This window comes from Furipterus horrens, unplaced genomic scaffold (genome assembly GCF_987537825.1).
Source record: "Furipterus horrens unplaced genomic scaffold, mFurHor1.1.pri manual_scaffold_2, whole genome shotgun sequence".
NCBI lineage: Eukaryota > Metazoa > Chordata > Mammalia > Chiroptera > Furipteridae > Furipterus > Furipterus horrens.
Window position 1 is genome coordinate 119,997,028 of NW_028327172.1, and position 144,179 is coordinate 120,141,206.

Here is a 144,179-nt window from a genome sequence, read left to right on the forward strand (position 1 = left end):
GTTCTGTCACTGGAACCTTGATCTGTTCCCTCTTTTGGGCATATTTTTCTGTCTCCTCATCTTGACAGGCTCCTGCATTTGTTTGCCTCTGTGTTTTAAGTGAAGCTGTTGCTCCTGTTACATTGTTAGGGGTGGAGCCTTAGGTATTTGTCAGTACAAAGCGACCCATTTCACCATGTTGTGGTGCTGTATGTGGGGGAAGGGTCTGAGAGGGACAATTCCACTTGCTTAGCACTTGAATTTTTTCCCAGGCACTTCTCCTGATTCCCATATGTACTGGGAAGCCAACAGCCTCTCTAGCTGTTGCCCTGGTCATCGTTCCCAGAGTGGGTAGTTCTGTGGATGTTTTAAGACCATGGGGGCCTTTAAATAAGCAGACTCTGCTGAGAGACCAGCAGTTTCTTCCTCTTCCCCAACCTCCACTGGTTTTCACAGTCAGAAGCAATGAGGCTTTATTTTCCCAGTGCTGGAACTGTGAGCTGCGTGGTCTGGTCTGGTGCTGGGTGTGCTTGCCAGGTGTCCCTCCTTACTTTTTAAAATGTGTGACTCTGCTTTCCACCAGCCTGCTGCTGATACCGCTGCTGCCACAGCCACACCAATTCCTCTCTGCCCCAGCTCTGCCCCTCCTACTTGTCTGGATGAGTATTTCTTTTTTATATCTTTGTTTGTTTGACTTCCATGCAGCTCAATTTTCTGAAACTTCTGGTTGTCTCTAGTTTTGAGATAGTTGTATTCCTTCTTAGTTGTAGAGGGAGATGGCGGTGTGTTTATAAGCCTTCCATCTTGTCTAGAAGTCTGTATTTACTTATTTTTAGTATATTTTTTAAAAAGAGGAAAAGAGGTAGTCTGTTACATATGCTCATTGTTATGAAGTGAATGTTTGTGTCTCTCCAACATTTGTATATGTAAACCCTAACTCCCACTGTGGTTGTAGGAAGTAATTCAGTTTAAATGAGCTCATAAGTTGGGGCCCTGATCTGATGGGATTAATGTTCTTATAAAAAGAGAATTCAGCGAGCTCACACTCTTTGTCCATGTGAACCCACTAAGGAAAGACAATGTGAGAACAAAGAAGTCAGTCATCTACAAGTCAAGAAAAAAGTTCAGAATCTGAATCAGTCAGAACCTTGATCTCTACTTCTACCCTCTGAAACTCTGAGAAAATTAATTTCTGTTGCTTAAGCCATCCAGTCTATGGTATCTTATTATGGCAGCCTGAGTGTGCTAACACATCAATATATTGGTCTGTTACAGTAATAAATATATAACATTAAACTTTGTTATTGAACCTTAACTTTTTGCAAATTTGTCAATAGTTTCATCAAAGTTGATTTTCTTTATACAGTTTTACTTAATAGATTGTCTGTCCAGATTTGCCAATCTACCTTTGCTCATAATAAGTGAAGAATCCTTTTTATTCATTTTAATTTCAAAGTTATTTTGTCACAAAAAGCAACAAATGTAAAACTAGGCAAAAATTACAAATGCAAACCAAGGTTTGAAAGAGATTTATTAAAAAACTCATTGTACTCTAAGTTTCAGAAGTTTTAAACACAGAAGAAAACTTTAAGTCCCTTAGAATGACAGAACTGGAGCAGCTCAAGTGCTGCTTCTTGATCTTTTCCATCACTGAGCTATCTTGTTTGTTTTAAATCTGTTGTTTAACTCAGGAATCTATAGCTTCACAGGGGTTGGGAATAGCACTCAAAGGGATTTTAAACAATTAAACACAGTTATGAATTTGCTCTCAAAATGAGAGTGTGTAGCTGTGTCTGCATGTATTGATGGTTGACTAGGTGACTGAGAAATCTTTGAATTAACTTTTCTGTTGAATTTTTATTATTGTATTCTACTTAAAAGTTAATTGATAGAATCCTCAGTCAAATGTGTAATTATTCTTGAGAACAACAGAAATTTTTTACGGAGTATTTATCATGAACATTGGTTAGAATTAACTGGTATACAGTAATAATGAAGAGCAGATTAATTTTAAGTCAGCTTTATCAGAGCTTTTAAATTCTCAAGAGCCAAAGCATTTTCTTATTCTACTGCCCTGTTCTTGTAGAAAGTCCCTAGTAATAATAGTTAACATTTGTTGAGTGCATCAGAGTAAATGCATGTTTAATCAGTGTGATGAATAAATCAACTAATAAAATGGAAATACCCCAAATGCCTTTTCCAATTGTTCCTGTCTGAGATTTTCTCTCTGGTCTAAAAGACTTTGGGGCTGACCAATTCTTATAAAACTATTAACTCAACAAATTGAGTTGGGATTGTATGTGATGGAGGGGAAGAATGCTTGGGGGTAAAGGGAAATCATTCTGGCTTATTTCTCTCTATTTAATCATGAGGTCTTGTAACTCTGTTTTCACTCTCTTCATTGTTCTCCCTCACTGTTGGTTGATAGCATAAAACTATATCACACTGGTAAAAGTAATCATATTTATTTTCTTACATTCTATGAGTTATTTCTATGGAAGTGCATGTAAAATATACTTATTTTTTCACATTTATCATTTGTAAGAATTGGTCTGTGAATAGAATAAAAAGGTGAAGGGATTAAGAAATACAAATTGGTAGTTACAAAATAGTCACAAAGATGTAAAGCATAGCATAGGAAATATAGTCAATAAATTGTAATAACTACATATGGTACCAAGGCACTACTGGAAATATTGAGAGGAACATTTTGTAAAATATATGATTGTCTAACCACTATTCTCTATACCTGAAACTAATACAAAATAATATTGCATGTAAAATGTCATTGAAAAATAAAATAATTGTTTTACTTTGTATTCAGATTCTAAGAGGAAATTTGTCTTCATTTCCCCTTTTCAACCTTATTTACATTATGGAAAGAGAAGGTATTTAAATTTCCCTTTATTTTCTCTTATTTTATTTGTTAAATATATAACCCTGGTAACCATTTGATAAGTTGTTTGTTTCCTGTATCACATTACTCAAAGGAATCCTGCCTGTGAGTATGCAAGTACACCGATATCAGCCTGTATTTTTCCAGCTTATTAACTTGTCTGCCCTACTCAGCTTCCTCTGTCCTACAGGGCCCCATCTGCAGTTTTAACACTGATGATTAATTCTACAAAGGGTGGTTTAAACTGCAAAGAAGAACCTGGAACTGAGCCAGATAGCGACCATATTCTCTGAGACATCTCTACAGCAGAGAAAGAAATGTTTTCTGAGAACATTTCTATTATCTTGCTGAAAGATAGTCTAGAAGCTCCTGCACTATGTAGTTCTGGAGGGCCATGGTAATTAGTTAGATGATTGTAAACTTGCAGTAAAAATGACCTAGTTTAGGCCCTCAGAGGGACTGCATGTTAGATATCAGGAAAGTGGAGTATTTCTCTCACTCAAAAAGGGAGACCACTCTGCCTTCCAAATCATTTGTTAAATTTTTATCTGGAATGACTTTTTCCTTAATTTTCGTTGTAATTATCATTATGCATGGCACTATGAGTATATGCAATGATATCTTAGCAATATAGAATGGTACCAGATTTGGAATGGTTATTTCCACCATTTATGAATCATGTGACCTGGGAAGTAGCTTATTTTGAGAACGTTCAATTTCTTCATTTATAAAATTCTCTTGTCAGGATGGTTGTGAAGATTAAACAAGACAACGTGTGGAAATAACTGGCACAAAGCATCAAACCAGTGTGGAATCAGAAAAGCAATGTTGGTTTCAAGAATTTCCTAAATCTGTAGACCATCTTTATTCACAGCTGCCTGGCATATTATTCTTGAATTATTTGGTATTTAGAAGTCAAATGGTAAAACTTTTGGTAACAGAAACATGTATATATTAAGTATGTATATTTTAAACTTAAAAAAATTCTTTAACTTGGCTAAAACAAGGTAATTATATTTTACCTGTTTTTAAAACTAATAAGTGAAGAAATTTAGTTAGTGTTACATTTATTGAAGATATTTAGATATATTTTGTCTCGGTGACTTTTTATTGCTAATGAATTATTTGTAAAAAAACATTAGGAGGAAAGAGGCTTAAACTGATTAGGATACAATAGCATCAGTGATTATATTCTCAATTCTCATCTTAATGAACCTTTATTTTACTCTTTATGCTCTGTTGTTATAAACTGTTAATTATGAAAATAGAATAAATATTACTAAAAGCCTCCAATAAATTCCTTAATATAATTTCCATATTGTTTTAATTTAAAATTTTTGTAGAATTATAAGTTACTAGTTTATGGTTATAAAATATTTAATAAGAAATTTTAACTCAATAGAATTAAGTTATTTTCTTAGTTTAATATTGTAAATCAAAAACATTTTCAGTATAATGATTTTCTATCATTTAACCCTGCAGTTTTGCTTATTGTACCTTTTAGACATTTCTCAGTCAATCCCGCTGCCACTGTGATTGCTTGGTCACCTCATTGGCTCTCTACTGGAACATACTCAGGGCAACCAATTGTACCCGTGGCACTTCGGTGAGATGTGTTTTACTTTCTTGCATGGTGTATAGTCATATGATCAAAGTAAGTAAATGGAATAAGAGTAAAGGAGAGGTGAAAATAATGATTTCCAATGCTATTTTGGAATAATATACATATGTTTAATGAATAAACTCCTCTTGGAAGTTGTTTTGGGAAATTTTAGCTCTTTACTTAATCATAAAAAAGACCATAAAATAAATTAGAATTTAAAGAAGAGAAATAGGGAAGGCAGAATACACCCACATGTCCATAGTGCAAAAACAAAAAAACTCACACATGGGAAGAAGCAATAAAAACAAAACAAAAGCAACAGATTTTGTAAATGGAACTCGAAAAAGACGAGGTAGATACAATGGAGAAAGATATACTAGTTATGAATGGTTATGAAGTTGTAGTGATGGGCCAATTATTTATGTATAGAGAAAGAGGACATTCAGGAATGTGAAATGTTAAGGGCTTAGAATACCGCTTTATTAATGGGTTTTAATAAAAGGCGAAAACCTGGTGCATTCATCACTTAGTATTAACAATCAAGGTCCACTTACCCAAAGAATTTAGAAAAAACTCAGCCAAAATATGGCAGAAAGATGGATCAGCAACATTCTCCTGGGCAGAGGGAGGTACAGGGTGCCTGGCCCTAAACCCCAGCAGGAGAAATGTCATTGCACATGATAAAATCATTGACTGAGGATCCTGACTGGAAGCATAATTGTCTTTTTAGGTCCATATGGTGAAACAGTCCTGCAGGTAACCTAGTCTAATACTTACCAGAGACCATTCCATGGCGCAGCTTAATGAACATGGAGTATACACAAAACAGTCTACTTAGAGGTAGAGTATATTCAGAAATAAAAAATATCCTCATTCATGATAGATTTTCTAGGCCAGTAGATCCTGGTTCCAAGTACATTCCTGAACTCTGTGGTTCAGTTTCAGATCCATTCCCCTATAAGTCCCTCAGAGTCTAGTGAAAAGAACTCAGATAAGCCATAAGCTCTTTCACAATTTCTCAGTGGAAGATGATTTTAAAAAGAAACTTGAAAAAATGGGAGCAATTGTAGGCTTAGCAGTAAGAATTGCAGAAGGCATTTACATAACACTATGTGCCTGGCACTGTTTGATGTGTATTGCCTATGCCCATTTGCTTAATGCTCCTGCAACCTTATTCCATTACTATCTGCATTTTCCGAATGCATACTGAAATACAGAGTGGTTGAGTGATTTAAAACAAGGTTACACAGCTAATGAATGATGGAGCTATGATTTAAACTCAAGTAGACTGGCTACAAGACTGTCCCTAACTGTTTGCCTATACCACCTCTCTATGGCATCTAAGTGCTAAGCACTTTATTCTTACCTGCTCACTGGTGTTCTTTATGCTTTCTTACATATAAAGAGAACAAGAGATGGAAGGATGAAATCCAAAGTCATATAATAAATTAGGGGTTTTTGAACCCAGGGTTGTCAGATTCTGCTGACTATGGTACTTTTCATTTTGATCATTGGAATGCACCCTGGTGCTGATTTTCCTGAAAGTTGGCTTATTGAAGGATAAGAGAACAACTAACTTATTTATGCCTGACCCAGGCAATGGTATATAACCACATTTTCCTAAACTTAAATCCTTTTGAGTAGAAAATTTCATTTTCTTGAATAATAAATTATTACATATAAATGGGTATCAATTTTGTATTTGTAAAATTAAAAATAATGTATAAATGAAGGCTTGTTTAAAAAATACCGATAATTTATATTTAAAAAGTGCATAAGAAAATTTTTTTCTATTTCTTTAGTCCATAGTTATGTAACTTTAGAAAAATATATCTTTTGAAATAAATGCATCTATTAATGTCTGAATATTATCCCAAGTTTTATATACATTAAATTTCTTTACTATTCTGTAATTTTTCTTAAACTTTTGTTAGTGAACATGATAGCTGCTGACTCACCAATGTTTATGAGAATTCTCTTAGTAGTTCAAATAGAATCCCAGTTGATTCTTTTAGATTTCCTAGTTAAAAAATCTTAATCAACTGCAAAGGGCAATGGTAATTTTTCTCTCTTCAAGCCATAGATTTCTGATTTCTGCAGTATAGAATGAGGAAAGGTCAGGGCTTTGGACGTAATCTTCCTGGGTGTGAATATCAGCTCTGCCATTTAGTAGGAGTGTGACTTTAAACAAGTCACTCAGTTTCTTTGTGCCTCATGCTCTTCAAATACAAAGTGGATTTAGAAATAGACTCTGTGGCATAGGGTTGTTGTGAAATGCAGAGACTAGATTCTTGCCCTCAGGAGGCTACATATGGTGTATATTGAAGACAGAAAGACCTGTGAGATCAGAAAGAATTGAATAAGAGGCAGAACAGCATATTGGGCAGAAGCCCGATTCTAAACCTCATTCCCAAAGACCAACGATTCTCATTTGGGAGTAATTATCATCCCCCCTCCCACTCTCTTTAGGACATTTGGCAATGCCTGGAGACATTTTTGGTTGTGGCAACTGAACATGGGTATCACTGGCATCTAGCAGGAAGGGACCAGGAATGCTGCTAAACATTCTACAATGCACAGGAAAGCCCTCACAGCAAAAATTTATCAAGTCCATAGGGCTGAGATAGAGAAACCCTGGCACAGATCATGACTGAGCACTGTATTGGTCTTAGTTAACATATGAGATATCAGAAATACTTAATTTTTAGTCAATGTATAATACTCAAACACACACTGAAAAGTGATACGATATATACTTTGTATTTGTTTGGCAACTTTATTTCTGGACTTTTATTTTTTAAGTACAGAGAACATGTTATTTTATTTTATTATTTTTAAAAAAATATGTTTTATTGATTTTGCTGTTACAGTTATCCCAATTTCTCTTCCCTCTGCTCCCCTCCACCTGGTGGCCCCCCTCCCTCCAGTTGCCCCCCCTTTTAGTCCATGTCCATTGGTTGTGCATATAGTTCTTCTCAACCTCTTCCTGTCTATTCCCTCCTACTATGCTTCTTAATTCCTGTACCATCTCCCTCCCTCTTCCTTTCCCTCTCCCGGCTGACCTCCCCCCAGTATGTTCCCCAAACCTATAGTTCTTTTTCCACCCTCGTTGCCTTTTTAGTTTGCTTTGTTTCAATTCCCTAGCTTCTGTTGTTGGTTCTTGTGATGCAGTTTTCATCTTAATGTTCATAGTTTTGATCCTCCTTCTTCTAAACCAGTCCCTTTAACATCTCATATAATAGTGGTTTGAATCTAATGAACTCCTTCAGTTTTACTTTGTCCTGGAAGCACTTTCTCTGCCCTTCTATTCTGAATGACAGTTTCTCTGGATAGAGTATTCGTGGCTATAGGTTTTTGATTTTTATTACTTTGAATATTTCTTGCCAGCTCCTTCTTGCCTGCAGGGTCTCCCTTGAGAAATCAGCTGATAGTCTAATTGGGACCCCTTTGTACATGATTCTTTTCTTCTCTCTTGCTGCTTTTAAGATTCTCTCTTTATCTTTAATTTTTGATGATTTGATTATAATGTGTCTTGGAGTGGTTCTCCCTGGGTCCAGTTTTTCTGGAACTCTCTGTGCTTACCTGTAAGTCTATTTCCTTCCCCAAGTTTGGGAAGTTCTGTTTCATTATTTTTTCACATAATTTTTCTATTTCTAGTTCTTCTTCTTTGCCCTCTGGCAATCCAAATGTTCGATCTCATAGCTGTCTCAGAGGTTTCTGATCCTCTCCTCACTTTTCTTACTTTTTATTTCCTCTTTCTGCACCCGTTGACTGTTTGTTCCTTCTCTATGTTCCGGCTTCTTGATTTGATCTCTGGATTTTATTTCCTCACCACTTGTCTCGTATGCATTTTTGTTTGTTTCAGTATGAGTAGCTTTTATTCCTTCCCTGTCTTGTTCCAAATCTTTTGTTTAATTCTGTAAGCCACCTTATAACTATAGCTCTGAAATGAGCCTCTGAAAAGTTTCCTATTTGTTCGTCTGTCAGGTTCCTCATCTGCTGCCTGGTGAGCTGTGTCACTGGGATTTCAATCGTTGTCTGCTTCATTTTGACAGATTTGTGTTTTGCTTTGCTTCCTGGGCAGGCTGGAGGGGTAGGAGCCCCATGTACTCATCACTACTGGGCAACTGGTGGTGGTCCACAACCTTTTTTGCGGTCATGTGGTGCTTTGTGTGGGGGCGGGGGTCCAAGATGGATTCTTGCTGTTATTCTCCACTGGGAGACTGGGATCCATCCCCCCACCCTCTGGGCCTGTCCATCTGAGGCAATGGGGGGGCTGCCTTTCCCAGTGTTGGGGTCGCGTGCTGCCGGGACTTGACTGCAGCCTGGATTGCTCCCCCTGCCGCTATCCCTGCTGCTACCACAAACAGCGCCGCTCGACCTTTCCATTCTGGTTTCGATTTTGCCCCTCCTACCCATCCGGACAAGCACCACTGGTTTATAATTTCATACGTTGGGCTCCATGTAGTTTTATTTTCTGGAATTTCTGGTTATCTTTTGTTTTGAGGTAGTTGTATTTCTTTCTAGTTGTAGAGGGAGACCGAGCATGTTTGTCTAAGCCCCCATCTTGGCTGGAAGTCGAGAACATGTTTTTATTAGTTATTCTGGTTGGAAAACATTAATCTTACAGTTGATATTATAGCGTAGCATTTTCAGTATACTCTAACTCACTGTCAGTCATCAGTATTTTGGAAGGACATGTAAGTATACCTATTTTTTGATATATAGTAGTGTAGACTTTTTATGTAGCTTAATGAGTAAAATATAGAACTGGGTACAGAAACTGAACAATATAGAAAAGTAGTTAGGAAAATGAGCAATGTTATCAGGCAAATCTGTGTATGATTCATAGCTCTATCTACTGTTACTCCTTGGTATCTGTGGGAGACTGGTTTCAAGAACTCCTCAGATACTAAAATCTGTGAATGCTCAAGTTTTTATATAATATGGGGTAGAACAATGCATAGAGTTGACCCTATGCATCTGCAAATTCCCTACCATTGATTGAAAATACTGTTTTCAATCCAAGGTTGGTGGAATCCATGGATCCAAAACCCATGGATACTGAAGCTGATTGCATCATTATTGGCCTGACATTAGGTACTTTCTATAGCCTCTTAGCATCAGTTTTCTCATCTATAAAATGGGATTGAAAATAGTTTACATTACCTAGGGTTACATTTTGGTGATAATTAAGTAACTCGTCGGCAGCCGTCCGTCTCGAGAGACGATGGTGTAGCTTCTCAAGAGTCTATCTGCACCGCCGAGAATGACTGTGCAGTCCGCCTCGGGAGTGACCCGGTATCTGTCTCCTCCCGTGTTGAATCGACATCATGCGATGACGCTGAAGCTACAGAGCCTGGGCAGGGTGATATGGAGGGTCTGCTGTTGCCCATGCAGCAGACCCCCCCTCTCTTCGCAGCTGAAGGGTCCAAGGGAAAGACGGAGTCGATACAGCTTGGGTTCAGGTGCGCCGCAGGAGTTGCCGGTGTTGACTACAACGTCAAACCGCCTTAGGGACTCCGGCTCCGGATTTTCTGTCGGGGTTTACTCCCTTAGCCTTTCCCTTGAAGAGGTGTGCCGCAAGGCAGCGGAGGTTTTTTGGAGTCAGAGTTTTCCTTCTCTGATGTACCCTGACTGGAAGATCGAACCAGCGACACTTAGCTCGCAGGCCGACGCTCAATCCACTGAGCTAAACCAGCCAGGGCCTACTGATGCATACAAAATGACACATCGTTTAGCACTTAATAAGAACACAAAAAATGTCATTATGTGTCTCTAATTAGCTTATTGATTTTGTAAATGTTCCTAAATTCTTCATATTCAAGCCTTCATCTGTAACACAGTTCCTTTCAGGTCTAAAATAGAAATTTAGGCTATGACAGACCATATATGTGTCACAGGACAGCTTGCATACTGTAGATTTAATTTAGGGCAGCAACTGCCCACATAATTAAATATTTCTTGAGATGTTGGTACTCAGGTCCCTAGTTTGACCTGTGAGGACAGACATAAGTTTTCTTCTCAAGCTCTTCATGATAATCTGACATCATATCAATGTGGAAAATTTAGGATGAAATTTGATATAATCCTCTCTTTTGCTAAGAGGTAGTTAGATGTGTCAATTGCATTTGAAGTTAAAGGGAAAGTTGCAGAGTTTAAAAAATTGGTTGGCCTGGTAACCATCCCAGCACAGAACGTGGCCCTGCACCCATTGATGTCATTTTTGTTAGTCATGATATTTGGGGTCTTACTCACTCCCTCTAAACGACTTATTAAAGTACTTCTTCCAGCCACAAACATAGGCTTTCTGAGAATTCTGTTGACTATACTTTTCCTTCATTTACTTAAAATGGTTAAATCTGAGAACCTTTATTTAGTTATGAAGTAACAATAATTTTATAGGAGACAATCTATTGCGTTGTCTAAAGGAACTGATATGTCAAGGAGATGGTTTGTCCCCTGGAGCCTCCAGAAGAAATATAGCCCCGCCAACATCTTGAGTTTAGCCCACTGAGCCCTGTTTTTGATTTCTGACTTCTAAAATGTAAGGAAGCAAATATGTGTTTCTTTAAGCCAATAGATTTGTGGTAATTTATCATAATATCAATAGGAAATTAATACACTTGCCTAAGAGAGTGCTTAATTCCTGAGTAAACAATACAAATTGTTTATACCTGACATTCTGACATAAATTTGTATTTTCAGAGTCTATACACCTGGTATTTCTGCTTTCTGTACTAATATAAAACACTGCTTGTACTACGGAAAGCAACACCTAACCTCTGCCCCATTGATTGTTTTTTTCTGAAAAGTGTATTCTATTTTCTTCTAAACTCCTTTGGAACTTTTTAGCTAGTACTCAGGAATTCTTATATTATTCTTTTAGCTCTGAATAGAAAGCCTTGCATTTGGATTGCTCTTTATCCATCACCCCCACCCCTATATATCCATTTCTTCTTAACAAAGCTTTTGCCGTATTAAAGAAATCTAACTAGTATATACTACCTCCTTTGTAAATATTGTTAATTGTGGTAAAATATACATAATAAAAGTTTATCATCAACAATTTTAAGTATATAGTTTAATGTGTTACATTCATATTGTAGCACAACTTATCTCCAGAAGTCTTTTCATCTTGCCAAACTAAAATCGTACCCATTAAACAGCTCCCTTTTCCCTTCCCTTTAACCTTTAGCAAACACAATTCTGTAGTACCACATCCTTTTGGAAATGTTTCCTGATTACTCAAATCGTAAGAGATTTCTCTCTCTGTGCAAATCCAGCAGCATGCTTCATTTCACTAGGCTCTTACATACTGCCACACAGTGGCGTTATTTTGACACCCCTTGTGCTGGTTCTGTGCACCAGATCTCCACCCTTCTCTGTGCTCCAGGCAGCTAACTCGTGTGGTCTGCTTCTCCGAGTTCCCTTGTTCTCTGGCTTCCAGTGCAGGTGTGAGTACATTAGGACGGGAAAAGTGACTGAGAGGTTGGCTTGAACACGTCCTGCTTGGCCGCAGTGGGCTGGCTGCCTCCCCACCACAAGGTCTGTCTGATCTCTTCTGCTCTCTCCTCTTCCCCGCAGTGTGGAGCGTGGAAATAGCTCTCTATGGTTACCATCCCTGGAGGTAGTGCAGCAACGTTTCTGAACTCCCTGCACCCTGGACTGACCATTATAGAAAGTTCTTTATTATCCAGTTGTGCGGAGCTCTCTGTTTCCTGCTGGCACTATGACTCTTTAAGCTTTCAGGTCTTCATCATATTGTTTTGCTCTTGCTCTGCTCCTCTCCTTGGCCCAATGCCCCTGTTTTGAGTCAGGAAGACTTAACAATAAGGGAAGAAAAAGGTACTGAAAAGGGCAGAAAATAGACTTTTTCCTGCATAAAATACCAAATTAAAAAGATAAACATTTCACAGACAGGATTAAGCTGTAGGGAAAGACACTATATTTACTTCTCAAAATCTTTAGAAGAATTGAGTAAATTCTTTCCAGAGGGCATACACAACTCATTTTCTCCTCCTTTTAAAAATGACCTGTCATATAATCCACATTTTTTTTTTTCAATATAATGTGTTTCCTGTCTTCCCGCTTTTTTTCTCAGTAGAATTTTGGCAGACAGTTCTTTCTTTGTTTTCCAAAAAATACATCACTATGTAACTTTATCTTTTTAAGGATGAACAGTTCTCAGAAAATGACATTCCTAAAAAGTACACATTTACAATATTTGATAATAAAATTTCATTTAGGTAAGCACGATACAGGATTACTTCCTGACAACTTTTTAAAGAATTTTATGACTCTCATTTCAAACTTTCTTTCCTCTGAAAGATATGAGTTTTCTTAACAAGCTGGTCTATTTTCCTACCTCAGTGCTCCACTTCTGCTTTGGATTTGCTGACAGGGCACAGAGGACTATGCACGTGCACTGAAGAACTTGTGGGCTCAGCCCTAGGGGGGCTGTTATTACTAGTAGCATCTGGGGTTCCTAAAACATTTAGGATATAGGACAGCTTTTCACTTGGTTCACAATCTTCCAGTTTCTCATTACAAGCTTCTTTACTATTAATTTTGACCCCTGGATGAAATCCCAGTTCCCTTTGTCTTTGAACTCTTCTGAGGTTCTTTTGCTTCTACCCCTGGTAGTGGAGTCTGCTGAGACTTGCTTTTATGTTATGTGAATGCTGGTAAGCAAATTGTAGCTGCACTTATCAACAGCCTTTTTCAGCTTTTCATAAATAGCCACTAAATCAAACACATAGTATCTCTACTTAAACAAAATTATACTTTTCAGTCACCCCATTTTTACACAATATCTGTATTGACAAGATAAAAAAATGAACCTAAAGAAAAGGCCTTCTAACATGATATTTAAAACAGTATTTGCTCAGATAAAATTCTCGTTTCTTGAATTGCTTTTTGACATGATGCACTGATTACTTTAACAACAACAGCAACAGAAGCATTGTCTTTCCTCCCAGTTACTTAGAAAGAAAATCAGAAAGCTTGAATCAGGCTTCTAATAGAAGACATTATAGGTTTGGAAAAGTTGTTATGTTTCTCTGAAAGTGGATCCAAATCCAGTCTTAGGAACAAAGCATAAATTAAATGTTAGTTATTAATGAAATATGCTAATTATACATGGGAAAATTATTTTTATCTGTCCTGACACTATTTACTGAATTTATTCTATTTTATAATAAAAGGTTGGATGAGTACCCATTTTTCAGTACTAGTTGTGAAATTCCTCAGAGCCAATACTAGACTGATAACGAGTTGGTAATTCAGAAGATTTAAACTTTTAAAAATTGTGATATAGACACATAATGTAAAATGCACATATATTAGTGTATAGGTTAGTGTATTTCTTAAAATATATAAAGTGCATATATTCTAAGAATACATATCAAAAAATTAAGAACTATGTATATAAAAGGTAATATAATAAATAATCCCTAAGCAGACCAAGATATGAAAGATTTCTGGCACCTCAAAAACTTCCTCATGTCACTGTCGGTTACTAAGTCTACCACTCCAAAGAAACCACATTAACATTAAAGTAAGTGAAATTATGCCACATGAACTCTTTTCTGTTTGGCTTCTTTCATTATAAGATTTATTTATTTATTTAAAAAATTATTTATTTATATTTATTTACTATTTATTTATTTATTTTTAGAGAGAGGGAAAAGGAGAAAGAGGGGGAGAGAAACGTCACTGTGTGGTTGCCTCTCCCATGCTCCCAACCGGGGACCTGACGTGCAACCTAGTCATGTGCCCTCACTGGGAATCGAACCAGCAACACTTGGTTTGCAGGCCGACCCTCAATCCACTGATCCACAGCAGCCAGGGTTATAAGACTTATTAATGTCATTGTTAGGGTCTTATCTGTCACAGGAATGCTATACTTTGGTTATTTGATTGCAATTTACCTTTTATTAAAAACTCAATATAAAGTTATTTCTAAAATTTAAGTCATTTTAATGTTTTTTATTATTAGTTTTTTTCCTGTTAGTTTCTGGTACTATGTACTAGAAATGATATTAACATTTTTATTAAAAAAGAAAATATTAGAAATTGCATTATAAGGGTCTCGTGATAGCCTAGATACCTATGAACACAATGAACAATATAAAATATTTTGGGTTCCCTATATTAAATTTTTAATAATAAAATATTTTTATTAAAGAAATTGAAATATTCTATTTTTGCATGAAATAATATTTTTAGTGAGAAAATTATATAGTTGGTAGGAAAGTCCTGTGTTTGATGTTCAATTACAAAAACAAAACAAAACACCCTGGAATAGGTATTGTTTCAGAATATGAATTGTTTCCAATTTATAATATTCCACATAACTATTCAAAGATAAAATAGAATAAATTATAATTTTTATTTATGTTTTATTTGTATACAGGATTTCTTTATACAGGAAAGTCCAAGGTGGTAAATTTGGTATTTTTGGCCAACAAGGTGATGGGAACCAGGCAATTTAATGATCTTATGATTCAGACTTGAAGCAGTCCAGAGTGAATGTTATATAATACTATGTCCTCAAACCAAAGAGACCATAATAAAATGGTCAGTTCTAGGTATGTTCTCTTCCACTAGATATATATCTCAGAAAATAATTACATTTTTGACTTTCATAAGGGTTTTGATTGCTCTGTATTTATTTGAAAGCATATAATTCTCAACATTCACAATATACATAACTGGATGGAGCTGGTGGCATGATGTACTTATACTTTATTATATAAAAGGCATTGTAGAGATCATTGAGTCTAAATCCATTGTTTTATAGTCTTTCATAATGTTTATAACAGAGCTGCAGCAAGAAAGTAGAATGATCAAAAAGAAAAAGCGTAAGTGGTCATTTAAAAATCCCTTTTTCTTTGTTTTTAGTCAAAATATGAGGTAATATAAAATCAAAAGTATACTTTGAGCACTTCTAAATACTCTATGTAGATTTTCTCATCTTCAATTTCTGTTGTTATATAGCATAAGCTTCCACAGGTATTCCTGTGAGAATATTAACGTCATGATCAAACAAATAGTATCTGAGTAGCTCCACACATTAGATATTTTGAGTAATCATGTATATATCTAACAAACATTGTTAGCTATATAACACATACTGTTTAAATTCTAGGTGAATAAGAGAGACAAAAATCTGTTCTCATGTACCATATATTCTAGAATGTGAGGCAGGAAATAACTATATAATATGATAGATAACAATAAATGTTTTAAAAGAAAATAATGTGAAGGTACAGTGAGTGATAGAGGATGTTATTTCAGAAAAGTTAATGAGGAACATTCTTTCTGAGATGTTTCATTTTGAGTAGAGGTATAGATAAATTATAGGAAAAAGTCATGTGGATATTTAGGATAAGAGTGTTAAGGGAAGAAGGCACAGCAAGTCCAAAGACTTACAGACTGGAATGTGCAAGGAGGTCAGGAAGGCTGGAGAGAAACAGGCAAGAAGAAAGTGGTAGAAATGAGTTCAGAGACACAACCAGGAATCAGCTGATTAAAAGCCTTGTAGGTCACACAAGGGCAGAGACACAGGCAAAGGCACAGGCACCTTCAACTGCCTTGAACTTCTTTTGTTTCTTGGTAATTGTTTGAAAAAATTAAATTCTAGTTAAACGTTTATCTATTCTAAGCCTGAACTGCTTTAGCTGAAATTTACAGAAAAACAAAAACTTTATTATAACTGATCTCACTTAAAATCCATGATCACCAGCCTCAGGTGAGTGGGATCAAGTGTTCTGATATGGACTTGTTAACTATGAGACACATATTAAATATAAAGGTGGAGATGTAGAATTAGATAAAAGCGAAGAGTGTGGAGTGGTCGATATGGGCTGATGGTAAAAATTTGGCAGTCATTACTGTGCAAATTGCATGTGAGGAAATAAACATTGCTAGAAAGCCATCCAGATATTGAGTCTCCAGGGACACCAAAGTGTAGCGTGTAGACAGAAGATGCAGCAAAGAACTAACAAAAAAGTGAGGAGGTAGGTAGGAAGAACATCAGGTGTTGTGACACTCCAGAAGGCAAGTGAAGACAGTATTTCAAGTAGGATGGAGGGATCAGCTATGTACAATACTACTGAGAGTTGAATAAGAAGGGATTGATCATGAGATTTGGTAATGTGGATGTCTGGAGGGAAAGTCTAACTGACAGAGTCATGAGGATATTGGAAATGGAAAGGTAGTTTGCAAGTTTGGACAGCCCTTTCAAGATATGTTGTTATAAAGTGGATCAAAAATAGAATGATAGTTTGAGGAACCTGTGGAATCTAGAGAGGGTTGTTTTTAAATGGGAAATGTTATGGAATGCTTGTATCATGGGAGTAATAAGCCAGAGTGTGAAAAGTGGTGATGAGAGATAAAGTATAATTTCAGAATAAGTTCTTTTAGTTGGTAAAAGGAGGTGGGAGTCAGTGCTCAGGTAGAACAGTTGGCCTTGGCTAGGATTCCAGAGACTTTGACTTTATAATTAGAGAGAATGTAGAATACAAATGAGTACAGATGAAAGTGGGAAAGTAAATAGGGAGCTTGTGCAAGTTCTCGTCTTATTGCTTCTCTTTTCTCTGTGGCATAAGAAGGAAGATCAGTAGCCAAGAGAAAGGAAAGTGGGTATGTGTTCAAGGTTTGAGGAGAAAAAATGGTGGTATGAGGTTCCTGGCACCATTGGAGAATTCATGAAATGAGGAAATGCAGTTTGACTGCCAGAATTTTTGAACTTATTTCTATAAGTTTAAAGTCAGGGTGTGGAAGTATTGTCTCTGTGAGGATTCGAGGAAGAATGGTTCAGATAAAAACAACCAGCCAGGTACGTTATGTCTGGTATTTCTTTTAAGGAAGAAAGAAGAACAATGGTTTAGAAGCTGGCTTTGAAGGAGGTTATCTACATCACTTCAGACCAGTGGTATGTGTGGTTTAGGAGAAAAAATTCTCAGTACATGGGAATTTATTACTACCCCACATACACTAACTTTTGCTTCAGTATCTTATCTTGACCTTGGGGATGGCATTCCTCCAGTATCGCAATCTAGAGATCTTCCTTCTCATACCCACCAATTAATGTGCTGTCTGGTGATGGTGACTCTATTGTAGAAGTATTAATAATCTCGGATCTCTTTCCTCCACTTTCACTGCCATTATTCTGCTTAGAGTAACTTCATCTTTTGCACTAACCTTCAAAATGATCTCTACCCCACCAATTTCTGCCCACTCCAGTTCATCCTTCATCCTGCCAACAGAATTACAATACCCAAAACCAAAACAGAGTGCGTTGCTTTGTGAGTTAAAATATGTGTTGATCCTTATTTTTGAGAAAATGTAAGCGAAAATTATTCTGGACTATAAAGCCATTTAAGAACATGTTTTCAAGCTATCCTTTCACTCCTACCTCACTATTCCTGGTTGACTTTCCACCAGAAACCCAATTGCTACATGCATTAAATGTCTACCATTTCCCATATGTGTTACATTTTTTTCTAGATTCTGAAATAATTCATGCTTTCTCTTTCTTCCCCCATGTTAAGTAGTCATGTTATCCGTCGGCAGCCGTCCGTCTCGAGAGACGATGGTGTAGCTTCTTAAGAGTCTATCTGCACCGCCGAGAATGGCTGTGCAGTCCGACTCGGGAGTGACACGGTATCTGTCTCCTCCTGTGTTGAATCGACATCTTGCGATGACGCTGGAGTGTCCTCTCCAGTGGAGCTGAAGCTACAGAGCCTGGGCAGGGTGATATGGAGGGTCTGCTGTTGCCCATGCAGCAGACCCCCCCTCTCTTCGCAGCTGAAGGATCCAAGGGAAAGACGGAGTCAATACAGCTTGGCTTCAGGTGTGCCGCAGGAGTTGCCGGTGTTGACTACAACGTCAAACCGCCTTAGGGACTCCGGCTCCGGATTTTCTGTTGGGGTTTACTCCCTTAGCCTTTCCCCTGAAGAGGTATGCCGCAAGGCAGCGGAGGTTTTTTGGAGTCAGAGTTTTCCTTCTCTGATGTGCCCTGACTGGAAGATCGAACCAGCGACACTTAGCTCGCAGGCCGACACTCAATCCACTGAGCCAAACCAGCCAGGGTAGTCATGTTATATTCCTCATTTATTCATTGTTTGATCCAACACGTGTATTATTGTTGGATGACACTATGTGACGATTACTGTAAAAAGTTATTGAAATACAATAGTGAGTAAAAGTAAATATTGTTCCTCTAGAACTGAATTTATAAAATAGTGAGGAAGGTGAACAGATATTAAATAATCACTGTAATGAATGAAAAAGTTAAAACAGAGATAAACACTCTGAAGGAAAGGGATATGGTACTGTAAGTATGTCTGAAAAGTTTTCTAATCTATCCTGTGAAGAAAGGGTATTCAGGAAAGGTTAAAATATGAAAAAATGTATGAAAATTTACTGTATAAAACAACTAGGGAATAGGCCTTTCTGAAAAAGGAAATAAAATGAGAATATACCTTGTGTTGGGAACAAATATGCTCTGTTTGAGAAACAGAAAAGATCTATGTGGTTGGAACATAGAAAAACAGAGGGGCAAGTGGTAGACATTGAACTTGGATCGACAAGCAAGGGCCAGGCTACATAGAGTCCAGGTGTCTTGGTTAGGAATATAGGCTTTAGTTTTAACATCAGTGGAAACCATCAAAGGGAATTAAAAATGGCAGGAGTGCATGTAACATGGTCACATTTGACTGTGTTGTGGAGAACAGGTTGGCAGGAGAGGAGTGAATGAATGCAATGAGATACAGTGGTATGCCATTACATTGGTCTGGGTGAGAAGAAATGATTACCTGAATGAGTGTGGCCAGAATGAAGATGGTGAGTAGAATATTCCAAAAATATTTAGGAGGTAAAAATCAAGACTTGTGATGGACCAGATATGAGAAATGAGGAAAGAGGAGGAAAATTCCTTCTTCCTTATATTTCAAATTGCTTCTTACCTTTTAAGACTCAGTTCAATTATTACCCATTTAGGTTAGTAGTTTCTCATTATCCCAGTTGCATTCAAAAGAGTTTCAAGTCCTTTAGATTCTTTTGCATAATATTTATATTTCTTTGTTGCATTTAAAATAATTTCTTTGCTGAAGTAACTTTTTAAATAGACAGTGGGTTTCTTGAAAACAATGGTCATGTTTAATTATTCTTTGTATTTCAGCATGTGATGTCATACCTTTCACATAATAGATGTTCATTAAAATTTTTTATTGACAAACTGAGAGAATAAATTAAAACATCATAGATAGGGGCAAAATTCATGAAGTAAACACAAATACTTCTAATTAATATAGATAAAAGTTTTGGTAGTTATATCTACAGAAACAGGCTTACTTCACTCAAGAAATCAAGAGATCATTAACATAAACTCTTAGGGAAAATAATTTAGCAGCATGTGTACTTTTGTTAATTATGAAAGCCAGAAAATTTACAATTTTCAGTTCTTAGTCATTTGGTTAATTGTACAAAAATATATTAGCAAATATATTAAAACAAATGTTCTTTTTGGAAATGCATTACAAGTAGTCATTGCACTAAAAAATGATGTAGGATATTTCAAAGTTTTCATAGAAATATATTCTAAAGATGCTTTGGAAGTAATTAAAACTGTGGAAATGAAATAAAAGAAATAAATTATGTTGCAAAGGTGCTTAATTTTTTAAATAACCATATTCCACTTGAGTTTCCCATGTAAATTAATTATATTAGCTTTAAATACTAATTGTTTATATATAGAATTTTCTGAGGAATTTACATACTTTTGCCAATATTTCATGTAAAATACAAATTATTGAATATATTATGTCAAATATTTTTTTATTATTTGATATTTATTATTATGAATTTTATTCAATATAATTTATTGAGTGCTTGTTCTGTGTAAGGTGTTATTCAGGTGCTAAAGATTCAAAAGCTTGGAGTCTCCAGGGGTAGAAAAGAAACTTCCAATTTAAAGGTCAGATATTAATGCAATGCATGAAGAAAATGCTGTGAGAACAGAGAGGAGGGGCTGACTGACTCAGGGCAAGTCAGAGAAGCTGTCACAAAGAAGTAACTCTTTAAATGTCATGAAGGGATAGAGGTTTAGGAGGTGAAAGGAGCAACATGGTTAAAGGCCTGAGTTGTACACTATGCGTAATTAGAAAATGCTAAGTATGACAACAGCAAAATGTTCATATGACTTAGGGTCAGAAGATGAGGTTATGTGTTCTTTTGGTCTTCCCGGTAAACAACAACAAAAATAACTTTTATTATTTAATGAAATAGCATTAATCCTTAACGTTCTAATAATTAACAACAACAACAAAGATAGTCTCAACTCCAAACCATTGACCATCTATAAATAGAATTAAGACATCATGGATTATGCCAACATTTATTAAATGTGCATTATTATTTTTGGTGTTAGTGAAATGTGGACCTATATGAGAGAAGATGCTAAAGCTCTAAAAGTAAGTGCTGCACTTCTGAAAGATTTCTTTAACACTCCTGTTCTTGGCTTAGAGCAACAAGATCTGAGGCATAAAGGGCTTTGGAAACAATAATGTCTCTATAAGGAGACTCAGCTCTCTACCACAGAAACCATAACAGCTGGGGATATGAAGGGGATGGATCATGTCACTGACACACCACTGCTGTCATTACTTAAGGAGACTGTAGGGAGTGAGGACAGTGGTGAAGGTGAGAGAATAAATAGCATCAGTAGATTAAATATGAGGAGAGTACAATTAAGGAGCTTCTCTGAGTTTTATCTCCTAAATTCTGAAAAGCAAGGTGAGCTGTGTCCCTAGGCTAAGGACAACAGGGGTTTGGTAGTAGGACATTCCCAACTACACAACTGGCATTGAAGTCATGAACCTTCCTGGCAGCTCACTCTTTCTGTGCTAGTCCTGCATTTGTAGAAGTAGCCAGATGTTCAGATGGAGCAAACCCTATTACAAGACAAAGAGGTGAAAATAAACAGAAAAGAACACACACGATCTACAAATACAGAAGGAAAAAATAAAGTGAAACATAAGCAGAAGGCATGATTTTATTGTCTAGTTTTAAAAGGTGACATCCTATAAGCAGGTCTTAGTAACATTGCTTGAGCTTGCACATTGTGATTAGACTATATAGAGCAGGGTGCATTTTTTGCTAGTTGTTCTTCAGGTATTAATTAATAGGCCACATTTTAATTTACTGAAAAGACAAATCCCAACTAAACTGAGACTTGAACCCTCTCTTCCATTTCAGAACCTCATTGTGTCCCCACCAGGCACAGGCCGTATACTTTGTAGTCTAACAGAGAAAGAGGGTGCGACCTGTTCTTTTCTTCTTTTCCACCTGTTCTTCTGTTCCCTCCTCACCTGAATGCATTCCTTCATCCTTAACATCAAAGCAGGAAGAGGTCTAAGAGGAAATAATAGAGTTATTATCTGTCTCAAGCCTGGCTAACTTTCAGAAAGTCCATTTTGGTTTATGGAAATTACGCATGTCCATGCTCTTCTGCCAAGCTCTGGAAATTTGAGACGACTCTTCTTCAGCCTTATCTCTTTCTTGCTCAGCAACCAGGAACAATTCTTGCCAACTTCATGCCTTATGAGTCTTCCAGGCAAAAGTCAAGGTCTAATTTTTGTAGCTGATCTCTAAACCCTCTTTGTGACTCTTTCATACTCTTTTCCCAATAGCAGCAGAACACACGTCTGCTAGCACCTGCACTCAGTGAACATCAGTCTGCAGGTGGGTCTCTCCTCTGGCAAGCTCCCCACTGTCTCTTAGAGCCCTCTTATCCCCGCCTCTCTGGCTTGGAGGGCACCTCTTCCTTAGAAGACAGGAGGGAAGAGGAACCACCGCCTTAGCACTTTATTTCTACTAGGCCTACAACTCTCTTCCAAAAATTCCTCTGAATGATAGTTCTCATACATAAGTAGAAGCTGGATGGGGTGATGAGGTAGGTCACAAACGTAGTGAGGCCCATTTTTTTAATAGCAATTCCAGCATTAATAGTGTATATTTCAGTCTTAGGAGATATATTCATTTTCTAATATGACTGTAACAGATTATCACAAACTTGGTGGCTTCAAACAACACAAATTTATTGCCTTATTGTTCTTTAAGTCAGAAGTCTGACACATATCTTACTGGGCTAAGATTAAGGTGTGAACAGAATGTGTTCTTTTCTGGATACTGGAGGGGAGAATCCACTTTCCCGCATTTCCTAGTTTCTAGAGGTGCCGATGTTCCGATGTTCCTTGGCTTATACTCCTTCCTCCATCTTCAAAGCCAACAATGTTGTATCTCTCTGGTCCTTTTTTCTGCAATGTATTACTTTGTTTGGGCTGGCATAACAAAAATACACAGACTGGGTGGCTTAAATGTTCAAAATTAATTTTTCCACAGTTTTGGAGTCTAGGAGTTTAAGATTAAGGTGACCTCAGGTTTAGGGACTTTTTCCTAGCTTGCAGACAGCCACCTTCTTTGTGTGTCCTCACGTAGTTTCTTTTTTAACTGCACATAGAAAGGGAGGGAAGGAGAGAGAGAAAGGAGAAAGAGAGAGGGAGAGAGAGAGAGAGAGAAAGAGAGAGAGAGAGAGAGAGATTCCTGGTGTCTCTTTCTCTTCTTACAAAGACACCAGTCCTATCAAATTGGGACCCTACCTTTAAGCCCTCATTAAGCTTAATTACCTCTCTTGTGTATCTGTCTACACATATAGTCACATTGGGGATTAGGGTTCCAAAATATGAATTTTGGGGAGTCACAAATAGTCCATAATTGTAGATATAGCTTTTTCTCTAACTATAGTAAAGAAAGGCCCACTGTTTTTAAGGACTCATATGATTGGATTGAGTCCCACCAGATAACCCAGGGTAATTTCTCCATCCTAAGATCCTTAAACTTAATTATATCTCAAAGTATCTTTTACCATGTAATGTATTCACAGGTTTTGGGGACTAGGGTGTTGACATCTTTAGGGAGCCATTATTCTACCTACCATAGAGAAAATTCTAGATTATGGAAAATGCCCAGTTGAACATTTTGCTACATGGCTTACCAATTTATAGTCCTGGAAACATTCTGAGAGTGGCCAATTTTATTACCTCTATACATTTCATTTCATTTTATTCATTTACATAAAATAACACTTGGAGAGGACATTATTAGGTCTAAGCCTTGAAATACATAATATATTAAAGTTATGATTCAATAAACATTTTCTCTCAGTTTCTGAGCTGTACAATTATCCAACTAAAAGCATTCACTACAGAAAACAACGTCAAATAAGGGCAATATTAAGGGACAATGTCCCTCCTTCACACATACTGGAGAAGAGAATGCAATTTAGGAAAAGATGTGAAAGTTTGTAATACTTATTAAAACTGAGTTCCAATATGTACTAAACTGCAGAGCAGAGGATATGAACGGCAGAGTAGGAAAACATTTTCTGCTAATGCACTCAGCAAAAAACTTAAGGAGAAATAAAGAATTTGGTTAAAAATAAACTTTCTTGAACTATAGAAGTGTATAATGTGCCACATATGTAAATTATCAAACCAACAAATAGGTAGATCAGTGACAGTCCCAATTCATCATGCACTTAGGAGTAATTCATGATAAAGAAGAGAATTAACTGAACTACATGTTTCTCTAGTTACATGGTAGGCTTAATTCTCTGTTGTGTCTTTGGGGATAGGTGCATACAGTTGGCTTTTCACTATTTGGAAGGCAATTGGAAAGTACGAAAGACCTTTCCAAAATAGTTCCACCATCCAGATCCTAAAATTTCACAATTTTGTATTTTTTTTAAATGAAGGCTTGCTCTCTCCATGGACTCTTTTAAAATAAGCTATAAAACAGGGAGACAACCAATATATTTACCTGAATTTTAGTAGATTGCTGACTTCTTTCATAGCAAAATAATACTATGAATTTATAAGGGAAGAATAACTGTAAGGGAAGACATATAAAAAGGAGAGCTGAAAATTATTCACAATTCTGCCTTTGTTAATAAAAAACCTGTATGGCCAAAAGCTTTTCTGAAAGGGTTTATTGAGCCATATGTTAGCCAGTGAAAGGACAAGGTCTGGGGTGTACAGTCTAAAATACCAGCAACAAGGGCTGGAGACATCCTGGAGCTGACAGGGGCTCTTTTAAAGATGTAAGTTATTTTGAAGAATTTACTTCGGCTATAGATAAGGGGGTGGCCAGGAAAAGTTGTGAATCAGGGAAAGTTCTTTCTAGGATGGGTGCACAGTTAACAGGGAAGAAACATTTACACTTTTGATTGGCTGCATGCAAAAGTCCAGAAAGTTCATTCATAAGCAGGATGTGGTGGTGTTTTGTGAGCTCCTATTTCTTTTTAGATAGCAGTCTGGAAGTTGATTAAGTTTCAACGTACATTAAGGAATGTGAGTATTCTTTTATTAGTTGGCACATAGCTATTAACTGGTTAGTTACCTAGTCTCTCCTATTCTAGGGTTGATGTTCCAGGTGAACAGATGTTCTGATCTACATTGGGACCCAGGCTGATGAACTCAGCAATTTCTAATACTTGACTTTAAGGTTGTTCTGGATGTTGCCTGACAGTCTTCCTGAAGTAGAAACAACATAAAGAAGGGTGCACGGGGTACTTTATGGGTAAGGCAAGGAAGAGGAACATATGTTCACTCTCACATCAATGGAAAGAACTTAGCCATGTACAGTAGTCCTCCCTTATCAGAGGTTTTGCTTTCCATGATTTCAGTTACTGGCAGTCAAATCACAGTACAAAACATCAAATGAAAAATTCCAGAATTAACAATTCATAAGTTACATGTCATTGTGAGTGGCATAATGAAATCTCATGTCATCCCACTCCACCATGCCCTAGACTTGAATTATCCTTTTCTCCAGCATGTCCACACTGTACACACACCTCTCTCATTCGTCACTTACTAGCCATCTAGGTTATCAGATTGACTGCTGTGTATCGCAGTGCTGGTGTTCAAGTAACCCTCATAGCTAATGCTACATCTCAGTACCCGCATCATTCACCTCACCTCAGTTCATCTCATCACACAGGCATTTTATTGTCTCACATCACAAGAAGGGTGAGTCCAGTACAATAAGATATTTTTAGAGAGACCACATTCACATAATTGTCACAGTATAAAATTGTCTTATTTTATTATTAATTATTGTTATACCAAATTTATAAATTCAAGTTTACTGTAGGTATGCACATATAGGAAAAAACATAGTATCTATAAGGTTTGCTATTATCCACAGTTTTAGGCATCATTAGGGTCTTGAAATATATCCCCTGCAGATCAGGGGGACTATTGTACCACACTTTATTGGAGGAAGCTGGGAAATGTAATATCGTTGGGCACTCATATATGTAATGACTTTGGAAGAAATGGAAAGAGCTTTGGTGAATCACTAGTGGTTTAACCCATTTGTTATTCTTTCCTTCTTTGTTCTCTGTGGTCTAGAGACATTGAGTTTTAGTTTCTTGACTGTTGTTTTCTTCCCTGAGGATTTTGGATGACACTCTATCTGCTTCATATGCTTTTAATCCTTCTCTTCGCTAACTAAAGAGTATTCAGAACTGAGAATATTTTATGTTTCTGGGAAAGTTTTTTTCTCCTTTGTCACACTAAGAAAACTTACAATAAGTTGTTCAGTGACTAACATGAGTGTAAGATTCAAAAGTAAAGGAATTCTCTGTCTTGTTCTCTACTAAATCCCCAATATCTGGCATTTGGCAGATGCTTAGTAAACAGTTTGTTACAGAACCCCTGGGTTCTCCAATTGAAACGAACCCACAGGCTCTTTTGTTAGGGGCCCGATTGCCTGCTGCTAGAATTATAACTTTCAATACCAGAGTTTAGTGAAAAGATAAAGAATTGTTTATTTAATAGTTATATAGATTTAGATTATTTGTGGGTTTCTGCTGTTAAGTCTTATGTTCCTTAAAACACCCACAAACACATATTTCTTCCTCCCCCTACCAAACTAGGCTAGTTTTTGAAAAGTTAGAGAAACCGTTTCCCTACTTCCTAGACACAGTTTAACTTTACCAGTAGATGCCAATCATTCAATTCTGGTTGGGGGAGGTCTTGTCTGTGTTAAGGTGCTTGCCAGCTTTTAATCCAGAACCTCGTGGATTCTCAGCCTTTCCTTTCAAAAACCACAAAGGTCTTCTCCCTTCTCCAAGTTGCAAGGTGTGTCTCAAAGCTGCATGGAGTTTTCCCTTCTCAAAGCAGCATGGTGTACCCTCTTAAAACCGCATGGTGTATCCTCTTTGTAATCTGCATGGAGAACTTCTCTTTTCAAAACCGCATGGTCAGTCCCGTTAAAATGTCTACTGCTTATTTTTAAATCCCTGACTGCATCCTGTGATGCAGTCGGCATGGTTCCCAGGTCTGACCATTCACAGAACCTCACGCAGGCTCTGTGTGCTCTTTCCATACCATCTCCTGGTTCAAGACCCCTCCCATCTTCCCAGGCCTTGGATGCATTAAATATATTTGCATAACAAAGACACTAGTCCCTAGCCTCAGGCATGTGAAGGCATACCAAAATCTGCTTTTTTTCCTCCCATCCCCCAATCACAAGCTCTGGGGGTTTTTGGACAACCCCCTTGTGTAACAGTTTATTTTTCTTTTTAAACAATTTTATTTATTTATTTTTAGAGAGAGGGGAAAGGAGAAAGAGAGGGAGAGAAACATCACTGTGTGGTTGCCTCTCACGTGCCCACAACTGGGGACCTGATGTGCAACCTAGTCATGTGCCCTGACTGGGAATTGAACAAGCAACACTTGGTTTGCAGGCCAACGCTCACTGTAACAGTTTCTTAAATGCATACATGCATTACTAAATAGATGGAATTAGTGCAAACATGGGTAAATTTAGAGATAAATAGGAAATAAGCTGATAAAGCCACTGTGTGATATCTTTGGTTTTCTCAATGAATAATATCTGCAAAAGCAGGGTAAGGGGTTCCAGAAAAAAAATTAGAAGATTTATATAATTTTGAGTAACTACAAAGAAAAATGATGAAGAGAGAATAATGAGAAAAGGAAAAATAATGTCCAGTAATGTTGAATATTTAATTGTTGAACACCACAGTTCTGCAGAGGTGACTAACCACTATGAGTTTCTCCAGTGTTGTTTATTTTGTTTCAGAGAAAATGCATTTTCAAAATGATAATGGTTAATAATGGCTATAATATATTGATTTAGGTATGAGTATAGCACTTTCCATGTAATTTTTTGTGTAACATTTTCAACCCCTTTCTTATTTTATAGATGAGGAAATTAAAGATCAGAAAATGTAAGTAAATGGCTTAAAAACATACAATTATTAATCATAAAAGATCTGATTTGTGCCCAAGTCTCACACTTCCAGGACAGAGAGTACAAAGCAGGCTGGCAGGTGTGTGAATGTGACGAGAAGTTAACAGTGGAGTGAAAGTGTCCTTGAAATGCTGGTTCCCAGGATCAGTTTGAGTAAAGGAGGTATAGGGTCTTGTGGATGTTTAGTGGGAAGAGATAGCGCTAGGGGTGTAAAGATAGGTATGTAAATTATATTTTCAAATCTCAATTCAGAAAATAAATTTGGGAAGATAACAAGGTCCAGGATATAGACCTATCAGTGCTTCATCATCTTGTGATGTTTTTTAGATGACTGCCCATATGCAACTGGCTTTCAGAAGAATGACAGGAATTGGTGAAAAGAAAGACTATGAACCAAATACCAAAGTCCTCAATAAATGTGGCATAAGAAGTGGAGTTCAGTGGATGATAGTGATGAAGATGAGGAGCACAGGGTACAGTTGAATTGTTAGAGGCTCAAAGGAGAAGCGATTTTTGGATGAATATCAAATGAAATGAGAATAAATGGTGAGGAAAAATATAAACACATCTCCTCACTATAAAGTACAGGGAGAATTAACAGTTTGTTTTGAGGACTTATTGAGCAAAATGATATCATTAGAGAAGAGCCAGGTTCTAGTTAGCTTCAAGAGATGGAGGGCGTAGTCAAGATATTGTGTATTATACAAAGTTTCTTTGAAATAGGATGGGATTCTACATAGTTCCAGTAAAAAGAGGTAAAATTAGAATCAATAAGAGACTTCTAGCTTTGGGAAGAAGATGCACATTTGATGGAAGATTTGCAATGTAGATTATAGATCAAAGCCACTAGAAAGGCAAGCAGTTCAGAGGAAGATGGCATGTAATTGAAAGTAACCAACAGGCTCAGGGGTCCAGCTGGGACTTTGACAGCAAGTTGTTTTGTTGCTGCTGCAAATTCAGATCCAAGCAAAATAATATTAAGGGCTACTGGAGTGAGAAGAAACTTGGATAATGATGCCAATTAAAGTTTAAATGGAATTCATTTTAATAGGGCAAGATAATTCTGAAAGAAAAATGAGAAAAATAATACAACCTCATTATTTTATAAATTTATCTTTTGTGTTACTCGCTAACTTTGTAGTGACTACGATGGCCTTAATATTCTCCTTAGCTTGACCAAACTTTAGACAGGCTTCTTCTTGTGTTTAGGCCCTTCGCTTCAACCCTGGACCATACAGAATACACATGGCGTAACCCCAAAGGTCCTTCCCCTTTTTTGTCTTAGAGCATTTAATTTAGAATACTTGTAATTGTAAATTATTTTTTGATATTTTCAGATGTATTTTAAAATGTCTCTTGTCAGCCTTAACAGTTTCCAGAACTATCTTTTTCAAGGACCCTGGAAGACATCTTTTTGAAATATAATCATCACAGAAGATAGTGGCCACATTTACCAACCTTTGTGGAAGGGAAGAAGCCTAATTTCACTGGGAACTTGGCTCTGTCTCCTGTCACAAAGACAAGAGACAGTGTGCTTTTGCTTTGGCTAGGCCAGTTAACAGATACAGATGGTCGGTGTTCTCTGTCTCACCTGAATGCTGAAAATTATCACACCCTTTATTTCAGACTGATTTCTGGTTTCTCTTCCTTATTGCAATAGACTTGAATAAAGTCTTGCTTACCTGTTTAGCTTTGTCTGCTGAAATTTCTGTTTTCACAGCAGCTTATATGTATTTTCTGTCATTTCCCCTAAGACTGACCTTTCAAGAGCAGCCTATTTTCTAACAGAGGGCAAGAGAAAAATATCTACAAAGTCATTTACAAAGTCAAAAGAAATAGAAGTTTGCCTTTGGATTACCAGTATTGACCTGTCACCTTTCAATGAATCATCCAATGGGATGATTAAACCTTCCCCCAAGTGCATCTCTCAGGACTTCTGTTGTATTTGCCAGAGGGCACCACTGAGGATGCATATGTCTTGGCAAGTGACTCTCATCTTTATGGTTTGCTGTAAATGACAAACCAGGCATTTAGCCAATGCTTGACTGTGATAGCCTTTACCTTGTTTGTAAAAGCAAATGTTGCAGTAATGTATGTGAGAAACCTTACCAAAAGTGTGTTCAGTGAGACTGGAGATGGTCATTAGGAAGCTTCTGCTGGAACCCTGATTTCTGTTATCTAAAATTTATTTAATTATTATTTATTTATATACATATTTATATATGTATGTAATAGTTCCAGAATTATTCCTTTGAGAATTGAATTTGTCATCAAGAGTACAGTTTATGTATAGGTTTTGGGGAGCCTTTGGTCTTGCAGTATTAGTCAATACACTGTTTTTCCAAGTTACTTGGATCAGCTTCATTTTCCCACATACATTTGTGATGCAATTAAATTGTTCCACCATCTTCAGTCCATCCTGGGATTCTGCAACAACCTAGATAATTTTTAAATATTTTCAAATATTAAAGTTTTTCTCAGGGGTATAATATTCTTTGGCTTTTGACAAATGCATAAAGAAATGTATCCACTGCCACATTACCACACAGGACAGTTCTGTCACCCTAAAATTTCCCTCATGCTGATATTTTGTAGTGGAAATATATCCCTAATCCCTGGCAAATACTGATCTGTTTTCCATTCCTATAGTTTTTCCTTTTCCAGAATGTCTTATAAATGGAATGATGTAATATGAGGCCTAGCTTCTACTTTGAGTAGAGAATTCCACTGTATGGATATATCACAGTTTTATATTTGTTTGTATATATTTTATTTTTTACTCTTTCACCGGCTAAAGAAAATCTTGATTATTTTCACCTTGGGGCTGTAATAAATAAGGAAGCTATAAGAATTTAGATCCAGGTTTTTGTGGACATAAATTCACTTGAGTAAATGCTGAGGAGTGAAATTTCAGGTTGTATAATAGAGCCTATCAAAAATGAAAGTGGTGCTACTAAGTATTATATTATGCAGAGTGGGGAACTAGAATATAAGGTCGTCTTGTATCTTTGAAGCACATGTTCTGGAAGCTTGGTGGGTTTCTAAATTTGTGAATACTGTGGTAGCTTATACACTTCTCACATAAAGATTCAATGGAGTTCAAATACCTGAAAGTTTACTGAATTTGTTATGATAAATAGCAATGGTTAAGCAATAATAGATTTGAATGTTGAAATTTTGGTTGCCTCACTTGGTAACTAAGTTACTTCTGTACATCAGTTTTGATATAATTAAATCTGTTTTATACCACATGGAATTTAAGCATTGTCTAGTCCTAAATTACATGTGCTTACTATTAGTATCTTATACTGGCTCTATTGAACTATCTCACAAAGCCATTGAAATGTGTCATTAATATAAATTATTGCAAAGCAGTAGTTTCTGTTTTATGTATAGTTTTCTATGGTCCTCAATAACCAATTTTAGGTTGCACAAGATCCTCACTTCACCTTCTTTCTTATGCCGCATATAAAGAGAATACACCCTTAAGATCTGAGTTTAGAAAGAGAGGTGCACATTGAAGCAAATAAATATAATGAAATACAAATGGATTTTCATTTTGCTAATATTATACAGTTTCTAGGTTCTGTGAAATCTTACCAGAGGAGGAGTATTTCAGCTAACCTTGATCTCTGGCTGGATAATGAAGTGTGATCTGGCTGCCATGACCTTTGAGAGGCAGAGCAGGCAGCATCCTGGCAGGTGGGGTCTGTGATTCTCTTCTTGGCGTCATTCCTGGAGGCTTGCCCTGGGTCTAGTTCTGAAGGTGCTGCCATTATTTTGAAAGAGAAAGGAATTAAATTGATTTTTGCTTAAACTGGGGAGTTTTATTTTTTTAAATCCTTGCAGTGGAACTCGGACCAATATAGTGGGCTATGTTATCTTTTTTCCCACATGGCTTTTTAAAAATTTTAGTTTAATTTTTTAATTAAATTTATTGGGGTAACACTGGTTAATAAAACTATGTAGGTGACAGGGGTACAATTCTATAATACATCATCTGTATATTGTTTCTGTGTTCACCACCCCAAGTCAAGCCTCCTTCCATCACCATTTATTCCACTTTCACCCTCTTCTACCTTCCCCACCCCTCTTTTTCTTTGATAGTCACCATACTGTTGTCTGTTCACATGACTTCTTAAAAAATCAAATTCCTAATAACTGTCTGCTCATAATTTTGGGCAACTGTCTGTACCTAATGCACATATAAGATAGATGTCACACCTATACTTCTTTTTTTAAAAAATTATTGTTTTTCAATTACAGTTGTCCCATTTGTCCCCCATTGCTCCCCCCCACCCAGCCCACCTCTTCTCCCACAATCATATCCCTCCCTGTTGTCCATGTCCATGAGTCATTTATACAACATTCCTTGACTAGACCCTTCCCTTGCTTATCCCCCTTCTCTCCCTCCCCTCTCCCCCCTGATAACTGTTATTCTGTTCCTTGTTCAATTTAGTTCATTTGTTTGTGTTGTTCCTTAGTTTCCTGTATTAGGTGATATCATATGGTATTTTTCTTTCATTGCCTGGCTTATTTCACTAAGCATAATTCTCTCTAGTTCCATCCATGTTGCCACAAATAGCAGCAGTTCCTTCTTTCTTTCTGCTGCATAGTACTCCATTGTGTAAATGTACCACAGTTTTTTAATCTACTCATCTACAGATGGGCACTTAGGCTGTTTCCAGCACTTAGCTACTGTAAACAGTGCTGCTATGAACATAGAAGTGCATAAGTTCTTTTGAATTGGGGTTTCAGGATTCTTTAAAAAAATCAATCAATTAATTAATTAATTAAAAAACTAATTAATTGTTTTAATAATAAAAAATAACAATACCTCCCTCTCAGACTTAAGACCCTTTATAATCTTATAAAGGACAATGGGCAAAGGTCTCAAGCTCCTCTGGCTGCTTCAAGCTGGACATGGCTGTCGTCCTTTCTACCCTTGGGTCCAGAAATCCCTAATAAGAGTGAAGTTGTGGAGGGGAGGGTGGCCTTCTCACAGGGGAAAGGATCGTGCAGACCCCAGGTCAGTTGGCTGTCCCCAGACAACAGCATGCTTGGTTTAACAGGCTGGCATCCTTATTGTATTCTGGGGGCAACAGATATGGCAACAGGGTTAAAAGACATCATTCAATCCATAACCACTAGATGACAAAAGGCAGGTATTAATTTTTCAACATCCCACATTAAGGGAAAAAAGGGCTTCTTTAGAGGAAGATGTGCCAGGCACATCTCACCTGTCCAAAACCCTTTTGCCCATTATACTTAGTTTGGGCTGAGGGAAATATTTTAGCTGTTCCCCCTCTCAGACCTCTGGGCTCTTTCTGTCCAAACCATTAGGATAGAAAAGAGAAACCAGTTTTAAAATGAAGCCCACAGACTGCCCCATTCTTCACCAACCGAGCCACTTAGTTCAGCCAAACCTTTGAGTCTCAGGAGGCAGCAATGCAGACAGGATTAAGTGAGGCCTATACATACAGACAGTCACTGAGGTAGAGAAATCATAGGCTTATGTCCTTTGAAAACAGAAAACACATGTTAATTTATGTAACATAACCCACAAACCAGTCTCTAAATCTGTAAGACTGTCTTATTGGAAAGACATCCAGTTGCAAGGCATTTGACCTTCTTCTTGCCTGTAAATTAAACATCTTTGATGATACACAGACCTAGTTTAACTTTCAAATGGAAACAAATTTTAAATGAAAAGAAACTTTAAAGATGGTTAGCTGCACTACTTTATAGTCTACCATTGAGCATTGTGCTTTTCCTTAAATCACGATTTTTCTCCCTAAGATTACCCTCCTTTTCATTAAAGGGACTGCAGTAAGTCCATTTTTAATTTATCCTGTTCATTTACATAAACACAACAAGAGCAGAAAATGATCACTTATGATCTTTAGTTCTGCTTTGCTGGAACTTACGCAAGGAACATTTAGAGTGACCTTCAATCTGCCCTTCAGGGCACAGAAGCTGAGCCACATACCTGACATTCAGCCTTGCCTGTAAACACCTGTCTTTTCCAAGTCCTTCATGTTTCCCATTGTGCCTTAAGGTCCCTTCTAGCCATCTTTCAGGAAAACAACCTTCATTCCTTCCCTGGAAAGGTTGCTGTGGACCACACAACCAACCAAGGTATAAGGCTCTTTTTCTCGTGGGCTTTTATTACCTTTGAAAGTCAATCTTAGTTCCTTGGGGCTTTTTGGTAACAACCAGAGCCCAAACATGTCTCCTTTAGGCATAGTGTTCCAGTCAAAGTCTTGGTCAAAAAAAACCTCTATTAACAACTGGTCTTATTAATTTTATGCAAAGAACCTTATGTTATTTCTTACTTCTTCAGAATGCCAAATTCTGGAGGGATCAGATAGGGAGAAAAATATACAGTGTGAAGGAAAATCCTTGTCCTTCTAATATTTACTAAAATTGTATTTCCATTCTTTATATTTTCATTTTTTCCCCACTAAAAATATTTTGTTTGTTTTTTCATTACAGTTGTCCCACTTTTTTTCCCTCTTGTTTCCCCACATCCCATCCACCCCTTCTCCCACAGTCAGTCCCCATCCAGTTGTCCATATCCGTGGGTCATTTATACATGTTCTTTAACTAGACCCTTCTCCTTCTTATCCCCCTGTCTCCTCCTTGTTACTCTTAGTCTATTCCTTGTTTACATACCTCTGGTTCAATTTTGCTCATTTGTTTGTGTTGTTCATTAGTCTCCTGTATTAGGTGATATATGGTATTTTTCTTTCATTGCCTGGCTTATTTCTCTAAGCATAATTCTCTCTAGTTCCATCCATGTTGTTGCAAATAGTAGAAGTTCCTTCTTTCTTTCTGCTGCATAGTACTCCATTGCGTAAATGTACCACAGTTTTTTGATCCACTCACCTACAGACAGGCACTTACGTTGTTTCTAGCATGTGGCTATTGTAAATAGTGCTGCTATGAACATAAGGGTGCATAGGTTCTTTTGAAGTGGTTATTTCAGGATTTTTCGGGTATAATACTAGCAGTGAGATCACTGGATCAAAAGGCAGTTCCATATTTAGTTTTTTGAGGAAATTCCAAATCGTTTTCCATAGTGGCTGCACCATTCTGCATTGCCACCAGCAGAGCACTAGGGTTCCCATTTTTCCACATCCTTGCCAGCACTTGTTTTTTGTTGATTTGTTGATGATGGCCATTCCGACAGGTGTAAAGTGGTATCTCATTGTGGTTTTTATTTGCATCTCTCTGATGGTTAGTGATGTTGAGCATTCTTTCATGTGTCTATGGACCTTCTGTGTATCCTCCTTAGAGAAGTGTTTGTTCAGGTCCTTGGCCCATTTTTAAATTGGGTTGTCTGTCTTGTTGGTGTTGAGATGTGTAAGTTCTTTATATATTTTGGAGATCAATCTCTTGTCTGAGGTATCATTGACAAATGTGTTTTCCCATACAATTGGTTCCCTTTTCATCTTGCTGAGCAGAAACTCTTTAGTTTGATGTAGTCCCATTTGTTTATTTTTCCCTTTATTTCCCTTGTCTTAGGAGATGTATTGGTGAAAATATTGCTACATGGATATCTGAAATTTTTCTGCCTATGTTTTCCTCTAGGACTTTTATGGTGTCACAGCTTACACATAAGTCTTTGATCCATCTTGAGTTTATTCTGGTGTATGGTGTAAGTTGGTGGACTAGTTTCATTTTTTTGCACGTACCTGTCCAGTTCTCCCAGCACCATTTGTTGAAGAGGCTCTTCTCACTCCATTTTATGCTCCTTCCCCCTTTGTCAAATATTAGTTAACCATGTAGTCCCGGGTTTATTTCTGGGCTCTCTATTCTGTTTCATTGATCTATATGTCTGTTCTTATGCCAGTACCAGATTGTTTTGATCACAGTGGCTATAGTTTGATGTCTGGTATTGTGATTCCTCCTGCTGTGTTCTTCTGTCTCAAGATTGCTTTGACTATTCAAGGTCTTTTTGATTTCATATAAATTTTTGAAGTATCTGTTTTAGGTCTGTGAACTATGTCATTGGTATTTTAATAGGGATTGTGTTGAATCTGTAAATTGCTTTGAGGAGTATGAATATTTTAATGATGTTGATTCTTCCCATCCATGAACATGGTATTTGCTTCCATTTATTTGTATTTTTATTTATTTCTTTTTACAACATCATATAGTTTTCTGAGTACAGGTCTTTTATCTCTTTGGTTAAGTTTATTTCTAGGTACTTTATTTTTCTTGTTGCTACAGTAAATGGGATTTTTTTTAAGTTTCTATCTCTGATATTTTATTGTTGGTGTACAGAAATACCTTAGATTTCTGTATATTTACTTTGTACCCTGTAATTTTTCCAAATTCGCTTATTATGTCAAGTAGTTTTTCAGTGGAGTCTATAGGGTTTTCTATGTATACTATCATGTCATCTGCAAATAATGACAGTTTTACTTTCTCTTTCCCAATTTGGATGCCTTTTATTTCTTTTTCTTGTCTGATTGCTGTGGCTAGAACTTCCAACACTATTTCGAATACACCTATACTTCTTAATGCCAAGTTTTTTTCTGGGTTGTTTCCTTAGTAGCCAACATTTTTGAGTCAGTTTGCCTTACTTAAAACCTTTATACTGCTCTTCACTGATTCTAGGTCTCCATTGGACTGACACTAGGTCTCCATTGAACCCTCACTAGGTTTGTTCTATTTGACTTCTCCTTGCCTAGTTTAGGTTTTCAGTGGCTTTGGGGTGCTTAGAACAGGTTGCTATCATGAGTTCATGAGGTTTTTTTTTTTTTTTTTTTTTTTTTTTGAGAGACAAAAGGGAAACAAGGGAGAAAAAGAGGAAGAGAAACATCAGTGTGAGAGAGAAACATCAATTGGTTGCCTCTTGTATGCACCCAGACCAGGGACCTGTTCCACAACCTAGTCATGTGCTCTAACTGGGAATTGAACCAGTGACCTTTTGCTTTGCAGGATGGTGTCCAACAAACTGAGCCATGCAGGTCAGGCATGACTGTATATGTTGAAATCATTTCATTTAACCGTGTACCTTTTGAACTGTCTTTGCTCACTATACTTGAATATTTAAGTCTTAATATTGCTCTACTAAATAGAGGGTCATACACTTTATGGGTCTGCCTTTTAGGAACACAAAGTTGAAGCCTTGCATTTTTTAGTGCTTTTCTTAGCCTGGTGCATAAAGACATACTCAGGGGTTAAATTCATTAAAACACACTTGTCCTTTCAGACCACTTGGGACTGCCCACACAGATCCACTCTTAGGATACCTGGAGTTTGGAGAAAGAGGGAACCCAACAATTGAGACCTCTGGTACAGATGAAAATTCTGATTTAGAACATAAAATAATATTCTGATGCCTTTTCACTCATAAACTAAAGTCCTTTTCTAAATCCTTTTCAGTCCATTTTAGAATGAATTGTGACATTTTGTTATACACTGAAAAAAACTGTTACTAGTAATAAAATGTAAAGGTAATTAAAAGAGGTCTTTACCTTTCCCTGAAATCTCAGGACAGAGGTTCAAGTTCTTTAGGAGGAGATTAGGCCATTTATCATTGCTTGTTTGCTTGTCAGACACAGAAATTTCTTTTTAATTTATAAATATGACATTATATCTAGACAGTAATTATGTTAATTTCTCCTAATTATGATATCACCTGCCTAATGATAGCCAAATATTATAACCTATAAAAACCTGCACTTACTGATTTTCATGTTTGCAAGATATGGTAATAATAACCTTCAAAAAATGGAAATGTTTTCTGTGAATTCAGATAGGATAGAAAGCTTACTTCTTTTCCTCAGAATAAAGCTCTTTAAAATTTGTATTACTTATGTAGTATGTGCTTATGATGAAAAATATGGTTAATACACACACAAAAAGAAAATTGTAAACTATACTTCTTCCCAACCAAAGATATCTTCATAACATTATATTTATTTTCTTTACTCAAGGCACCTGAAACAGACATTGGCCTTTCTTCCTGAATGCCCAACATGCATGTTTGGGAAATTTCCACCTTATGAGGCAGATCCTGCCTCCTATTTCAGAAACACAAAATCCAATACTTATTTTCAGCTGGCCTTGGAGCTAAGGGCAAGCACACAGCCTAGACCACACCATTTTGGTTAGCCAAACTAAGCTGTGCTTTAGATTGAAAGCTAGTGAAGCAAAGCAGCAGAGATGCTGGAGAACCCCTTCCAATCTCCAGAGGCTGTAGCAGCAGCAGTACTAGCAGCAGCCCCAGGTGCCCAGTTCTGGTGATAAATGTTTTACAAGTAACAGTGATTGTGTCCCACAGGTCTGGTGGCAGTGTGGCCACTCTAATGGCTTTGGGATGTTATTTTGTATATTGCCATTGACCCTTTGGCCCCAGGCCTGTTCTAGCTCTCAAAGAGAGTTCGTGTGTTACTAAGATTACCCAAGTTAGTTTCTATAGCTTGCAACTAAAAACAGTAAATCAGTGGATTATTTTTTATTATGTGATTGGAATCATATTTCAACATACTTTTGAATCTGGGGTAAATTCTACCTATGGGCTAGGATTTTTCTGAAGGAAATTTTTGTTTAATTTCAGGGTGTTTTGTGTTCCTGGGCCCAATTCAAACATTTGTATGTCTGAGAGAGTCAGTGGGGAGCTTCCCATACAACTGATTCAACTCAAATCTGGCATCATCCACCCAGAGATAGCATCAGATTTTATAGGTAAAAGACTCAGTTTTACAAGACTGCCAGTCTATCTCCCCACTCACACTTCAGACACCAGTTGAAATCCCAGTCTGTAACCTGTGCTTCTGACTTGACAGTTATACACTGGAGGTTCTAACCACTCACCCCTTTTAACAGAATGCCAATGGCAAGTCCAAGTTGTTGTGACTCTTACTTCCGACTGACTGGCTATAAATCGGAGGTTTCCATGACCTCCTTTTTGAGTTCTGTTAATTTGATAGAGTTGCTCACAATGCTCAGAGAAACAATTAACTTACTAGATCATTGGTTTTTTATGAGAGGATATAATGACGGACAGCCAGATGGAAGAGATACAAAGGACAAGGTAAGGGGAAGGGGCATGGAGCTTCCATGTCCTCTCCAAGTGCGCCACTCTTTCAGCACCTCCATGTGTTCACCAACCCAGAAGCTCTCCAAACCCAACTTTTTTGAGTTTTATGGAGGTTTCATTACATAATCATGATTGATTAAATCATTGTTCATTGGCAATTGATTCCACCTCCAGCCCCTCTCCCGTCCTCTGAGGTCAGGGGTTGAGATTGATAGTTCTAACCTTTTAATTACATGGCTGGCAACCAATCCCTACCCTCAGATAGGATCCAAAAGTCACATCATTAACATAACAAAAGACATGGAGTGTTTTAGGAACTCTGTGCCAGAAATGGGAACAAAGATCAAATACACACACACACACACACACACACACACACACATTTTTAATTGAATTTATTGAGGTGACATTGGTTCACAAAACCATACAGATTTCAAGTGAGCAACTCAATAAAACATCATCTGCACACAGAATCATTCACCCATTGCCACAAGCAAAGTCTCTTTCTATCCCTATTTTCCCATCTTTGCCCATAATCACAATATTACATAGTTATGTTTATAATAAGGGCAAATATTATAAAGAAATTCAGTTGCATTTGTAGAAGGGAAATGAATCCTTTCCCCATTTTTAAATTCCTTACTAAGGTTTTTCCCCCCAATTGTTTTACTTGCTAATTTAATGTTTATTTTCTGAAGTTTCTTTTAATAATATAGGTTATTGATATTCTCATTAAACTTTTGCTCCATAAATTCCCTAATCTTTGTTTTTTAGTCTTATCGATGTATAATTTACACCTGTTTAAAATGTACAATTCAATGGTTTTTAGTATATTTACAGAGTTGTATAGTCAATATTTAGAACATTCTCATCATTCTGGAAAGAAACCCTATACTCATTAGCAGTAACTACCTCTTTCCACTCCCTCATCCCTCTAGCACCAGGCAACTAGCAAACAGCCAATTTACTTTTTTTCTCTAAAGACTTGCCTATTCTGTTTATTTCATAAAATTCAATAATAATTTGTGACTGGCTTCTTTCACTTAGCAGACTACCAGTCAAGATGGAGACATAGGTAGACATGCTTCACCTTCTTGCGCAACCACAAAAAGAATTACAACTAAATCTCAAAACAAATAATACCCAGAACTGTCAAAAAATTGAGCTTATGGAAGTCTGACCACTAAGGATTTTAAAAAACCACATTCATCCAGACAGGTAGGAGGGGTGGAGACATGGAGATAGGGCAGATAGGCAAGGAGATGTGGTGTGGTGCAGAGAGGTGGTGGTAGGGGTGGATGGTGCATAGGTAGTACCACATTCATATGTGATAGATAAAAATAAGAGGGATACCTTGGGAGTGAGAGATCCCAGCCTCAGGCCAGACTGCACAGCCTAGGGTTCCAGCACCAGGAAGATAAATGCCCATAACTTCTGGCTGTAAAAACCTGTGAGAGTTGGAGCAGCAGAAGAAACTGCTGGATTTTCAGGAAACTCCAGTAAAAGCCCCCACATGGACTTACAATGTACACAAACTCACCCACTCTGGGATTCAACATCAGGGCAACAGCTGGAAGGGTGCCAGTCACATATGGGGAGAGGGTGAAGTGACTGGAAATGGGGAGAGTGCTAAGCAAACCTCCAGAAGCTATGCAGAGGCAAATTCCCCTCCCAGAGCCCTCTCTGTACACAGAACCACAAAGCATGAAGCAGGTTGCTCCACCATGTTGATTACCTAAGGCTCTGCCCCACACAATTTACAGGTGACTTTTACAGAGTCAAAGCAGCTCTACCTAATACACAGAAACAAACACAGGGATGTTGGAAAATTGAGGAGACAAAGAAATATGGCCCAAATGAAAGACCAGAACAAACCCCCAGAAAAAGAAATAAGTGAATCAGAGATAGCCAACTTATCAGAGGCAGAGTTCAAAACACTGGTGGTAAGGATGCTCAGAGAGCTCATTGAGTATGGCAACAACATAAAGGAAGAAATGAAGATTATACTAAGTGAAATAAAGAAAAGTCTACAGGGAATAAACAGTGAAGGGAAGGAAGCTGAAATTCAAATCAATGGTTTGGGACATAAGGAAGAAAAAACATTCAACCAGAACAGAAAGAAGAAACAGGAATTCAAAACAATGAATAGAGAATAAGAAGACTGCAGAACATCTTCAAACATGCCAACATCCAAATTATAGGGATGCTGAAGGAGAAGAAGAGCAAAAAATTGAAAAATTATTTGAAAAAATAATGAAAGAAACCTTCCCTAATTTGGTGAAGGAAATAGACATACAGATCCACGAAGCACAGAGAGTCTAAAACAAGTTGGACCAAAAGAGGACCACACCAATATACATCATAATTAAAATGCCGAAGATTAAAGATAAAGAAGGAATCTTAAAAGCAGTGAGAGAAAAGTAGACAGTTACCTAAAAAGGAGTTCCCATAAGACTATTGGCTGACTTCTCAAAAGAAAATTTGCAGGCCAGAAGGGACTGGCAAGAAGCATTCAAAGTGATGAAAAGCCAGGACCTACAACCTAGGTTACTCTATCCAGCAAAACTATCATTTAGAATGGAAGGACAGATAAAGTACTTTCCAGACAAGATAAAGCTAAAGGAGTTCATCATCACCAAGTCATTATTATATGAAATGTTAAAGGGATGAGTTCAAGAAAAAGAAGATGATCAGAACTATGAACATTAAAAAGGCAACGAAATCACAACTATCAACAACTGAACCTAAAAAAACAAAACAAAAAAAACTAAGCAAACAACCAGATAGGAACAGAATCATAGGTATGAAGATCCTTTGGAGGGTTATCAGCTGGGAGGCAGAAAGGGGAGAAAGAGAGAAAAGGTTCAGGGATTAAAAAGCATAATTGGTAGGTACAAAACAGACAGGGGGATATTAAGAATAGTATAGGAAATGGAGAAGCCAAATAAGTTATATGCACGATCCATGGACATGAACTAAGGTGGTGGTATTGCTGGAGGGAAGGGGAGTACTGGGAACAGGGGAGCAAAGGGGAAAAATTGGAACAACTGTAATCAATAAGCTATACTAAGAAGAAAAGTCTGAAAGAGAAAAACATAAAAGCATGTTGAAGTAGCCCAAAGATTCATAGTTGCAGAAAGCAGTTATTATATGGTATTCTGGGATATAAAAAAGAAAGAGAAAATTTTGTTAGACTGATAATTCAGAGGTGGGACCCCAGCAGGCTGGTGCTTACATCTCTGTGAAAGTGTCATAGGCCTTCAGGTGAGAAAATGTGGTTGGTAATCTGATTGATAAAGGGGCACAGAACATTTATTACCATTATCATAGAGTGTACATGGGAAGTTAGTGCTGGGGGTATTGAAAGAAGCTACTGGTAGGAGTCAATGGTTTGCTACTGCTGGATGTCACTTACCAGAATTTTTCTCCTTCTATATCTGAGTTCTCTCTAGTGGCCCCTATTACATAACCTAACAGAAAGTCAGGCAACAAGGAGATCTTTGAAGCGGAGGTGCCTCCAACACCCTAGGCTCGGTTAGAAATCACTCTGTCCAGCAGAGGCTTCATGACCACAGCGCAACAAATTTACCCAGGACATTTTATAATGTCTGGGGGAAGGAAGGTGGCTGCTCTCTGTAGGGGAGAACAGCAATTAGACCTCCTTTCCTCATGCATTTTATTGAGGAGGATAGACATGGGAGATACAAGGTCAAGATTTATGAATCATCAATAGCTTTTAGGTGTTTGGATTACAGTTGACAATAACAGATTACATGTACCAGTACAGAGGGCACAGTGACCAGTCTGTGTCAGGGTCTATCAAACATCTTGATGCCACAGTGGCATTAAGTGCAAGGTTTAATACATTTCTTGCTAGGGATTGTTTATGTTAAAGATAAGAAAAGCAGAGCAAGTCCTAAACCATAATAAGCATTCTTTAAATCCAATTCCCATGGAAACCCTCTGAGTGTTTTTCAATTATGTTCCACATGCAGCCTTATGCTGAGACTTAGACAAGCACAGCTGGAATGCCGGTGGCAGGTCATGCTCAGGCCGGGGCTACAATCCCCTGAACCACAAGGAGTGGTTCCCCACAAGAAGTGGAGAGTGTATTTCATCAAGTCCAAGCCCCAGAGTCATGGAGAAGAGTAGTATACAAGGGGGCTTGATGGTAATACAGTTGGAAAATATCTGACATACTCTGACATTGAGAAATAATGAAAATATGAAGAACTTCAATCTCTCCTATACCATACATAAAAACTAATTTATTCATTCATTTAATAATTTAATAATTATTTAACAAATCCATTCCCTAATAGAGTGTATATATCAATTTAGAGGAATAAGCAATAAATATAATGAATGAGTAAATTACATAGTATTCTAGAAAATCAGAAATGCTATGAAAAAAATAAGGAGCAGAATGGAGGAATAGAAGGAATAGTTTGGGGTGGGAATCGGGACTGGTGATATTAAATAAGGTATCAGAATTAGACTCATTTGGCAAAGATTCAAATAAAATGGAGTGTATCATGCAACTATCTTGATGGACAACAAAAGGGACAGGCAGTACCAGAGTCCTGAGGACGTATCATGCTTTGCTACACGGAGCATGCCCAGAAAAAAGGCAATGTTGATGACTCCCTGGATCCCAGTGGGCATGGCAGAGAACAGCGGAGACAGTAAGAAGGGCCATGTCATGAAGTCATGAAAGAATTTTGGGATGAGTGAGATGATGTAATGTTTTAAAAGAATCACTCTGGTTGTTTTATTAAGAATCAACTTTAGGGGAAGCATAGGGTGAAGGTTATTGCAACAATCCAGGCAGGAGATGATGGTAGCTTGGACCAGGTTTGTAGCAGTGGATATAGTGTGGATCAGCAGAACTTTGGCTCTCTTTTAAGAGCCTAAAGGATTTCCTGATGTTTTGGCTGTTTGGTGGGCTAGTAAAGATATCCTGCCCCCCCCCCCCAGCTTTATGATGAGTTGGTGTAACAGGATAGGGGATGTTTGACTTGTCTCTGAATGGGTTTGAGGGATTGAATCAAGATAGGTGTCCTTTGCCCTGGCCAGGTAGCTCAGTTGGTTGGAGCATCGTTCGGGTGCATCAAGGTTGTGGTTTGGATCCTAAGTCAGGGCACATACAAGAATCAACCAATGAATGCATGGATAGGTGGAACAACAAATTAACCTCTCTCTCTCTCTCTCCCTTTTTATTTCTCTAAACTCAATAAAAATTAAAGAAAAAGAAAAATGCCCCCATAACTGCTGGGAATGGAGAGGCAGTGTGGATACTGTGGCCACCTGACATGGAATTGCCCCTGAGCACGCTTCCTCAGAGCTCAGTGGAGGAGGCGCTGACAGAGTAGTCAGTGATGCTGCTGAGGGAATCTAAAAAGAAAAAAAAATCTGCTTTCCTGCTCTCATGCATTATTTATTTTTTAACCTAAAATGGCTATATCTTTTCTAAGAAGTGTGCTTAGCTTTACATGTCCAAAGCCACGGCTTCTATGAATTGGCTATTTATTTCTAACTCTTCACCTGTACAGCTTTCTTTATTTGGGGCTGGAGGCCAGATGGTAAATTCCCAGAATGCTCATACAGAATCCATGAGATCTTGTGGGGCTCTGAAAACAGCCCAGGGCTCGGTGATAACGTGCTATAATGCTGCCTGTGCCCCTCAAAGAGCTTGGATGGGGGCAGATGGTGAGGGTTTCTCTAATGTTCTCCCCATGCACACAAGGATGCTAATGGCGTTTTTGCACATGTATTTAATGTTTGGCTCTGCCCCATTTATGCATTAGAGCATTCAATCCTTACATCAGAACTTTGAAGAAATAATTATGTTCTCTTTTTTATTGGTGAGTTAAAAGAGGCTGAGAGCAGAGAATCACTTTCCTCAGGTCTTCCAGCAGGCAGGTGGTGGGGCTGTTGTAAACTCGAGTCTGTGGTTGAGCGTAGCCCCAATGCTACAGCTCTCAAGTGCTACGCTCTGTGCTCAGTGGCAAGCACTTCTGGCTCTGCATTCTGATTCAACCTCTCCTGCTCTCTGCACAAAATATTTTTTGACATTTTGATACCTTTGCTCTGCATAGATGCTTTTCTCAAATCAATTTAAAAAATAGACATTTTTATGAGAAAAAAAATAAGGAAGAAAGCACAGTCATCTTGAGGATGGTTAAGTGAGTGTGTCTAGACAAGATAGGACTCTCCCTAACATATGGTTTGCTAGCCAGTAGGAAAATACTAGAAATTCTTTTACTTTTAATATTATTTTTAATGTTCTTAAAGAAAAAAGAAATCTGTCACATATATCACATAAACAAAGGGTATGAATATTCCTGTTCAGTAGAATTACCACAACTTGAAAATACTTTATTCACTAGCTACAAACGTTATATACATTTATTTCTTATATACAAATAATTTCTGCCATGCTATTTTACAACACATAATTCCTGACATTAAACAGAACTACTGGGTGCTGTTCTCCATTCCTGCCTGGCCCTAAGGGAAATTATTACAACTTTATTTTCTACATAGCCAGTGTTATGCTTGATTTCCCTAACCTTTGGCACATTATCAACAAGTGGGAACTCAAATTGTTACTGTTAAATCTGTAAGTAATTGTTGTAACTCTCCTGCCTTTGTAGTTGATGGAATAACGTCAGACACTAACTAGAAGTTTCCTGGTGAAATCCTGAATTAAGAAAAATCAAACTCAAAGTATGAGCTGGCCAGCATTGCTTTTTCATATTTATTTTATGCGTCTGAGGTATGATACTAAGCTTTTTAGCATTCTTCTGGGTGCTTTGTAAGGGTAAAGTTCACTTCGAAGTTGGGAGAATCTCTGTTTATAAGAGACTGGCAGGATCTGGAAAACAATATGAATGTGGCTGCTGGGTCAGAAATGTCACCTCGTCATGAATTTGAGGAATGAATAATGCAGCACCATAGGGCGCTAGCTAAAAAACCAGGTGATGTTAGATTGGATTTTATAATATTTATGTTTGCTTTAATTTTTTTCCTGTGCTGGTTATTTCAAAAAACACTTTGTCCAGATGCAAAATAATGAAAATACAATGTTTACTATTTATTGATTTTTGTCTTTCAAAAAGAGAATATTTAAAACAATGCAAGGCTTTTGATTCTTTCAGATTTCTCTCAAAATTGTGTATTTTTCTTCTGCTGATCTAAATCCAAAAAACCCTAGAAGATTTTAACTATCTGCTTAGTATTTCTAGCCAGTGTTTGCCTGTAAACAATGAAAGAGATTCACAGTGAACATTAACATCAGAGGGTAGGATGAATTTTTGGATACAGATTTTTCCAAACCCTGACAAATATGAAAATTCTGGCATAGCTTTATTTACAGTGACAGCTACTGAAGCTGATATTCATGTGTATTGTTCTATAATTCTCAGTGATGGAATTCATACAAAAGGGATAAGGTCTTACCTCTTTCATATTGTGTTCATTTATTTTATTGTTATAAATTTCCAAATGTGAACTTAAAAATTTCGTTTTATAAGTCCTGGTTTAACAGTCATGAATATTGAGTGAATGATGTCTGTTTTCCCTAAAATATATTAAAAAGGTACAGTCTGGACTTCAGGTATTTCTGTCATGCCTGAAAGATGGTACTTAGTACGGAAAACAATAAATTTACTTAAAAAAAAAAAAGAAAGAAAAGAAAACAAACAAAACAGACGATTGAAGTAAATTTTTCCTTAGATATCTTAGCAAATTATACTGAATGTCCCTAAGCTGTACTTTGGTGGTGATTGACTACGTTGAATCTGAGGGCCAGACTTTACATTTGCATTCTAGCGCTGAATATGGTCCCATGTATTAAGTAGATTCATCAATGCTAGTCCCACAATCATTCATAAATCTGAGAGGATAATGTTTGTTTTAAAATATTAGGTCTTTTCTTGACATTTTCACATTGTATGATAAGCATTTACATTTTTTTCTGGAGTGAACATTTAAAAACATTATATCCAATAATTAGATACCAACTAATAATATATTTGTTTATCTAAAGCATGCACACAAACATAGAGTTTATTGTGGCAACTCTATAATGATCATTTACTATTTCAGAATTCAATTTTGAATTTAGTTCTTTGAATTTGTATCTGTTTATTGGTATAATCAGAAGAAATCAGCTTAAACACATATGGTGGGGTTTAGATTTTTAACACTTTGTAACAATTAGATATTTCTGGTTTTGGGTCCAAAATAAAGAGGATTGGAAAATTGAATGTCTTTGCAGCAAGAGACCATGATTTTCTCTTGAATAATTGCTTTCATCTTGTTCTTCAAAAACAAATAGTTGGCTCTATATCGGTGGAGCATAACAATCCTGTAAAATGTTACATGTGATTATTTCAGCTGGATAGCGTTCAAAATCCAGTTGAATACTTTAAAGAAGTTTGTCCTATATATCCATATTCTCAGTTTCTGCTCTTCTAAGCAGGATTGACAGTATCTCTAATTTGAGGGAAGATGATTCATATGCACTGACATCTGAAAGATAAATTCTGTACTTAATGGTGTACCTCGTTTTGTTATGATTCAGAAATGTGTCAGTTTATTTCTTCGTAGTGAAACAGATCCTTCTTTAGGAACATTAGCTCATCTATTTTTTTCCAGGGTGGTAGGGGGAGGGGTACTTCTGAAATAGATAACCTAACAAAAAGAAAGCTCTCTCTATGGGAAGATGTGTATTAGTTAATATGTATCCAAATTACTGTCTGGCTTTCTATTTTATTACAGTCATACCTCAGTACTCATCAGCCTCAGAACTCGTCAAACCCTGTACTTGTTGCATTTTGAGGAGAAAAAAAATGTTTCTATGCTTGACACTTGCTTGGGACTCATGGCACTTGCTAGAACTTGCATGAGTCACTACAGCACCCTGCAAGAGAAAATGCTTCATTACTCATTGCTTGAAAAGTTCACTTGGTACCTGTCAGTTTTGGCACTCATTACGAGGTCCAGAATGAATTAATGACAAGTACTGAGGTACCACTGTAGCTGCGTCACCTTCCTACATTTTGCCTGACTTACTTATATGTATATTGGTACATACTGGCAGCACTTTGAGTTTTTTCCCTAAGGACTTGCTTTTAAGTATACTTTCTGATATTTTCCCCTAGCCCTTACTCTTTTCTTCAATTGAGGGGAAAGAAGAAAAGATGTCTATACAATTTATGAGGTTGGTGTCCACCTTAAAATTTTCCCTTGGGTTATAGAGGAGAAACACATCTTCCTTTGGAACTAGTAGTTGTTCCTGCTTGCCATTAAATTATGTATTAGTATTTTTAATTCTTGCCTAAAATTTGGTAGCCAGTTTCAGAGACGAATGGGATTTTTCTCTTTTTCATTAAAAGGCATGCTTAGCGTTTTAAATTTACCTATTTAAAAATTAAAAATATATTTATGAAAAATAAAGAAGATCATAGGAATTTGCTTTGTCTTTTTAAGGTCTAACTTTGACTATTTCTTAGCTTTGCACTTTATGTAATGGTCAAAAAGTAAATTATTATTTTTTCTTTTGAAACCATTTTCTCAGGAAAAAATAGAGAAAACATGTAGCTGCTTACATTTCAAGGAGAGAATTTTTAAGTTCTAAATTTTTAAATTAAACATTTAAAATCATTCTATAAAATGAGTTCTCTTGAAGAAAAATTTTCATTAATTTCCAAGCTTTGAGGTTATTTTTCCATTATTCTAGTGGGAAAACTAGTGATTAAATTTTTTTTTTTTATAGCTATAGGTAAAGTTTCATTTTATATAGATTTTGTTTTTATTCACAACATTATATTTTAAAGGAGGGGGTGGGGCTAGAACGTAATACCCGAGATAAGTGAGGGAATACTGTACTACTTTTCTAGAATGAAGCCTAGCTGCCTAAAAACTGCCCTTCTCTTTCGGGAGAGGATGCAGGACAGGACTGACACACAGTGAAGAGAAGGAGGGCCCAGGCTGGCAGCACGGTGGCCTCACACTACGCTTTCACCCCAGGGAGTGGAATTAGGAATACTCATCCACAGAGGTATAGGGTGAGCTTATGAAACTTGAAGTGGTGGAGGCGGACTTGGAATTCCTGCGGGAGCAGCTGTTGAAGCTTGGGTCCCTTGGCGTCGCTCTCTTCTTCCGACTGGATTGGGCATTGTCGGAGTCGCTGGGGTCAAACACCACTGTCATGGACTCCATTCTGGTCACAGTGTACAGGCTGCTTTGCCGAGTTGGGTGAAACCTGGTGGTCTTGAGCTCTAGCTCATCATAGCTGGAGACTTCGATAAAAGGACACCAGCGGAATGCTCTCTTGAAGCCAGCTCGAAATCTGAGGAGCAGGCCATAGAAGAAAGAGTTGTGTTTTCAAGAGGAAATTTCTTTCAACTGCCACAGAAAGCCCTACATAAGCAATTTCAGCCAACTTAGTTTTTGAATCTGACTTTCTAGTCAAACTTAGAATTTATGCCACAGTACTTGTACTAGTCTTTAAAGTTTTTCCTGTTTGCTTTGAATCTTAATTTCCCGTCAATGAAAAGAAAGTTATCAGAGTAAAAGCATAGCATCAGGTAATCAATATGCCAAAGAAACAGTGTACATTTCTTCAATAATTTTACACACTTGCATAAGTGTAATTGAATTAGTCTTGCCAGGTAAAGCACTTAATAATTACACGTTTCAAAACAGCTTTTTTTCAGGCATAATTACAATTTAATAATTAAACTTTTATATAATGTTAGAATTAATTGCTAAACTTGATGGTTTTTTTTTTCTTTTAAAATTTTATAAGAGTTTATTTGAGTCTAACTGATGACATCTGCCAGGGAGCAAGATCACAAATGCTCCCTAATCTTTATGGTTTCTATTTAATCACATAAGAAAGTAAAAAAATCCTTGGCTTCGTAAACCATTAAATGAAGTTGATTAAAAACAAATGTACTGCTTGTGGAGGTGGTTTGAATTGATACATGGCTTAGGCATTTAATAAAAAAGTAAGAATGGAGTATTTAACTAACTTAAGGCACAGTATGGTGGAGGCCCAATTGGAAAGAGGGCTCATGCAGTCATATGAAGTTTCTCCTTGTGCTCAAAGTAGCTCAAAACACATTGGCTTATTAAGAAAATGAGCAACCCTGTGAAATTAACCTACCTATCCATATGCTAATCTTACACCTAAGGTGATTTTTACCTGGAAACCACATTTTATATTTTTTTCCAATCTTAAATTTAACTACAACTATTCCTACTTGGTTTTTAAACTTTGCTTTAAAAATAGCTTTTCTTGGACCACCTCAACTTTTCACACTCCATTTGCATGGAGGCTGCACCCTCTCTTACTCACTGACCTCATTATGCAGGAAGGCCAACTGGAATTCCCCTGGCCTTTACTGTCACTTCTATCACACTCACAACAACATCTATCTAGAAGTTTATTTACAAAACATCCTTTTCAGTAGAGGATGCTCACATATGCCATCATCTGTGCATTTCTGTGAAGTACCTTTCTTTGAGGACCTGAGCACATTTTCAACTCACCTTCTTCAGTCGCAAGGGCATTCCTTTTTCTTTGCAGATAAAATTATGAAAGGTTTGGAGGGAGAATTTGGCCCATATAAAAACTGCCCAGTTAGCACCTCTAACAACATTGTTTTGAGGATGTAATTGTTAAAGTGGGATATTTTATAAAATAGGGGAGAGTCTAGAAAAATATCCAGCTCTGTGCTCCTCTTAGTGAATTTTTCAATTTCCCTTTCCTTTTGCATTTCAAATTTGCACCAAGAATTTGTGTTATTTGCTTCCAGTGAAGCCAGGAGTGACAAGAAACTTGCATTTGGTAATTATGTTTTTTACCTCTTATTCAGACAGCAGTAAATGATGGGATTGTACATGGTCGAGCTCATCGCTAGCCAAAAGCTCGCCAGGTAGACCTGCTGGATGTATTTCCACCTATTTAGTTGTTGATAGATGGCGGTAAGGATGAAGTAAATGTGATAGGGCAGCCAGCAGATGGCAAATGTTACCACAACAATAATCATCATTTTTACAACCTAGAAGAAAAGAAGAAAAAGTCATTAAATATATTATATTATTGCAATAGCAGCAAATCATGTTTTCCTGACAGTACAGTTAAATACATAGCATGCCTGAGGAATAGTCAATATATTTTAAAAAATGGGAAGTTATACAGGGACAGATGTCTATGGTAATTCTCAAGAAACATACCTGTGTCACCATTTTGTCTTCACCTAACCTGATTAAATGGGTGGCAGTGAATTGAGGTGAGACAAATTTATTTTAAAATATGTACTAAATTTGTTCATATTCTTTTGGGAGTTTAGAATTAGTAAAATGTTAAGAAAATCTCAAACAAAATAAATTTGAGGCTTACTCACAGTCAGAACAGAACACAAAACTAGACAGTCTTGATGTAAATGGCCTGTGCAGCACCTTAGAACTATGAAAACACATTATTTATGGACTGGACTTGCCATTTGACTGCAAGCTGAAGATTCAAATGAAAATTGTTGGCAAGTTCAAGGGTCATAAGAGACATGATTCTAGAAACAGAAAAGCATGAAATGAGGCAATGTGGAAGGTGAAGTTTTTCTCAGGGCCTAATACTCTGCCATACAGGTGACTAGTACTGAGCCCATAGAAATTGGCTGTAGGAGCTGAAAATCCCTGTCAGTAGCTCAAGGAATGTCATCATTGGCTGTACCATATAAAGGCTTTGTTTTTCTCAGGACTCTTTAAATTGCATTTTTTCCTGAAGAACTGTGTTCAGATTTCTGCATTTTATCTCTCCTATTTCCTATGCATAATGTTTGTGGAATATAAGTCAGAGGATATTTTGTTTTAATTTATACTTATACAATGTTTCACATATTTAACAACATTAATCAGTTTTTAATTGCACTTTGGGAAACTGAGGCAAAGCCACTATGATTCATGAAGCAAAGGTAGAGACTTTAAACCTCAGACTTAAAAGGTCTAGAAAACAAAGCAGAGAACAGTAGTGACTTCACAAACCACTTTTGATATGTTTGATCAGTCACAGCACCTTCCCCATACACTGCACAATTTCTTTTTTCATTTCAGGTGTGTTTTTACCTTTCTTGAAATAATAAAGTGTAATATGCCAAAACTGTTATATATTTTCTTCTATCTTCAATATTAAAATGACTACACAAAAAAATACCAATTTTGATATGTTTTTTAAATGCACACTGATATGAAAGCTGTCATAATACAATCCAACAAAACTGTGTTAAATGAAGTTAAAGACAACTAAGCACTACTAGAGCCAGCTTATGGAAAACACGAAATGAACCTTTTGGCTAGCCTAACACTTTTTTTTATGGTGACTACATTTAATATTTACCCCCTTACTGGCTTTGACGTATATAATAAGTATTGTTAATTATAGTCATCATGATGTACATTAGATCTCCAGAATGTATTTATCTTGTAACTGGATAACTGGAGGGTCTGCAGATAAGGTTCCCAGTGGCTTGTTGGCTGGTTTCAAGGAGTCCATGACAGGTTAGTAGGAGCCGAGTTCCTTTGATATGTGTTGTTCAGAGCTCTGCCTGCCGTTCTCCCAGATGCTCACCAACCCTTAATTGTGCAGCCCTGGTCTCCGTGCTCTGGATGGAGAAAGAAATGGCCCTCTTTGGCAGTGCTGGGAAAGCTAGGCAGGCACTCGCTCACTTCTTCTTCCTGGTCCCCTGGGAGAAACCTTGGCACTGAGCTGTGTTGCCCTGGGGGAGGGGTGGCTGAGGTAAAGTCAAGCGATTCCTTTTACTGTCTTCATTGTATCCCGTTTCAGACGTTTTTAATCCGTGGTGTGCTGGAACTTCTATGTTGGACTCCTGGACTTTCACACATGCTTTCTGATATGTGAGTGATTGTCTAGGCCAACGTTTTCCAGGGGTTCCTGGACCATGGCCAGCAGGGGCTGGACCTCATTCACGGGCCACTCCAGGGTCCACAGCTGGACTGAGATCTGTATATCTGTAACCTGACTCCCTGTGTGACAGACTCCTCCCAGACCTGTTGACATACGATGCTGGCGACAGAATCAAAACCAAAAAGGTCTGTGGCCAAGTCCTCAGGTATATGGAACTGTTTCTCAGTCTGTAACCAGGATGATCTTTGGAGAGTCAGCCTCCTGGTGTGGGCATGTCTTCTCAAAATGACTCTCCTTAATCTTGATCTGGACCATGGTTCACAATGTCCTACCCGGATCCCTTAGCTCCCACAAAGGCACTTTTGTCTGCAGATGGATGCCAAGTTGTTGTTGTTGAGTGGAGAGCTGAAGAGGAGCATCTTATTTATCATCTTGCTGATGTCACACCCCAGATTCAAAAAATGAAGTCCTAATCCCCAGTACCTGTCCATGTGGCTGTATTTGGAGATAGGGTCTTTAATGAGGTAGTAATTAAGTTAATATTAGGTCATTAGGGTGGAGCCAAAATCAATATGACTGGTGTTCTTAGAAGAAGAGGTCATCAGGGGACAGACAGACACATGAAGACAGAGGGCTGCAGCCATATCAAAATCTAGCACAGAGGCTTTAGAAGAAATCAACACTTACAACACCGTGAACTCAGACTTCTAGCCTCCAGTATTGTGAGAAAATACACCTGTTGTTTAAACCACCAGTCTATGGTATTTTTTAATGACAGCCAAAGAAAGCCAATATAGTGTTTGAAATGCTGAGGACAATATATTGTATGGCTTCATTCCAGTACAGTAGGGAACAAAATACTATACAAGGTCCCAGTGAAAATGGAGATTTCTGGAGAGGTATAGATTTCCTGTGGAACTGCTTTCAGGGATGTAAAGAATAGACCAGGATCTCTATTTTCATCATTTGAGCCTCTCAGGTTCATATGGTCTTCTTCTCAAGCACTGTTTTCCAATTATTGCAACAGAAATAATGACCTAGGCAGAGAAAGCTTGCTTGAGTGAGGTGATAAAGGCTTCATGGTTGTTATACAACTCAAAAATCCAATTTACTCTGTCACTTGAGCTTAGACTGAAGAATGGTCCCTTTGATTAAGGCAAAAGTCTTTGTTATCACACATAGGTATCCACCTTTGAAGGAGCAGAGCTGGCTTGTTAGTTTTTAGAAGAAGAAAATTAAAATAGAAGAGGACCAGAGAACAACTTTTCTGGTTTCCAAAAACAATAGAAGTAGATTTATTTACCAGTATTTTATTATTTTATTTTATTAATTTATTTTTAGAGAGAGGGGAAGGGAGGGAGAAAGAGAGGGAGAGAAACATCGATTTATGAGAGCTACATTGATTAGTTGCCTCTCGCATGTCCCTAACTGGGAACCTGGCCCACAACCCAGGCATGTGCCCTTTCAGTTCACAGGCCAGCACTGAATCCACTGAGCCACACCAGCCAGGGCTATTAACAAATATTTTAGGTATTCAAATAATCAAGACCTAATGATCCTTAGGTATTTTATATATTTGTTTGTGTTTTCATATATCTCTTCACTTCCCAACAATGACATCTTCTTTTTCAACAATTAGAGTTTTAAATTTAAAAAATCATTTATTTAGTCCCATGATCTTCATGCCATAATTAAGTGATCTTGTCTTTTTTGTTTAGTGCACAAAGCACAGCTTATTTTAGGTACTCTGCTTCTTTGTCTTGTTTCTAGAAGTTGGTTTTCCTAAGATTAAAAAAAATTCTTTTCCAGTTCCAGACTTTGTTCATCCTTGCAGTTATAGATAAACTGAAAGTGTCCCTGTCAGTCCTGCAAATCTTCAAATCATAAGGGAAGAGTAGTCTCTGCTGATGGCCAGCTGTGTGTCCTTGGAGGCTGGCAGAGCATGGGAACCCTCAGTCTTAGGAATAACAAGATGAGTAAAATACCATGACTTTCCCTCCTGGATTGCAGCACCCTCTGGGCTTCACACACCCCTCTGAGCTCTGCCCACCATCCTATTACAGCTGCCGCTTTACTCCAGAGAATTAGCCTAGTGGCAGATGGAGAGATAAAGCTTCAAAAGAACCCTTTTGGACCATTATTTTCCCCCAGATAGGTGATTACTGTGAATGTCTCAAAGACATCTTGAAATGTCATGTTTAAAACCAGCTCCTTACCTTGTTCATCCCCCACCCCAAAGCCGTTCTTTCTGTGAAAACAAATCTCAGTACCACCCATCCAATACCTGAAGCTAGACCCTTGGAAATCATGCTTGTTGCTCTGCATTCCCTCATTTCCACTGCCCATTCAATACCTGGGCAAATCCTGTTGGCCTAGTCACCAAAATATGTCTTAAGTCTTTTCATGGCTTGTCATCTTTATAGCTATAACCTCTAAAAAGCATCATTATCTTTTTCCCGGAGAATTGCAATAACCACCCAACTGGATTTCATTTCTAAATAGCAGTTATACTAACTTTCTGGAATAAAATCAAATCTTACTGTTGCTCAAAACTTCTGCTGTATTTTGCCTCTCCTGCCCTATTCTCCAGTCTCACCATTACATACTCTATTTGATTCTTTCTCCCCTAGCACACTTGTTTCTGATCCTTCAACACATTAATTGCTTTTCTTTTCCAAGCATTGTTCATGTGGTCTTTCCCGCCTTGCTACTCTTCTTCCAGCTCTGTGTTGCCTTACTTGTTCTCACTGATAAAAGCTCTGCTAGAATGATATCTTCTCCAACAAGTATTTCCTACCGCCCTGTTTAAAGGTGACACTCACTGCAGTATTTCCTTCAGCATCCCCAGCACAATCAGTTCATATTTTGTTCATCTGCAGGGTTTCTGTGCCCTGCTTGAATGCAAATTCTCTGAGAGCCTGGATGTTTCACTTTTGTTTACCTTGAATCTCTAGAGTTTAGAAGAATATACATAGCCCATGACAGCCCTCCTTTGAATAAATGAATAAATACACGAATGATATAGTAATGGGTAATTCAAAATGGAATGACTGACATTCTCATACATGGTGTGGGGCTATGATATCTTGGATAAAATATAGCTTCAACCTCATACAGGCTACTTGTTACAGAACCCCTGGGCTGCTCCAATTGAAAACAAACCCACGGGCTCTTTAGTTAGGGGCCTGATTGCCTGCCGCCAAAATTATAACTCTCAATACCCGAGTTTAGTGAAAAGAAAAAGAATTGTTTATTTAACAGTTATATAGATTTAGTTATTTGCGGATTTCTGTTAAGTCTTATGTTCTTTAAAACACCTATAAACACATATCCTTGCCTCCCCCCTACCAAACCAGGCTAGTTTTAGAAAAGTTAGAAAAACCGTTTCCCTACTTTCCAAACACAGTTCAGTTTTACCAGTAGCTGCCAATCATTTAATTCTGATTGGGGAGACCTCGTCTGTGTTATGGAGTCCACCAGTTTTTAATCCAGAACCTCATGGATTCTCAGCCTCCTTGTAAACTGCATAGTTTGTCCTTTTGTAATCCGCACAGTCAGCCTCAGCCTCAGTTAAATCCTCACAGTCAGCCTGGCTAAAATGTCTGCCGCTTATTTTTAAATCCCTGACTACGTCCTCTGATGCAGTGGGTGCGGTAACCAGTTCTGACCATTCACAGAACCTCACGCAGGCTCTGTGTGCTTTCTCCATACCATCCCCTGGTTCAAGTCCCCTCCCATCTACCTGAGGCTTTGGATGCATTAAAGCCATTTTGCATAAGAAAGACACTAGCCACCAGCCTCAGGCATGTGGAGGCATTCTAAAAGCTGCTTCCTTCTCCCCATCCCCCAGCCGCAAACTCTGGGGATTTTTGGACTCCCCTGTTTCTGTAACATACTGATATAACATTATCAGGGTTCTCTTCAGATTCTCTATATATTGCAAAACTAATTAATAATAAATGGATAATTTTGTACTATGTAATGTGGTCTGTAATATTGGTTATATTTTTAACAGCCATAGATAGTGATGGTCATTATAGTCTTCATATAGGTAAAGTGTGGTGTTGTGATAGATGAATGGATAAAGAGCCAGGAGCTATGAATTCTAGTTACAACTTTGCAATCATATTATCAGTGTGATCTTGTACAATTTATTTAATCTCCTTAAGCCTCAGCTTTCTCATATGTAGAATGAGACTAATCTCATAGCATTGTGATAAAGATTATTTAAAATAAAGCTTTTAAACATCTGGGGAAAACTGTCAAAACTATGTCTTTTAATAGCTAAAAATATAATAATAACTGTCTTAGCTCAGGTTGCTGTAACAACATATAGAGTGGTGGCTTAATAACAGACATTTATTTTCTCACAGTTCTGGAGACTGGAAGTCCTAGATCAGGGTGTTGGTAAGGTTGGTTTCTGGTGAGGTTTCACTTCCTGGATTGTAGGTGACCACTACCTCGCTGTGTGCCCACATGACCTCTTCTTTATGTGCTCCTGGAGAGAAGTGAAAGAGCTCTCTGATGTCTCTTTTTTCCTGTTGGATCAGGGCCCCATTCTTACAATGGAATTTAACCTTAATTTTCTCTGTATAGGCCCTGTCTTCAAATACAATCAGAGGTTAGAGCTTCAAGATATGAATTTTTTTGGGGGGGGAGGGGACACAATTTAGTTTTCCACAGTAATAAATGTAAGATATAAGATTAAATTCTCATTTATGAGTGTATGTAGTTCTATTATTTTCTAGACTTTCCATTTGAGTTGTTAATTATCTATTGATATTTTCCAGAAAGTAAATGTTTTTCTATATATATATATATATATATATATATATATATATATATATATACACACACACACACACACCGTAATTCATAGTTTGACTATGGAAAAATGATTCCCACATTTGGAGAGACATAAAACACACAGCTTATTTAGAGAGTTGCCAAGAAGAATTCCTTCCCTGATATTTTAAAGTGTAAGTTTTATTAACTAGGTTCTGTTTAGTGTTGAAGCAAAGAATTTAAATGTCTTATTAGACTGATCGCTGTATGATCAGGCACATGGCTTTATGGAATAGTTATAAGCAAACCTTGAAATCTTCATTGCACAGTAGTGTACTGCAGTGTCAAGAACACTAGACTCAAAGACTTTGATTTAAATCTAGATCCTGTTTGTAAATAGCCATGTAACCTTAAGAAAATTGCTTAATTTTTATGAACATCAATAATTCCATTATCAAAGAAGTAACAAGACCACTCATCATGGAGATGATTGTGAGGATTAAATGGGAATGGGAATGTCAGGCTCATTAACTCAGGACATGCTGATATATTCTCTTTTACTTCATGCTCAAGATCTGACTAACATAAGCATATTTTAAATTATTGACACCATGCCCTAAAATGATTATAAATGTACTTTGTATAGGCAAAGGGAGACTATTGTGGTAGGCTGAGGACAATGAGTAAAATGAAGTCTGGTTACTGGAAAGCCAAATAAATAAGTCAAGTGTTATGACAGAAGGTGTGCAAACAGCAAAAGCTTGAAAATCAGTTATGTTTTTTCATCACAGTCCCTGCTCTCTGTGTGAATGTGTGTGCATGTGTGTGTGAGAGGCAGACAGAGACTGAGGAGAAGGGGTGGTGGCAGCGGCAAATTCATGGTTTCCATTACAGCTTAAAAAAATAACAAGGTTAATTTACTTAATAGTCACAAGGGCTTTGTCATTTCTCCAACATAGCATATTTCTATAAAATAACACCATAATAGGTATTCCTTGAAAAGTTTTACTATGGAAAAAACTACTAAGATGATTACCATAGGAAGAAAAAGAATAATCAATGTCCTGTTTTTGATATTTATTTTAGTTTTATAACTAAAAAATTAGCAATGTGAAACTTATTTAGTAAAAAATTAATTAAACAGCCCTTGCCAGCGTGGCTCTGTTGGTTGGAGCATCATCTCATAAACCCAAAGGCTGAGGGTTTGATTTCCAGTCAGAGCACAGGATTGAGTTGCAGGTTTGTTCACCAGTTGGTGCATGTGAGAGAGTCAACTGATAGATGTTTCTCTCCTACTTTCTCTCTAAAAGCAATGAAAAAATGTTCTCAGGTAAGGACAAAAATTTAAATTTGAACAATAGGAAGGCCATAAATATTTTTTTAAATTTTTTTTATTTAGTTATTTGTTTACTTATTTATTTGTAGAGAGAGGGGAAAGGAAAGAGGGAGAGAAACATTACTGTGTGGTTGCCTCTTACTCGCGCCCCCAACTGGGGACCTGATGGGCAACCTAGTCATGTGCCCTGACTGGGAATCGAACCAGTGACACTTAGCTCGCAGGTCGATGCTCAATCCATGGAGCCACAGCAGCCAGGGCCATAAATATTTTTAAAAGTTAAAAAATGTCAATGCTTAGACTTTAATATCCTTTTAAGTGTGAATTGTAACAGGTAGAGAATAAAATTAACCCAAGACATATAATCTCAGTATCTTTTTAAATTGAATTTATTGGGGGTGACATTGGTTAATAAAATTATACAGGTTTCAGGTGTATAATTCTACAATACATTTTCTGTATATTGTATTGTGTGTTTACCAGCCCAAGTCAAATCTCCTTCCATCACCATTTATCACCCCTTTACTTATTTCTACTTGCTTTCATCTCCCCTTCCCTCTGGCAATTACTATCTTTTCCTATTAGTATTTAAAAATCTCAATTGGAAGTTCATCTCAGAAAAAAATAAAACAAATTGTTTATATATTTACTTCTTTAGATGCATGAATAATTTCTGGGAAAGAAAACTCTCTGCTTTAACAATTCCAGAACTATATTTTAAAACATTAAATTTAAGTTCTCTCCATAATATGACAGGAAAATTGAAAGTGTTCCAGAAAATTAAATTTTATGGGTTTAGTTCAATCAGTAGTCTCAGAAATTAGTGACTTGTGTTAGAGGAAACTCCTAGACAGGATATTGGAAAATACTAAATTATGAGTGAAACATTTGTACAAGTTTGTGCATCACTATACAGCACAAAAAATATAACTAATGAAAAAGGACAGGATATATTATAAAGATCTTATATCAGAACTATCAATATATTATAGTTTGTATACAGTAATACAAGTATATATACAGAGTATATTGTGTTGTGTATAGTATATGCAGAGTGTTTGGTATATGTATATACATACATATACACACACATACATTTTCCCTAAGAGCAATTTTAAGCTATGGAAAAAATATAAACAGCAACTAAAATGTTTCATGGCAGTGGAGAGTAACTAAAAGCAGGTTTAAAATGGAGGTTACACATCCTGGGTGAGATTCATAAATATACAAACTTCTAAATTCTTTGCTGCTGCTGCACTGCTCATGCATAGGACAAGGCTATGAGCAGCTCAGTGGGAGAACAACAGCTGAAAGCTATAAGATGGAGAGGTCTTAGCAACCACTCCTCAGACGGGAGACACTTTAGGGTTTGAGTCTCACCAAACTAGAAAGTCTCACTCAGTAAACAACTTGGTGTTTCCTGGAAGGTCTGGGCCTTATGGGATAAATATTATGCCTAGGAAAGAGATTTCCTCTAAGACTAACAGCAAAACTAAAATAGTGCAAAGTACAAAAGTACAAAACCAAACTTCCACAAATTTGAATGATCCACCAGTAATTTAACAGCATTTTAACTTGAAGATAATGGCAAATGGGAGTACTGTATACCTACAACTCTCTTAGAAAAAGGATTCAACATATATAGATTAATCCTTTCTCCTTATGTAAGAACTAATATAAATATTTTGTACTGTACACTTTTTTTCTACTCAGCTGATATCACTTGGTACTTTAGTTAAACGAAAAAAAAAATTGTGTGCAAAGCAACACATTTCAGAAATGAGAATCTGACATGTGCTATTAAGTCACCCAAAGACAGGAACTCTGTGACTTTCCTCCAAAACATACTTCTGAACTCTGCTTTCCCTCTGAGGCTATGGGACTTGAGGAAGATATGGGTAAAAATTTCCATGTTTCAATCATTTGTTCAAAGCTGCCTAAATTATAAAACGTCTTATAGGAAGATGGGAGAGCAATGGAAACTGAGTTGTATGGTATAGGGTATTCTTATTTAATATATTATAAATGATCCTTAAATAATGTAAGTTGACTTATTTATTTGCTCAAAGCCTGCAGTTAGAGCTCACTATATAGCCTTTCCTAGTAAAAAATCCATGGTCCAACAATGAAGTATTCTAGGAGATGCCTTATGAAATTTTATGGTTAAAAGGTAGGCTGGTGTTGTGTTGATGGAGACCTGGCTTGTATTCTCAGTCAAGTGAATGAAATAGTGCCTTCTAATTTTCCATGAAACTATGTTTTAAAATAAAACATTCTAGCCCTGAGTAGTATAGCTTGGTTAGGTGTCGTCCTGCAAAGTGAAAGCTCATTGGTTCGATTCACAGTCAGGACACTTGCCTGGGTTGTCGGATGGCCCCCAGTTGGGACAAGGGTAAGAGGCAGCCCATACATATTTCTCTCACACATCAATGTTTCTCTCCCTCTCGCCTCTCTTCCCCTCTCTCTAAGAATAAGTAAATAAAATCTTTAAAATAAAATAAAATAAAACACTTTATCTTAACTGTGGCATATAAGCTTATGGCCATTAATAATTAGTTTTCAATTTTCAATCAAGCAATGTACACAAAGGGAATTATTATCTCCAACTTGATTTTCTGCTTTTAATCAGGATGGTAGCATTTGAAGGACTTGCTGCTTTTTTCCGATTAATTTTGGAGTTCCTATTCCCTTTGGTATGCAACTACTATTCTGTTCAGAGTTCTCAGTCCCTTTAGGGGCTCTTCTCCTTCACAGATTTAATATGTGAAGCATGTCTGTGTTTCTTTAAGGTGTCAGTCACAATCATTCTCATCTGGGCTTAGTTGGCTATGGCAAAAGGATTTAGAAATTCCTGTTTCGGAGATTTGTAAAATGCTGCCAGATCATGTTGAAGAATGATGAAATAATGAAGCAGAAATAATCTGAGGATAATACCTGAGAATAAAAAGGTAGGACGTATTCACAATGTATTATTTCACCAGTTCTAAATATTTCCATATCAAAACAGCTGAAAGACAGGTTTGTGAGAACTATAAATGATTTGAAAAATTCATAAATTTGTAAACATACTGAGTAAAGCACATAGAAATACAGAGACTCACAGTCCTTTTGGGGTCTACTCCCTAAGCAAAGTCGGAGAGAAGAGTCTCTGAAGTTTTTTCAGAGTATGAAAACAGTAGCAGAAAGACATCTGAACAGACTTAGAGCAAGTAATTAAAATCACATACATAAAGGGCTCATGCAGCGCAGTGTGACAGGAAAACAACGACGCTCTTTTTCTATTTATAAGCTCTCCTGACTTGAAGGAAAGTGAACCTGAGTATGTGAAAGATATTTTGTTTGCTGAGAAAGGTGAGGGATGTAGATGGGGATTTGCAAGTTTGAAATTATTTGAATTATAAAAACAGTGCTAAATTTGTCTTTAAAAATTGTGGGTGAATGGCTTTTCTGGAGCAGAGAAATGTATCAGGGAGAAAACTGAAGGAGATGAGGAAGGAGAGACACACATACACAACTGCTTGGGAGCTGACTTGATAAGAAATTTCAGAGGTTTTATGCTCTGAGAGGCAAATTCTCCCTTTGAACTTATCTACAAAATCCTCAGTAAAATTTACATATTTCATTTAAGACACAAAAAAATAAAAAACAGTGATATACATGAAGTTAACTAAAATCTTGGTCATATAGCCCTGAAAGTTTGCCGATTCAATTCCAGCTCAGGGAACATGCCCAGGCTGTGGGTTGGGTCACTTGAGGGGTGTGTAAGACAGGCAATCCATCGATATTTCGCTCTCACTGAGGTGTGTCTCTCCCTCTCTTTCTCCCTCCCTTCCCCTTTCTCTAAAAATAGATAAAAACATTTTTAAATAAAATAAAATCTTGGTCACATAAATAATGGTAAATTAAAACAGTAGATTGCTGGGAACTGGCTATCATAAAAAAATGAAAGAGTAAGAGTTACTTATAGGCATTATGTTGGAGGAGGCAGGTGTCATACTAGGCACTTTAAAAGACGTTGTCTATTGTTGCAAAGATTATGTAAAAGTGGAAAGGTGAAATAATTTGAACAGAAACTATTTCCTCTAAGACAGGAATGAAAAAAGAGGTAGAGTAGAAAGTAAAGTGGAAAGGGGTCAATAATAACTGCCAACTAGGGGCGAGAAAAGGAAGGAAAATTTCAGCTCAAACAGAGAAATATTTCCCTCAATTTTCTTTCAGCTAAAAGTGAGCTGTTAAAGTGGAGTGGAGAGAAGCACTATCCTAGCGCCTTGATTAGTAACACTCACACATGCCAAGGAACTCGTATCTTCAAAACAGCAGAAATTCTCCTTGGTTCTATGAAGCTACTAGAATCATGAAATGACTTAGTCAGAGGGATCTATTTTAAAAACCTTAAATAATGACTTTGTTATAGGCTGAATAGTGTCCCCCTAAAATTCATACATTAAAGTCCTAGCCTGCAAGTATTTCAGAATGTGACTGAATCTGGAGATAGATCTTTAAGGAGCTAATGAAGTTACAATTAGATCGTATTGGTGGACCTTAATTTAATAAGACTGGTATCTTAATAAGAAGATGAAATTAGGATGCAGACAAACACAGAGAGAAGACCATGTGAAAACACTGGAAGAAGACGACCATCTACAAGGTACAGTGAGAGACCCTGAAGAAACCAGCCCCACTGACAACTTGGTCTTCCATCCTCCAGAACGGCAGGAAGATAATTTCTGTTTTGGGACCACTCAGTGGTGTTTTGTTATATTGTGTCTAACAGCCTAATAGACTCTTCTTCTATCTTCCCTCACCTCACCTCATCCACTTCTATATAACATTTGAAAGATATCATGACATATACTGACATTTGTATTCTGCTACTTAACCATGGCAAGCCATATACTTGTATCTTGCTAGGGTGGCTCCTGTGGCTGAAATGGCTAACTTAATCTGGTATATTTTCCTGGTTACTTCTAGCAGAGAGAGCTCTTGACTATGTCAATCCCTGTCCTAGCTGTCAACCAAAGGGACACTGAGAAAGAAAACCTGTCTTTTGTGTATTCTTTGGGTTTTTGGAAAGGATTTTGGTTTTAGGGAAATCATTTATAACAGATGTTACCAGCTAAGGGCCTGCGGCAGAATGGGAGGTCTGTAGAAACATGTGTTAGGCCAGTAAATGTGCTATGGAGATGTGAAACACTTAAGCCTAAGAGTATACTGTGGATACTGTGCAGTATACTAGCTGCTATGTGTCATCTGGTTATCTGTTATATTTGGCCAGAGAGTTTGTGTTTGATATGAATACAGCTAGTCCTACACAACACTGAAGTAGTTGTCTCTTCTATGAAGGAAAGAAGGCATTTTTCCAGCATAATTTAATGTTAAGTAAATTTAGAATTTTATAACGAGTATGCATAATATATGCATAATATAAACTCTACTTACTAGAAATGTTTTGTTTACTAAATGATATATCAAGAATTTATATAATAGAGATAATCATATATTTTTCTTGTGGCAGGGTGAAGAAATATTTTTATTTAATGAAATAAAGAACACTTTTAAGAACAGTTTAATTAATTCAGCAATAGATAAGCAAACCATGTTTTTAGTCTTGAGATTATTAATATACTCCTGAAGACATTCACTTTGACTTGAAGATTCAGACTATAGTCTTACCTGTGTGTGCTGGGATGAGGGACAGAATACTAGGTCAGAACTCAGGAAGCTTCAATTCCAGAACTGGCACTCTCTTTTAATGATTTTTGACCTTTAGCAAGTCATATCACATAACTGCACATTTTCCATGTATAAAACGAGAAGGTAACTGATTCATAAAACCTTATTCTTTCATTCATTTATCCACTTGTCCATCCATCCACCCATCCATCCTTTCACTCCAAAGCTATTATGCTAGGCACTGAGGACACATTGGTGAGAAAAGCATATTTCTTCCTTAGCATTTGACAACTGAGCCAATAATTTACCTGTGATAAAATGCCCCACATTTCTTATAGACATTTAATTTAATTTAATTTACACTTTCTTACTTTTTATTTTCCTTTGTTTGCATACTCTAACAGTACTTGAACTTACTATTAAATAAAATTTAATTTAAAAATGAAGAACTGTAAATGGTTAATAGAAAATGTATCCTTGTGGACATAAGTAAATACTTTATGTATTCACATGTAGCTTAGTTAAAATTAGTTCAGTTTACATTAAAAAGTACTCAAGCAAAGTAAAATAGGAGAATATGGATAACACATAGAATTGGGCATGAGTCTTAGGACAGGGAAGAGACAAAGTATTTGTGGCAATATACCAGATAATGAGTGGAAAACACTGAAATAAATTCTGACAAAAATCTTTTCTAAAAGTTGCACTAAAAGCTCATGAACAAAGAAAATAATACATTTAAGAACAAAGACCAATCTGTTTCCAAATAAGAGATTCCTTATAGAACCTTTTAAGCATTAAATAAAAATATAAAAACTGGTTATTCCATTATGAATGGGTTATTCATAGATTATTGAAAAGAGTGAAATGAACACAGTTACATGAACACTAGAATTAGAGGGATATAGTTTATAAAAGGAACTTATTTTCTTAAAATTTATATATTGAGTGTATATTGTAGAAAAACCAAAAAAGTGTTAGAATGCTGATAATGAGTTAGTCCCCCTCTTTTATTTTTACCCCCTTTACCCACGTTATCTATAATGCCCTTTGACTATATAAAAGGATATAAAAAGACAATAGATTATTTCTTTGACTTCAGTGTGAGCTTGGGATCCAAACCAGATTCCTTTACTATCTTGAAACAGAATACCAAGCAAGTTAAACTCTCTAAGCCTTGGTTACATCATTAGTTAGGTAAGTACAATAATACTGCAGAGTGTTAATGAGGCACTAAATGAGATAACATATGTGACTAACAATGCTTAGGCATATGGTCTTATTATAATCAAAGATAATTCATTAATAAAGAAACATTGAACAGCTGAAGGAAAATACATCCAGGTTTTATAATTTAACTGACCATTTGTTTGTAAGTGAAGAAAGTAACAGAGATCCATAGTAGCTTATTTACTATGAATTTAAATGAGATAATTTCTATCTTTAGTTGAATCATTAAAAAAAAATGATTTTTTTTAAGGTCATTGTCTTAGGGTTCAGGTTAATTGTATTTGCTTTATTTTTTGACCATGGATTTCCCCAAGTTAGCTTTTGAACAAATGGGGCCTTTCAAAATGGAAGCTGGAGAAAGTATTATGAGTCAGCACCAAACAATCACAATGCTGAATAAATAGCTACAAATGCATCTCCTGCTGACAAATGGACAGAAGCTAAAGGACTGCACATTATTATGAACAGAGGCCATATAAATAAGACACAAAATGAAATACAAATAGAAGAAGACAGTTGGTATCCACTCTCTTTTAGGTGCACAAAATAGCTGCATGAATTATTGGTTAGCAACTCCTATTTTTCAAAGGATATTTCATTAACCTGTTATTATCCGGGAGCTCCTACTCAAAAGGAACAATGCTATCAATGGATTTTTCTACATCAGTTGAAGATTTTGTTACAAAATTAGAAATAATAAAAAAAGAAATAATGAAATAAGTAGAAATAAAAATTGGCAGTTCTGGCAAAATGATTTTTTTCTACTCCTCTTACTTGGGCTCCTGGAGGTTGCAGGTGTGGAGATTCCTAGGAACACTGAGAGGTGAGCAGAGGAATTTGGGCGAAGGATACCCATTAGATGGTGTACCTATATTCACCATTATCTCATTCAGAAGATAATGATGGCAGAATGTTCTTATGAAAATTTCTAATTGGAGTACAGAATGGGTTGACATGAAGCCATGTTCACAGATTACAGAAGTGTGAGATGTTTCCTGCAGTAATAACATCAGTTATCTTCATTAGCATGAGTAAGCATCCCTCTGCTGGAACATAACCTCCTGCTGCATGCGAATGATTTCCATCTGGCTATATTCTCTTAAAGTGAACTTATCTTCTTCATCAAAATTGCTTTATTTTCTTGCAGGCTCCCTATTTTCTGTTGGTAGTGTCCTAATTTTCTCAGCAATTGAGTCTTTAAATAGAACCTTTCATTTTTTCTCCTCAGTGTTTATATCTAATCAGTCAACACACATTGATGATTATTTTAAAAGTTTTTCACATTGATCCCTTGTTTTCACCTTTACCTTCTCTAGCTTCAACTTTGTTGCTTACATATCTCTAAAGTACATAATACCTTTTTATTTATCCCAGAGCATTATTCTGAGTATAAAATAATATATAGACTTTGTGCTATAACAGATTATAGTATTAGGACACTCTTTCACTACAGATTCTGAAGTACTTTTTAATTTTAAGAAGGTTATATCAATAAATCTTGTCACTTTTTCAGTAACTTACTACCCAAGTCTAAACTTTGCTTAGATTCCTCACTAATGATCACCCAAATCTAAGTTTTTTGTCCTGTCAGCATGAGCCCTAAACCTGATAGCACATACAACCTATTGTGCATGTGGCACTGTGCTCTTGTCCTTCCCAGTTCCTAATTTTAATGCTGATTTTCTGGTTCAACACTCTAATATTTATAATAAAAAAATTCTACAGGTATTAATTTATTTTTCAAGACTAACATTTAGTCTTTTTAATATTTAGTGCTGGCTAGAACGAATAGTATTATTTTCAAACTGAGTACATACTTTGGCAGGACATATGTAAAGATCAAGTGGGGATGGTTAATGATCAGTTTATTTTTTAGATATGCTAGGTCTTATATAATTTAGACATGTAAATGAAGAATTTAATCTACAAGATTTGAAATTAAGCACAATGTCTAAAGATTGTGAGAGAAAGAAATGAAAGCAATGCTTCTCAGTATTTGCAAAGCTCTTTTCAGTGACTTTATTCTGATTCATGTGAATTGAGGAGCTGAGTCAACATTCACTATTTTATTACTAGGATGCTGGGTCAACATTTTTCATGGAGGTTTTTTTTCCCTCACAGTTAGAATAAATCTTCACTATTATAATTAACACTCTTTTATTCTATCTCTGAAGTCAAATCTGTAATTTCAAAGATGAATTTTCTAGGAGACAGGATGTAATTAAATGGCCCATCCAGGGTAGGATTTATATCTTTGACCTAAGTGGACATATTAAGATATAAATGTAGCATAATTACTAGAAATAAATCTATTCCAAACTACACCAAACAATATTTTAATTTCAGATAAAAAAGAAATTGAGAGAAGAGCTAATTATATTTGGAAAAATTAAATTTTTGGAAAAAATGAGTGCTACTTTCAAGATACTGGTGGTTATACCAATAAGTGACTATGAAAGAACTGTAAGGATAAGGTAATTTATTTTGAGAAGTCTATGGCATATGTGACATATTGTATTATTTCAATCTAGAACAAAACCCAAGAGAAAGACATATAGACTGAAAAATTTAAATGTCTTACTTTTTTGAAATATTCTAGAAGGATCACACTCTCAATTTATATTGATATTTATACTTTAAAATTGTATAGTAATAATATCAGGAGGAAATATTTATGCCTTATTTTCATTAGTTGTATAGAGGCAAAAGCAGAAATAGTCCCTCCTGTTTTTGTTCTCCCTGGGACTCAATGCAAAAATAGAAAGGCACATTCGTTAAATTTTTATTCCTTACTAGAAAAATATTACAGTATATGAAGAAAAGGAACTTAATCTACAATTACTATACTTATTTTAATTTCACTAGAAATGAACAGGGGAAAACTATTTTAAAAAATATGTCTAAACCAATAAGAAATAAGACAGGAAACTAAGTTGGTAATAGAAAGACAGAAATTGTTCTGAAATACATAGAACTTCACATCAGTTATTTAATGCGATGATACCTAAAACATAGCTATAAGAAAATATGCCCCTAAAGAGCATCTTTCAATATAAGCAAGATGTTATAAAATGAGTATTGAAATTACAAAAGAGAAAAAGAAACTGTTCACTTAAGACAACCAAGTTATTAAAGTTCTCTTAATATAGGGAATCTTAGGTACTAAAAGTATAATTTGGTTGTTTGTGAACTTCATTTTTAAGGTGTTTTTTGAAAAGAGAAACAAAATTACATGTATATATATATGACAGGCTGAAATGAGTAAATTGATGTGGAAAAGATCATGTGTACTTTTCTTTCCAAATACTAAAGATCATGATAAATTGTTAACTGAACATAAGTCTTGTCTACCATTATTTATTAATAATGGAAGAAAAACATATTAGTATTAAAATGTAATCAATTTTCTACATTACATTTTTAAAACCTGATTGTCGTTGAGTATTTGTAGGTAAGAAATTTTAATTTTTTTTAGTGTTTTATAAGGAAGTGTCCATGTAGTTGATAGCTCTATCTAAATAAATGAACCGTAAGAAGAAGAAATAATAATTGGCATAATGACTCTTATCCTTGGACAAACCTCTTAGATTTGCATTAGGTACACATCAATTGGAGAGAGGAAGATGGAACAGATGACTATGATTCTTTTTAACTCAAATTTGTCAAAAACCTCACTCACCAAGTCACATAAGGTTAGTCAGAAAAGTTCTTAATGAAGAATCATAGTAAAATGTCAACAGAATAATTTTAGAAGGTTTCTTGTTTAATGTGAATGTTTAGAAATAGGCTTTATGTTACCCAATTAGTTGTAGAAGAGTATTAATGCAACTCTTACCTTTTAATCAGACATACATGATGGCTGTGCAGAAACCAGATGGAGGAGAGGGAGAGGATAAGGAGAAGTGTCAGGAAGGGAGAGAAGGAGGGATAGATAAATGGATATTAAGAAATGATTGCACATACTAAGATCGATGCCATCATTGGGATCAAAGAAGCTTCTGGAAGATTATAGAGTACATCAGAGGTATTCTTTTCCATAAAGGACAAAGATAGCTAGAATTGCAACAATACAGTCAGCTAGGACTCCACTTAAAATGAAATCTCAGAAGTTTTATGTGGAGAAATTGAGGATACTCTGAACGAGTTAATAAAAAGTCTTTCTGTAGGAAAGTGACTATTCTATTACAGACTGATATTGCACATGATCAGTGGCTTATAGAAGACAAAAAGGAAGTAAAAAATGGATTAAAAAAAGAAAACAGAAATAGAAGCAAAGCATCAAATTATATTATACAGAGTTAAAATGCCATAAGTAGGTTTTCTCCTTCTCTGCTGTGTCACAATTTATACAAAGGCTAGGCAAATTATATGGAACAGTACCTTTCTTTTAGCCTTTAGCTGCTCATGATACTTGTCACAGGTATCTCCTGGGATCTCTCCTCCCCAGAGAGTGATTCCAACGATGGTGTATGTGATGCCCATGACGAGCAATGGGAAACAGTATACCAGTATAATGACGATGATATGGTAACTGAAAGAAGTACAAAAAAACACATGCTGAATAGCCTATTGGGATGAAATGGTGAGGCTTTGAATTCATTCCATTTTAAATCATGATTGAAAATGCCACAGAATATTTCTGCATTTTTTCTAAGTCCTCATTTCACAAATCCATCAACATACTGTGCTTTTGTCAGCTAGAGTTGTCCAAATGCTTCCAGTTGATCTCTGTCAATCCTTACATTATACTCGAGAACCAAAGCTGAGCTGTAGAGTTTACTTACACTACACCTGCCCCCACCTTGCCTAGGGGTTCAGGATAAATGCCTTTCCTCTCTTTGGTTGTTGAGCTGACCTAATTAAATGTATCATCAGAGGAAAAGAGAGGGGACAGAATAAACTAATCAACTGACAGATATTTTCTCTGTGATTGACTGTGATTTTAAAAATCAGACAAAGACATTAACATGTATTTTTCCATCATTAATTTGGTTTATAATATACCAATGTGTCAGTCACTACAAAGTCATGACACTATAAATTATTAAACTAAATTCTAGGATTTCATAACTTTCAGTCAAAATTATAAGAAGGCAGTTAGGAAGGAACAGAAGGTAACCAATAATACAACAGCACAGCTAGAGTTCTGTGTGGCTTTCACTGTCTTAGTAAGGCTTTAAGGTAATTCAAGGGTTTGGAATGCTAATCTCAATGCCTGTTTTTTTTGTTTTTTGTTTTTTCTTTTTTTGTAAAAGGAATTTAACCTCTTTGCCTCTTAATTTCTTGATATCTTATTAAGTATCAATTTAATGTCAATGGGGAAGTGGTTCAGTCAACAAATAATAAAAATGTATTATTTTATTTTATCATACAACTAAGATTTATTAATAATAATGGATAGGAAACAGTTTAATAACTGCTGCTTGCTTTTCCTTCAATAAAAACTTCTAATGTTCCTTAAAAATTGGGTTCTTGATAGAGCAAAGTTTGATAAAATGACTGCTTTAAAAGATGACCATTATATTTGTATTATTTGTTATTTTAAAAGAGCAAATGGGTCATTAAAAATTATATTGAAGTAAAATTTAAATGACTGTATTAAAAAACCAAATGCAAAGAAATTGCACATTTTTTCTATTAGCTTTATTTTTAGAGAATTTTTAATGAAATTTATCGAGGTTACATTGGTTAATGAAATTACATAGGTTTCAAGTGTACAGTTCCATAATACATCATCTGTATACTGCATTGTGTGTTTACCACCCAAAGTTAAATCTCCTTCCCATGACCATGTATTTGACCCCCTTTACCCTTGACTACCTTACCCCACCTCCTTTCCTTTTGGTAACTACCATACTATTATTTGTCTATGGATTTTCGTTTGTTTCTTTGTCTTGTTTTTTCTCTTGTTGCATTCGGTTTTATATCCCACAGATGAGTTAAATCATATTTTTCTTGACTTTTTCCTGTATGAGTTATTTCACTTAGCATGATATTATCAGGATCCATCTAGTCATCGCAAATGGCAGTATTTCATCTATTCTTTCTTTTTAAAGGTGGGTCCAAAATATGAAATGCCAAATTCTATCGTATATTGTAACATTCCTATTTTCTTTTCAACCTAGTGTTTTAGTTTCTTTAATGTTAAAACAAAAGACACAACCAAGAACCTACCAGGACTCTTCTTTTCAGGCAGCCTTCTTCAAAGAGCAATCTATACACTTGGGCTGTAGTTCCTCCCTTCTCACTCATCTCTCAATCAATAACAACCCTACCCTTTTGGGGGCATTGCTTTCATCTCCAATGAACTTATCTTCACCTCCTCTAGGAAATTATCCAGAGCTGCCCCATATATAAATTATTACATTTAAAAAAATTATAAATCTTTTTAATTTGCAACTTGCTGACTATATCATACTGTATTGTAATATTTTAATTGTCTCTTTTCCCAAGTAATATGTAATACATTGAGGGAAATGTCTGTGTCTTATTTATTTAGTTGTTGCTCCCAACCTACAGTTCCTTAAGTGTTCAATAAGTTAAACTGAAAGTCATAACAGAGAATTAACTTACGTGAAATGTTGTTTGGGACCTTCTGGCCATTGCACATAGCAAAGAGTACGCCCTGGCATGACTTTGATTCTGGAGTACAGACACTGAGGGAAGGCAAGTAGAAATGCTAGAATCCAAATACTGCCAATAACAATCTTGGTTGCTGTGGCAGACAGTCTGGGTTTCAAAGGGTCAATAATGGCCATATACCTATATAAACAAAACAAAACAAAACCATGTTGTCAGCCTCTTTTTAATGAAGTTTAAAAAGCAGTTTCAAAGGCATTTTAGTGGTCAGGGTTTTCTCTCTTCTGGTAAACAAGTTGATAAGGATTTTGCTTGTGTAGAGGCAGCCCAAAGTAATAACTATGACACAGTCTTTGGAATCGGAAAAACTGAGGTTCAAATCCTATTTTGTCACCTTTTAAAACCTTTGTAAACCTCAGCTTCATTATTTTAACAATAGAAACAAGAATATCCACCTCTTAGAGGTGAAGTCAGGATCAATAAAAATAATGTAAATGAAAGGTATTATTTGATGCTGTGCCTCACACATTTATGAATTTATTAGAATTCATAAATATATGTTGAATTGGAAAGATGAGAAATAAGTGCTTAAAAATATAAATTTAGTACTTTCAAGACCTCCATTTTTTTCTGTTTGAGTTTTAAAAAGAAAATTCTAGAGATAATATGAAAATAACTACCTGATTGACAAAGATGAGGAACCCTGTGAAAGATATCATCAACATTTCCATTTAAAAGTATAAAACTCAAAAAGAAACTTTTCAGGTTGAAGAGATTCATAAGAAATATTCAAAGTGATGAAAAGCAAAGACCTACAACCAAGATTACTCTATACAGCAAAGCTATCATTTAGAATCAAAGGGCAGATAAAGTGCTTTCCAGATAAGAAAAAGCTAAAGGAGTTCATTATCACAAAACCAGTATTATATGAAATATTAAAGGATATTGAAGAAGATAAAACAATGTGAGTAATAAAATGGCAATAAATACCTATCTATCAATAATTGAATCTTAAAAACAAAATCAATGAACAAGCAGAACAGAAACAGAATCATAGATACAGAGAATATTTTGATGGTTGTCAGATGGGAGGGGTATGGAGGGATGGATGGAAAATGTGAAGGAAATAAGAAGTACAAATTGGTAGTTACAGAATAGTCATGGGGATGTAAAGTACAGTATAGGGAATACAGTAGCCAAAGATATATGCATGAACTATGGACATGAACAAAAGTGTGGGGATGGCCTGAGGGAGTAGGGGGGTCTGGGTAGAGGAAAACAAAGAGAAAAAGTTGGGACAACTGTAATAGCATAAACAATAAAGTATAATTTAAATTAAAAAAATAAAAGCATGAAGCTCAAGGTTCAGATAAAGATGAATAAAAATAAATCAAGTGTGATTGAGGCTATGTCTTTCTGTTAACTCCAAAATTGAATACATACTACATCATGAAAATATTCACAGTATCTATCTATATAATTATATATAATTTTTATAAAAATATATTAGAGGCTCTAGAAAACACATATGATTTTTAGAGTGCAGATTTTTTCTAAATTGTTAAATCTCTGAATAATAGAGCAGAAAATAATGTAAAAATTATATTGACCATTTTGTGTTCTGAAGTATATGTTGGTTTCTGCAACATTTTCGAAGGCTACACTTTTATCAGATAATGGTATTACTTAAACCAAAAACATTTCAACCTTAAGAATAAACATTTCAAAATAATGTGTTTATTGCTTTGTGCTTTTGTAATTATTAGGCAGAATTAGATCTTTAGTAGATGTATTGGAACTTATCTATATACTATTCATATTATTAACTTTAGTTTTAACTTACTTAAAGAGAATATTCTTAATTTATTATGGATGACTGTTAATAGGTAAAAGTGATAGTTGGGTATAAAAACAATGATAAAAACAGTATTTTGGCAAAAAATGAAAGACTTTGAAGACTTTTGGTAGTATAAATTAAAAAACAAACAAACCAATACATTCTTTAGGAAAATAAAGTGAACCATAGAAAGAATATAAAATGAGAACTGTTTAAATTTCACCTCTCATGCTTATGTCGATGAAAATAATAGCAACATGTATTGTTTGCTAATCATTACCAGGCAATATATTATATACGTTATGTTCATTTGATATCTATAATAGTCCAATCAATCAAATAATAGCTTTATTTTGCATAAAAGAAAACTGAGGCTTAAAGAAATTAAGTAAGTCCTGGCTGGTGTGGCTCAGTTGGTTGGAACAGCGTCCTGTTTTTTTTCCCTTATACATTTTATTGTCAGGATGAAATACAGTAACAGTTGCTTAATGGGCATTTGGTTAGAGCCTCCGTTTCTGAACATATTAATCCATGACTTTTGCTTCTTTCTTAAAGCAGCCCCCTTTTAATCAGAGCAGATATTTGATTTAATAAACTTATGCCAATAACTCTATTGTGATAGAAGTTGTATAGATATCAATGTTCTGAATATAACAGATTTTTATCACTGGTTTTAGGAACTGAGAATATAAATATTTTGCCCAAATCAGCATTTAGCTATTGTACTTGGCTTCCAGGGGCACTGCACACATGTACACTCATGCACAACACTAGACATTAGGACTTCTAATTCAGTATGTATCATGGGCCACTGTTTCATCCACGGCTTTAAGGTTTTTCTGAAACTCAACTATACTCACTGTGTGTGATACATGCCAAGGTTTGATTACAAGCTTCCAAATCCTAAAACCTAACTGAACTGAATGCCTAAATGGTTCCAATTCCATTTTAAAAAGTGATACACACTCTAACTGTGTAAAGATGGTCCTGGGGAAACAGGAAGTGACAAATAAATATTTCTTCCTCTATTCACGCAAGACATGTCTAAGGGAGATTTATAACTCCTTTCTTAAACCCAGTCATATATGAAGTGCTGAACAGAATAAAATTTTCCCTTTGAAAATGTCACAGGGCATCCAAGAAATCTCTTTTGGCTTTATTTTGGCAAACAAATGTCCACTGATCAATATAAATGAGGAACAGGAACGTCAACATCAATAGGAAATGACGTTTGTGAACCCTAATGTGATTTATGGCCCGAGCAGCCCTTCCCAAGTCTGCTCCATTATCAGCTGGAAAGAAGCAGATATCGTACAGGGATCTCCAGGTGACTGCCATTTTCAAGTGGGGTGTTCTGCAGTTATAGACTTCTGCCACCTCTGAGACACATGATGGGCTGACCTGGACTGACCTTGTCTTTAGAGAAGGGTAAGCTGACTTTGCAAGCACGGGGGTAGATCCTCAAAAACTTTGAAAGATGTGGCATTTAGAGACAATTTCATTTCTTTATCAGCTGATGGCTGTTTCCCTTCACAGGTTCTTATCGCTTGCTGATGCACATATCGAAATGAGAACCCAGGGTCTCAGTGCTCTTTCCTTGGCCTCTTAAAGACTCACTAGATTGGAAGTGCAATCTTGTCCTTAGGACAAAGAAAGGTTATGGGTTCTATTCCTGGTCAGGGCCCATACCCAGGTTTCAGATTCTATCCCTTTCTGGGCACATCTATGAAACGGCAACTGATTGATATTTCCCACATTTCTCTTTCTCTCTCTCCTTCTCTCCCTAAAAGCAATGAAAAAAAAAAAAAAAAAAAAAGTCCTTGGCTGAGAATAAAAAAAGAAAAAAAATTAAGTAAATTGATCACAAGGGACTCAGATGGTAGGAGCTAGAATTCTAAACCATTCTGCCAGTCTTCCAAGTCCATATATATACAGATTATGGCTTTGAATATAACCATTCATGTAAGGAATTGTGAGAGAGGAAAAATATATAAGATAGATAGATGCCTTTCAAAGAATCAGAAGTTATATTTTGCCTTATGAACCTAAAAACATTTATGTACAATATAAAAACTAAAAGTCGAACATATAAAGACAATAATTGTAGCTGGGCATGTCTGTTTCCACTGCTGCTGATTATAAGTCAATACAGTATTTCTCTGTATTGAATTGTTTTTTGGGTGTTCCCAGAGTCAACCACAGAATTTACCAATAAAATTTCTTCTACCGAATTGAATATTTCTCAAACTCTATTATAATCTTTTGCTATTTTGTTTGCTCTGGAATATATGAACACTATTTGGATGATTATACAGTTGAGTTTTTAAGACTAAAAGAGAAATGGAGTGACATGAGCAGGGTCAGAGTCCTGTATAGACACTGTAGCATGGATAGTTCAAATCAACTGCAGTTTCTTACAGATTTCTTTTTTTAGCCAACTGGTCTAATGATAGAGAAAATTTCCAGTGACAGGTAGGATATTATATGGAAACAATTTATATTCTCACTAAAACTTTAATAAAAGTAGAAATTTTGAAGCTTCAAGCTGACAGTTTTGTCATTTTTGGTCTTATATATTTTTTATTCATTCAGCCAAACATTTACTGAATGCCCGCTGTGCTATTCCAGACACATAGTGATACAACAGTGCAGAAAGATGGCCTTCACAGAGCTCACAGTCTAGTGAAGTAGATATTAATCAAGTAATCTTACCAATAAATGTAAAATTACAGATATGGTAAGTGTTACAAAGGCAATATACATATGTCATGTGAATGCATTTACTGGGAAAACATATTCAGATTGTGAATCAGTCTTCCTTAAGGAAAGCCATCCTGGGTTGAAAATAGGAAGAATGACAAGGCAAGGTGGCAGAAGGGTGAGGGTTGCAAAGGTTTCTCAGAGGACAAGCATGTGAAAAACTACTGTGCTAATGGTGGGTTTTAGGGGTTGAACCATGTCCCTTTAGAAAAGATATGTGGACTAGTCAAGGAACAGGTATGAATGACCCATGGACACAGACAACAGGGTGGAGATTCACTGTGGGAGTGGGGGTGGGTGGGGCGGAGGAGAGCAAAGGGGAAAAGTTGGGGCAAGTATAATCAATAATATATTTGATTTAAAAAAAGTTCTGTTAAAGTCCCAACTTCCAGTATCAGAGAATGTGACCTTATTTGGAAATCGAGTCTTTATAAAGATAATCAAGTTAAAATAAGGTCAATAGGGTGACTCCTAATCCAATGACTCGGCACAAAGGAGAAATCTGAAAATGGAGAGACATATACAGGGAGTGCCATGTGAAAATGGAGTATTGAGTGATGCATTATGAACTAAGGAATGCCAAAGGCGGCCAGCAAATCCCCAGAAACTAGGAAGAGAAAGGAAGGATTTTCCTTCAGCTTTCAGAGGGGGTTTGACCCTTACCAACACCTTAATTTCAGATTTCTAGCTTCCAGAACTATGAGACAAATATTTCTGTTCTAAGTCATTCAGTCTGTGGTTCTTTGTTACAGCAGCCCTTGGAAACCAACATGATGATGAGTCAGGGTGGGAGAAGCATTATGTATTATCTGTGTAATTAGAGGCCACTGTAATTGAAACAGAGAAAGTGAAGGGGTAAAGTGGTTTGAGACAAAGTTGCAATGCAGGTCACAAATTTTGGTCTTTTGGAAAGTAATTGAAGTGACTCAATCAAGGAAGGAGAATAACCAGATTTTAATCTGGGGAATGGACTTAAGGATGGAAGGAATGGAATCAGGGAAATAAGTTACCTGGCTATTGTTTTGGTTTGGGTGGGAGGTGATTGGTGCTTGAAATGGAGTGTTGCTACAGGAGATTGAACTATGGTAATAGTCTGAGAAAAGTGAAAAATGTTGAAATATTGCAAAAAGGGCAAGCCAGTTGGCCAAAGAAGTAGGTAGAATTGCTAAACACTGCTGAAGACAAGTTTGAAATAGGTGATTAGGAATTCATTGTGGCATTACTATTTCCTATTCTGTGACTCTCTTCAGCAATAATAATTTACTCAACAGTAGGCATGAAGAAAATGGTTGCTTAAGCTCATCCAGATAAATATCCTCTGGACCTTGAGAAGAAGTGATTGAATCTCAGAGGTAACTTATTTAAATGTCAGTATTTTATTCTTCCTTTAAAGAAATATATATTTTTGATGTGTCACATTAGCTTTTCCAAGGTTTATTTTTTTTCTGAGCTTCTCACTACCATTTTTCCCTCACTAAACAGATTCTCAAATATGTTTGAGTTTCCTGAGTATGTTTATTTCATGAATGACAGCTAAGATTTGATTGATTCTTACTGTCCAATTAGGATGTCATTTGAAAAAGTTTTAAAGTCACTTTTTATTTTCTTTCATAGAAGCTGAAATTCTGAGAAGCATCCATTGAAAGCTCATATTTTTAATAACGTTTTTATCAGCTTTCCTTTTCATTTTATTATTAGACCACTTTGCCTTACCACTTACTGCTTTTCTGATATAATTGAGGATGTCTTTTCTCTTTACTTTGATGCCTTTTGCACAATACTCTTTTTGATATAACATTACTTACTCTCAATAAGTGAGCCTTTTCTGTTTTGTAATTATTCTTGGTATCTGGTATAATTCTTTGTTTGTTTTTTTTTTTGATAACTTTTTATTCAACTCTGTTTCTGGGTCTTCACATGCTTCTACACATTTCAAAATGAAGACAGATTACAATCTTCAGATGTTTACTTGATTGTACTAACCATGCAAAGACTATTTGTCTGAAATGATGAGTTTTATTGTTTTCTAGTTTGATTCCAGCCATAATAAACAATGTAAATCACAAATATAAAATGCTGTCTGGCTATTGTCTGTGCAAAATAAACATTAGTTGCTACACCTGCTTATGATCCATAAAATTTCAGCTTCTGGCCTGTGGTGCTAGGGTATTTTTTGCTTTTACAAATCACTAGAAATACAACCTTTCCTGAAACTTAAATTTTTAGACAAATTTATTCTGCACTTTTCCATAACTGTTTCAAATGAACTTAAGAATGACTCTATTAATTAATTATAAGTATTATCTTAGTGAATTTTGAACTTAATGAGCACTAATGAAGGTAAACCTATATATAAACATTCATACATATACACACATAATAGAAACTTCAAAATATTATCCAACAAAAAACAGATCACTTGTTCATTTACTCAAAGTTTTAGATATAAATAAAATTTATACATTGACATCTGAGGAAAATTATATTTAAAAAAGTATCAGAATAGTGAAAGTATTTGACTTCATTGTATATTTAGTATATATATCTACACATGATATTCTATTTGTACAAAAGGTAATATACATACAAAGTCCTCTTTCATGGCAATAGAAAAGAACTTTAATTCAGTTTCATTTTATAAGGGAAATAGTTTTTAGATGAAAGAGAATTCAAGAGGGTGTCCAAAGTGGATTTAGAGAGAATATCGTCGGCAGCCGTCCGTCTCGAGAGACGATGGTGTAGCTTCCTAAGAGTCTATCTGCACCGCCGAGAATGGCTGTGCAGTCCGACTCGGGAGTGACACGGTATCTGTCTCCTCCCGTGTTGAATCGACATCTTGCGATGACGCTGAAGCTACAGAGCCTGGGCAGGGTGATATGGAGGATCTGCTGTTGCCCATGCAGCAGACCCCCCCTCTCTTCGCAGCTGAAGGGTCCAAGGGAAAGACGGAGTCAATACAGCTTGGCTTCAGGTGCGCCGCAGGAGTTGCCGGTGTTGACTACAACGTCAAACCGCCTTAGGGACTCCGGCTCCGGATTTTCTGTCGGGGTTTACTCCCTTAGCCTTTCCCCTGAAGAGGTATGCCGCAAGGCAGCGGAGGTTTTTTGGAGTCAGAGTTTTCCTTCTCTGATGTACCCTGACTGGAAGATCGAACCAGCGACACTTAGCTCGCAGGCCGACGCTCAATCCACTGAGCTAAACCAGCCAGGGATTTAGAGAGAATAACAACTAAAGAAACCTTCAAGTAGCACCAATAGCTATGCTGTATAATAATAAATGGGTAAAGAAATTGAAAATTTTAAACAGAAGAGACTCAGGACATTTGCTAGCTTTAGTCAAGTGTATGGGGCACTATAATGTACAATGGTTATGAGAGAAGTTTTAGATCACTATTGAGAATAGAGTTCAGTTTCTAGAGTAAGATGAGTCACAATTCTCCAGGGTTACATGGTATTAACACTTTTATGTTGGCTTTGTCATTGAAAGTACTCAAGAATAGAATGAGTGACAATTTATTGGGTGAATTAAAAGACTGTAAACTTCCAGATGTATTGTTGAAATAGGTGAAAATAGGCTCCTTCAAAACTCTGAGATTCCAATTTTAATCAAAGAGAGGTTGTCTGAAAGATAATTATAATCAGAATTATGACAGGAAGCAGATTGATGGGGACGAGCTAACATGTTGAAAATCGAGTATATTCAAAATAACTGCTGTAAATTTGTATAATTTGCAGAGTACTGCAAGTGTGACTCATATCAAATAGTATGGAACCAAAATTCCCTTCCATCTATTAACTTCTATTATTATTTAGGTTCCTTTTTATATGTCTTCTATGCATGTGATTAAATGAGTCTATATATTATAATTGGCACTACAAATCAATAGTTATGGCAGACATTTTTCTTAACCAACAACAACATTAAGAGTTCTATGAAATTGAGGGGAAACGACTTTATATCTACTCTCCTACAGTATGAATACTTTGGAAGAAACATGAATATTCCTAATACATATGAAAATATATTTGTGTTTCATAAATTTATTTACTCTTGGGAAACTATAACTACTTTGAGTGTGCTCATTGTAAATATTATTTGTATGTACACATGAGTTAGTCTGAATCTCTTCCTTTTTCTCAATTCCTTTGCACAATCATAAATCTCATCAGCTCAATTTCTGACATCACCAAATATGTTCTTTTTTTCCCTTCCAACTATTGATGCCTTGACTATTGAAACACTATCAAAATTGGTTTCCCTGATTCTTCTCTCTTCCAACTTTCTTCACAATATCTTCAAAGTTCTCCTAAAATATTTCACTGCTTCTGCACTTCCAACAGGATTAACTGTGATTCTCACCCTTTTTACTACAGTGACACTAAATATCGGACCCTTTCCTCAAACTTACTTTATTGTGTCAGTCAGAGCTCCAGGAAAAACAAGACACACTCAAATGAGAAAAATGAAGAGAGTTAAATAAATAGGTCATTTACAAAATTTAATAAGTCATTTACAAGCCCCATTTTACAAATGATTAAAGGAAACCAACTTAGAATGAGTGTTCCAATGACTAGCAACAGCAAAGTTGTGTCACCCACCCAACACCTGGGGGATGAAAGGATCCTATAAACAAAAGTGAGGTGAAGCCTTAGAAGAGAAGCTTGTGGTAAGAGATATGGATACAGTTGAGCTTAGCAAATTTGCAGCAATTCTGAAAGGGAAGTGTGGTAAATATATCCTAAAGTTTTTTTCCTCATGTCTGCCCATCACCTCCAGGTGTCTCTCATTAGGCAAAGCCAAGAAGAGGCCAGACAGCAAGGGGCCCCATCTATGCAGTTAGTCCACAGAAATAGGTAGGTGGGAAGGGGGCAGAAGAAGAGTGGAATGGGTAGAGAGTAGATCTGAACTGAAAGATGGAAATGACCCTGATCAAATAACCTTTAACAATTTCACATTTTTCACATGCTAGTTTCCTTGCTGAAACGATTTTCCTTTTGTTCATACCTTATTCTAAAGTTCTACAACTGGGTTCTACAACTGTTTTTTTTCAGTCCTTGAATAAGAACTACAAATAGTAGAAAGTACCAATGATTCATAATACATTTCCTAAAAGTAATCTTCTCTACAACATAGTTTTAGTTACTATTTTGCAAAGAATGCAAAGGCAAAGTAATTCTTATTAGGCTAAACTCATCCAGTTCATCAACTGAGCTAAAAATAAGTGAGTCCTCTTGTTCATACCGTTTTCTAAAGTTCTACAACTGGGTTCTATAATACAACTGAGTTCTACTCAGATTACAGAATGTTCACTGTAGATTCTTTCCCTTCTATTAGTTTTTACCTCTTCAGAGTTCCAACAGCATTATGCTCTTACTTTGATTTTAGCTTATTGTAGATACTGATTTTGTTCTTCTCGGTGTTCTATGTCGACTAAAAAGTATCTGTAGATCCTTTCATTGAATAGTGACTGTAAATGGTTGTTGAATGCTTGTACAGATAGTGGGTGGATAATTCTTTACAAGTGAGAACTTCAGCACATATACAATTTTTAGAAGAATAGTTTTCTTAACTTTGCTGAATAGAAGTAATAAGCAAAACGTAGAATATGATTATGAGGTTAAAATGACATTAAATAACACAATATATATAAAGAGACAGACAATGTCAGGCCCAGTAGCTAATCTAAATTATTGTAAACTATGTTGAATAACATGAAGTTATCACTTGGGACAAAAACAGCTATAGTGGTAAGCTTGAGACAAAAACAAGCAAAAAATAACTTATTTAAAGTAGTTCTTAAGTATTTGTAATTGGCATGGAAAGAGAAATGAGCATATGTTCAAAATCTGATCTAAGGATTTAAAAATCTTATTTTAATATTGTGTTTAGCTCTTCAACAGAAATCTATTCCATCAGGGTACTAGGGTATAGGTTATTTCTTTTGTAAATCTCTCATTTTAAAACAATTTTCTGAATGAAAGTAATCAGTAATGAGATCTATGCAACTTCAATCTGGGCTAATTGTGATTCAGTGATTAAATAAAAATATTTAATGTTACACTTGGAAACTTTGTAAGTTCTTTGGATACACTAGGAATTAATTCCTTTCAATTTTGTCTAACATGGATCTGCACAATATGGTGTAAATACTTATTTAGCTGTGCTAATGGAAGAAAGCAGGTAATTGATAACCTGTAAACTTGGAAAATAAAGATAGAAAATAAAGGCTATTTTCATATCTAATTTTTAATTTAAATTATATTTTATGATATTTTAATAAGGCTATTTGAGAACAAATTACTCAATGATAGAAAAAAATTTGTATCGAGTGTCAAATATTTGCAGTCATTGTCTTATGTGTTATGCATATAATAGTAAACAAAGTAGATATTAGTAAATAGAATAAAGAAAAATAAAACAACAAGTGTGTAGAAAATGATATGAGGCTACTCTTTCAGACAGTAATCAGTTCATACATGAGATACACTGTGGAATGAAAAGTTGACTATTCACTTCTTTGTAAAAATAGCTTCTCTGCCAACTCACAACAAACCTACAAATGTAAAATAATTTTATTTTTATAGTCTTACTTTTTTCTTCTCATGAACCTTGCAACACAGGTCCAGACAAAAAAACAATAAATATTACAGCTGAAGTAATTATTTAATATTTAAGAAGGTGGTAGATGTATAAAGAAAAAATGAAGGAATTTAAAATAAAGGAGCCAGAGCCCAGAAATAGCTCAGGAAATGAGTAGCATGGCCTCTGGAGGAGGAGAGCTTCCATCCCACAGAGCGTAAGATCCTCTGGTGGAAACACGCCCAGTGTATTGATAAAATAGAGTGAACCAGTGATGGTGGAGCAGAGTGGTGGAGTGATAGTAGGAGATAAGTCAGAGAACAGCAAATGACCAGTTACTATAAATCTTATAGACTATCATAAGGACTTTGATTTCTACCCCGACAGAACTGAGGAGCCATTAGAATATTTATAGAGTGGATATAGGACCTGATTCATTAACAAGATCACTCTGGTTGTTGATTGAGAACATACTAAAGAGGAACAACAGTAAGAGTAGAGTAACCAGTTAGGTAAGAAATGATGCTGACTCGGACTAGGGAGGCATCTTAAAAAGTGATTAGATACTACATTTATTTTGAAAGTGGAAGTAATTAGATTTCCTGATGGATTGGGTATGGAGTATGAAAGAAGAGATGAGTCAAGAATACTTCCGAGAATTTTGACCTGATGCTCAGATTTTGACCTCAGAAGACTGCAGGAGGCGTAAGTTTTGGATGAATGTCAGGAACTCAGTTTGGGACATGTAAGGTCTGAGATGCCTAGAAGATTTCCAAAGGCTGAAGTCATGTAGGTGGTTGGATTTATGACTCTGGAATACAGCTGAGGGGTTCAAGCTAGTGATATTAATTACAGTATCACTAGGGTAGGGGCCACATCTATTTTGTTTATCCCAGTGTGCTCCATAGCTACACAATGTTTAATATCTAAAAGGACTACAAATACAGTGAGTCATGTGCTGGTAAATGATTTAACCACAAACATTCTGATAGGGAAAAGAAAAAAAACAGAAAACAAAGCAAATCTTCTGATTTTTAGTGTTTGCAAATTTCTGTGGTATAAATACTTCTACTATGATTTCAAGCTACCAAAGTAACATCAATGGGTGCAATGTTGGGAAGAAATGTGCACAGCTGATTTCTTCTAGCCTGTAAAAAACAGCTCCAAGGCATGATTGAGTTCACTATTGTTAAGTGATATAATCATATACACATTTTGCTTACTTACAGGTGTGCATGAAAGAGAATTTTAAGTAATATTGATATGTGGGCTAATGTGAAATTTAAAACATTTCATAGATGATAATACAAACTCAAAATAGGAAACTTAAGTAAATATTTAAAATGTTACATCATTTGCCAAACTAAATAACAGAAACCCTGAGCTATTTATTAAGCAGGCTTCTAAATTACTCCACATAGGTGAAAGAGCTTTATATAATTCCTGAGAAAAAGATTCACACCTTATAAAATAATTTATTATAATGTTAACAGTACTCTGTTGTCAGAGTTGTCTTCATGGTTTCTAATTCAGCCCACAAATTGTGTTTAAAATGTTCTATAAAACATCTACACACAAATATCTATATACATTTTAATCAAGTTGTTCTCTTCTGGAGTCCAAATTGTTTGGCATGCATTTCAGTCATTATTGAGTCCTTTTAAAAAAGATTTTATTTATTTATTTTTAGAGAGAGGGGAAGGAAGAGAGAATGGGAAGGAGAGATACATTGATATGAGAAGGAAACATTGATTGGTTGCCTTTGGTACAGGCCCCAACCAGGGATCAAACCTGAAAAGAAACCCAGGCATGTACCCTGACCAGGAATTGAACGAGGGGCCTTTTGCTTTGCACAACAACACCAACAAACTGAGCCACATGGGTCAGGGCTATTATTGAGTTTTTAAAAGGTACTTAACTAATTAATTAATATTAAAATTTTTATTGTGATAAAACAAATATAATGTAAGATTTATCATTTTAACTATTTTAGGTGTACAGTTCAGTGCTGTAAAGTACATTCACATTGTGCAATCAATACCACCATCCATTTTCAGAACTTTCATTAAATATTTATTTTGTTTCATGTAAAAATTTGCATTTTGTTGTTGATAATCATATAAATATATAAAAGAAAATAAAATTACCCAGAGTCTCATCGCTGAACAAATCAAATCTACACCAATCTTATTGCACATATAGAATTATATTAGATGGTTAAATCGTGGTCTAAAAATTTATCATGTGTTGGAGATCCTTCTGTGCCTCAGGCGGCAGTCAGTCTCTGACTGTGTCTAATGAAGTGGTGGGGCTGCACAGCCCAGTTGCCTGTTTTGCAGCATTTATTTAATGTACCATTGAGGCAAGCATTAATAAAAATGATTTATACTCAGAGGGATGAGGCACAGGGAAGACAAGGTATGGACAGTTGATCATCCTGGATGGATAGTTTAGAGCTTAGCCCCAGAGAGTGAGAGTTGCAAGTTGAAGATGAAAGAACACTGGCCATTAAGAAATTGTTAATGGAGCAAAAAAAGTAAGGGACAAGATAAATTTTTCAAATTCTATTTGGGACAAAAATAGACATCACAAATATTTCAGGCAGAGGTCAAGTTTTGTAAGTTACGAGTTTTGCAGATTTGGATGTAATGTGCCCAAACCAACTATCTGGAGAAGAACATGGCTTATTTCTCCTGAGAAACTGTCAAACTCTGTATCAAAGTGTTGAGATTGTCTTTCCTTCCTTCCTTCATCCCACTCTCCCTTCTCCCTTCCTTTTTCCCTCCCCCCTCCTTTCCTTTTTTCTTTCTCTGTCTCTTTTTCTCCTCCTCCCTCCATCCCTTCTTCTCTCTCCACCTCTCTCCCTGCCTGCCCTCTTCCTTCCTCCCCCTCCTCCTTCTCCTCTTTCTTCCCCTTTTTCTCCTCTCTCTCTCTCTCTCTCTCTTTTTGCCTGCATGCAACAAGGTATGGTGGAGAGAATGGAAGTGCTAGAGACAACTACTGATAAACTTTTATCAGACCTCCCTAGGAACTCTGAAATAATTGGGAGAAGAGCAAGAAATGATTTGTAAGTAATGGTTATAAACTAAAAATAATGGATATTCATATTAATGTTACCACATTTATACACATGTGACTGGAGATGTCAGAGAATTGATGTTACATTCAAATATGTGTTTTTTTCAATCCTTGAATTAGAACTACAAATTGTAGAAAGTGCCGATGATTCATAATAAATTTCCTAAAAGTAATCTTGTCTACAACACAGTTTTAGTTACTACTTTGCAAGGAATGCAAAAGCAAAGTAATTGATCTTAGACTATACTTATCCAGTTCATCATGCGGGCTAAAAGAAAATGAGTTAAGTCTTACTATAACACTAACAAAGGCTATTTTAACTGCATGGGCAATGACTTTCTCTAAAGTAGAAAGAAATGAGCATATTGGCTCAGGGAACTAGAATTAAAGACTGATAAAGTAGTTTAAAAAATTAACTAAAGTGTTTATATCCGAAATAATATTTATAGCAATGTTGTAGCATTTACCACAATACATTTAAATAATTTCATTCATTTATATTTATCTACTTTATTGTATAAATTGTGTGTCTTTATAATCTAGAAGAAAACCAATTAGATAAGAGAAAAATTTGTAGCCTTTCCCCTTCTTTCCCCTGTTATCCTTCTCCTGCTCTGGTCACTGTCAGTGTGTTCCTTATTTCCATGTCACTGGTTCTGTTTTGCTTGTTTGTTTGTTTTGTTCATTTGAAGGGGAAGGGTCTAGTCAAGAAACAGGTATAAGTGACCCATGGACATGGACAACAGGGTGGGATTGACTGTGGGAGTGAGGGTGGGTGGGGCAGGGGAGAGCAATGGGGTAAAATTGGGACAACTAATTGGACAACAATAAAATAAAATAAATTTAAAAAAATTGGAACTTTTTATTAAAAAATAAAAGTGAAGCCATGAATTTAGATGAGATTAGTTGGAGAGAGTCAGGCTTCATAATTTTATTTATGACTGTATTTTTGTATGCCTATAATTAATTTCAAAAGAAATAGAAATTCTATGAATACTTTACATAATAGTTAGCTTTATGAAAGAGAAATTTCCTAAAGACATTTAAAAACAAAGAGCAGTATATAAGATCAATTTTATCTATATGGCTAAAAAATATAACCATTCAGTTAGATGAAATATTCCTTTTCATAGTTATTCATGTCAGGTGTGTTCCTGTATTTAAAGAATGTAAAGTATTTTTTTCTCTTTATTAATTTTTTTGAACTGTTCAATAAAACATATTAAAGTACTTAAGGTTATCAGGTAAGAAATAGTGAGTTTCATTTTAAAAATTCTTTAATGAAACATTCTAATCAATACTGGACCATGTGCTCTAATTTTTTCCTTTATTTTATGTTAATAAACCTTTCTAGAGTTTCTAACTTAACCTTAAAAATGTGCTTAGAAAATATAAAAACATTTTTTGTTTTCTAATATCCCCACATATCAAGTGGTACATCATAAATAAATAAAATGATTATGTGCATATATATATATATATATATATATGTGATATATAGCATAAACAAGCCCTAAGTTCTAATTTAATTGAAGGAAGAATTTTGTCTAATTAAACCCTGCAGCAATCACAGCTTCTTAGCTGTAATAGTGTAGAAATTAAGGAGAGCTGGGCCTGGGAATAGATTGCAGTGATTTGAATCTTGGCTCTACTGCATGATCCTGGGAAAGCTTAGTATCATTTAGATGTTATATTTAAATTTACAAAGAAAAGAAATGACTATTGGCAAATAATCCGTGTGTGTGTGTGTGTGTGTGTGTGTGTGTGTAGGGATGGTGGAGTAACCTTCCAGGCAAGAAGAAACTGTGCAGAACTGAAAGATGGTTTCTTGGCCAATAAAGAAACAGTTGTTCAGGAATTTCCAACAAAGCAGAAGGGAACACATTTCAGGATAAGACCAGAACCTGTGACCTCACATTGAAACCTTTAGTAGCATTACCAATATTATATTTATTTTAAGAAGTGGAAATAGACAGCAAGCAATTCTCCCAGTGCAGTCTTCAAGGAAGAAGACTCAATGCCTTTTTCTCAACAAAATGTGTAACCCCTGGCTTGAGGTTTTCCATTGGTAAAATGCAGTTCTACAATCCTCAGGTCTAAAATTTCTAAGCTCATAGGCACTTGCAAGCATTTTGCTGCAGCTGAAGAGAAGCCAGGTGTGCCTGAATCAAAGAGGAAGTAGTTTTCAAGCTCCAAGGGCCTTTTAACTTTAGGCTGAGTGACAGAGTGAATTGAGTGTTTTCTATTTGGGCTAGGAGGATACAGTTCAGTTTATATTAACTGGGAACAGAAAACAATCACAGTTCAATAAGTCAAGTTTTCACATTGCAGTTTAAATGATGTATTTCTTTATTAATAAAAACTAATTGGGGATTAAATAACATTTAAGGTTATTTCAATAAAGCATTAATTGTGTAAGAAAATAGAATTTCTGTGAGTGTATACTCTTAACTATGTCCTATATGTGGCAAGGAGTCCAGGCAACCATAAACAAAGGCACCATGACTTACCTGAACTTCCTCAGAGGGGTCAACCTTGCAAATATAAATCTATAAAATAACTGCAAATACAAATTTTTAATTTTTTTCCAGTTCATAAGACACCAATGTAGAGAGATTTCCTGCACTGTAAACTATTGGGAGTTCCAAGAACTGTTACATTTATATAATATTTGATTTTAAAAATTATATTATATAGGCTTTTCTTTATTTCTTTATTTCTTTTTATTATTTGTCTGTTCAAAGAGTTCTTTAAGTAACAGTTTTTAAAAAGATTTTCAACATCCAAACTGAGTATGCTTCAGATTTTGTTGTAAATTGTATGTTCCATAATTTTGTATAGTTTTAGTGAGTAAATTTTTCCAATAAAAAATAAGCAGGATTTATTAATTTTAAACCAGTGAGTGTAATGAAATAGCATTACTTTAGCCATTATAATAACCCCAAACCCATTTCAGATTTTGTGTAAATGCTGGAAGAAAGTGTTCCTTATTTGAAATACCACCAGTTTCACACACACTAAATTTTCATCAAATTTCATAAAGCATCACTAAAATTTAAAGAATATTATGAGAATTTCACAACATGATACACTAATGCCTCCCCTCCTGATCATAACATTAAAAACCACATGCTTACAATAAATAAAAAAGATAAAAAATAAAAAAGAAACAAAGATAAAACAAAAAGGAAGGTACTCAAACCAAAGCAACATTCATTTCTATTTATCTTGTTCAAGCAAGGTTAGAAGCAATTTTACCTGTTGCCCTGTTTGGTGCTGGTTTTATTGCTTCTTTTTGTTTTTGCCCCTACAAAAATGATTTAAAGGGAAAAAGGATGACTGAAAGTTTCAGAGACTGTAAAAACAAAGTGTGATTTTTATGCTTATTTCTTCTAAGTGGCAACTTCTCACTGCTCCTCAGTTTAACACTCTGGGTCTGGCATTCAAAACAGTTTCTAAAGATGTTGCCAAAACCCTGTGGTCACTATTTTAAAATAGTAAACACAAAGGATAGACTTACAGAAAGAACACCTTTTTCTCATAACAATGGCTTAATGTAGTAAGAATAAATATTAAGCCTTACTTTATATTGGAACAGGCTTGTTAATGTCAAAAAGTGCACCTTTCTTTCCACTAGTGAGACTTGCAGTTGCAGCGAAATCATCTCCTGTGTCCCCCATGCAGCTGCCAATCACAAAACTGAGACTGGAATAAATTGGTGTGGTCCATTTTTAGCATAATGTTGAATTGAAGTGTAACCAGCTTCAATAGTAGGTGGATTTACCATTGTCTCAACACAAGCATGCATATTCCGTAATGTTCAATATAAGAAAGCAAATGCACACAGAACATTTTAAAACTTAAATATAAGAACAAATATCATTCTAAAATTGAGCATTTCAGAATCACCACTGTAGATGAGGAAACAATCTAAAAATTATCTTAAACAGCTACAATTAGTGTGTCTAACTTCTTTTTAAAAAAATATTATTGAATTTATTGGGGTGATATTGGTTAATATAATTATATAGGTTTCAGGTGTACAAATCTCTAGTACATCATCTGTATATTGTATTGTGTGTTCACCACCCCAAGTCACCTTATCTCCCTGCCCATCTCCTTCCATCACCATTTGTCCCCCGTTTACCCTCTTCTACCTCCCAGTTCCCCTCTTCCCCTCTGGTAATCATCACAATGTTGCCTGTGTCTGTGAGGTTTTATTTTGTCTTTTCTTAATCCCATCACCTTTTTCACCCAAACCCTCAAGCCTCCTCCCCTCTGTCAGCGGTCAGTCTGTTTTCTAACCATTTATTCCTTGGGCTTTTTGTTGCTCATTATCTGAAAAATTTGGATGCAATTTCCAAGGCACAGGGTTTACCCAGCTCATAGCCCCTGCAAATTACTGGAAGTGAAATCTAACCCAAGACATTGTAGAAGCTGCGGACTGGTGGCAGTCTTGGGGAGGGAGTTTGTTGCCGGGGTGGATGGATGCTCCATAACTGGGAGGCGAAACCAGTGTTGGCCCTGGGATAAGGATAGGGAATGTGTTGGGTGGGGATGAGGACCAGTAAACCAGAGTGTGGAAGAAAGGATGGAAGGTGAGTCTTCATCCATTTCTCTGAGTAAATAGGTAACAGAGAGATGGGGGGCCAAAAAAAAAAGCACATTTTACAGACAGAAATTTTACTGTGGTCGTTTGAAGCCATTTGATAAATTTGCTAGTATTAAGTATTTCTAACTGACTTTGTTCTACTTGGAATTACAGATTTTCCCATATTCTTCATTCAGTCCCTCCAGATGCTCTTAATGGGGATCAAGGGGTTAGAGGTGGGAGTGGGGGAGATCATAGAAACGGAATCTGGTTCAGGCCAGGAGGACTACAAATGGGTTCCTGACCTCCTTTCTCCAAGAACTCCTTCCTAGTCCCTCTTCACTTATCAAACCCATCTTGCCACCATTTCCTTTGTCACCTTATCCTCCTGCCCAGAATAAATTGTTAGAAAACAGATTGACAGCTATCAGAGGGGAGCGGGTTGAGGAGTTGGGTGAAAAAGGTGATGGATTAAGCAAAAACAATATAAAACCTTATAGACACAGCATTGTAGTGATTACCAGAGGGAAAGAGGGGCACGGGGACGTAGAAGAGAGTAATCTTTGAACCTTCTCCCTCCTCCTTCCCGGTTTTCTCCTCACCTGTCCACCGCAATGGCCGTCATGGAGTAGATGCTGGCGAACACCGCTGTGATAGGAAAGAAATTCTGGAAGCGACAGTAGTTGGCGCCGAAGTACCACTCGCTATGGAGAGCATAGATGAAGTTGACCAAGGTGTTGAAAGCGGCCATGGAGGCGTCGGAGAAAGCCAGGTTCACGAGGAAGTAGTTGGTGACGGTCCTCATGCGCTTGTGCGCCAGGATGATCCAGATAACGATGAGATTTCCGAAGACTGCCACAGCCACCACCACGCCGTAGGCGAGGGACCAGAGCGCGATGCGCCAGGACGGCTGCACGAACTGGTTGGTGAGGTTGGCCCGGGGCTGCGAAGGCGCTGGGGAGGGTGTGGGCAGCCCCAGGGTGGAGGGCGCGGCGGAGACGTTGCCGGCTTGGGCCAGCAGTTGCAGCCACTCCGCCTCAGCGGCCTCCACGGTGGCCCCTGCTGCGAGCCCCTCACTCAGGTGCGCGGCGTCAGGGCCCGCTCCTCCTGCGCCCACGGTCCAGTTCCCTGCTGCGGGGAAAGAGGCCATCGCCGCGGCTCTGCAGCCCCAGGTGTGCCCACTCACTCGCTGCCGGCCGAGCCGAGCCCCCCACTCCCCGAAGCTCTTCTCTGCCTCCTGGTCCCTTTGCTGCCGGGTGGCCCTCAGCACCCCGTGGAAGCGCCGCAGGAAAAGTACTACTCTCTGCTGGCGCAGGGAAGCTTTGAACCAGCGAGTGATGCGGAGCACGGGCACCGCTTTCTCCGAGGAGTTTGCGACTTTGGCAGGCTGGCAGGATGAGATCGTTGGAAAGAGAGATATTAGAAGCTGTCACCAGAGGGGATCTCGGGGTTCGTCCCGCGGGAGCTCCCCATAACTGTCAGAGCACCGAGGCTCCCGCGCTTCGGCGCGCTTTATAGCCCCCTGCTCTAGTGACGTTGTGGGGACAGCGGAGCTGACCAACCGGTTTGCAGGCTGCGGTTGCGTTCCTTTCCTATACCCTCACTCCCCCCTTTCAGAGTTCATTCATTCACTACCTGTCGCCAAGCAGTTGGAGCTTGGCGGGTGGACGTGCTCAAGGAAGGGCTGCACTGTCTCAGTTGTAATTAAAATCTCTCCAGGATTGTTTTTCCTCTTTTAAGTTCAAAATATTTTGTTTAGGTCCCTGCTCTCAGACCTTTACTATGGGTTATTCTTTTCTGAACACATTAAAGCATTCACAGGGCAAACTGAAAACAGCCCAGAGGTTTTCCTGAGTCCTTGTGGGTGTAGGCTGCTGGGGATGTTAGGTGTGGCTTTGGGAATCTCACTCAACTTGCTGCATGCGTGTTTATGGATCACTTTTCGGATCTCTTTTCCCTTCGCTCCCACTTTCTTTCTTTCTTTTTTTTTTTTTTCACTGTGTGGTTGCCTCTCACTCGTGCCCCCAACTGGGGACCTGACGTGCAACCTAGTAATGTGCCCTGACTGAGAATCGAACCAGCGACACTTGGCTCGCAGGCCGGTGCTCAATCCCCTGAGCTAGCAGCCAGGGCTTTCGCTCCCACTTTCAAAGTCTATTCCTCCTCTCCTAATCCTTATCACCCTGAGAGCCTATGGTTTCTCCTGGAGGACTCTGCTCTGAGTGGAATGCTACAAAGAACAAAAGGTAAATCAGAAAATCCGAGATGCATTTTCTTGAAAAACAACGAGATTTGGATTTCTTTATTTCTCTGGGATAAACATATCCTGTCAGCAATTTAAATACATACACTTGGTTATATAGTTTTGCACATTTGGCTCATTGGTTTTCAGGGTCTGACGGTGAGGACATATTGATGGCGATGATATGAGCAGCAATATCCTTAGTTTGCTGGGCAGGTGGGCTGGATGGAGTAAGTGAGCTGGAGTGCACTGTGGAATCTGAGCTGCAGAAAGTAGTCTGTGCTTGATAGATCTTAAGGGCAATTCACCAGTGTGTTCCACAGACAAGGCTCTCCTTTATTAGTTTCCTGGGGGCAGGTGTGCAGGGATTTAGTGTTAAACATAATTTAGCGATCTCCTAAAATCTTTGAACCTCATTTGAAAGTGAAAATTAAAAAAATATATATATATCTAATTTACAGGGTAAGTATCAGGACAAGTAGTTTCAACAGAATTCCTTCAACAACACCAGGCAAGATGGAGACCTTGATAAATGTCAGCTACGTCCCTCTTGTTGTGCATTTCATCTAAGTGTTTTCAGGTGAATTTTCTTTACTTCAAAAGAAGGGACCTTCTAATTTGTGAATATTCTGTATTGTTTACTTTTGCAGTTCAAAATATACTGTATTCTTCAAAAATCCTGCAATAATTATTGCACATATGGATGTAGGATAACTGGTAATGACAAGTGTAGACCTTTTTATAGTTTTTAAGATGAAAACAGTATTGCATAGAAATAAGTTTAAGGCAACACAATATTTCCATTGACATGATCCTGCTTTAAAGTAAATGCATACTGAAAGTGATCATTCATCAAGGGTTATTGTTTTCAAGAGAAGCCTGTGAAAATATATGCTAAATCATAAGTAAAATTAATAGAGATATCACATTTTCTTCTAATTTTGAATAAACTATTTTCTCCTAAAGGCAAATTATTTCTTTCTGCCAACTTAGAAATTACTTGAGTTACAAATGAAAGTCTCTTTCTTCCTTAGTGAAATCATGGGAGAACTTTAAAAAATTCCTTTGTATGGTACACACCATTTATCAAGATTATGAAATGGGTTATTGTGGTGGCTTGGTAATTATGCATATTTTGATCAAATATTTTAAGTTGTAGAATTACTTAGTTGTATAGAAATCCATTCAGTTTACACTGCTGTTTTACTTATTCATACAGAGTATCTAAGTCTGTGATTGTTTTCCTTGGGCTTACACATGAGTGGAGATGATATGAAAAAAAATAAGTGATGATGAAATTAGAAGTAGTTACAATGCAGGGGGCATAAAGAGGCTTTTATTTTCAGAGGAAGAGAGAAATCCAAGTCATACCTTTCCTTCTAGATCTGCCTTATGTAGAGAGACTCTCCCTGTATCCCAGAGTAGTCAGTGAGGGTTGGCTGTTGTTCACACATTGCTTCAGTCCTTCCTCGGTTATGTATTGAGTATACTTCTTCCCAGGGGCTATGCCAAGTACTAGGGAAGTGGCAGTAAAATAATCAGATATGAACCCTGTCCTCCTGGAGCCTGCAGTCTAACAGTATTTTTGACATTGAACAGTAGTAGAATAAAAGGGTACAGAGAAAAACTGAGTGTGTGACTTAGTGGAAGGATGCTGTGCTCACTGGACTCTGAATTCTCTCAACTTCTCTTAAAAATGCCTTTGTGAGAATGAAATCAAGTGCCAAAAAGACAGACAAACTTACCAGAAGCTTATGCCTTTAAAAAATGGGAAGCTTTAGGAAATAAGGAAAAGCTAAGAAGAAGGGTTCCTGACTAAGATAATTTGGGAAAACATCTGCCCATTCTGGCTCCGGAATCTGAGTCCTGCTCTTATCTAAGCCTGTTCTGCTGGTTTAAATGTTCTTCCTCATCCTCTTTCTCCAATGCCTTAACCATGGATCACTGACAGAAGAGAGGGGCAGAAGAAATAGTAACAGATCAGGTGTTTCATAGAGAAGGATCCTACAGTCTTGCATTTAATACCTGTGCATGTGTGAGAGCATACGCTTATGCAAGTTTCTAAGGATACTGGGAAGTAATCCAAGCATGGTTCCATAGGAGACAGTAATAAGTTTTCGATAATAGTGACTAAATCTTGGTTTGACTGCAGAGGTGTAATACAAACTATGATTGTTTATATAAATGCTTGCTATTTATTCCTAATGACCAAGAAATGTTTACCTATTTTATTATGCATAATAGATTAATTTTCTTTAAAATTTTATTTGTTCTCCTAATTTTTTCTTAGAATATATGCTAGTAACATGCACCAGTAATTTGCTAACAACTTATAATAATAAAGTGGATACCGGTTATGTCTTAATTATTGTTTTCTTCTCTGACAAGTCAAAGAAACAGTATGGCATATTTTATACTCTTATTTTTATTTTAACAGACCTCCCCAAAATAGGCATAATTGGGCAGACTTTCAGGTAGTGTTGCTGGCTAGTGGAGGAGTTATTTTTGGAAAGAAGAGATTGTCAAAACTCCAGATTTCTGTCTCTGTAAACTACCTGTCATTTCACAGGTCTCCCACACTTTTAGTTTTAGTATGTTTGTTATTTCCCACTATGCTAAGAGTTTTCCCTTTTTCTTTTAATTGTTGTTCTATTACAGTTGTCCCAATTTTCCCCCATTGCTCTCCCCTGCCCTGCCCACCCTCCCTCCCACAGTCAATCCCCACCCAGTTGTCCATGTCTATGGGTCATTTATACCTGTTCTTTGACTAGACCCTTCCCCTTCTTTTCCCCCTTATTCCCTTTCCCTCTTCCAGAGAGTTTTTTCTCTCTTATTAATTTTATTTCCTGATAGTCTATACTGTGACACTTATTTATGTTTTTTCCCTTTTATTATTTCATCATACTTGCTTTGCCATTATATTGGATCAGATCCACCCTTGGAGTTCTGAACCGGAGTCCACAATCCAGTTACTGAGTATTGCTGGCCATCAATCAATCAGTCACTCAGCAATCAATACATCTCCACTTAACTGTGTAAGCTGGTGCTCATTAAAAATTCTTGCTCTGTACCAGACACCTTATTCATGCGGGTCTGTGATCAGTTACCATTTCCAAGAATTTTAACTATTCCTCAATATCCTTCCTTTTCTCTCATCCTTCTCAATGATCTGACAAAAGAGCATCAGCCAAGAATGTATCTTTTCCTAAAAGCCATTCTTCCATCTGTGCTACTTGTTTTCAACCAGTTCCCTTTTATTTCTCTTCAATATCTCATTCCTTTTTTCTTTAGGATTGAAACATGTCTAAGAATCTAAATAAAAATAGCCCTTTCCTGATCACATTCCCTTTAGTTACCATTTTTATCTCTCTTCTTCTATTTCTAGGTGAACTTCTTCAGTAAAACATATAAATTCAATATGTATATTTCTTCACTCACAATATTATCCTTAAGTGTTAAATATTTAATTATCTTCTGCCAGTGCCCTATCCTATCAATTACCTGCATGTTAAGCCAAATACTCACTTTTCATACTTAACTTTCTTGACCTTTCTGCAGCATTAGCTTTTGTCATTTGTGTTTTCTAGGGCTGTCATAAAAATTTGATCATTAACTGAGCGGCTTAAAACAATGGGAGTTTGTTTTCTTTTGTTTTTTTTTTTTCTAGGCATAATCTGCCTTTATTTTTATTTATTTATTTTTAAGTATATTTTATTGATTATGTTGTTACAGTAGTTTCAATTTTCCCCCCCTTCGCTCCCTTCCACCCAGTACCTCCCTTCCCTCCAGCAATTCCACCTCCCATAGTTCATGTCCATGGGTTGTGCATATAATTTCTTTGGCTTCATCTTTCCTATATTATTCTTAACTTCCCCCTGTCTATTTTGTACCATGAGACTACGCTTCTTAGTCCCTGCACCATATCCCCATTTCTCCCCCCCCCCCAGCTGATAACCCTGCAAATGATCCCCATACTTATGATTCTGTTCCTATTCTGGTTTGCTTAGTGGGATTTTGTTTTTATTTTTTAGATTCTGTTGTTGATAGTTGTGAGTATGTTGTCATTTTAGTGTTCATAGTTTTGATCTTCTTTTTCTTAAGTAAGTCCATTTGACATTTTATATAATAATAGCTTGGTGATGATGAACTCCTTTAACTTTACCTTGTCTGGGAAGCACTTCATCTGCCCTTCAATTCCAAATGATAACTTTTCTAGATAGAGTAATCCTGGTTGCAGTTTTGCGTTTCATCACATTGAATACTGCTTGCCAGTCTCTTCCTGCCTGCAAAGTGTCCTCTGAGAAATCAGCTGATAGTCCTATAGGCACCCCCTTGTAGGCAACTCTCTGCCTCTCTCTCGCTGCCCCCAGGACTCTGTCTTTATCTTTCACCTTTAGCATCTCAGTCATGGTGTGTCCTGGTGTGGTCCCCTCTGGGTCCAGCTCACCCGGGACCCTCCGTGCTTCCCGGATCTATATGTCCATCTCCTTTGCAAAACTTGGAAAGTTTTCCTCTTTTTTTTCAATTCTTGCTTCCTCATTCTGCACTGGTTGACTGTTTTTTTCTTCCTTATGTTCCAAATCATTGATTTGAACCCCAGTTTCTTTCCCTTTACCATTGGTTTTGTGTGGATTTTCCTTTGTTTCACTTAGCATAGCCTTCACTTCTTCTCTTATGCTTATTCCATACTTAAGCATATCTGTCAAGCCTGTGAGCATCTTTATCACCAGTGTTTTGAATTCTGCATCTGTTAGGTTGTCTATCTCTTCATCTGTTAGGTTGGCTATCTCCTCGTTGCTTAGTTCTCCCACTGGAACCTTGATCCGTTCCCCCTTTTGGGCCACACTTCTCTGTCTCCTCATTCTTACAGTCTCCTATGTTTGTTTGCCTCTGTGTCCCAGGTAGAGCTGTCGCTCCTGTTACATTGTAAGTGGCGGAGTCTTAAGGATTCACCAGTACAGGACAACATGTTTCACCATGTTGTGGCACTGTCTGGATGAGTATTTCTTCTTTATATCTTTGTTTGCTGGACTTCCATGCAATTTGATTTTCTGGAACTTCTGGTTGTTTCTAGTTTTGAGGTAGTTGTATTCATTCTTAGTTGTTGAGAGAGACACAGCTTGTCTGTCTATGCCTCCATATTGACCAGAAGTCGGAAGTTTATTTTCTCATAGTTTGTGAGGCTAGAAGTCTAACATCAGAGTGTAGACAAGGTTAGATCTTTCTGGAGGCTCTGAAGGAGAATCTGTTTCATGTCTCTCTTATAGTTTCCCTTGGTTGCTGGCAATCTTTGGTGTTCCTTTCATTAAATTAGGGCCAACTGCAAACCAGTACACCTTGTCTTCACTGGCTACATCTGCAATGATCATTCACAGATCCTGGGAGTTCAAGCTTGAACATATTTTGAGAGGGGGACCAATTCCACTGACAACAGTCTGCCTGCCCTCTGGCACCCCAAAATTCATGTCCTTCCTACATGCAAAATATATTCATTTTCTCACAACGTGCCCAAAAGTTTTAACTATTCTGGCATCAACTCTAAATCCAAAATCTTATTTTAATATTAACTTAAAAAAACGCCAATCTCATTTTCTTTATCAGCTATGTGTGTAACTCTGGGTATATCCCATACCACCACAAATTTCTCTCCATCCATGGACCTTTGGACCTAGAAAATAAGTTATCTATTTCCAAAATATAATGGTGGGGAAGACACAGAGTAGACATTCCCATTGAAAAATAAAGATAATGAAAGGAACAGAGGGGTCAGTGGTTTAAAGCAAGTTCACAACCAAGCAGGACAAAATTCTTTAGATTTATATAGCCTGAGAATTACTCTCTGTGGTTAGATGGTCTGTCCTCTGGGTCTGGGGAGAGCCCACTGGTCCTAGCCTCTGGGCATTTTGTGGTGGTCTCCCTATCTTAGGTCCAGGTGGTGTAACCCTCTTGGCCTGCGGACACAGTTGTCCCATCCTCCAGAACTAAGAGATGTCTTCCTGCTGACCTCTCAGCCATCCTCAGGGTTATTCTTTCCTTTTCTTGAAAGAACACACATTTACATCTCAGTATCTCATTTTCTTTTTCCTGCCTATAGAATTCCAGAGGTCCAGCTGCCTGTCTTCATTTTATTCTGCCTCTCTTGCCTAAGTGGAGTATGTGTTTCTGCTGAAATGAATGATTGGATCAAGGCATCACATGCTTCATCTCTTCAACAATAGATATTAGCCATACTCTTCGTGTTCTCTTCAAAACATCTTTTGAGATTTGAACAGTCTGAGAATTTTTACAAACCTTTTGAAACTTCTTGGTCACTATTTGCTTAATGGTTCCTGCCTCAAGTTCTTTCTTTCTTCTTGCATCTTACAAGCAGCAAGGAGAAGCTAGGCCTTAATACCTAACATACTTAGCTTAGAAATATTCTCAGCTAAGTATAAAGGTCATCAGTTACAAGTTTTCCTTTCTACCCAAAAGCAAAATACTAGTTAGACAAATTATAAGAAAGATAACCTTTCTTCCAATTTCCAATAACCAAATTCTTTTGAGATCTCACCAGAATCTCCTTTAACAACCAAATTTTTAACAGTCTCTTCAATGTAATCTAGGTTTTTCTATTATGTCCCTCAAAATTCTTCCAGCCTCTATGCATTACCAAATTCTAAAGCCAAGTCCACATTTTAAGTATTTGTTACAGCAGCACCCCACTACCCCACAATTTAACCCACAACATTATTATTTGTTTCTTCATTATCAACTTCCTAGCTCTCTGTGAGGCTGTGGAACAAATCTTGGCTGTTTCCTGCTCATATGCAAAGAATGCATTTTGAGACCTCCCTTCTTCTGAATAGCATTTATATCTGTTGTTTGCCAAAGATTCTTGATCCTTTGCTCTTGGTACTCTATATACTTTCCCTGAGATATCCACTTAATGGAAATTTTCTTTGCTACCAGTATTCTTGATGTCTACCAAATTTACTTCTCCCAGCTTGTATACTTGACTTCCTATTGGACATTTTCCTTCAGATATTCTATAGTCACTACAGACTCAACAAGATGAAAATGAACTAATCTTCAATGTCTTAAACTCATTATTTCTGTTTTTCTTATGTAGATACTGAGAAGAAAATAAATACGGCTGAATTTAGTTACCCAAGCCAGAAACTAGAAGTTCTCATATCAATTTTCTTATTTCTATTCCCACTGATACTTCCTTAGATCAAATCCCTATTACTTCTGTGAGTTCTATGACAACTCATAATGAGTAACACTGATGAATAGATCATGACTGACTTCAGTCTGCACTCTATTTAAACTATTCTTTACAATATTTTACAGAGATCTTTCTAAATATAAATCTCTCAGTGGAAAGCAACAAAGTTCATCAATATTGGACCCTTTTTGCCTCTTTATCATTTACTTCTCTCTGGAACAGCTAATCTCTTTAACTACCTGAAATTACTGGCAATTCTTTCAATTATACTGGTCCCTCTTCTTGGAATACTCCTTCCCTTCTTAGTTATTTATATTTATCATCTGTTTTAAAAAATATTTATTTTTAATTATTTCCTTTTTGGAGAAGTTTTCTATAATGAGGCTGTCCATTACAGTATCCTGTTTATGTCATTAACTAAGCCCTTCCATACCATCTGATAATTATGATTTACTTCTATATCTCCCAAGTTAAACTCTAACACATTTAAGAGATGATTATGAGGTTTATTCAGCTGGCTATCAGAGAACCTATAACAACTGCATGTTACAATAATTACTAGATGCTTAGCATACCAGCTTTTCTTTCTATATATAATATTAAGTTAACAACCCTAAATTGGAAATGGAATTATTTAAGAGTACATTCGAGTTATAAAGTATGACCTTTAAGTAATAAATTTATTTTATTAGGCTTCCTATTTGTAATTTGTTTTGTATTACAAATAGTAATTTTGAAGTTAGTTTGTATTTTAAATCATGTTAGAAAGAAATAATTTTATTTATTTATTTATTTTATTGTTTTTTTTATTACAGTTGTCCAATTTTCCCCCCATTGTTCTCTCTTACCCTACCGCACCCCCACCTCCCACAGTCATTTCCCACCTCGTTGTCCATGTCCATAGGTCATTTATACTAGTTCTTTGAATAGACGCTTCCCCTTCTCCTCTTTTCCCCTTCTTCTCTCCCCACCCTGGTCACTGTCAGTCTGTTCCTTGTTTATATGCCTCTGGTTCTATTTTGCTCATTTGTTTGTTTTGTTCATTAGTTTCCTGTATTAGGTGATATCATATAGTATTTGTCTTTTGCCGCCTGGCTTATTTCACTAAGCGTAATACTCTCCAGTTCCATCCATGTTGTTGCAAAAGGTGGGAGTCCCTTTTTTCTTTCTGCTGCATAGTATTCCATTATGTAAATTACCATAATTCTTTGATCCACTCATCTATAGATGGGCACTTACACTGTTTCCAGCACTTAGCTATTGTAAATAGCTATATTACAAGGTCAATGTAATCAAAACAGTCTAGTACTGGCATAAGAACAGGCATATAAATCAATGGAACAGAATAGAGAGCCCAGAAATAAACCCCTGTCTCTGTGGTCAATTAATATTGACAAAGGGGGAAGGAGCATAAAATGGAGTGAAAAGAGCCTCTTCAACAAATGGTGTTGGGAGAGCTGGACAAGGACATGCAGAAAAATGAAACTAGACCACCAACTTACACCACACACCAGAATAAACTCAAAATGGATAAAAGACTTAAATGTAAGCTGTGACACCAAAAAAGTCCTAGAGGAAAACATAGGCAGGAAAATTTTAGATATACCACGTAGCGATATTTTTGCCAATGTATCTCCTAGGGCAAGGGAAATAAAGGAACGAATAAACAAATGGGACTTCATCAAACTAAAGAGTTTCTGCTCAGCAAAAGAAAAGACATTTCTGTACACAACAATAAAAGATCAGAGATAGAAACTAGAAAAAAAAAATCTCATTTACTATAGCAACAAGTAAAATAAAGTACCTAGGAATAAATTTAACCAAAGAGGTAAAACACCTGTACTCAGAAAACTACATAACCCTGAAGAAAGAAATTAAGGTAGATACAAATAAATGGAAGCATTGAGGGGAAGAATCAACATCATTAAAATGTTCATACTACCCAAAGCAATTTATAGATTCAATGCAATCCCTATTAAAATACCAGTGACGTATTTCACAGACCTAAAATAAATACTTCAAAAATTTATATGTAACCAAAAAAGATCCCAAATAGCCACAGCAATCTTGAGACAGAGGAACACAATAGGGGGACTCACAATACCTGACATCAAACTATACTACTAGGCCACTGTAATCAAAACAGCCTGGTACTGGCATAAGGACAGACATATAGATCAATGGAACAGAATAGAGAGCCCAGAAATAAACCCAGGCCTCTATGGTCCACTAATATTTGAAAAAGGAGGAAGGAACATAAAATGGAGTGAGAAGAGCCTCTTCAACAAATGGTGCTGGGAGAACTGGACAGGGATGTGCAAAAAAATGAACCTAGACCACAAGCTTACGCCACACACAAGAATAAACTCAAGAGGGATCAAAGACTTAAATGTAAGCTGTGACACCATAAAAATCCTAGAGGAAAACATACGCAGGAAAATTTCAGATAGCTCACGTAACAATATTTTCACTGATACATCTCCTAAGGCAAAGGAAATAAAGGAAAAAAATGAACAAATGGGACTTCATCAAACCAAAGAGCTTCTGCTCAACAAAACATCAGCAAGATGAAAAGGGAACCAACCATATGGGAAAACATATTTGCCAATGATACCTCAGACAAGGGATTGATCTCCAAAATATATAAAGAACTCATACGACTCAACACCAACAAGACAGACAATCCAATTAAAAAATGGGCAAAGGACCTGAGCAGACATATTTCCAAGGAGGACATACAAAGAGTCCACAGGCATATGAAAGAATGTTCAACATCACTAGCCATCAGAGAGATGCAAATTAAAACCACAATGAGATATCACCTCACCCTGGTCAGAGTGGCCATCATCAACAAATCAACAAACAACAAGTGCTGGTGAAGATGTGGAGAAAAGGGAACCCTAGTGCACTGTTGGTGGGAATACAGGCTGGTGCAGCCACTATGAAAAACAGTATGGAATTTCCTCAAAGAACTAAAAATGGAACTGCCTTTTGATCCAGTGATCCCACTGCTAGGATTATACCTGAAGAATCCTGAAACACCAATTCAAAAGAACCTATGCACCCCATATTCATACTTTTATTTTTTTATGTAGGAAAATATGCTGGTATGTTTCATGTAAGAAATAATACACTTTTTCTCTTATCCTGGAGACCTTGAGGTCCATTCTCCCCATTATTATTACTAGATTCACAAAAGGTCATATTAGATTTTATTTTGAGAGTGGGTTTGTAATTACCTAAAAATGCTTAAATATTTTTATGTAGTTTATAGAATGGTAGAATTTTATGTACTCATGAGATTTACATACACATACACATAGAACCTTTGAATACCACTTCCGTGTCTTATAACAAAATACATATTAAATATCCACAAATCCTCGAGTTAGTTCCTCTTTTATATAAAGTATATAATTGTGAATGGCAGTTACTTTCTATTACTGGGTAACTTTAGTAGAAATGCTTCTTTTACTCCCTCTCATTTCATATTAATTGAAAAAATAATATGTGTCCAAAATTATCGATTTACTTACCAGTTTTGCTAGTAGCATCCTATTCTTATGTATATTTTCTCTAACAAATATCAGGCAAATAAATGCAATTTAGATGTTTATAGTTTACATTTCAAGCAGTGACTTTGAAAAAGCTTACCATATTCAGTTAACTGAGAGGGTTTTGTAAAATGTCACTAAAGAAAAGGTATACAATTGTATTATATTGAATAGGAACGTGAGAAATTAAGTGATTTGAAGTATAGTGGGTTTTCCTACTTCTTCAAATGAATCATGTGTGGAAAGGAAACTATAGTAAGTCTTTAGAGGTGTCTGATACATGATACATAGAAATAGATTAATTTTATATTAATTTACCTTTCTCTAAAAATGCACTAATTTAATTAAAAAAGAACCTAAAATTAATCTTTCTTGTTTGGTTCATTTTTTGTCGTTTGTCTTGTGATTCAGTTCTGATGTTCATATCATATACAATGAGTTGTCATCCATCTAGTCATTGCTTACTCCACTACTTCCACATGGGAAACAGTGACCCATAGCTTAGGTAAAAAGAGTAGTGAGATCTTTAAAAAATGGAAAAATATTTTGAATACATAACTCTTATTTTTTTGGTGTAACTTTTTTCTTTTGTAAAAAAGAAAACATAACACATCCTCAAAAGTTTGGATATTTATGAACGGATCTTTTTATAGGCTTTATTTGAAAAGATAAGGGTTTTTTTAAAAGACGATATGAAGAAAAGCTACTCAATTGACTCAGCAGAAAATATTTATTGAGCACCTATTATATATTAGGTACCATTCCAGGATAAGAAATGATAGAAAACTTATGCTTTGGTGCAGCCTGATATAGGCTTTTTCTTAATATATTGTACCTTTTGATTGAGGATAGATGCTAAGAAAATATTTCATTGACTACCTTTTAAAGATTGGTTTTACATTTATTTTAATTAAAAGTAACTGCTATTTATGGAACATTTATTCTTCTTGGCAGTATAATGACATAGATTTTACTTCATCCTTAAACAAAATTTAGTACCTGAGGTCTCCATCTTAGAGATGAGAAAACGGAGACCTTTAGAGGTTAACTTGTCTAAGACCACAGAGATAGTAAGTAAAGACAGAAACTTCACAGTGTCAAGAAATGAAATCACTTGCTATGTTTGGACAATTTGAATGTTGAATATTAATATTCAATGTTTAATATTAAAGGAGGGCTTTAAATTAGAAAAGGACAGCTAATCCATTGTATATAAATATTACAAATTCAGCACTGGGTGGGAAACAATGAGTGAAGAGACTATGAATAAAAATACTTGAATCCCTCCCCACTTAAAAATAGTAAACTTTCTTAAAATAATAGCCATCAATGCTGTTGTGTAAATTATTAAGCAAGTAAAGTATCTATGATGCAAAACATTATATATCTAGAAGTTTAATAATGATCTCACTCTTTGAATCCAACAATTTTACTCCTAGTGATTTGATAAGTAAGTAATCTGAAATTCAGATAAAAATTTGTGTACAAAGATGTATATTGCAACTATATTTAAGAGGTCAAAAATGTAAAAAGCATAAATTAAATGATTTTGGGAGTACCAAAAAAACGAATCCTTCTATCTTCAAAATAGGCTTTTATCCTATCCTTTGAAGAACATATTTTAAAAGTTCTCAAATAAGATAGAGGTGATGGTTGCACAACATTGTGAGTGTACTAGAGGCCATCAAATTGTATAGTTTAAACAATTAAAATAGTGGCTTTTGTGTTGTTTGAATTTTACATAAAACTTTAAATCGTGAAATTTTATGTTATATGAATTTTACCTAAAACAGGAAACCCTTCCTTAAAAAAGTCTAGAAATATTCATCATGTCACAATCAAAGTTTTTTAAAAAGAATCAAGTAAAAACCTTACAGTTTGACATAGTCCCATTTGTTTATTTTTTCTTTTGTTTCCCTTGTCTGGGGAATCATATCTGATAAAATATTGCTATGAGCAATGTCTGAGATTTTGCTGCTTATGTTTTTTTCTAGGATATTTATAGTTTCAGGTCTAACATTTAAGTCTTTGATCCACTTTGAATTTATTCCTGTATGTGGTACCAAAAGGCATCTAGTTTCATTTTTCTGCACATATCTGTTCAATTTTCCCAACACCACTTATTGTATAAACTATCTTTTGCCTATTATTGTGTTTGCTTCCTTTGTTGAATATTAATTGACTACAAAGGTGTGGGCTTATTTCTGGTTTCTCTATTCTGTCCCATTGATCTATTTGTCTGTTTTTATGCCAGCACCCTGATTTTTTGATTACTATGACCTTATAATATAGTTTCACATTAGGTAGCATGATTCCTCAAACTTTGTTCTTCTTTCTCAGGATCCCTGTTGCTATGTGCAGCCTTTTGTGGTTCCATATAAATTTTTGAAATATTTGTTCTAGTTATGTGAAATATGTCATTGGAATTTTGATAGGAATTGTTTTGAATCTATAGATTGTTTTGGGTAGTATGGACATTTTAATGATGTTAATTTTTTCTCTCCATGAACATGGTATGTGCTTCCACTTAGTTGTATCTTCTATTTCTTTCTTCAGTGTCTTATAATTTTCTGAGTACAGATCTTTTACATGCTTGGCTAGGTTTCTTCCTAGGTATTTTATTCTTTTTATAGCAATTGTGAATGGGATTGCTTTGTTGATTTCCTTTTCTGTTAGTTTGTTATTGGTATATAAAAATGCAACTGACTTCTGGATATTAATTTTGTTTTCTGCTACATTGCTGATTTCATTTGTCAGTTCTAGTAGTTTCTTGGTGGAATCTTTGGTGTTTTCTATGTGCAGTATTATGTCATCTACAAATAATGACATTTTTACTTCTTCCTTTCCAATTTGGATTCCTTTTTATTTCTTCTTCTCTGATTGCTGTGGCTAGGACTTCCAGTACTATGTTGAATAATAGAGGTGAAATTGAACATCCCTGGCTTGTTCTCAATCTTAAGGGGAACACTTGTAGTTTTTGCTCATTGAGTATAGTGCTGACAGTGGGTTTGTCATATATGGCTTTTATTATATTTAGTTATGTTCCCTCTAATCCCACTTTGCTGAGAGTTTTTATCATATATGGGTGCTGGGTTTTTTCAAATGGTTTTTCTGCATCTGTTGATCTGATTATGTGTTTTTTTACCTTTCATCAACAAAATAAAAGACAACCCACTGAATGGGAAAACATATTTACTGATATATTTGATAAGGAGTTAATATCTAAAATTTATAAAGTACTTATAAAACTTAACAACAAAGAAACAGATAACCCGATTAAAAAATGGGTAAAAGACATGAATAGACACTTCCACAAAGAGGACACACAGATGGTCAATAGACAATATGAAAAGATGCTTAATGTCACTAATTATCAGAGAAATGCAAATTAAAACCACAATGGGATACTAGTTCACACCTGTAAGATTGGCTATCATCAATAAATTAATAAACAGCAAGTGCTGGTGAGGATGTGGAGAAAGTAGAACCCTAATTACTTTTGGTGAGAATGCAGATTGGTGCCACCGCCGTGGAAAGCAGTATGGAGATACCTCAAAAAATTAAAAATAGATCTGTCTTTCAACCCAGTGATCCCATTTCTGGGAATACATCCAAAGGAACCCAAAACACTAATTCAAAAGAATATAAGCACCCCTATATTAATTGCAGCATTATTCACAATTCCCATCAGTAGATGAGTAGATAATACAACTATTGGGTATTCATACACAGAATACTTTTTGGCCATAATAAAGAAAAATATTTTATCCTTTGTGATGATATGGTTGGACCTGGGGAATATTATACTAAGTGAAATAAGCCAGTCAGAGAAAGACAAATAGCATATGATTTTACTCATAAATGGAATCTAATGAAAAAACTGAACTAAGGAGGAAAATGGGGACAGACTCATAGATAAAGAGTGGGATGACAGCTAGTAGGGGTAGGAGTTGGGGGGTGGAGGGATTGAGCAAAAGGGGAAAAGAACTCATAGACATAGACATGTGGTGATTGCTGGGGGGAGGGTATATAAAGAGACTAAATGCTAACTGAAAAATACAATAAAGATTAAATTAAGAAAGGAATCAAGCCAAGATGTATTCAAGTGAAGTTACTAGACCACTGGACCTCTGGATATGGAAATAATATTATATGTAACAGGCAAAAACATCAACTCACCTTAAGATTAATAAATCAATTTTATCTTGGAATTTTTCACTACAACATTACCTGCTGGTAGAGAGTTGAGGAATTCTTTAAAATTTTTAGGGAAGAAAATGGGGACTCAGGTATTATAGCACTGGTGAGTGCTTTGTAGAAGACAATATTTCAACAAACTAACAAACAAACAAGCAATCAAACCAACAAATAAACAAACAAATAATCTTTTTAGAATCAAAACCCAGCTGAAGAAGGCTGACTGGAATAGCTATGGTTTAAAGACCGGGATCATGGACTGGAGCTGGATGTGAGCCACAGTGATGACTCAGAGGTGATTGATATCCTCACTACTGGTGTTTCTAAACATACACATGCCAACAAAGTCACAGATTACAAGTAAATGATCTACTATAGTCTTATGCAAGAGAGTAGATTATCAAAGTTGCCCTTGAGAATCCTCTGTGTTACATAAAAAGTATAATGCACACATACTATATTTGGAGAGTTATCTCTTTTTAGTCTTCAAAATATGAGCTCCTGGTAGAGCCCTTATCTGTTAATTGAATAAAAGTTAATCAGTACATTTATAGGATTCCATGATTAGTATATAATTTCTGTGCTACACATTCATTTGCTATAATTTAAAGAAGAAATTAGAACTTAGTGTGTACAGGAAGTACTGATATCTTTATTTACATATGCTTTATTTATGGTTGGTATAATCTTTTATTTGATCATTGCATAAACTCCACAAGAATGAAAGTATATTAAAGAGTGATATAATTTTTAGGTAAAATTTGCTCAAAACTATGCACAAAATTTTGTTGATATACATTTATTCCCAAATATCCTTAGTATTTTAAGAAGATGTCTAACAGCAAAATCAAATCAGCATTTGACATGGTTTAATAAAACATGACTTAAATTAAAAAATCAAATTACATTACAAATCTATTGATCAAGAGCTGAAAAGAAAGCAAGCACTGTTAATATTTGCATCTTTATTCACAAATTATATATATTGCATAATTGTACTAATATATACATTTAAAATATTCAAAAGTTAAAAGAAAATTTGAGACCATTGACAATAGTTTTTAAGAATATACATTAAGGATCTCAGTATGTAGTCTCCATTTACAAAAAGTAGCTTTGGTCATGAATATGAAAATTCTCCTTCTTTCCATAGTTCTTTTAAAATGATTGAATGATGCTGTATAGGCATTTCCCACACACAATATCTATAAACAAATTGTTATCAACCTGCTGCTTCCAGGGTGCCTTCACAGTTGGGAGTCAGCAGGTGTGTACAGAAATGGCTCTTTTAGCTTTTATAGTATTGATATATTTCCCTATTGATCAAAATATAGATGTTTCCATTTTTTCCCCATAAAGTCCTGTTTTTTCTTCTGGAAACTTTTGGAGTCCCTCAGTATCCCAACAACTAAAGAGATAATATTTTATAGGAAGTTATTGTAGGTGATAGTCTGCATGTAATTGGCTAATCAGAGAATAATGACTCTGGCTGAGAAGTCGATTGATGCATTTTTAATATCTGGTGGGGCTTCCTCCAGTCACAATGAGCCTCCTGCTCCAGGAGTCCAAAGTTTCTCCCCAGATTGATTGTAACTTTTGTTAGTGTTTGTTTAATTGTAACTAAATTGCATACATTTTTGTGAGGTGTCCCTAATCCTTTTACCTTATATTCACATTTTTAAAAAAAAGTAACTATTTTTTTTTTCCCTGGCTGGAGTGGCTCAGTGGATTGAGTGCTGTTTGTGAACCAAAGGGCTGCCTGTTCGATTCCTAGTCAGGGCACATGCCTGGGTTGTGGGTCAGGTCCCCAGTTGGGGGTGTGTGAGAGACAACCACACATTGATGTTTTTCTCCCTCTCTTTCTCCCACCCTTCCTCTCCCTCTAAAAATAAATAAATAAAATCTTTTGAAAATTGTAACTTTTTTTCTTGAATGGAAGTCTTTCAGGGACACATATATTGATATTATAGCAGAAATTCCTGGGCTATAATTGTTATTAACATCTATATTTTATGGGTGAGGAAACTAACAAAGAGCCAGGATTGAAATCTAAGTGCTTCAAGAGCAAAGCCCACAGTCTTAATCACCACACTTCCTGGCCTTATTTTAGGAGAAGTTCATTGGAAGAGGCTAATGTGGTTTTACTATGTCAAGTCGTCACACAGAAAGTACAAAGCAGACAAGATAAAACAAATAATACCCCAGTGTTCCTTAAAAGTCAACAAAATAAAAGAGAAAGTAAAGAGGGACATGTTTTAAAATTGTTTATATTTCAATTTATATTTAATTTGTATTAACATACCAGTTAGATATTTTGAATGGAAATGAATTCTTGTCAATTTCCCCCAGAAACAAAGCATCCATAAAGGTATTTTACTTAATGGTTTCATTATTAATCTAAACATTCACAGATTCCTGATAGGCTCAAATTACTTGAGAGAAACATATCAGGGATTTCTAGTAAGCTATGGCCCAGTATCTAATGGTGATAGAATCTATGATTTGCACAATTATGTGATCAAAGACATGAAGTATTTCTTTCCCTCTCCTCCTCTCCCTGCTCCTCTCCTCCCCTCTCTTCCTTTCCCTTCACTTTCCTTCCTTTCTTCCTTCATTTATTTTTTCTTTTTCATTAACAGGAATTCCAATCTTAATTTTATAGGTATGTTTTAAGAAAAAAGAAGTTAACATACGGAGTAAATTGATTTTAATTTAATGCATAGACATGGGAGAATTATATTCATTTTGAGACAGCCCTTATAATAGTCGCCTTATTTTTGTGTTTTCTATGGCAAGAAAAAAATGCCCAGGGTAGTTGAATTTTTAGATTCAATATTCTTGTAGGGTCTTGAAAATGTATTAAGTTTATATAAAATAAAGCAGTATGGAAATCTGAAAAGGCTGAGGAAAATAATACTTAAAATATCTAGAAATAATAACATTCATAAAACAATAGAAAGGGGACATTGTTTTATCTTAGGTCTAACCCTAGCGTCTCACCCTATATCACTGGTCTCCAAATGAGATACATATATGCCATGTAGCGCAAGAGATGGTTCATTGGGATGTGGGAAGACATATTAAAATTTAAAAAATTTTTTTATCCTATTCTTTACATGTTTTATATTAGATGTGTTTATTTTAAAATTTACATAATATATTATTAAATTAGAATAAAGATATAAGTAATAGAGTGATTTTATATATATGTGTGTGCACTATTTTTTCAATTGGTGGAGATCTTTATGCTAAGATATGCTTCCCTTCCTTGTGTCAAAAAATAATAAACAGAGCCACTTAAATGCCATGCCAGAAGAATTGCCTTTGCATGTCTTATGCTCTAATTTTTGGAATGTTAAAAACAGGATAAAATACCTGGGCTCTGGGACTAAAGCAAACTTGTGATCCAAAGAACTGTTTGCAAAGATAACAAAAAAACAGATATTGTGACTACTGGACTGATGACTAATTACTGGACTGAAAATGAATAATATTGTCTGGAATTAGTGTCACTTTGTTAGCTTATGTGTACCAATAGAAATGCTTTCCTTTAATTGATGCAATTTTTGTTTCCCCTTCCCTTTCTCATAAATGCTCATTGCCTTTTTCTCCCAATAAGAATGCTGTTTGTGCTTCTGCCTAATCAAGTCCCTTTCCCAAATAACTATTCTTATCGAATAGATGCTTGTTGTCTCTATGTTGGAAGGCCTTTTTAATTTTAGTTTTGCACCTGTTCTTTTCTCCCACTGCCACCACATTCCCCAGACTCAGAGAAGGTGCATTGCTTTCTGGTCCTGGTAGATGCCCTCTCTCCCACCCATTGACTTGAACTGGCTGGACTAGGAGGATATTGGGGTAGCAGAAAACCACATTTACTCTCTTGTTCTTGCCTTCCTCCTGAGTCCCAGGAGAAGTATGAAAAGTGAGGTTACATATGGAATTTTTCTAACTTTAAAAGATTATGTTTATAATTTCTGCTCTACATGGCAGACTCTTAATCCAACCCTGATTTGTAACAGGCAATTAAAACAGCTGCTTACTATATTGAAAAGTAATAAGGAACTAAAAAGATGGCTTGCACAATTGAATAAATGTGTGTGGATACTATTCTATTGACTTTTTAGCTGACAGTATTATAAATAAAGTATTTTAATATAAAGTTGATTTTTTTGGTCATTTTTTGTAGATAAGCTTTTTATTTGTAAACTTGTATACTTGTGTAATTATTACTTAATGTAAAATATAAATTCAAGAATATGCTTATAATATTTATAATATTCCAGAGGGTGGAGAATAAACTTTGTGGAATTTAAAATCTCTTCAGCAAAAATGTAGAAGACACACAGTGTAGAATGTAAGAGCTAAATATTCAATTGATTGAAAAAGCCAACATTTCAAAACAGCATTCTCTGTTTTATCGTTTAAAAAATTTTTTTTAAGACTCTGCTACCTCATATAAATTTTGTTCTAATAGAATGTATATCCCTTTAATTTTGCTTTTATTTTTTTATGAGAGGTTAACAATTTTAAAGAAAATTGTACATATAAAAAACCATTTATACATAGGACTTGTATTCTGATTTATTTATTTCAAAGCACAACAAAAAATACATGAAAATTATTTTAAATGTATTTTTTGTGTTTAAATTTGTAAATTTAAATAAAAATAAATGGTCCTCAATATTTTCTTAGGAAAATGAACTGAATATGTAAAAATCTTTAACTAATTTCAATGGTTCTTTAAAAAATTGATATTTCTACAAAGATACTTTTGACCCTTGGAATTGGAACTAGATGATATTTTGAACAAAATCATATTTGTGCTAACTTACTAGAATAGCTCTATTGAAGGAAGTCATCTGTCAAATAGTGGAGAAAAGAAATAGTAATAAATGTTCTTGAAGCTAGAGTCTATGATCTCAGAATGCATGCTATCCCTTGGCATTAATTATAGCCAACTTTATCTCCCCATTTTGTACAGTATTTTAAAAACTACTTGTGTGTGATGGCTCTTATTGTAGTTAGCACCCACCAAAGAGACTGAATATATTGCTTATAGTAGAGAGGTATTTTCTCATTAGTTTTCAGAAGCACACCAAAGAAAAGAAATATAACAAGAACTATTCCACAAAAGACAAGAGAGCAAGAAGAAAGAAACTTGTGGTAAAGCAAGGGGACTTCCTCTATTTCTCTAAAGACTCAGGATTTTCAGTGTAAATATTTTTGGTTACATTACATGATAAAGAATAAATATAGCTTTGCAGATTATATTTATATTTAATTGGCTGGGTTCCAATTTTGGAGACCTTATGTAGCTAAAATGGTTATTAGAGGATTTGGGATAAGATGGATATTCTTTCTTCTTGTATATACATTTCTAAGATTGATGAAGTAAGAGAGAAACCTAATTCATATTTTGAGTGCAATTATATTCTTAATTGCCCTAACCTATTTGTTTTTTCACTATGTTTTTCAACCATCATACTGATGCCATAGAGCACTTCTCTGAAACTTCAGAGGGCAAAAGTAGGAGAAAGCGAATTGAAGTTTTATTTTTCTTCTTCAATAAAATTAGATTTTATATTTAGATATTTTATTCAAAGAAAAATATCTATCATTAAAAAGTTTAAAAACAACTGCTCAGAAGGGCCTGGTAATCTCAGCTAAGAGAGGTCATTATAACCATTTCCAGTACACACTAATTTGTCTGAATAGGCCATGAAGATAAATTATTAATTTGCATTTTGAAGCTTCATAATCTCAGATTGAGTCAATTTTATTCTTCCTAGGAAATTATTACAAGATAATACCGATTAACTCTTTCTTTTAGGAGAATATTTAATAGTGTCATTTAGAAGTGCTTTTTAGGATCATTATAGGATTGGGCCAGTATTTTTTCTGCTAAAAATTACTTAAATTATTTCTTTCAAAAGCATGTAGATAAAAATAAAAACAAAGCACAGAGAAACTGAAGAATAGCACAGATACAAGATACAAAAAGGCAGAGAACTTCAGCAAAATAAAAATAATTCCATTAACTTCCAAGTAGTTGACCATCTTGAATTGGAGAGTTTCTTAATCTAAAAAAAAAACTTCAGTAGATATAAATAGGCAGAACAAGCAAACAAGCTACGCGAATATTAGGACACAAAGTCTGCATTGTCCAACATAGGAACCACTACTGTCACATGGCTAGTGAGCCCCTAAAATGTGGTCAGTACAAACTGAGAGGTGCAGTGAGTGTAAATACACACTAGACTTCAAACCATTACTATAAGAAAGTAAATAAAAATATGTCATTGATAATTTTATATTGATTACATATAGAAATTAGCCCTGGCTGGTTTGGCTCAGTGGATTGAGCGTCGGCCTGTGAGCTAAGTGTCGCTGGTTCGATCTTCCAGTCAGGGCACATCAGAGAAGGAAAACTCTGACTCCAAAAAACCTCCGCTGCCTTGTGGCATACCTCTTCAGGGGAAAGGCTAAGGGAGTAAACCCCGACAGAAAATCCGGAGCCGGAGTCCCTAAGGCGGTTTGACGTTGTAGTCAACACCGGCAACTCCTGCGGCGCACCTGAAGCCAAGCTGTATTGACTCCGTCTTTCCCTTGGACCCTTCAGCTGCGAAGAGAGGGGGGGTCTGCTGCATGGGCAACAGCAGACCCTCCATATCACCCTGCCCAGGCTCTGTAGCTTCAGCTTCACTGGGGAGGACACTCCAGCGTCATCGCAAGATGTCGATTCAACACGGGAGGAGACAGATACCGTGTCACTCCCGAGTCGGACTGCACAGCCATTCTCGGCGGTGCAGATAGACTCTTAAGAAGCTACACCATCGTCTCTCGAGACGGACGGCTGCCGACGACGACGACGACGACATATAGAAATAATAAGGACATATTGGTAACAGGGTTATTATCTGTTTGTGGAACTAGAAAAAGAGTAGGTTAAAACCCACTTATAATTAATTTTTATGTGCATATAAGAAACTATGTAATGAAAACACTAGAATTTGGTTCAGTCATTTTCAGCAAATATTATGCTATCTTTAATTTTTTTCTTTGTTAGTATTGTTGACACTATCACAAATATCCCCATTTTTCCCTTGTGCTTGCTTTCACCCAGCCCCTGCCCCTCCCTTCCTCTGGCCATCACCACATTGTTGTCTCCGTCTATGAGTTATTTTTAATCCTCTCCATCAAATGCATCCTTCACATATTGAACTGGGTGAAACCTACCTGATTATTAGAGCCAAAATTTTCAGACCTTGAATGGACTAAATGATGTGAGCAATTTACATCCACATTTTTGTCAAAACGAGACCTTTTTCTGTTTACAAGGATACAAAATTTTAATGGCTAACACTAGAGCAATATATAGCAGGTTGTGTCTCAAGTTATTAATTATATTAAACAATAGTATTATCAAAAATAATTATGCATATTACACAGCAACTGTCCTTAAGGAAAATAAAAATTAAATACTGTACCAACAAATACACAATAATTCAATTTTATGATACATATTTTTTGGAGCATCTGCTGTGCAGCACTGTTTTAGGAAATATGACATTAAAAGTCTAAATGTATCATACACCAAGAGAGGTCTCAACAGGAATCAGGGAAATGAAAAATCACATGCATTTTGGTTGTTTACAATACACTTTGTGGGATTCATGAAGTATTTATTGTGTGTCAAGTACTATTCCAAGGCTTTACATTTATTACCTTATTATCATCATAACAACCTTATGAGTTAGGTACATTTGTTATCATTTTATAGATGAGAAAATTCAGGCTAAAAGAGGTTAAGTGACATAACTCACAGCAATTTAGAAGTTGAAGAAAAATTCAAACTCAGTAGTATAGCTTCAGCAACCATACATTTAACTTTGTATATTGGGAGCAAGAAATTTACAATGGAGAAAACAGCATGTGTGAGTAGGACAATAAAAAAGCATGTAACTAGGGAATATTAACTGGTCCTGCTATGGGTACTCGGTTTGTATCAACTTGACTTAGATTCTTTGGTTGCAACAAAACCAATTCTTGCTAACTTAAGCAAGGTTTTTGTTTTGCTTTATTTGTTTTTTTGGAAGCCTATTGGGTTCACATTATTAATAGAATAAATAGCTTGAGAATAAGACTCAGAAATGAACATTAGAGCTGCCCTAAATGTCCCAGACTTTACTGCAATAATAAAGACACTCCATCAATTTTTGCCTTGCATTACTTCAATAACTTTGAACCAATATCAGTCAAGATTAAATGTACTGGACTCTGTAAACCCTTGAAAGATAAACTATAACAATAAAGAACTGCAAAGATATTTCAAACTTTACATAGTCGTGGTATTAGTTGTGTGATTATGAAATTATATTTTAAGAGAACTGTAAAACTGAATATATTTAGGACTAGGATTCTCATAATGGGTTATGGGAAGTACAAATATCAAAGGATAGAAAGTTACAGAGGACTCAGAATGTTGGATTTGAATTGGTGGCATGAGTATGAACTTGTGATTTAATTTCTCTGTTTACTGAGGGACCCTAGAAACAATGATATCCCGCTATCAATACATAAAAATAAAGATCAAATATTAGTATCTAAACACTGTTCTCCACTAAAATGAAAAACAAAACAAAAAACAGAAGTTAATAGAGAACTAACAGCTATAGAATTGGGATAAAGTACAAGGTGAAATTGCTGTATCTTACTATTGCAAAAGAAAGGTGTTCAAAGATTATGGAATCATAGCAAAAGGGTAGAGAGCCAGCTTGAAGAGGACAAATTGGACCAGGTCAGCATCAAAAAAATAATAATGATAATAATGCATAATATATCAAATCATGAGTCCATTTTAATATTAAGAAAAGTGTGGGGGAACAGAATATTTTTCTTCATAGAAAAATGGCAATAACACATATTATAAGGAATAACAGTTATGATAAAGAGAGATGTGATTAAGATCACTGGGGAGAAAAGTAGGAGTGGCCATAGGAGGAGTTTGCCAAGGCAATGGAAAGCAGTCTAGGATGGGGTTGGCTGAGAAGCTGAATGCCTCCTGAGCCAATGGAAATAAAAAGAGGACTGGCTTTTTTGGCTCACAAGCTTTTCTGGCTCCTGCGCTGGCTCTGATTCTCAGGCTCTTCTTCCTCAAGGATGTGTGGATGATGGTGTTGCATCTGCCTGCATTTCCAAAAAGATGGTAGTTTGTATGGGAAGGAACTCTGGGCACAGCCTAGTTTGGGGCTGGCCTAGTAGAAGGTGGTAGGTTTATTCTTTGAGTGTTCTAGAGGGAACAGGCTCTGAGGGAGAAGCCTACCATTCTTCCAGAATTGTGTAGCTTTTGTGTATTATGTTGTTTTGTTTGTAAACTAACCCTATAGAAACTAACAGGGGAAAAGCTAGGAGAACCCGGTGTTAGAGTTTAACCTTGATTGATAGGCTTAAGTAATTAAAGCTGTGACTTGATAGGCTTAAGTGACTGTTTTTGAATAAAGACTCCTTTCCTTTCTCACCAAACCTTTGCCTCTAGAATTTTTCCTAGAGGGCAGCAGCAGGCTGCAGGACCCCCGACTTGCTGTTTGGTAAGTTAGAAAAATCAGCATTTTGTAGCCACAAAGTAATATTTAATTTAGGCAGCCATTATCAAATGATGCACACACAGAGCAAAATGCACATATAGTTTAATGACTCTTCACATGTTGGTATTCTTTCAAAACCACATTGTTTAAAAAGTAATATTACTTGTATTCAGTGTATGTTATCATAAAATTGATTCCTTTTGAGCTACATGACTTGAGAGAGGTGTTATTTAATGACAATTCAGCTTTTTTTTTTTTTTTTTTTTTTTTTTTTTTTTTTTTTTTTTCAGATTTAATGTGTTTTATTGATTAAAATATTACATTTGTGCCAATTTCCCTTCCCTCTGCTCCCCTCCACCCGGTGGCCCCTCCCTCCAGTTGTCCCCCCCTTTTAGATTATGTCCATTAGTTGTGCATACAGTTCCTCCCAACCTCTGTCTATTCCATTCCCTCCTACCATGATCCCCAATTCCTATATCATCTCCCTCCCTCTCCCCACTCCCCCTCCCTGTTGACCTCCCCCCACTATGCTTCCCTTACCCACAGTTCCTTTTCCACTCTCGTTGCCTGTTTCGTTTGCCTTTGTTTCATCTCCCTATCTTCTGTTATTTAAACCAGTCCCTTTAACTTCTCATATAACAGTGGTTTGGATCTAATGAACTCTTTCAGTTTTATTTTGTCCTGGAAACACTTTCTCTGTCCTTCTATTCTGAATGACAATTTCGCTGGATAGAGTATTCGTGGTTGTAGGTTTTGGATTTTCATTACTTTGAATATTTCTTGCCAGTTCCTTCTTGCTTGTAGGGTTTCCCTTGAGAAGTCAGCTGATAGTCTAATTGGGACCCCTTTGTACATAATTCTTTTCTTCTCTCTTGCTGCTTTTAAGATTCTCTCTTTATCTTTAATTTTTGACATTTTGATTATAATGTGTCTTGGGGTGGTTCTCCCTGGGTCCAGTCTCTTGGGAACTCTCCTTGCTTCTTGGACCTGCAGGTCTATTCCCTTCCCCAAGTCTGGGAAGTTCTCCTTTATTATGTTTTCACTCAATTTTTCAAGTTCTAGTTCATCTTCCTCATTCTCTGGCAAACCAATGATTCTTATGTTGGGCCTTTTATAGCTGTCCCAGAGGTTTCTGATCGTCTCATTGTTGCTTCCTATTTCCTCTCGCTGCATTGGTTGACTGCTTCTTCCTTCTCCATATTCCAGTTTGTTGAAATGAACTCTGGATTCCTCACCATCTGTCTCGTACATGGTTTTGTTCCTTTCGTTATGAAAGTTTTTCGCTTCTTTCATATCTTTTTCCTGCTCTTTTGTGAATTCTGTAAGCCACCTGATAACAATGGCCCAGAACTGAGCCTCTGACAGGTTTCTTATCTGTTCATCTGTCAGGTTCTCTATCTGCTGCCTGGTGAGCTGCACCACCGGGATCTCTATAGTTGTCTGCCTCATTTTGACAGATGCGTTTTGTTTTCCTGGGCTGGCTGTCGGGGGCGGTGCCTGTGTACTCGTAATGACCCAGCGACCGGCGCCCTTTGGCGTCACAAGTCAGCGCCCGGCGCCTGTCTGCGACCTATTTCGCAGCCCTGTGGTGCTTTCTTTCTTTGGGGGCGGGGGTCCAAAATGGATACACACAGTTATTCCGCTAGGAGACCGGGATCCGTCCTCCCGCGCCCCTGGGCCTCACTGTTCAAGGCGATGCTGCGACTGCTCTCCCCAGCGCCCGGAGTCGCGCACCGGCAGGGGCTTGATTGGAGTCGCGCCAAGCCTCCGGGCTTTTTCGCCGCCCCGCCCCCGCCGCCGCTCCGCAGACAGCTTTGCCTTCTTTAACTCTTACCTGCCCAAATGGCACCGCTGGTTTATAACTTCATGTGTTGGGCTTCCGTGTAGCTTTATTTTCTGGAATTTCTAGTTATCCTTTGTTTTGAAGTAGTTGTATTCCTATCTGGTTGTAGAGGGAGACCTAGCGTGTCCGTCTAAGCCTCCATCTTGGCCGGAAGGTCGACAATTCAGCTTTTGTCGATAGATGTGGTAAACCAGGACAATAGCTATATTCAGCCTCAAAAACCCACAAAATGATTATTGCCAAATTACTTAATGAGATGTAATGATGATACTCTCTTCTATTGCATTTATTTATTTCAAAAGGAGGCAGCTTCAGACACAACTATAATTTATGAAGCAGTGACAGTTACGACATTTTATAGAACAAATGGTTATGTTTACATAAGTAATGTGGTTGTTAGTCAATTAGCTTTGAGTCCCTTTTGCACTTTTTAATATGTGAGTCAGTAACCAAGCTAACTGATTATTAAGTTAGTAAAAATTGAAAGCTATAGTTTATTCTTTAAATAGTTATTGTTGCAATGAAAAAAACTTTGAGGAACATATACTTAACAGATAAAAAATTAAATAATTAATGCAAGTATTTCATCATATTTATAACTGTAAGTCATTTATTTTAAGGAGGCTGAGATGAGTGGCAAAAGGCTGATGATAAGCTACTGTAAACCTAGATGAAAGGTGCTGGGCCCTGGACTCAGTAAATAGAGTATCGGAGGTGGTGGATAGGGAACATATTTAAAAACTATGGAGAGGAAGAGATAACAATCAGTAATAATATTCCCACCATTGCTTTGAGGGGCAAAGTCTTCAATATAATGTTACTTAGTTTCATTTTGATATTTTTATTTTTAGTTGTATAACTCTGGGTAAATCACTCAATCTCCTTTTGCTTTCGTTTCTTAGTTTGTATAAAGGAGCTATTATATTAACTGCTTTTTTTAAAGGCAGTACTATATATCATATAGATCTCATGTTGGACACATATTTAGGGCTCAATGTTAGTATGTTCTTGATTTAATATAGTGGTAAGAAATGAGAAAGAGTGTCAAAGATAAACAAACCAATCTCCTCTAGATTGAATCTTATATTTAGGTACATTTTCTCTTTCAGCAATTGATTGCTATCTGTTCATCTATTTTCCTCTCACAAATTTCTTTTTTTTATTTTAAGTATATTTTATTGATTATATTATTATAATAGTTCCAATTTTTTCCGCTTTGTTCCCCTCTGCCCAGCACGATCCCTCCCCCAACAATGCCCCCGCCCCCAAGTCCATGCCCATGGGTCATACATACAAGTTCTCTGGCTTCACCCTTTCATATATTCTTATTATTTTTTGAAAAATAAATAAATAATCAATTAATTACTTTAACAATAAAAAATAACAATCCCTCCCTCTCAGACTTAAGACCCTTTATAATCATATAAAGGACAATGGGCGAAGGTCTCAAGCTCCTCTAGCTGCTTCAAGCTGGACATGGTCGTCGTCCTACCTACCCTTGGGTCCAGAAATCCCTAATAAGAGTGGGGGTGTGGAGGGGAAGGTGGCTTTCCCACATGGGGAAGGATCGTGCAGACTCCAGGTCAGTTGGCCATCCCAGGATAATTGTGTGCTTGATTTAACAGGCTGGCATCCTTGTTGTATTATTAGGGAAAAGAAGGGCTTCTTTGGAGGAATGTGTGCCAGGCACATCTCACGTCTCCAAAACCCTTTTGCCCATTACACTTAGTTTCAGCTGAGGGAAATATTTTAGGTTTCCCCCTCTCAGACCTCTGGGCCCTTTCTGTCATTAGGATAGAAAAGAGAAACCAGTTTTAAAGTGAAGCCCACACACCACTCCATACTTCACCAACCCAGCCACTTAGTTCAGCCAAACCATTGAGTCTCAGGAGGCAGTGATGCAGACAGGATTAAGTGAGGCCTATACATATAGACAATCACTCAGGTAGAGAGATCATAGGCTTATGTCCCTTGAAAACAGAAAACACATGTTAATTTATGTAACATAACCCACAAACAAGTCTCTAAATCTGTAAGACTGTCTTATTGGAAAGACATCCAGTTGCAAGGCACTTGACATTCTTCTTACCTGTAAATTAAACATCTTTTTTTTTTAAGTATATTTTATTGATTATATTGTTACAATAGTTCCAATTTTTTCCCCTTTGCTCCCCTCCGCCCAGCACCCCCCTTCCCCGACAATCCCCTCCCTAAGTCCATGCCCATGGCTCACCCTTTCATATATTCTTCTTCTTTTTTTTTTAAATAATTAATTAATTAGTTAAATATTTTAACAATAAAAAATAATCCCTCCCTCTCAGACTTAAGACCCTTTACAATCTTATAAAGCACAATGGATGAAGGTCTCGAGCTCCTCTAGCTGCTTCAAGCTGGACATGGTCGTCGTCCTACCTATCCTTGGGTCAAGAAATCCCTAATAAGAGTGGGGATGTGGAGGGGAGGGTGGCCTTCCTACAAGGGGAAGGATCGTGCAGACTCCAGGTTGGTTGGCTGTCTCTGGACAACGGCATGCTTGGTTTAACAGGCTGGCATCCTTGTTGTATTTTGGGGGCAACAGGGTTAAAGGACATCATTCAATCCGTAACCACTAGATGGCAAAAGACAGGTATTAATTTTTCAATGTCCCACATTAGGGAAAAGAAGGGCTTCTTTGGAGGAAGGTATGCCAGGTACATCTCACCTGTCCAAAACCCTTTTGCCCATTATACTTAGTTTGGACTGAGGGAAATATTTTAGGTTTCCCCCCTCTCAGGCCTCTGGGCTCTTTCTGTCCAAGCCATTAGGATAGAAAAGAGAAACCAGTTTTAAAGTGAAGCCCACAGACCACCCCGTTCTTCACCAACCCAGCCACTTAGTTCAGCCAAACCATTGAGTCTCAGGAGGCAGCAATGCAGACAGGATTAAGTGAGGTCTATACGTACAGACAATCACTCAGGTAATGAGATCATAGGCTTATGCCCTTTGAAAACAGAAAACACATGTTAATTTATGTAACATAACCCACACACAAGTTTATAGATCTGTAGGACTGTCTTATAGGAAAGACATCCAGTTGCAAGGCATTTGACCTTCTTCTTGCCTGTAAATTAAACATCTTTGATAATGCCACAGACATAGTTTAACTTTCAAATGAAAACAAATTTTAAATGAAAAGAAACTTTAAAGATGGTTAGCTGCACTACTTTACAGTTTACCACTGGGCATTGTGATCTTCCTTGAATCTTGATTTTTCTCCCTAAGATTACCCTCCTTGTCATTAAAGGGACTGCATTAAGTTCATTTTTAATTTATCCTGTTCATTTGCATAAACACAACAAGAGCAGCAAATGATCACTTATGATCTTTAGTTCTGCTTTGCTGGAACTTACGCAAGGAACATCTAAATGTCTGCCCTTCAGGGCACAGAAGCAGATCCACATACCTGGCATTCAGCCTTGCCTCTAAACACCTGTCTTTTCCAGGTCCTCCTGGTTTTCCATTGTGCCTTAAGGTCCCTTCTAGCCATCTTTCAGGAAAACAACCTTCGCTCCTTCCCTGGAAAGATTGCTATGAACCGCTCATCCATCCAAGGTACCAGGCCTTTTATCTCGTGGACTTTTATTACCTTTGAAAGTCAGTCCAAGTTGCTCAGGGCTTTTTGGTAACAACCAAAGCCCAAGCATGTCTCCTTTAGGCATGACATTCCAGTCAAAGTCTTAGTCAAAAAATCGTTATTAACAACTGGTCTTATTAGTTTTATGCAAAGAAACTTAGGTCATTACTTACTTCTTTAGAATGCCAAATTCTGGAGGGATCAGATAGGGAGAAAATATATACAGTGTGAAAGAAAAACCTTGTCCTTCTAATATTCACTAAACTTGCATTTCCATTCTTTATATTTTTATTTTTTCCCCCCACTAAAAATTTTTCTGTTTGTTTGTTTTTCCATTACAGTTGTCTCACTTTTTTTCCCCTCTTGCTTCTCTGCACCCTGTCCCTCCCTTCTCCCACATTCAGTCCCCACCCAGTTGTCCGTGTCCATGGGTCATTTATACATGTTCTTTGACTAGACCCTCCCCCTTCTTACCACTTCTCTCCCTCCCATCTCCCCCTTTGTTACTGTTAGTTTATTCCTCGTTTACATACCTCTGGTTCAATTTTGCTCATTTTTTTGTGTTGTTCATTAGTTTCCTGTAACAGGTGATAGCATAAGGTAATTTTCTTTTGTTGCCTGGCTTATTTCGCTAAGCATAATTCTCTCTAGTTCCAGTTATGTTGTTGCAAATGGTAGAAGTTCCTTCTTTCTTTCAGTACTTATTCATTGTCATTTTCCCCCTTTGTACTTGTGTTCCTCTCTGTCTCTCTCTATTTCTTCATCTTCTTAAAGCAGACCCTTTAGCATCTCTTGCAATGCTGGTTTGGTGGAGATGTATTCTTTTAGCCTTCTTTTGTCTTGGAAACTCCTTATTTCACCTTCCATTTTGAATGAGAGCCTTGCTGGGTAGATTATTCTTGGTTGTAGGCCTTTGTTTTTCATTACTTGGAATATATTTTGCCATTCCCTTCTGGCTTGTAGTGTTTCTGCTGAGAAATCTGATGATAGCCTTACTGGAGCTCCTTTGTATGTTATTAGTTGTTTCTCTCTTGCTGCTTTTAGGATTCTCTCTTTGCCTTTCAATGTTGCCATTTTAATTATGATGTGTCTTGAAGTGGGCCTGTTGGGGTTCATCTTCATTGGGACCCTCTGTGCTTCCTGGACTTGCATGATTCTTTCTCTCTTCATGTTAGGGAAGTTTTCTGTCATTAGTTTTTCAAAGAGGCTTTCTATCCCTTGCTCTTCTTCTTCTCCTTCTGGAATTCCTATGATACGGATATTATTACGTTTCATGTTGTCCTGCAGCTGTTTTAGAGCCTCTTCAGTCTTGTTCAGCCTTTTTTCATTTTGTTGCACTGTCTGTGAGTTTTTGTCTACATTGTCCTCCAGCTCGCTGATCCGATTTTCTGCTTCCTCTAGCCTGCTTTTAATTCCTTCTACTGTGTTCTTCAATTCAGAGATCGTATTCTTCATTTCCTCCTGGCTCTTATTGATAGCTTCCATGTCCTTTTTGATGCTGGTATAATTCTCAGTAAGTTCCTTATAGTTCTTCTGGAGTTCACTGTAGTTTTTCTGGAGTTCTTGGTAGTTTCCGCTGAGCTCATTGAGCTTCTCCATAACCCGTGCTTTCAGTTCCATATCTGATAGTTGGCTCCCCTCTATTTCACTTAGCACTCTTTCTGGGGACTCTACCTTTCCTTTCGATGGGGGGTTGTTTCTCTGTCTCCTCATTTTTGTGACTCCTATTGTTTGTTGGTGCTTCTTAGAATGATCTGCACTTCCTGGATCTGCTCCTGGTGGCGTCAGATCCTGTACCAGTCTGGGCCTAGGCAGCCTGTTGGAGACTTCCAGGGATCTACTGCCTTTGTCTGGCTTCTTAGTTGTTAATCTATTCAATCTGTGATTAGCAGTCAGGCTTAAGGACCGTGGGTGTGGCAGCTTAATTCCTGTAGGCAGGGCCTTTGCTTCCCCTCAGGCTGACGCCACTTGGAGGGGAATGGTCTGCATGCAGTGTGGGGATGAGTCAGCACTGGGACCTGGTAGGCTGCTCCCCCAGTTCTCCCCTCAAAGCCACCAGGCCAAACTCTTCCCCAAGCATCTCCAGTCCTCTCTGCCTTTCCTCCGCTTGAGCCCAGGGTAAGTGTGGGCCAAAATATTTTTGTATGTGATCCGCTTAAGAGCTCTTTTTCTCCAGCTGTTTCTCTCCGGCTAGCAAGAAACCCTGTGGCTTTTCGCTTTTCTCAGCTGGATACTATTTTACTTTCCACTCTGTTGCTGTAGGCTGGGAAGTTCAGCTGGGGGTTTAGACCCTGCCCTTCTCAGGGGGAATCCCGGCTGCTGAGCTGTTTCTCAGCCCCTTCAGCTGCCACCCGTGTGAGCCCAGCCAGCCCTTCCGCGTCTCCGCACTCCCTACCGGTCACGTTGTGATGTAGCAGCCTTTTTTGTCTCTCCGTGGTTATAAGACTTCTCTCCAGCTGGTGTTCGGTTGGTTATTCCAGATGATTTCTCCAAAATTACGTTTTAAATCCAGACTAGTTCTGGGAGGAAGTTAGTGTAGCTTCCACTTACTCCTCCGCCATCTTGTTTCTCCCAAATTAAACATCTTTGATGATAGCACAGACCTAGTTTAACTTTCAAATGAAAACAAATTTTAAATGAAAAGAAACGTTAAAGACGGTTAGCTGCACTACTTTATAGTCCACCAGTGAGCATTGTGATTTTCCTTGAATCACCATTTTTCTCCCTAAGATTACCCTCCTTGTCATTAAAGGGACTGCATTAAGTCCATTTTTTATTTATCCTGTTCATTTGCATAAACACAACAAGAGCAGCAAATGATCACTTATGATCTGTAGTTCTGCTTTGCTGGAACTTACACAAGAAACATTTAGGGTGACCTTCACTCTGCCGTTCAGGGCAGAGAAAATTTCTATGACTTCTCTTTCACTGTCTGGTTACAATATAGTGATTAGCTCAGAAGACATGAAAAAATTAATTGCAAGGTCCAGAAGATTTATTCTCTTAGTGCTGATACTACAATCACTTTATATGAAATCCAAATTTGAAAAGTCTATTAATATATTTTTTATAGATCAGAAATGTGTTCCCTAACCAAATTAAGTACTGCCAATATAAGTGTATGTAATTTTAATTTCATGTAATTTCTTTATGTGTATGTAATTTTAAATAATGTCACATGCTATGATAGCAGTTGTCCTACCTTTAAAAATAGATAAACTGAATAGTGTATGAATATGCTACCACTCATCATAAATAATGGTAAAATGAGCTTATGATGGGATCAATGATATGCACTGCATTATTGAATTAAAAATGGAGTTTTAGCACATAAATTTATATACACTTACATGTAGACACAGGGAGAGATAAATAAATATATTGATGAAATGTGAAAACTGATTATTCTTAGGACACTCTCTAGAAAAATATCTTTGTTTAAACCTTAATAATTTTCCATAAGCATATAATCAATTCATGATTGGAATGATTTAAACATTATATTTTTTCTAGAATATCTTTAAATTAACTAGAGGTTGCAAAGATAATATAGAAATTTCACATGTACCTCATAACTAGTTTCCCTACTGTCAAAATCTTACATGAGAATGATACATTTGTTAAAAGTAATTAAGCAATATTGGTATATTATTCTAAAGTACATATTTTATTTTTGTTTCCTTAGTTTTTACCTAATGTCATTTTTCTGTTCCAGAATGCCATCCAGGCTACCATAATAGAGTTAATCATTATATACTTTAAGTGTCTCTGGTCTGGAACATTTTCTCAGACTTTGTTTTTTTGTTCTGAATGACCTTGAAAGTTTTGAGAGCTATTTTCTAAAATGCCTCTTAATGTAGGTTTATTGGATACCTTTCTAATAATTTGACTGAAGAAAGAGGACCACAGAAATGAATTGTTATTCTCATCATAAAACCTCAAAGGTACATGCTATCAATATGGCTTATTACTACTGATGTTGGCCTTGATCATTTGACTAAGGTACAGTTTGTCATGTTTAACCACTTTAACGTTACTCATTTAGTTTCGTCAGTATAGACTCATGGATATTTATTTTTCACTTTGAGTTATAATTTTCTACTATACTACTTTTTAATTTTTTTGTTAAAATTATTCTGGCTTCAGCCCTTGGGAGTTCTTTTAGCTGGCTGCTGTGTCCCTTTGACAAATTGCCATTTTTGTGTTATTTTCTTAGCATTTAAAAACTTTCCTAGCACTCTAAGATACTATAGCTTCATCTAGTGTATTTCTTGCCCCAGCTCAAGAATCAGACATTTATCTAAGGAGCTTTGTATTCTTTGCTTGGAGAATGGTATTAGAAATGAAAATCTGGGCTCTTTGTGTGCTGATTGCTATTGGGGTGTTCTTGTGCTAGGCCCTCTCATAGGAAAGAGCAAAGAAGCATATATGTATATACTGGCCTGTGTATATGACCACATCTGCAAATTTTTTATATGTATCAATCTTTCTCTGTTAGGCTTAGCATGTACTAGTGTCTAACTCTAATCTAATACTATATAGGTCTTTCTAACATTCTCTTTGCTTATTTATAATGTTCCACTCCAACTGTGATAAAACTGCGTCTTACCATCAGCCATCAATTTAATCAACTGTTTGATTCCATTATACATGTATAGTGATTTCAGAAATGTTAACTTGTACCTCCATGAGAAAATTCCTGTAGCAGTTAGAGTACAGTGCTTATATGTAGTTTCTTTTGCTTTTAAAGTTAATCTCCAATCATTTTCAAAGTTATTTAGCTTAGAACAATTTCTCTTCTACCTTCATAAATGAGGCTATTTAATATGTTTTCAATGCAGTTAGATTTCTTTTTGTCATAGTTTGCATTCCATTCTGGGATCCTCCCAATCTTATAAATGATTTTTAAATTTAAATTTATACACATTAAGACTTAGTCAATGGTTGTCAGTTACCCTAGGTTTAGATAAATGCAGAGTCTCATGTGTCCAGTATTGTAGTATTAGATATCATAGTATAAATACTATAAAAATAACGCCCTTCCACAAAACCTTGGCAACCACTGATCTGTTAACCACCACTGTAATTTACTTTTCTCAGAATATCATAGAAATGGAATTTCATGACAGTTTCAGACTGACTTCTTTCACTTAGAAATATGCATTTACATTTATCCATGTTTTTGTGGGGCTTAATAGCTTTTTCCTGTTTATCATTAAATAGTATTCCATTATATGGATGTCTCATGATTTGTGTATTTATTTTCTTATAAAAGATCATGTTGGTTGCTTCCAGTGTTTGGTGATTATGAAGAAAGCTGCTGTAAACCTCTAAATGCTGGTTTTACGTGAATATGAGTTTTTTTAAAATTATACTTCATTTGTTCATGTCCATGGGTCACGCATATAAGTTCTTTGGCTACTCCACTTTCTATACTGTATGTTACATCCCCATGGCTATTCTGTAACTACCTATTTGTACCTCTTAATCCCCTCATCCCCTCACTCACTCCCCCTCACCACCTTTCCATCTGGCAGCCATTAAAATGCTCTCTATATCTATGATTCTGTCTCTGCTTTTGTTTGCTTAGTTTGTTTTTTAGATTCAATTGTTGACAGATAGGTATCTTTGCTGTTTTATTGTTCATAGTTTTGACCTTTCTCTTAAGTAAGTTCCTTTAACATTTCATATAATAATGGTTTGGTGAAGATGAACTCCTTTAGTTTTTTTTTTTTTTTTTTTTTTTTGTCTGGAAGCTCTTTATCTTGCCTTTTGAATCTAAGTGATAGCTTTGCTGGGTAGAGCAATATTAGCAGAAGGTCCCTGCTTTTCATCACTTTGAATACTTTTTGCCAATTTCTTCTAGCCTGCAAAGTTTCTTTTGAGAAATCAGCTGACTTATGGGAACTCCCCTGTAGATAACTAACTTCTTTTCTCTTGCTGCTTTTAAGATTTTCTCTTTATCTTTAACTGTTGGCATTTTAATTATGATGTGTCTTGGAGTGGGCCTCTTTGCATCCCTTTTGTTTGGGACTCTCAGTGCTTCCTGGACTTGAATTTCTATTTCCTTCACCAAATTAGGGAGGTTTGCTTTCATTAGTTTTTCAAATAGATATCCCATTTCTTGCTCTTTCTCTCCTCCTTCTGGCACTCCTATGATGTTGAACCTCTTGATGTTGTCCCAGAGGCTGCTTATACTATCCTAATTTTTTTAATTCCTTTTTCTTCTTGTTGTTCTGATTGGTTGTTTTCTTCTTTATGTTCTAAATCATTGATTTGATTCTTGGCTTTAACTACTCTACTGTTGTTTTCCTGTAAATTGTTCTTCAGCTCAGTTAGTATTCTTTGTTTCTAACTGTGTCTTTTTTATGCTGTTAAGGTCCTTACTCAGTTCCTTGAGCACCCTTATAACCAGTTGTTTGAACTCTGCATCTGATAGATTGTTTATCTCCATTTTGTTTAGCTCTTTTTCTGAAGTTTTGATCTGTTCTTTCATTTGGGCCATGTTTCTTTGTCTTTTCACTTGGATAGCCTCCCTGTGTTTGTTTCTATGTATTAGGTAGAGCTGCTTTGATTCCTTGTCTTGGAAGTGTGGCCTAATGTAGTAGGTGTCCTGTAGGATCCAGTGGCACAGCCTCCCCATCACCACAGTGGGTACTCAGGGTGCATCCTTTGTGTGGGCCGAGTAAAACTTCCTCTTGTAATTGAGCTTTGGTTGCTGTTAGCAGATCAATGAAAGGGAGTTACCCAGGCCACTCAGCTGCAAGGATTGGCTGTGACCACTGATCACCAACCTCTGTGCTCTATGGAGGATCAGCTGTGAAGGGGCAGATTAGTGGTGCTCTGATGTGGCCTGTACCTGTCCACTTGATGCTGTCCCTGGGGTTTCCCAGATGATACAGACCAAGGTCAGCCCCAACCTGTGTTTTTCCTGGGGCACCCTTCCTGAGCTATAAAGGAATCTGAGATGGCTTGAAGATTCCTAGGAGAAGCCAAGTGTGAATCTATGCTGGCTGCTGCTAGTGCTGGTCCTGGGAGCTCACTGAAGCCAGCTGCTGCTTCTTTGAGAGGATTTAGGAAGTTGTGAAGCATGAACCAAGAACAGACATTCATAGGGGAAAGCAACTTGGGTAGGCCCATAAGTTGGGTGGGGTGGAGTCTCTGGGGCAGGTCAAACTGTGCTAGCCTGATAGATGGAGTCTCAAATGTGGCACCAGCTTGCCAGCTCAGTGGCTCTGTGGGAGGAAGGCTCAGAGAAGAGATAATGCCCTCTGCTGGTCTTGATGCCAGACACCCCAGTTTCTCCCAGTATACCACTGGTGTCTTTCAAGCTGCTACCCCAATGCTGAAGCTCAGAAGGAGTGAGTCTGAGTAGGTGAGTCCATGTTGGTTTCTTTTAGAGGAACTGCTTGGGGGTCTAGCAGTTTCTTTCAATGACTCAATCCTTGCTTGTTTTTGCAGTCAGAAGTTGTGGGGACTTATCCTTCTGGCACTGAAACCCTGGGCCAGGGGGGCCTCATGTGTGGCTGTGACTCCTCGCACTGAGATCTCCCTCCCAAATTTTTATCCACCACACATGTGTATGGAACCAGGCTGTTCTGCATCTGGGCCGCTCCTACTAATCTGGATGGATGTGGTTTCTTTAATTCTGTAGTTGTCAGACTTCCATTCAATTTAATTTCTGATGGTTCTGAGTGATGATTGTTCTATATTTTAGTTGTAATTTTGATATGGTTGTGTGAAGAGGCCAGCCATATCTGCCTACACTGCCATATTTCGAATATGAGTTTTCAAATCAGTTATGTAAGTAGCTAATGAGGCCATTGGTGGATCATGGTATTACTACATTTCGCTTTGTAAGAAATTAACAAACTGTCTCTCAGAATGGCTATTTATGTCATATTCCTACCAGCAATGAATATAAATTTTTGTTGTTCTGCATCCTTGCCAGAGATTTGTATTGTTAATTTTTTGTATTGTAGCTGTTCTAATATATATGTAGTGGTTCATTATGGGGAAGAAGAATTTGGAGTCTGAGTAACTAAGCTATATCAGTATAGCAAGCCTGTGTGATGGATTGCCAATAAAAACTCCAGATATTAAGGCTTAGGTGAGATTCCCTGGTTGGCAACACAGGCATGTGATCTCACATATCATTTCTGTGTGACTCCCTGGGGTTGTACACCTGAAAATGTGTTTGTGTTTTCTTTCTTTTTTTTTTTTTTGCGATTAGTCACTATGCTTTAATTAAGTTCAATTTGTAACCATGAAAATACATCCTACATATCAGATATTGACATTATGATTCACAACAGGAGCAAAATTACAGTTATGAAGGAGCAACAAAAATAATTTTATGGTTGGGGGTCCCCACAACGTGAGGAACTGTATTAAAGGGTCGCGGCCTTAGGAAGGTGGAGAACCACTGCTCTAAGGGGATGATCCTCCTGTCTGCAGATGGAGAGAGGATGCCTCACCCTGGGGGGCAGAAGAGGCTGGGCGGAGACGGCCCCGGCACCTCCCGGTGGCCGTCACTTGCCCGACCTTTTAACTACAGTATCACCTGGGCCCGGAAGACTCGTTTGTCCCAAGCGGAATGAAGCCAGCCCTGACACCAACACGCAACGCCAAGTGATGGATGGGTCTGCTGAAGCATGGGTGGCATTAATCAGTGTGCAGAGGGAGCGGGCCGTCTGCCAGGGGCCCGGGGCTGCCTTCTCCAGCGAGCAGGGGCCCCGCCGGATGGGAGGGCACCCCTGCAGCTGTGTTTCCCAGCTCGCCTCCCGCATGGGACGGGGGCTCTAAGGGATAATGAGTGTTTCTGTCCTGACACTCTGTCGATGATCCAGACTTTCTGAGGTTTAGACTCATTTCCTGTTCAGCGTTGTCTTGCTGAATTTTGGTCACGAGCTGGTGGCGCGCCAGGATCCGGCTCATCCTGTAAGGAGAGCGCCGCGCCGCCGGGTCGAAGCGCAAGTACAGGTCCTGGCCCTCCGGCGCCCCGGGACAGAGGTAGTAGCAGCCCGCGGCCCGGGGCCGCGCTCCCTGGCCCGACATCTCCGGGGCAGCGGGGCCGCGGCCGCCCCCCGACCATCTCCAGCCTCAGCCCGCAGCCAGGCGCCGGCCCCGCAGAGCCGCCCAGTCCTGGCGACTTTTGAAAAGGAAAAGGAGTCGTGTTTGTGTTTTCTACTGAACTTTGCCTCATGTACCTTTTCTTTTGCTGATTTAATGTGTCTTTTCATTGTAATAAACCTTAATCATGAGCATAACAGCTTTTTCTGAGGCATGTGAGTCTTTCTAGTGAAATTATTGAGCCTGAAGATGGTCAAGTGGACTTTATTGCATGTCCTTAACATAATAATCATAATGACTTGGTATTTCCTTTTTGATAGCTCTGACATGTGTGTCATATTTGAATCTAGTTCATATAATTGTGTTGTATTTTCCACCAGTTTGTTTTTGCCTTTTTGCATACCTTGTAGTTATTTGTTGAGAGCTGTACATTTTGTATTGGGTAATATAAAATAAAATAAATTGGCCTTCAGTGTGAGGGTTTATGTTTGCCCATATTGAAATTGGACTGTGTTTAGTGTTTGTTGTAGCTCTAAGTACTAGAGGCTTCAAATTCATTTACTTCCTTATTTGTCTTTTTGCCTTGTCCTAGAGGCATCTCTATGTTTTGTTCCAGAGAGAGCTTGTGCTTTTCAACTCTTTCGGTTGTAATCATTATTATTTTACTGGAGCCAATTTGCTGTGGTGGCAAACTGTGGGATAGGAAAAACCTCCTATAATCTTTTGATCGAATCTCAGTTTTTTAGTTAGACTTTGCCTCAGGCTATGGCCTTCACAAGTGTTCATGACCTTCCTTCAGTTTATAACTTTTTTTAAAACCTTGTCCCCTACTCCCTTCCCTGTCTGCAGCATTTCTAATTGATATCCATAAAGCCCTGTCTGCTTCAGTTTTCCCTTGTAAGTGAGACAGGAAGGTAAGAGGATCTGTAGTGGGCATGAATCCCTTTCACCTAGCTAAGACTGGGTTTCAGAACTGTGTTCAGGCAAGGTATTTTCCCCTAGCTGAGACTGGGTTTCAGAACTGTGTTCAGGCAAGGTACTTTCCCCTGGAGAGTCACCTTTTGTCTGAAAAAGACTTTAGGAATGTTTTACACTGGATACTCTTTCTCTCATCCTGACAGAGCCTCAAGGAGATCTTCCTTGGTCTTCATAGTAAATACCTGGTAGGGTTCTTTGGAGAGGAAGCCCATGAAAGTGTGAGTTCCTCTAAGGCCATATCACCACTCTCATGCTAGTCCAGCCTCAGTTTCCAGAAAGTCATCACAATTACCATATGTTTCTTCAGCTTTATGGTTCTATGCACTTCTACTCCAGGTAAATGAATCTTGGCTGTTGCATCTCTCTAGATGCACCTCTCTCTCCAGATTTTAGTGTGGCAATTTTCCTATGACCTCAATTATCTGATGAGTCTAAAGTAAGTCATTGATTTTCAGTTTGTCCAGCTTTTTTTCATTGTAAGGATAGGAGTAAAGATTTCCAAGATTTTATATATCAACATTGTCTGGATGAAGCTCAGGTATGTACGAGGTCTGTCCAGAAAAAGTTCAGTCATTGTTAATATAATGAGAATGGTTTGAGTGACATCGATGTAACCCAGCTGCCAAGGAGAGTGGACTGGAATGCACATTCATGAACAATGATGACTTCACTGTACTAGTCAGTGGGAGCATGTGTACTGTGTGGCCTTGCATTCAAAATGACTGAATGAATAGAGCAATAAATCTGCATCAAATTTTGCATTAAGCTTGAACAGTACTCCACAGAAACTATTTAGATGATTCAGAAGGCCACAGCTATGGAAAACTGGTGGCTGGCAGCTTCAACAGGACAACATGCCTGCTCATGCATCATGTCTCATGCAGAGTTTTTTGGTGAAACAGCAAATCACCCAGGTGACTCAGCCCTTCTACAGCCCAGATTTAGTGCCTTGTGACTTCTGGATTTTCCCAAAACTAAAATCACCTTTGAAAGGAAAGAGATTTCAGACTGTCCATGAGACTCAGGAAAACATGGCAGGGCAGCTGATGGCTATTGGGAGAACTGTGTGAGGTCCCAGTGTGCTTACTTTGAAGGAGACTGAGGCATCACTGTCCTATGTACAATGTTTCTTGTATCTTGCATCTTCTTCAGTAAATGTCTCTATTTGTCATATTACATGGCTGGATACTTTATGGATAGACCTCGTATATTTTTACAAAAACCCATGGATGATTCAGGTCTATAAAGATGAGTAAGTTCATCAAATGTTGCGCCCCAAAGCATACCCTTTGAAGTGACATAGTTCTGGGATTCTGATACAGAACTTCTCCATTTTACCAAATAAAACAAACACAAAATGAACAAGTCTCTACCCTGGTAAGAGAAAAAAAATTCAATAAAAAGTAAATAAAATAAATAAATAAATGAATAAATCTTAAATTAAAACAATATTATAAGATATTCAGTAAAGAAAAGGATTGCAGAAGGAACTCCTGCCATTTGCAACAACATCGATGGAACTAGAGAATTATGCTTAGTGAAATAAGCCAGGCAAAGAAAGAAAAATACCATATGATCTCACCTAATTCAGGAAACTAAAGAACAACACAAACAAATGAACTAAATAGGACAAAGAGCAGAATAGCAGTCAATGGCGGAGAGGGGGGAGAGAGAGAAAGGGATAAGTAAGGGAAGGGTTTAGTCAAAGAACGTGTATAAATGATTCATGGATATGGACAACGGGGAGGGATATGATTGTGGGAGAAGAGGTGGGAGAGAGAAATGGGGGAAAAATGGGACAACTGTAATTGAAAAACCAAAAAAATACATATATAAAATAAAATAAAAAAATTACACTAAAAAAAAAAAAAAGAAAAGGATTGCAGCATAGATGACAGGGGCGTATCGTTCCGAGAAGATGACATTTGGCAAAAACCAAAGAAGAGTCAGTGAATCATGAAAATATTTGGAAGAAGAACATCCTAGGCTGAAGTAACTGGCCAAGATCCTGAAGCAGGGAAATAAATGCCCCAGAGTTTTTATAGCATGTCAATGTAGCCAATCTGGCTGAAGGCAGGTGAAACAGTAAAATTGTGCTGATTAAGTTCTGAGATCTAGTCAGATACCAAATAATAAAGCCTGTGTAAGTCTTTTAATTTTATTCTAAGGCAATTATAATTTATTGACGAGCCTGCAGAAGATAAGAACATGATCTTAATTTAATGTGACTTGGCATTTTTCTCTGGATTATGGGCATCAGCGTGAAAATAAGGAGACCCTAATTATAACCTCAGTGTAGGCACAATTACTGGTGATTTGAACCATGGTGGTAGAGGTGGAGTTGTTGAGAAGTTGTAAGATTTCAGAAATATTTAAAAATACTGTAAACCAACAAAATAGACGTGAAAGTTCATTGTAACATTTTGCCATAGTTTCTGCATTTCCTTTCCACTATTATATTAACATTTTTGTATACTTATGAAAAACTGAGACTTCCCTGCTGAAGTGTTTTTTACGATTGTGGATGCTGAGATAAATCCAGCAAGCAGGATGACTGGCCAGTAACAAACAGAGGACTGTGGCTCGCTCTGACCATCAGCGGAGAGTGGGAAGCCTCATCGTCCTTTTATTAGGATTTCAAAAGTTACTAGAACAAGGGGTGTGACATTCCAGCCAACAGAAGAATTTTACAAGTGAAATAATTCTTACAAAGTATCATTAATATGTAAAATACAGCCAAGATAACTCATGGTTTAGCTAGCACCTATCGGGGAAACAAAGCAGACCCACTAATCCTCAATGCCAGCTCCATTTTAAGACTTTAAAGGAGGCAGATGGAGTACACAACAGAACTAGCTGTTTCCAGGATTCCATGACTCAGTGGCCTGAACGGCTTAAGGCCGCAGGCGGAGACGAGATTAGCTCATCATCTCCTGGGTCATGGGACGACACTTGGGCAGAGGAGCATGAGAATGCCCCTACCCAGAGATCTGTGTTCCTGCAACACCCTGCCAACTCTGCCCTCAGTTTAGAAAATAAAACATTTTGTTCAGTGTTTTAATAGACTCTTCATATTTCAAGTTAAATTAAATAACAGAGCTTTAGTAAAGTATTTTAAAATCCAGAAAATTAAACACCATTACAACAGAAACATTGATATAGTTTGCAACAAATATACTACATAATTTTATCATATAAGTTAAACACCAACAAGTTGCAAGCACTAGACCATGAAATCTTAGGATTTTAGTTTTCTATTTTTTTTTATTATTCATCATGATGAAATCTCCTTCCTGCGAAGTTGTAAACACAGGAGGAAGAATTTAAACGTATTGATGCTATGATGGACAAAAATAGGAAAACAAAACTAACATTAGTAATTTTATTGGGAGCAAAACAAATTATAATACATTTCAAATGAATAGCTATCATATATTTATAATGTATTTTATAATTTAAGTTTTGTTACAAAGAAGTTCTCAAGATTTTTGTCCCAAAGTAATTCTCCATTGAAGATTTGTTTTGGTTGTTCTATTTCAAGAATTTGTTAACATCATAAATTACAGTAATGTTTTTGTACTGTCTGCACACATATACAAATATGTTAGTGTATATGCTTATCTAGCTTTGTCCCCTTACTTTGCTTTATTCTCTCCATAATTTATGTAGCTAAAACTGATAATTTGTTTTGCAACTATTTAATACATATTTTCTGTTATTATGGATCATATTAAATTGAACATATTTGTACAGAACCTTTATTATTTTTTCTGTTTTTACCTTAGTTTTAATTATTTTTCACAGAATTTTGAGTTAAAATTCTGAGCTCCTCTAAGGACCTTGATATTTATTATTAAATTGCTTTTCAGAAAACTTACAAGAATTTAGTATCTACCAACCAGTGTGAATATGCCTATTTCATTTCATTCTCAACTACAGAATTCATTAAATATAAGTCACTACTATATCTCTAAGACCTCATGAGACTGTTAGCAGGTTACGTAGAAATAAGATATTTTTACAAGCTCTATGCAAATATGCCAGGAACATGGTAGAAAGCAGTACAAATTCACCTAAGTTGTATATGAATAGTTTTACCATTCCCATACCTAATAAATTTGGGGTCAGTGTAAATGTGATTAGTAAATCAAACTTACTTATAATACTTCTAATATATACTGAATTAAGTTGGCATTTGGTGTTTAGAATGATTCATTTAAGAATTAGTATTTAGAAAACAGAACAGCTGGTTTATTAATTTACTGCTATCAGCAGGTAAAAGTCTTGGTGATGATTTCTAATAAACTGAAAGCAGTAAAAAGTGGAAAATGTTTTATGACAAATTAATATATCAGTAAACAAAGTGTAGTGGCATAAACAGTTAATGTAGCTTTTGTTAAATGTCTTTGTGGTTTTGTAGTAGAAAATACACTAGTTGCCCATTCTCATCTCAGCTCAGGACAAAAGTTGAGCTGAGATTTTAGGAAAAAAAGAAAAGTTTCTAAAGGTTTCAATTTTTCCCCTTTAGAAGATTTCTGATATTCACCTCAGTGCTAAAATACTGTGATCATACACTTGTTACACATGAATATACCTTCTAAATTCAGACTCCACCCAAAAGGTGGATGTACTCTGATTAATGTAACTTTTTTTTTTTTTTTTTTGCTGGATACTTTTCATTTATTCACAATTACAAATACACACTCCTGTATGTTGAACTATATAGTCCTATGTTAGTAATACTCTTTGGAAGATATATATGTCAGGGATTTGTTCGGTCATATTGAATACATGATTTTTAGGACTATGCAAAATAAAATTTCTGTCTCAAAAGGCTATTCTTATTTTATACTCTCAACAATATGCATTAGAGTAACTATTCTTCCAATCAGGCATTAAGATGTTATTAAACATTTTTTCACCAGTCTGATGGGTTAACAATATTGTCTCCTTATGGTTTTTTAAAATATTTTTTGTCCACGGAGTTGACCAAAAATTTAATTAACAATATTTAGTGATGAGGGTATGAGAAATAAGCAGTTTCATACACTATTGATGAAAACAAAATGGGGACAACTTTTAGGAAAGCAGTATTTATCAAGTATCTATCAATATTTTACTTAAACATATCATTTGAGCCAGCAATTCAACTTCTTTTTGTTATTATGTATTGGTTTTGGGTGCACAGCTTAGTGGCTGGACAATCATATACTTTATATAATGTTCCCCTGGATATTTTCAGTGCCCCAACTGGCACCATTAATAGTTATTACAATATTACTATGTTTCTTATGCTTTACTTACTTCCCTGTGGCTATTTCAAAACTCTCAATTTGTGCCTTTTAGTCCCTTCTCCTCCTTCACCCAGTACCCCAATGCCCACTCCATTATGGCAACTACCATCTCTCTCTGTATCCAAAGGCTGTTTCAATTTTTGGTTTTTGTTTATTTTGTCCTTAGAATTGCACATATAAATGAAATCATATGGTATTTGTCTTTCTCTGAGTGACTTATTCCACTGAATATAATACCCTCTAGGTCCATCCATGCTGTCACAAATGGTAAAATTTTCTTCTTTTTATCGCCAAGTAATATTCCATTGCATACATGTACCACAGTTTTTTGTTTATTTTTTTATTGACTCACCTATTGATGAGCACCTGGATGGATTCCATAACTTGGCTATTGTAAATAATTCTGCAATGAACATGTGTGTGCATATATTCTTTCAAATTAGTGTTTGGAATTCTTTGGATAAATCTCCAGAAGTGGAATCACTGGGTCATAAGGCAGCTCCATTATACATTTTTGAGGAAACTTCATAGTGTGTCCCAAGATGGCTACACCAATCTACATTCCCAACAGTGCACAAAGGCTCTTTTCTTCACATGCTCATCAGCACTAATCATTTGTGGATTTATTGATGATAGCCATTCTGACAAGTGTAAGGTGATATTTCATTGTGGTTTTAATTTACATTTCTTTGATAATTAGTGACATTGAACATCTTTTAAATGTTTAGTGGCCACCTGTATGTTTGCAGAAGTGTCTATTCAGGCTCTCTGCCCATTTCTTTTTCAGATTGTTTATTTATTTATTTTTGGTTCTGAGTGGTACAATATGGGTTCTTTATAAATTTTGGATATTAACTACCTGTCTAATGTATCATTAGTGAATATGTTCTCCCATTTAGTAGGTTGTCCGTTTTTATATTCTTATGGCTTCCTTTGTTGTGCAAAACCTTTTTAGGTTGATGTAATCCCATTTATTTATTTTTTATTTTATTTCCCTTCTTGAGGAAATATATCAGAAAAAACATTGCTAAGAAAACTATCAGAGATTTTACTGCCTATGTTTTCTTCTAGGATTTTTATGATTTTGAGTTTTACATTTAAGTCTTTAATGCATTTTGAGTTTATTCTTGTATTAGGTGTAAGGAGGTGGTCTTGTTTTATTATTTTGAATGTATGTGTCCAATTTTCTCAGCATTATCTATTAAATAGACTGTCTTTACCCATTGTATGTTCTTGCCTTATTTGTCAAACATTAACTGACCAAATAGTTGTGGGTATATTTCTATTCTGTGGCATTGTATATGTCTGTTTTTAAGCCAGTACCATGCTGTTTGATTACTATGGTCTTCTTAGGAGAGTTTGATATCAGATAGCAAGATACTCCCAACTTTTTTCTTCTTTCTCAATATTGCTGAAGCTATTGTGTGTTTTTTAGGGTTCCATATAAATTTTTGGATTATTTGTCTACTTCTCAAACATATTTAATTGACCTATTGACAGGGATTGCATTGACTCTGTAGATTTCTTTGGGAAGTGTGGGCATTTTAGTGATGTTAATTTTTCCTATCCATGAGCACAGTATATGCTTTCATTTATTTGCATCTTCTTTAATTTCTCTCTTTAGTGCTTTATAGTTTCCTGACTACAGGTCTTTTAGCTCTTTGGTTAAATTTATTCCTAGGTATTTTATTTATTTATTTATTTATTTATTTATTTATTTATTTATTTATTTATTTGCTATTGTAAATAGATTGTTTTCTCAATTTCCCTTTTTGATAGTTAAGTATTGGTATATAAAGGTGCCAACAATTTCTGTATATTAATTTTGTATCCTGCTATTTTACTGAATTTATCAGTTCTAGTAGTTTTGGGGCAGAATCTTTAGGGTTCTCTATATACAGTATTATGTTATTTACAAATAATGAAAGCTTTATTTGTTTCTTTCCAATTTGGATGCTTTTTATTTCTTCCTCTTGTTTTGATAATTGTCACTAGGACTTTCAGTACTATGTTGAATAAGGGTGGTGAGGGTGAAAGACAAATACCATATGATATCACCTAATACAAGAAACTAATAAACAACACAAACAAATGAGCAAAATAGAACCCGAGGCATGTAAACAAGGAACAGACTGACAGTGACCAGTGGGGAGGGAAGAGGGGGAAAGGGGGGGTTAAGAAGGGGAAGGGTCTAGCCAAGGAACAGGTATAAATAACCCATGGGCATGGACAACAGGGTGGGGATTGACTGTGGGGGGTGAGGCGGGGCAGGGGAGAGCAATGGGGGAAAAATGAGACAACTGTAAGAGGAAAACAATAACAACAAAAGAGTGGTGAGGGTGAACATCCTTGTTTTATTCCCGATCTTAAGAGAAATGCTTTTAGTTTTTCCCATTTGAGTAAAATGTTAGCTGTGGGTTTGTCATATATGGCTTTTATTATGTTTAGGTATGTTCTCTCTATTCCCACTTTGCTGAGCGTTTTGATAATAAATGGGTGCTGGATTTTATCAAATGCTTTTTCTGCATCTATTGATATGTGGTTTTTATTCTTCATTTTGTTTATGTTTGTATCATGCTAATTTGTTTGTGGATATTGTACCAGCCTTGTATCCCAGCAATAAATCACACTTAATTATGGTGTATGATATTAACTTATTGCTGGACCATTTTGCTAATATTTGCTGAGAATTTTTACATCTGTGTTCATCAGAGATATTGCCCTATCATTTCCTTTCTTTGCAGTGTCTGTAGTGGTTTTGCATTTGTATCTTCCCAATATATAGTAAAGTTGAACTTTTTATCTTTTATTAACTATTTATATTTCTTCTACTATTAATTACTTGACTTATAACCTTTATGTATTTATCTATCAATGTTTAAAAACATGTATTTAGTCATTTATAATTTAATTTATACATATGAGAATTTCTAAAATATAAATATTAATTTATGTTACAAATATTTTCAAAAGTGCTCATTTGTCCATTAACTTTATCTTGTCTTTATTATAAAGATGGTTTTAATATTAGCCAAATTTGACAATCTTTCTTTTATTGTTGTTGAGTTTTATCCTTGGAAAACAATTTCTGCTTTAAGGCTTTTTTCTTGAATGCTTTTATTCTTGTGTGTGTGTATTTAATGTACATTTGTAGCCTGTATAAAATATGATAAATAATTTAAGATAGAAATCTAGTATTATTTTCCTAAATGAACAGCTATTTGTCCCATAATCATTTGTGAAAGTGTCAATTTTTATCCATGTTAAAATAAATGCCCCATTTATCTTATATCAAGTTGTCTCATTAACAAAAATTTGTCTCTGTTCATCATTCTGATCCATTAATCCTGTTTATAGTTCTATATAAAAACCACATGTATGTTTTTAATAACCTCATAGTTGCTTCACTGCCCTATTAGTCTCAAATTTTAAATTAACTGTTCTTGAAAAATTTTCCCTAAATTTACTTTATAATTAATTTTCAAGTTTCATGAGGAATCCTTTCAGATTTTGTTTAGAATTACTTTGAATTCATAAACTGTTTTGAGAGGAAATAATATATTTAAAATATCAAGTTTGTCCACATGAAAACAAGAAATCTCTACATTTATTTGTAACTCTTTTTACATCTTTAAATGAAACATTATAGTTGTCAGGTAGCCTTGCTCTGAGAAATAACCTGGAGACCACCCTAGGATTAAACAACAGGTTTATTGAGGGAAAAGGAGGAAGTGGGGTAGAGTAAAGAGAAACCGTCCCAGACCAACTCAAGGGCCCGTAGTAGGAACAAGGAAAGCGGGGAAAAGGTGACTCCCTGTTGCCCTCCTGGGTCATGGAGCAAGGGAAAGGGGAAAGTGGGGGAGGGGGAAGGGGGAGCAGAGACTTCCGATCACCCGGGCCTGCAGGCCCGTAAGAATCATCTGCATGTGCCCGTCTCCACACTTTGTCAAACACACACTTCAGTTAGGGTGAGTTTACCCATCAACACATTCAGCAGGTCATCTACATCTCTCTTCTTTTTCCCCACCAGGCCAGTCAAAAAATTGGGCTAGGTCCCTCAAAATTTCCTCTGGGAAGGAGTGAAGAGGGAGGGAGAGGGAGAGAGAGAAATGAAGGAAGGAAGGAAATAAGGTAGGAAGGAAGAAAGAAAGAAGAGAAAAAGAAAACCACGGGCACTTCCTGTAGTGTCTGTATATTTTTATCTTGAAAGTAATAGGTTTCTAATTGAAACCTTTCTTTGTGCAAACAATCTTAGGTTTGAAAAAAGATTGAGAAATGAGTTTTAGCTCTGTTAGCCTTATAATAGAGACAGGCAAGAGTAAAGAGGTTTAAGGAGTTTTATAATACAGAGTGAGGCAAAAGTAGTTTTACAGTTGTTTTTATGGAAAACAATACAAGAATTAGTAACAATGCAAAGATAAACTGTGTTTTGCATATTCACAACTGTAAATTTACTTTTACCCCACCCTGTAATTTTTGGTTCAACCACTCTACATTTCCATCCAAATAAATATGAAAGGAAATGAGCTAAAAACAGTATGTCATTGACTTATAGTTTATTATCACAAATGATATTTATTTTCATTATTTTAAATGTACCCATATTCTTAGTTGGTCAAACAACTACACACAGAGAGGTTCATGACATTTTCCAAAGGATCACAAAGAAATAAAAACATTTTTAAATGTAGAAGCAACATGGGTCATCATGAATCACATCTTAATACACAATTTCCACAATTTGTTCTTCTCTCAGTTATGATTCATCATTGAAACAGGGAAATATTTCTATCTATTAAGAATACTATGAATCATATAAAGGATGAAATAGAGAGCACATACATGAATAGATTTAAGTGGATAGTTAAGAAGCTATTCTAATACTGAGTAATAACCAAAATAAGGGAAATTGAAACAAATATTCAGGATGTCTACTATTTGATAGGCAGTAACCTAGGCAGAGTGGTTACATTCTTTGGCAACATAAACATAATGCCTGCTCTCTTATAGTTAATTGTTTAGAATATAAATAAAGGAGTAGCTCTGTTTTAGAAAATTATGTGTGTAAATAATACATAATAAAGGCCAAATTGTAATGTACTATTAATCCCCCCTTTTAAAAAAAATGAGACTTAGGAGAAAGGATGACTTAGACAATGATATAGAATTTGGAAAAATTAAATAATCTTGAATACAAGTCTATTACAGTCCCTACACTATCAATCAGTGATAAGTTTATATTACACCAAAGTTTATTTATATTTTACCCCATTGAAGTGTTTTCTGTTCCTAACGCAGTGCTGTACACATCAGCCAGATGGTATGTCT

At 36.4% G+C, this 144,179-nt stretch overlaps 1 protein-coding gene across 1 annotated transcript; it reads right to left on the minus strand.

The window, feature by feature from the left end:
• Positions 1–48,927: 48,927 nt before the first annotated feature.
• On the minus strand, positions 48,928–92,417 carry TACR3 (tachykinin receptor 3). The gene is made up of 5 exons (XM_090267972.1): positions 91,870–92,417; positions 72,417–72,605; positions 70,224–70,374; positions 50,761–50,957; positions 48,928–49,240 (listed from the first exon to the last, which is right to left on the minus strand). The coding sequence occupies exons 1-5, from the start codon at positions 92,415–92,417 to the stop codon at positions 48,928–48,930; spliced, it is 1,398 nt and encodes a 465-aa protein (XP_090124098.1).
• Between the last annotated feature and the right edge of the window lie 51,762 nt (positions 92,418–144,179).

Bases quoted from the DNA above. Each gene is read 5' to 3' on its own strand.
- TACR3 (XM_090267972.1), bottom strand. From the start codon at position 92,417: ATGGCCTCTTTCCCCGCAGCAGGGAACTGGACCGTGGGCGCAGGAGGA. The intron at 70,375-72,416 runs GTAAGTTAATTC...TACTTCTTTCAG, and splicing joins GGTCCCAAACAACATTTCAC to TTACCATATCATCGTCATTA. The intron at 49,241-50,760 runs GTAAAAAACATA...CCTGCTCCTCAG, and splicing joins TACTGCTGTCTGAATAAGAG to ATTTCGAGCTGGCTTCAAGA.